We start from the raw sequence: 121,119 nt of genomic DNA, 5'->3' as shown, positions 1-121,119 counted from the left end.
TCCAGTTGCAAAGTCATGGCATCGATGTTCATTTGGAGATACTCCTGTATCATCCTCTGCAGCCGTTGACTATATGTCAGACTTCTTGTCTCTGGTGGCCTTGCAAAGGATGGTCTAAAAAAATTATGAAACGATTCAATAAAATTGCTGTTACCAGCACCAGATACGGTGCTGCTGGTACGGTTAGACTGTTGATAACGAGACCGTCCCATATTTGTCAAGTTACAACTGGGAGATTCACTCCATGCACCATGGTTGTTTGGTGGAAAAGCCAAGCTAAGATCGAGTAACAGCTTCTGCTGATACTCCTGCATACGTGCGTCCATTTCTATGGCTGGAATTATTTCACAAAATTTGGACTTGTACCGGGGATCTAATAGTGTGGCAACCCAGTAGTCATCATCACTTCTAATTTTGACAATCCGAGGGTCATGTTGGAGGTAGTGCAGCAAGAAGGCGCTCATGTGTCTTGCGCATCCATGCAGACCAAGTCCTTGCTGTGTTTGTGGCATAGAGGTGCTAACCGTTCTTTCTTCCTCTGACATATCCCCCCAACCTCTTTCAACTGAAATGTGACCAAGGTCTCCTTTATCTGCTGAGTCTTCCATGTCCATGGACAGTTTGTCCTCCATTTCTTCATGTTCTCCTGCACCTTCCTCAACATTTTGCCAGGTACCATGCGCCCTTGTTAATTCCTCTCCCCCACCGTCCCATGCCTGCCGCCTTGGTGATGATGAACATTTGTATCTTGGTGATTTTGTTATCCCTTGCGCATATGAATCCTCATGTACTTCCTCCCCTTCCTGTTGAACCACTCCTGACTCCGAATAGTGTTTAGCGTGTGCTGCAGCATGAAAATGACTGGAATTGTCATGCTGATAATGGCATTGTCAACGCTAAACATATTCGTCGACATGTCGAAACTGTGCAGAAGGGTGCATAGGTCCTTGATCTGAGACCACTCCATCAGGGTGATCTGCCCCACCTCTGCATCTCGTTTCCCCAGGCTATACGTCATGACGTATTGCACCAGTGCTCGGCAGTGCTGCCACAGTCGCTGTAACATGTGGCGAGTCGAATTCCAGAGTGTCAGCACATCGCATTTCAGGCGATGAACCGGCAGACCGAAAGACTTCTGGAGCGATGCAAGTCGCTCAGCTGCGGCGGTTGAACGGCAGAAGTGAGCAGACAGTTTTCGTGCCCTGTGCAGAAGGCCATCTAGGCCGGGATAGTGTGTTAAAAATTGCTGGAAAACAAGGTTTAACACGTGAGCCATACAAGGCATGTGTGTCACCTTGCCCAGGCAAAGGGTCGCACCCAGGTTTGCAGCATTGTCGCACACGGCCTTACCTGGCTGCAGGTTGAGTGGAGACAACCATTTATGAAACTCGGACAGCAGAGCTGACCACAGCTCAGCCGCTGTGTGACTCTTATTTCCAAGACATTTCAAGCTAAAGACCGCTTGATGCCATTGCACTCTGCTGCCAGTATAGTAATGAGGTGTGCGTGATTCCTTGTGCGCAGTTACAATGCTGGTGGCCTGACCAGGCAGGCTTGGGGCGGAGGTGGAGGACCCAGAGGAGGTTGAGGAGGCAGAAGCGTTGGAGGAACTTATATATACAGAGGATTGACACACAAGTTGTGGTGACGACAAGACTTGTTCCGCAGACCCTTCTCCATCTATCACCATAGTTACCCAGTGCCAGTCAGCAACATGTAATGCCCCTGTCCATGCTTACTGGTCCAAGTATCGGTGGGGAAATGCACCCGTTCCCACACAGAGTTTCTCAAGGAAGCGATGATGTTGTGTGCGACATGCTGGTGTAGTACAGGCACACCTTTCTTGGAGAAGTAGTGGTGACTGGGCATCTGGTACTGGGGCACAGCGACAGACATAAGGTCTCTAAAATCCTGTGTGTCCACCAGGCGGAAAATAACAGAGAAGAGTAGAAGGGGGTGATTCAATGCCACGCCTATGATCACTTGTTCAGATGTCAGATTAACGTATCTTTATTATTAGCATAGGTCTACGCATTTCAGGAGCTCAGCTCCCTTCCTCAGGACCGTCAAGCATAAAGAGAAACATCAAATCTCAGTGGCTGTTCAACATACCCAAAAATCAATATCAAAGAATTAGGAGAAATTGCACGTTGGATAAGGACTTTAGGGATCAAGCTTTGGTTCTAAAAGAAAGATTTCTTGATAAGAAATATCCCCTGGCTACTATAAAGAGAGCATATCAGGTTAACAGGGATCTTAAACAAATGGATCTCATTAAAAAAGTTGGAATCCTCCAAAAAGAAGTAAATCCAGGTAATAAATTTGCCTCTAATTTTCTCACTACTTTTAGCTGTGATGGGGATTTAATCAGAAATATTTTAAAAAAACATTGGTACATGCTTCATAATGATCCCTATCTTAAAAAAGTATTACCCATTCACCCAGGTATCACTTTCCGCAGAGCCTCTAACCTAAAAAATCAATTAGCCCCTAGTAGGCTTAGGAGTAATTTTAGTCCAGCCATTAACAATAAACCTATAGGGTCCTACAGATGTTACACCAAGAATTGCTTATGCTGTAAAAACATTCAACATAGAAGGGTCAATTTTGGTTTGACCCCGGGAGGTACAGATTTTATGATACAAGGACACCTCACCTGTCAATCCGATTTTCTAATTTATTTGATAGAATGTGATTGTGAAAAACGCTATATAGGGAGGACAACACAAGCATTACATAACCGAATCAACTCCCACACACATAACATTAAAGTAGGATTTATCCTTCATGGATTATCACGACACGCTACTTTAGTTCATGGAAAGAAGATTAAATTAAAAGTCACCCCTATCGAACAGATACCTCCACACATTCCTGACAGATTAGAGGTCCTAAATAAAAAAGAGACATTTTGGATATATAAACTGAATACCCTAAAACCCCGGGGCCTCAATGAAGTTACTGATTTACTTCATTGAGCATGATCTAGGATGGTCTGATATATATATATATTTTTTTTAACTTTTTATTGGGTATCATTCCTGGTTAATTTTAGTATCTATTTTTACATATATATTATATTCTTGGATCATTTTCGATTTTTACATATTTATGGTTTGATATAGGTTACATTCTTGTTTTATCATGGTTTAATTTGTTTTTAGTTAGACTTCTATTATTATGTTTTTATTACAATATATTTTTATAGTGATTATTACTAACACTCTTGGTGTCTCCCTTGGGAGAAATGCCTCTCCGTCAGCATTTTTAATAGTTCTTATACTTGGTTGTTTTATTTGCATATTAACCAAACATCGTGAACTATATTAATGATACACTAGGTGTATCAATAGATCCTCTTATATTTTACTTGCCGTTTCCATTACTATTATCATGTCTCACGATAGCGTCTTAAGGCTACTTTACATGCTGCGATATAGGTACTGATATCGCTAGCGTGGGTACCCGCCCCCATCTGTTGTGCGACACGGGCAAATCACTGCCCGTGCCGCACAACATCGCCCAGACATGTCACACATACTTACCTGCCCGGCGACGTCGCTGTGACTGGCGAACCGCCTCCTTTCTAAGGGGGCGGTTCGTTCAGCGTCCCAGCGATGTCACAGCTGCGTCACTGAACCGCCGCCCAATAGAAGCGGAGGGGCAGAGATGAGCGGGACGAACATCCCGCCCACCTCCTTCCTTCCGCATAGCGGCCGGGAGGCAGGTAAGGAGAGCTTCCTCGTTCCTGTGGTGTCACACGGAGTGATGTGTGCTGCCGCAGGAACAAGGAACAACTTCGTTACTGCTGCAGTAAAGATTTTTGAGAATGGACCCCCATGTCACCGATGAGCGATTTTGCACGTTTTTGCAACGATGCAAAATCGTTCATAGGTGTCACACGCAACTGCATCGCTAATGCGGCCGGATGTGCGTCACAAATTCCGTGACCCCAACGACTCCGCATTAGCGATGTCGTAGCGTGTAAAGCCCCCTTTACTCCATTATCAGCTTATTTAACCTGTATATCTTTCCTTTTAGATTAGCGGTATTATCCTCTGTAATTTCTGGCGGGTCCACTTCACATATACATTTGTGTTCCCGTCTCTCTTCCCCACCAACCTTTACGGGCACTTTTCACACTAATTCTTTTTCATGCACTATAGAAATGATTGTGTTAGGACCATGGGGGATTTTTTTTCACTCCGTTCTAGACCCTCAGCACATTTGAATTCACCATGGTGTATTAAATGTTAACACAGACACTCGCTCTATCTCCTTGGGTTAACACATGCGCTATGTCAATTTTCCCACGGTCCTGAACCCACATAACTTGCCTGCCTCTGATACATACCCTTGGCGCAGGCGCGGTTCATTTTTTTCCCATGCTTTTGAACTTCGGTGAACTGCTTTCAATACATGAGGATCTGTAGCGGTTTTATACTTTCTTCACCATTATAAATCCTTGCTCCAGCATATTCGGGAATGAGAAGAATACTTTGATTCACACTGCACATGTAGGGTTTTTCTCTCCTTCATTTTTGATTTCTGTCTTTTTTCTTTGGATGCTTTTTGCTTGTCTTTTTTCTCGTCCTAAAATATCACATGCTTTGGTGGTTGCAGTGGTTCCAGCTCCCACTTAGTAAATTCTGAAGTCCTATATTTTTTTTTTATCATAAAGGTTTTTATTGAGTTTTCAGAAAAATACAAACTTCTCATTCAACAACATCAAGAACAGGAGCATTGAGTAGCAAGAGGTGGAATAGCCTCGAGCCATTATCAGAATATCAATCTGGGACATTAAATACCCCTTACAACAACAACCTGAACATAGGAGCAGGGAGGGAGGGGGGAAAGAGAGGGGGTGGGGGAAGCAGCTCTACAAGACATTCTTAGGCATAATCAATTTATTTATGGTGTAGGTGTCGGTATCTGGGGGAGGGCCGTTGCATAAAGCGAAGTGGCCCACGGGTGCCATTGTTTAAGTCTCGCCGTTCTCTTCTCTAGGTTGGGGGCCAAGTTGGTTTCGTATAGCCAGTGTAGGTTGATCCTCTCAATTAGATCTCTTTTTGTAGGGGGGCTCACCGACCTCCACTTGTATGCCACACAGTACCTGCCAGCTATGAGAATGTGAGAAATGATGTTTTTTAAAAGATCCGGGATCCCATCTAAGCCAATGTGTAGCACCGCTAAGGTTGGGTTTGGAGAAAGGCGGAGACTAGTAACCTCATGGATTAGATTGAACACCTCCTGCCAGAAGTTAGATAACTTAGGGCAAAACCACCACATATGACATAAGGTGCCCCTGTGGTTGCAGCCCCTCCAGCACAGTGGTGACACATGTGGGGAAAAAGAAGCCAGTTTAGTAGGGGAGTTGTACCACCTCAGATGAACCTTTTTTAATTGCTCTATATGATTGAGACAAGAAGAGAACTTGTGGATCCATTTTGAGGCCGCGAACCATTCTTGCGGCGGAAGCGGAGAAGCTAGATCTTTTTCCCATTTGAGCATATACGGCAATTGTTTGTCCGGTTGTGGGGAGTTTAGCATATTATGGATATATGAAAGGCCTTTGATTTTGCTATTTTGAAAGAATTTTTTAATTGAGGCGTGGTCAGCTGTCGTGGGAGCCGGGAGATGAGGAGCGGACTGAAGAAAGTGACGTATTTGAAAAAACTGGAATAGACTGTGTCGGGGAAGGTTAAATTTATCACACATTTCTGAGTACGGGAGTAGGACGCCTTCTCTATAGAGATCTGCTAGGGTGATTGGACCTCCACGTGTCCAGGCGGCAAGATTCAAGTTCGGAATGAAGGCTTCTAGCGATCTAAGGGGAATGCTGGGACCTAAAGCATGTGACACTGGCTTGCTCCACAAGGACCAAGCTTTCTTTAGAGCTGCTGTGGTGGGTAGAAGATCGCCGGGGGGCGAAGGGGTTAGGAGCAGGGAGTCTATGAATTGTTTAGGGGAGTGGACCTGTGCCCAGGTGTACTCAATCTGTAACCATCTTAAGTCTGAATCATTCCTCCACCAATCTCGAGCCGGTTCCAGGATAGCGGCTCTGTGGTATGTTAGAATATTAGGAATACCCATTCCTCCACCACTTAACGGGGCATGCATGCATCTCAGGGCTATTCTAGGTTTTTTCCCAGCCCATATAAATTTACTCATTAGCGAATGAATTTTGGTGAGATACCGTTGCGGAATTGTTAGGGGCAGGCACCGAAGTAAGTAGATAATTTTTGGGAGGCAGATCATTTTAAAGGTCTGCATTCTCGCCACCCAAGAGAGCGGGAGAAGAGAAAGGCGAGTAAGTTCTCTATCCAGTGAGGTGTGCAGGGTCAGCAGATTTTTCCAGATCACGGAGTGTAGCGGGGCCAGTATAATACCCAGGTAGGGGATACCCTCGTCTTCCCATTTGAAAGGGTAAAGATGAGAAAGAGTGGCTCTAGTTGAGGCGGGCAGGAAGAGCGGAAAAATTAAGGACTTGGTAATATTAAGCTTGTAATACGAGACTTGAGCGAAGGAGGACAGGATCTCCATTACGTGTTTTAGGGACACCTCTACATTAGTGCAGGATAAAATCACATCATCCGCATATAGACTGATCACATGGTTTGTACTCCCCACTCGAATCCCCGAGATCTGAGGGCATTCACGGATAGTCTGCGCCAGAGGCTCTATAGCAAGGGCATAGATGATAGGGGAGAGCGGACACCCCTGGCGTGTCCCATTGGATAATTCAAAACTCCGAGATATAAATCCGGATGCCAGAACTTTGGCGTTAGGGTTAGAGTATAGTGCCATTATGGCGGTAAGTATGGGGCCTTCAAATCCAAACTTGGCCAGTACAGATTTCAGATATCCCCAGTGCACCCTGTCAAACGCCTTCTCTGCGTCCAAGGACAGGAATACACTGGGGATTTTCCTCCCCTCAGCCACCGCAATCAGGTCCAGCATACGTCTCGTCCCATCTTTCGCCTGCCTCCCCGCCACAAACCCCACTTGATCCGGGGAAATCAGTGATGGAAGGACTTTATGTATTCTAGCTGAGATTATTTTGGCGTATAATTTTAAGTCGCAGTTTAGGAGGGATATTGGCCTGAAGTTTCCTGGTGATGTAGGGGGTTTTCCTGGCTTTGGCAGGGTAGTTATAATGGCCTCTAGATTATTTGGTGAAATATCTGCTGTGGTTCGCCAAGAGGAGAAAAGTCTCAGGAGGAAAGGAGACAGGGTTTCAGTGAATTGCCTATAATAGGAGTTAGTGAGGCCGTCTGGGCCTGGAGCTGAATTTCTTTTGGCTGTGATCACCGCCTGGTGAACCTCTTCCAGGGAGAAAGGGGAATTTAGTTGCTCTAGATGTACTGTAGATAACCGAGGAAGATTAATATTGTTTAAGAAGGAATTAATTGCCGATTGGGTAGGCTTTGGGGCAGTGGGGTCATTTTTAAGGTTGTAGAGAGACTGATAAAAATCAGCGAATGCATTGGCTATTTCCGTTGGGTTGCGTATTGTGGCATTAGAACCCGTCACGAGGTATTCAATTTTGTTTTGCATTTCTCGTTTTTTAACCCTCCTGGCTAGTAAGGCACCCGCCCTGTCACCCATCATATAGTACCGCTGTTTGAGGGATCTTAAATTTTTCTCATAGTCTACCATCAGCAATTGGCGGAGCTGTGTTCTTAGTTTCCTGAGTTCGTCAGATGTTGACATGTTTGGGGCAGATTTATTGTGGGCTTCTAAAAGCGCTATGTGGGACAGTAGAGCTTTGGAAGTTGCCTGACGCCTCCTTTTCTCCCTAGTAGCAATTTTGATGAATGACCCCCTAATAAAGGCCTTGTGTGCAGACCATAGCGTTTCCTCTGTCACCTCCTTGTTGTCATTAAATTTAAAAAACTCTGCGAGGTCGGCCTGCAACTCCTTAGAGATTTGTCTACAGGCCAGGAGGGAGTCATTCATGCGCCACCGGGTAAAAACGGGCGTGCGGCTTTGCTCCTGGACTGTCAGGTATATGGGGGCATGGTCCGACCAAGCTATAAGTCCAATTTTTGAATCTGAGCAATCCAAAATAAGTGAGCTTTCAACCAGAAAGTAGTCCAATCTGCTGTATGAGGTGAACCGAGGTGAGAAGAATGTGTAGTCCCTCTCATTTGCATGTTGGTATCTCCATATATCATGGAGATGCCTTTCTGAAATTATTGTGCTCATTTCCTTCCTCTTTACAGCAGTATTGGAGCAATCCAGAGTGCTGGACATTAACATGTTAAAATCCCCGCAGATTATTTGCTTACCCTCTGTAACGGATGAAAGATTGGAAAGAAACCTCCGCAGAAAGCTGATCTGACCAGAGTTGGGGGCGTAAAGGGTTGCAATAGTATACTTAGAGCCATTTATGGAGCAATTAATAATGGCGTATCTACCTTCAGGGTCTAAATGTTGGGAATGTAGTGTGAACGCAACAGTATTTTTTACACAAATGAATACTCCAGCCTTTTTTTTTTCCCACAAGCCAGCAGTATGAAAGGAAATTTAACATTATTTAACCTGTGCGAGTCCCCTTGGAGGAGATGAGACTCTTGACCACAAATCACGTCACATTTGGATTTAACCACTTCCCGCCAAAACATGGATCTCTTGGCCGGCGAGTTCAGGCCCCTAACATTTATAGACATACAGTTCAATACCGTTGTACATGAAAAAAAGTCTCTTGCCTAGAGCTGCGGGGGGAGAAAGGAAGGTTAGGCAGGAAAGAGATAACACTGACAACATTAACATCACTAACATTACTGATGTAGGGAGCATCAGTCCACATAGAAAAAAGCCCAAAAAGGGGGCCTGCGGTATGGTGGAAATGTACCGCCATGGGGGCTCAGGGTCCTGGTTAAACAGAACCAGCGGACCTTAAAAGTAGCAACCAAGTCTCAGCCGCGACTCAGACATATCACATAACTCACGCGACGGACCAATCTTCATTCACTTTATCCCTTTGGGATGATCCTGTGGCTCTTGGAGATCTGGCCGGGAGATTTGCCATGTTCCATGAGGATAGGAGCTTTGCCAACTGTTGTGGGGAATGGCAGACGTGGGTGTTTCCTGCACGGAAAAGCAGGATCTTTACAGGGAAACCCCATCTATAGGATATAGCTTCATCCCTGAGAATTTTGGTATAAGGGGCAAATTCCCTCCTTTTTGCCAGGGTTCCTGCAGACAGATCCGGAAAAATGGACAGGTGCCGGAATTGCTCAGACAGAGGCGGCCTCCTTCTCAGGGCTCGCAGCAGGGCTTCTTTGGTCTTGTAAAAGTGCAGGCGAGCCAAAGAGTCCCGGGGGGCATCAGCACTGAGGGATTTAGGCTTAGGGACTCTGTGTATTCTGTCCACCAGGAAATCAGTTGCAGACAGGTCTGGGAGCAGCTCCTGCAGCAAGGAGCCTAGAAAGCTCTGCAGCCCCTTCTCTGGTATGGCCTCTGGAATTCCTCTGATTCTTATGTTGTTTCTGCGGGACCTGTCCTCTAAATCCAAGACCTTGGTATGGAGCTTTTGCACTTGTTCCTCCAGTGCTGCATTAGCATCAATGAGGCTATTGTGTGACTTTGTCAGCTCCTGCATTTTAGTTTCAATGTGTGCTGTGCGACTGCCTATGGCAGTGATATCTCCCCTCAGCTCAGCCACCATATCTTTCCAATCCTGCTGCAGTGATGAGCGGAGTGCACTGAGCAGTTTCTGCATGGTACCTTTGGTAAGCGGTATATCTGCAGCGTCTGTGTCCAAGTCTGGGCCTGCTGTGGATCCCCTCCTGGATGAGCGTGAGGAAGCTGTGGAGGAGGATGCTGCTGCCATTTTCCCTCGTCCCGTGCTGGAGAAGAAGTCTGTAACTTTCGCCGGGGACGGCTTCTTCTGGGACTTTCCCCTTGGCATGCCACGTTCCTGGGTACCTCCGCAGCACTTTCCCCCCGTGTGCAGAGAGATTGGTGCCACTGGTGAGCCGCAGTGAGCCGGTTAGGAGTCGAGGTGGCTGGAGCTCAGCAGCTAGGTGACCGGTGCCATTAGCAAGCAGGCCACGCCCCCCTGAAGTCCTATATTGACACAAAAAAGCGAGCTCTGGACTCTACACACTCCTGTTAATACATACATTGGCATTAAATGCATACGCCTGTGGATTGCATATGTATGTATATATATATTTTTTTTTTTTCACACACCACAGTGAATACACATGTTTTAGATAGATTTTAATATTTATTTTTCACACAATTTACTGTTTTTTTGATCTATCACTATGTAGATATATTTATTACGTCACATCTTTACTGCATTGCACCCTTTCCCGCCCGTTTTTTCTAAAAAGGGATGGTCTTGGTGACGTCATCTTGGCTATTTAATGTATGTCTGTTTCCACCTGTATAGATTTGATGTTTCTCTTTATGCTTGACGTTAATCTGACATCTGAACAAGTGATCATTGGCGCAGCATTGAATCACCCCCTTCTACTCTTCTCTGTTATCTGCCGTTTGGGTGGCTGCAGCCGTGATCAAATTGTATATGCGAGTAAAGTAGTTGTGACTTTTCACAACTACGTCTGGTGAGTAAGATTACTCCCCCCCCACCCTGTACATATTGGAGTAATACCCTATCTGCGCTTTTCTTTCCACAGTTTTTTTTCCTGTTCCACCAGGCGGAAAGGCAGCATTTCGGTAGCCAAGAGCTTACAGAGGGATAAAGTCAACCTCTTAGCTTTGTCATGGGTCGCAGGAAATGGCCTTTTATTTGTCCACATCTGAGGGACAGAGATCTGGCTGCTGTGTGTAGACGGTGTTGAGTAGGGTGTCCCTGGAAAAATGCAGGTTTGTGAGGAAAGTGCAGGCGTAGACATGATGTTGCCTTCATCCAACGTTGGTGCTATCGATGTCTGAGAGAGCTGTACACACGCACTTGTTTCCCCTTCCAAACCAACTGACGACCTAACAAGCAAACTGCCTGTTGCGGTTACAGTGGTGGAAGGTGTGTGTGGAAAACCAGGTGTGACAGCTGTCCCCACAGTAATAGAAGATGAAGAGCGCGCGGATGCACTGGAAGAGGCAGGCGGTGGTTGGCCCGCTACGCTAGGCCGCATTGCAGCACAGTGAGCTTCCCACTGGGAATTATGCTTGGTATTCATGTGACGATTCATGGAAGAAGTTGTCAAACTGGTGAGCTTTTTGCCTCTACTTATAGATTCACGACAAATTTTACAGATCACATGATTTGGGAAATCCTTTGCAAGGTCAAAAAAGGACCAGGCTACGCAAGGCTTAGAGGACATGCGACCTGCAGAGCCACCCCGACTTGTGCTCAGAGGCAGAGTTGTGGCTGAGGATGCAGTTGTAGACGTGCTACCATTACTCCGACTCTGTCCAGGAAGGCGCAAGGTAACTTCTTCATCAGTTGCATCCTCCTCCACCGCCTCTGTTGACCTCTTCAAGTGCCTGACTGTGGGTTGACAGTAAGTGGGATCTAGAACTTCATCATCAAGCATTGTGTTTGCACTTCCTTCGCCCTCAGACCTAGCCTCTTCCTGCCCTGACCGAATATTTAAGTTGTCATCCCAATCTGGTATCTGCGTCTCATCGTCATCAGTATGTTCCTCATTGTCTCCACCAACAGGTGTTACAGTTTGGGAATGGGGATCTACATTATGCTCAGAAACTTGGTCATCATCAGGGCCTGAATCTGAGTCACAAAGGTTCTGGGCATCACTGCAGACTATTTCCTGGTCTGTACTCACTGTAGCTTGGGAGCAGACCTCTGATTCACAGGCTATAGTGTGACTGAACAGCTCTGCAGACTCAGCCATCTCTGGTACATGATACTGTGCAGGGCGGGTGGAGACTTGATAGCTGGGAGAAAGCAAGTGTGATTGGGATAACAACTCAGAAGACTGTTTTTTTTATGTGGTAGTTGAGGTGGAGGAGAGGGCACTTGTTGGAGCACTTGAGATCCATTCAAGCATGTTCTTTTTTTGTGCATCCTCTACCTTTCTTACAGTTGTTCGGGTCCGTAAAAAAGGGAGCACATGGATTGTCCACGGTAAGTAGTAGACATCTTACTTTTGCTGGAAGATGGCTTAACTTCAGCAGATGTTAATGTAGTTTTGCCACCTTCCCCACGGACACAAACTTTTTTTCCTTTTCCAACACGCCTGTTCCCCTTTCCACCAGCATCTGTCCTTTTGCCATTCATTTTGTTAGCGACAAGATTAGTCACTTAAAATGTGGTAGCAAAAATTGAGAGGTGGTGTAGATTGCAGAGGTGGTCTAACTTTATTGACAGCTGAAGAACCAACACTGACTATCCCTGACAATGCAAATATGGCCCTAAAACTGGCAGCACTGTTTGCTATAAAAATAGCGTAGCAAAATGTGCAGGAGGGTAGAAAGCAGAGGTGGTGGGACTTGCTTGGCATAAGTGGGACACAAAATTAGTATAGCAGACACTTTTTGGATGCCACTTATGTTCAGCACTGTTTGCTATAAAAATAGCATAGCAAAATGTGCATCAGGGTTTAATGCAGAGGTGCTGGAAAATGCTTGGCACCAGTGGGACACAAAATTAGTATAGCAGCCACTTTTTAGATGCCACTTATGTTCAGCACTGTTTGCTATAAAAATAGCGTAGCAAAATGTGCATCAGGATTTAATGCAGAGGTGCTGGAAAATGCTTGACACCAGTGGGACACAAAATTAGTATAGCAGCCACTTTTTCGATGCCACTTATGTTCAGCACTGTTTGCTATAAAAATAGCAGCGCAAAATGTGCATCAGGGTTTAATGCAGAGGTGCTGGAAAATGCTTGGCACAAGTGGGACACAAAATTAGTATAGCAGCCACTTTTTGGATGCCACTTATGTTCAGCACTGTTTGCTATAAAAAATAGCATAGCAAAATGTGCATGAGGGTTTAATGCAGAGGTGCTGGAAATTGCTTGGCACCAGTGGGACACAAAATTAGTATAGCAGCCACTTTTTGCATGCCACTTATGCTCAGCACTGTTTGCTATAAAAATAGCGTAGCAAAATGTGCATCAGGGTTTAATGCAGAGGTGATGGAAAATGCTTGGCAACAGTGGGACACAAAATTAGTATAGCAGCCACTTTTTCGATGCCACTTATGTTCAGCACTGTTTGCTATAAAAATAGCGTAGCAAAATGTGCATCAGGGTTTAATGCAGAGGTGATGGAAAATGCTTGGCACCAGTGTGACACAAAATTAGAATAGCAGCCACTTTTTGGATGCCACTTATGTTCAGCACTGTTTGCTATCAAAATAGCGTAGCAAAATGTGCATGAGGGTTGAATGCAGAGGTGCTGGAAATTGCTTGGCACCAGTGGGACAACAATGGAGTATAGCAGCCACTTTTTGGATGCCACTAAGTTTCAGCACTGTTTGCTATAAAAATAGTGTGGCAAAAGTGGGCAGGTGGGTACAGTGGCCGGGTTCTCTGGGTCAGTGGACATGAAAGGAAGCCTCACTTTCTATCCCTCCTAATGGTGAAATGCAGCAAGGAATTTCTTGAGCTTAGGTACACAGACGCTGTTATCTGAAGCTGTATACACTGTTTCCACGGACCTGACTGTCACCTATGGCTCTGAGCCCGAGAAAATGAGCCCTGAAAAGGGCTGAAATAAACTTCTGTCCCTAATCTGTAGAGCGCTGTGTGTATAGCATACACAGCCGGAGCGGCGACAGGAGCTGCGTGAGCGGTGACTGTCACCTACACGCAGAAAGCAGATAATGGCGCTGTGAGGGAAAATGCCCGTATTTATAATGCAAGGACATGTGACATGGACAGCCTATGACACATGCCCTTGCTTGTCTGGCAAAAAAGACCACTTAGCTGTGTGTGTGTCTGGGATTGGATGACATGCTGGCCCGCCCCACTGCACGCGCGCTTAGGGAAAAAAAAAAAAAATGGCGATCGCCATTATCCCAGCAGCACTGATCTAAACGCGCCCCCCTGCACACTATACGCTGAAATTAGATAATAGTGTGAATCACAGAGTGACTCATACTATTACAGTGAAAAGCCAGCTAGTAACTAGCTAGGCTTTATGCTGATCGAACCGTTCTCGAACGTAATTCGAGCTATCGAGCTTTTAGCATAAAGCTCGCGTTCGCGTTCGATCTCAAGCCCCCCCAAAATCACTCGAACATGAAATTGCCGAACCTCGAACCTCGAACATCGCTCAACTCTACCTAATATACAGACTGCCCTAATACAGCCTCATGCATACTGCCCTAACAGCCAGGTGCAGACTGCCCTAAAACAGCCGGGTGTAGACTGCCCTAAAACTGCCGGGAGCACACTGCCTTAAGAGCCGGGTGCATACTGCCCTAACAGTCTGGTGCATGTGTAGCCCCCTGAGCCACTCAGGGCACTACAGGGAACTGCATCCTCACAGGGATTCAGGACCCTCCTCCTGGGACCTGAAATACCAGTGCCAGTAACACCCACACACACCAAAAATCCTAGTTCACCACTCCACACCAGGGCTAATGGGTTAGTTAGATAAGGGGATGGTCACCTAGAGGATGGAGCCAGTCCAGGAACTAGCCAGCTTGGTGGGAGGGGACTTCAGAAAGTCTGTAGAATGTAGTGAAGTGAGCAGATGTGCCTCGAGCTGGGTCTGTGCAAAGGTGACCCGGGGGGCACAGGAGTAGGTTGCCAGTTTGGGGCAAACGAGTACCTCTGGAACAGAGGTTGCCAGGGATGGTACAAGGGAGCACCTCTGGAACTAAAGCACGCACGGTGCACAGGGCCCTAGGTCAGGTGACAGTTTTACACGGCCTGCAGGAACTTCACTGATCTACAGATCTGGGGGCATCAGCAGTAAAGCAAGGATCAGGGTTCAGACACATACCTCCCCACAGGGTCCACACTGCCAGCCGTACGGACGAGGAGACCGTTACCTAACAGGGACAGTCGGGGCCCCCAAACCGCTTCAAGCTACAGGGACCCAAACTACACTGAGAGTGCTGGGGACAGAGCAACCGAGTCATTAAACTGGCACAGGAATACAGGGACCTGAACCAGCCATCCACAGGTTAAAGTGAGTAGAGACTGTTCATTACAACCCCAGTGTAGTCTCCTTCACTATAAAGTGTAAAAGCTCCCATCTTAGAACTCCCCTGGCTCAGCCCTGCCTACGGAGGGCCTACCATCACAGCTGCCACTACCACCAGCCCTGGGAGTACCCACATCAGCAGGCGGCGGTTCCACACTCATAACCGCAACCCGCAGGTGGCGTCACATGAACATTAACTCTTATCTCCCCTGTAAATACTACCTTTATAAAAAGCACCCAGGGCACAGGACCGGGCAACGGTCACCACAGTGACATTCCCAATTATATATACTGTATATATATATATATATATATATATATACTGCCCGGGACTGAGTACCACATTCCCTGGGCGACACACATGCAGCTTAATTCAGTATGGTGCAGACTGCCCTAATACAGCCTGGTGCATACTGCCCTAACAGCCTGATGCAGACTGCCCTAATACTGTCACGATGAACAGGAAAAACAGGGGACAAGGGCTCCTATATTGGCCCTCAAACTGGGGGACCCTAGCTATCCCTTAACTCAGAGTTACTTTTGAAGGTGGGGATGTCTGATCCGCCTTTCTGACTCTGCTTCTGATCTTATACACCCTTCCTCTCTACCCCAGAGAAGGGACATGACAGGAGTGTGATAACACCAATAGAGATAGACAAACAGGGGAAAGCAAAACTTTATCTCACAGCACACTCACACAAAGGTTTAAGACAATAAGAGTTAAGGAGGAAAATAAGACCAGGAAGAAAAAAACAAGGTGATGAGGGAATTCCACAACAATTCCAAGTACCACCCAATATAATCACCAAAAGGACTGGGACATAAGAGCATATAGACCAATACAGAAATAAACTGTAGTTGGCATGGGAAGACAGATTCCACCATCTTAAAAGGGCAAGGTGTAAATGTGATAGATTTACAACAATATGTAATCCCAGAGGTAACCAGCAAGCTAGCAGAGGATAACTCTTACTAGTCTGACCATTAATGAGCACACAGCTGGTCGACGCCAGAGCCTGCCTTTGTTACTCAGAAACACCAGAGAATCCATTGTGTGGAGTGTCAGAATCTGTAGTGTGAACAGTGTGTGATGCTGCCATGACACTAGGCAAGTTTTGAGCAAAACTCCGTGTGACAGTACTCCACCTTCTATGAGGGGCCTGTAATGGGATCAACAATTCAGACTGCATCATTAATGTAGAAATGGATTTGAATATTGCTTCAGCAATTGCCCACAAGGGGGCAGTGTCAGACTGTGCAATCACAAACACAGAGGTGGGAAATCCCCTACTGCAGCTTGTGTGTTTAAACCAGGAAGAAAAAGTGCGGGAAGGTGGTTCAGCTCCAGAACTCAGCCAGAGGAGAGCTGCGTGTGGTCTTCCTGAACAGAGGGCTCTTTTGCCACCGGAGTCTTGGAGGAATCACCCTGTGGAAGTGGTTTCTACCATTCCCGGTCTGCAGGACGTTGTTTTCACCAAGGATCTAACCGGACTGCAGAGCATCGCACCCTGAGTGCAAGTGCAGGGGGCTGTGACCTCCCTTCTTCTGCTCGGCGTGCCCTGGGACTAAAAGACTGACTAGAATCCGTTACCAGCGGGGGAAGATCAAAGGAAAAGACCGAGGAGCTGCATCCCTTCAGCGCTGCACGGGGACCCTTCATCGTGAGACTCCAGGCCTGCGACGTGGGAGCAGCATCTTCTTCCGGGATAGACTGGTACGTGATTGTAGGGAAAGTTAGGGAAAGTTGCCACCATTTCTTTGTTGCTTTTTTTCCTTTCTTCTTGCTGCGTACCCGGAAGGAGTGAAAATCCGGGGACTCCACTATACTCATGTGCGCAGATAGTTCGGTTGATTGTATTATAAATATGTTTCCTAGTAAAGAAATGTTACTACCGGTAAAATCTGAGTATGGGGATTTTGTTGGAATAGAGCATACACACACACCCGCGGCCCTACCACCGGTCGCTTCAGGCCTCTGGACCCGCAGGGCCAGGTCTCTCTGGATGACAACATGTGACTAATATAGCCTGGTGCATAATTCCCTAATACAACCTGTTGCAGACTAACCTAACAGTCTAGGGGCTGCAGCCTGTAGCCGTGGGTTTTATCTGTGCTGGTATAAAGAGATGAGGGGACCTTATACTAATTATTTTATTTGTTCATTTATTTTATACCATGATAGTGACCCGCAGACAGGGTCTGTGATTTCAACCAATCAACCTGTCTGGGGGCAGGGTCTGACTGCAGCCAATCAGAGGCGCCAGTGGCCGGAGAAAGCAGTGACTATGTATGAGTGATAATCAGCGGCCCTGGAAGTACAGCTGTGGGGAGACTAGGTAAGCATGTTGTGCTTTAACTCCTTTGCTTCCTTTTTTACAGTGATTTCCCTTGCCAATCACAGCCAAGCCAATACTTGACATGGCTGTGTTGGGGCTGTCGCGGGCGGAGGAGGGGACGCCGCGCCCTCCCTACCAATCGGGTCCGGCGCGGCTGCGACTGCTGCCGCTGCTCGGTGGCTCGAGCGATGGGCCGGATCCCGGGGACTCGAGCGGCGCTCCTCGCCCGTGAGTGAAAGGGGGTTTTTGGGTGTGGGGATTGTTTATTGTCCGTGACGCCACCCACGGTTGTGGTGATTAAGTGAACACCACCGCTGCTCTGTCTGGGGAGCCCGGGAGTGATGGTACGGAGCAGCCAGTTGTTGTGTTGCCCCTCCGTGGGTAGGGGTTGGTGATCCCGGGGCCCAGTGATGAAGTGGGAGATGCAGGGCTTGGTGGGCGCAGGGACGCGGGGGCAGCGCTGTGCCTTGCGGCACTGTGGTACTCACTCAGCCTGAGACGATGACACAGTTCTCGGTAAAACACACGGCTGGAAAGACGGTTCCCACGGACGGCTGCACTTGCTTTCCCCAGTAGGTGACGGTGACGGTCCCTCTGTCCTGCACCTATGATGATAATGGTTGCGATGGGTTCCCACCGGTAACCCGCTCCCCGGCTTGGATATGGGCCGGAGGAGCCCTGCTTTGCCCGCAGGCGCTGGCCCTGAGTACCTGGTGCCCTGGCGGTGGCGGTGTCTCTCCGTTGTGGTTGGACTGTTGCCTTCAATCGGGACTTGGTTGTTGGGAGACAGACATCCCCTTCACTGACGGATTTGGCAAATTATGGCGACTCCTAGCCTTGCCGGGATCCAAAAGGCCCCTGCCCTGGTGCTGACTGTTCTTCGTATACTGCTCCAGACCGCCGGGTCACCACCCATCCGCGGTCCTTCCAGCAACCTCCGAACAGTCCCCCTGCAGACTATCACCGCCGTCTGCTGACCTTGCTGTCACTGTCCGGGGCACACACCCGGACCAACTTCAGGCTTTACTACTCTCACTTTTTCTGTCACTTCCTTAACTGTTCTTTCCACTTCTCCCTCCAAACTCTAACTAGACTGCACTGCCTGGTTCTCCCACCTCCAGGGCTGTGCACTCCTCGGTGGGCGGAGCCAACAGCCTGGCCCACCCCCTGGTGTGAACATCAGCCCCTGGAGGAAGGCAACAAGGATTTTGGTAGCTTTGGTGTTCCTAACTGGGGTGTAGGGTGTGGTGGTGTGATGACCTGTGACCCCTGGCTTGCCCAGGGCGTCACATGGCCAGGAGTGGGTTTTCTGTAAATAGTTACCGAACATTGCCAACTTTTGAGCCAAGGCTTGTACCAAATCTGAAATTGTCAAATGCAAACCGAACAGATTCGCTCATCTCTACTCTTAGTAAAAGGAGCAGGAGGAACCGGAACCATTTACACCATTATCAGGCCTGCCATCCACACATGGCTTAGTGGGTGGGTCCATGTACCAACAGTGGCCAGATACACAACTGTCCAGCCAGGGAACAAATTGAGAGGATAATGATGAGGAGGAATTGTGTTCACAACAGTGTGGTGATTATTGGCTGGCTACTTTGCTGGATCTCTTCAACAAGGACAACGTACCATCCTTCCGTCACTGGTGCAGGATCGGAATATGCAGTAATACAAGTGCACGCTGGTAGTGGTACTTCTGACAGCGTTCCCACCTTTCAGTGGGGGCTCAAGGCAAGAACAAAGCAGAGGAGGAGAAATTGGCAACACAGGTGGGGAACTGGCACTACCTCGGAAGTGAGAGTTAGCCTGACTGAAATGTGAAAAACCTTCCTCGGCATGCCACCATCTGATACTGTCCGTATTAGCAGAAGGCAGCAGTTCAGCAATATGGTGGAAGAGTATGTGTTCACATGTCTTCACGTACCAAGTGATGGGTCTGCTCCATTTAACTTCTGTGTTTCCAGATTGGACAAATGGCCTGAGCTTACCTTTTATGCCTTGGAAGTGCTGGTTTGCCCTGTAGTGTACTTTCGGGATGTGGGTTTACCACCACAGCAGGGGGGAGTGATCACAGACAGGTACATCCGCCTATCCAGAGCCAATGTGGGCAAACTAACATTCATTAAAATGAACCAGGCGTGGCTCCCACAGGACTTGAAAGTACCTAAGGCTGACTGGAAAACTATACCAGCTGCACCCAGCCATTGTTATACTCTACAGTATTTGCCATTCTCCATGTTTTCTGGCCTCCCCAATTTAAAAAAAAAACAAAACAGTGATGTTTACCTCCTCCACCACTTAACCCTACACCTCCACATCCGTCTCCACCTCTTCCTCATTTGTACCTCCTCTTCCCAGTTCAAGATATTATTTTATTCTTTGTTATTTGAAAAGGGGTCTGTGTGCTCTGTGGGGGGAACTCTTCCCTTTTTGACTTTATGGGTGAAATTCGAAAACAGGCTCTGTAGGTGCCTTTTTAACAGTGTTGCTCTGTGGGGGAACTCTTCCAATTATGGCTGTGTGGGTGAACTCTGAAAACAGGCTCTGTAAGGGCACTCATAAAATTGTTGCTCTATGGGGGAACTCTTTGAAGCCTCATGGCAGACCACCAGCTTGATCCCAAATCCAACTACAAGCTTTATTAACTGCAGTAGCTGTAGTGTAATTAAATTTTGGCTCTGTGTGAAAACATGCTTTGCGGCAGCACTCTTAAAATGTTGTCTCTGTGGGTGAACTCTGAAAACCGTCTCTGTAGGGGCACTCTTAAAATTGTAGGGGCCTTTTTAACATTGTTGCTTTGCTGGAAACTCTTACAAGGCTTGCAGTAGACTGCTAGTGTGACGCCCTGGACTAGCCAGGTAGTCACAGGTAGTGCCCCGCATAACACCGGTCCCCTAAAAAGGAGTCATCAGCCAACCACAAAAACCCTAGTCACCTCCCTCAGTGCTTGATGGACACACCAGGGGGCGGAGCCAGGCAGTTGGCCACGCCCACCAAGGAGTTTTGAGGGCCTGAGGCAGGAAACGCAGTCAGTCAGTGAGTAGTGAGAGGAGTCTGACAGGTGCCGGGGTTGGAGCCCGGGCACCTTTGGCTAGGATGCAAACGGTGGCCTTAGCCTGCAGGAGTCGGGAAGACGGCTCGGTGGAACCGTGGTGGACCGGGACAGGGTAGTGGCCCGCCGGTACCGACCCGGGGAACCGACTCGGAAACCAGAGCACACAGGGGGGTACTCAGACCCTGAAACGAGGTCCAGAATCCACTGGACTGAGTTAATTAACTGATTGCGGTCTGGACTATAGGTCCTTTCCCACCCAAGTCCCGACTTAAGACAACAGCCCACCGAGGGGGATAGAAAGCCATCGCAGAGGCAGAGAGATCCCACGGGCCAGCGTCTGTGGGCAAACGGGCTCTCCCGACATACACAAAGCCGGGGAGTGGACTCCCGTCGCTGAAGGGCAGGCAGTCTACAGCTACACAACACGGTGCAGGAGAAAGGCAGAGACCACCATCTTGGTTTACCAGAGACTTGTGTGTGCCCTCCGGCTGGCTACGCGCATCGCCATGCACCATCCAGCTACCCCCCAACGGGCCCCGGGGCCACCATCCCTGCCCACGGAGGGGTAAACAACTTGCTGCATAACATCTTCCCCAGGTGCCCCGTAACTGCAGCGGTGGTGTCTATCTTCACCACATCCCGTGGGTGGCGTCACAAACTCAAGCGCGGCTCCGGCCGTGCACCTACCTAACCCCCACCAAAAGCGCCAGCATCCCTTTCAGAGCGAAGTGACCTCAGATCCGGAGGCGCTCGAGCCACCCACCAACGAGCTCAGATCCGAGCGGCTCGCCTGCGTTCGAGCGCGGGGCGGCACACTAGCTCTATCTCAAATCCAACTCAAGTTTTTTTAATTGCAGCAGCTGTAGTTTATGCTACTGGAGCTGAAATTTTGGCTCTGTGAGGAAACTGTGAAAACTAGCTCTATGGTGGCACTCTTACAATTTTGGTTCTATGGGGGAACTCTGAAATCAGTCTCTGTGGGAGAACTCTACCATATTTATTTTACTAATTTACTTCCTATTTAACCATTACTGTTATGGGGACAGAACCCCTTTAAGTAATTTCCCTATCCACATTTGTTAGCAGAGCAATTGCAATGCTCTTACTCCCATTTTACTTACTTTTGCTCCACATGGCGACATGTCTGCTTTCTGCCGGCAACACCGACTGTGGACCCAGAAGCATCAGTGGCACCGGAGACAGAAGCGCTGGAGGCAGGTAAGTATACAAGTTCATGCTGTCCATGTGCTATCCGGATGACACACAGATAGCATACGAACAGCACCAGGAACACACACATGGATACCTATACCACTGGCTGTGCAAAATGTTCATTTTTTGCACAGATGTGTGAAGGGGGCCTAAAGGAGATTGGCACTCATGTATGCACTTTACCTAAAGATGTAAATGGACCCATTGAAAGATTGAATCACACTGCTACAATTCATGAACCAAAAATTAATGCAGAAAAGAGGAGTTACAGCATCTGAGATTTAAAATATGCTTTGTTCATCATTGTGATGGGAAGATTTGGTAGACGACAGAGTGGATGCTGTATATCTGGTACAAAATGCATCGTGTAAATATAAAAATGCACATGTATTCTGGTGATTTTGCTGAAAACACAATATAAAATGTTTATTCTTTATTGCACTTTTAAATACAGAATTAAAAAAATATTGTAATGAAAATACAATGGGAAAGAAAGAAATAGAAAAGAGGAATCTGTCCAGAATAAAAGGAGAGAGGAATAAACACATCAAGATCATTACATAATGCATACAAATGTCAAATATGTACAGAAAAACAGAGGAACAAATGACAACAACATAAAATTAGCAAAAATAAAAACTAAAGATGAATGTAACAAGGAGTGTTCCAATATCTGAATGAACAACATATAGGTTTTTGGGTTGTATAAAATTGAGATTAAAACCTGTGATTCCAAGGTTACCCCTATATAAATCAGAAGACATCTTGAATACCAAATTCAGTTTTAGGTGATATATTGTATTGTATAATATTGTATTGAAATATAATAAATAACAATTTTGCCTAAACATTGGTGTATATATGTAGATAGATAGATAGATAGATAGATAGATAGAGAGATAGATAGATAGAGAGATAATAGATAGATAGATAGATAGAGGGATAGATAGATAGATAGATAGAGGGATAGATAGATAGATAGAGGGATAGATAGATAGAGAGATAATAGATGGACAGATGAAATGTTTATTGTGATATGCATAGTAACAGATGGCGTTTTGTTGACAGTCGGGAGAGTTAGAGTTAATGTTTGTGACTTGCCCAGAATGGGAGGGGCTAGTATGTGGGGATAGAGACAGTTTCTTTTTAGGAGATCAGAAAAGGTCCAGTGTGCAGTAGGGAGGGACTAAGGTCTGACTAGCGGGCAGAGCCACTTGACTTGGGTGTCTCTAACATGAGAAGAGACCAGGGAAGTGGATAGCATGATCCGGAGTAAAGAGGGAGAACTGACTGAAGGACAGAGTGATTGAATAGAGACGGGTCCTGAAAAAGGATGCCCAGCTGTATGGCCACTGTTTGTAAATCAGAGAGGTAATGGGCCCAGATGGAACAGAATGTGAGACAAATAAAGTGCCTCGGGTGGGAGTTTCCAAAACGCCAGAAGTAGAGAAGCTAAGTCTGGCCACATTGGCAAACTAACTCCTATAAAAAGGAAAAGATGTAAATTCAGGGGTTGAGAATAGGACTATCACTAACTGGACTGTAATACTGAGCTGGGTTGCAGTGATGTAACGGAGATTCATTGAGGTAGTGACCAGTAGACTTGAAGAAGTAAAGAGATTGCGTGTGAAGAAGCAAAGAAACTGTATGAAAATGATCCTTGTTGTAAATGAAACGTGTGTGAAGCTCTGCATCTACTGTACATAATCCCTACCAAGTTATCGTTCAGTAAAGAGTTTGTTTTTATGTGTTGGTCTTTCTCGTTGAACTGTCCAACATAAAGTCCTGGCGAGCTGAAGTCACTGCTTTCAAGCAGCCTGCAAGGGCATAGCACCCATATAGCTCAAGTACACACACCCAACCAGAACCCTGACCTTCATGTAACGTGCTGGGGTGTAAGAGGCAAGTACCTAGCCCACGGCCACCGACCTATGTCACGTTACATGATCACATAATCAAATTGTCTCTCCAGTAAAGGAGACAAACTCTAGCACAGCGCCACCTATTGGAAGTAGCGATCCTAAAAGTCACAAGTGGATTTTTAACAATCCTTTGCAATATGACTCAGGATATATAAGCCAGATCAGAATCCCAATTTGCAGACACGGTGTTTCGGGGTGCTTGCCCCTCGTCAGTGCAAAGTATGGGGGTGTCTGATCTGGCTCATGAGAAAGCTATGTGGGGACCACGGGGGAACACTATTCTCCTTAAGGAGACTTTGTAAGCCAGTCTGGCTGCCAAATAAGGGGACTTAGAGGGGCGTGGCAGCTATAAGTCCCCTTACTTGGCAGCCAGACTGGCTTGCAAAGTCTCCTTAAGGAGAATAGTGTTCCCCCATGCTCACATAATGTCACACGTGCCTTGGGAGATATCTCTGGAAAGGCTCTGGAGCTGAAAGTGAGTATCTGTATTAGGGGCTTGAAATATATACAGTATATATACAGTAGATTTTATATATATATATATATATATATATATATACAGTATATATACATACACACACGTATGTATATATATATATTAATATATATGTATACACACACACACACACAATACTGTATATCCGCACGCAAATATATTATGGACGATATGCTGAATAGCGTTAGGTGAAGTGGGATCAAACATGAGATTTATACACAGTAAATATTATATCATGATAGATGACATCATTTTCTTCTTTAAACAAATACTAACATTTATTATGTACAGCTACTAGGTCACATCTAACAGACAATATGTCTGGACAGACTTGGTGGCCTTTGTTAGACCTAGGATTTTCCAATAGAATTGATTGCGGTTTCCCAGAACTGATTATAGTCACTGGGAGCCCTAACATACCTTTTGGCAGAGCTCATCGGGAAGACAGCGTCAACATGACTATTGATGTTTTATTTTCTTGGGACCTCTCAATTATTGTGCCAAAGCGTAAATACAACAACAAATAAAATGAATATAGAGATAAGGTACAAAATTAAAAAGAGCCGATCGATCACCAGAGCCACAGTCTGCCAGTCTGATCTGTTATGATCTTTGTGTTCGGAGTGAATCAACTTCTGGTGAATAATCTCCACTTCTTTCAGTAACATCTTCAATAACTGGATCTCCAAGGTGTTGTCAACATCTTTGGTTAAATCAGTCCTTGTCGCATGCATATTCATGCTGATTTGTGCGGAGCCAAAATTATCTAAGACAAAAGCAAGAAAGTGCGTGAAATAAGATAAGGAAATGTAGGACATGGCTGGAATTTTGACTAATATGCAACTGTCGTAAGATTTTAGCCAGAAGTATCAATAAGATCGAGACACCTGTCAAGATTTAGACTGTCATGTAGCTTTGAGTCAGTTCTGAATATTTAGCTTTTAAAGGGAGACTGTAAACTGCAAAACCTGTATCAAAGTATGTACAGGTCCTTAAAAAGAAGCTTTCACCAGGTCATAAGTGTCCAGAATTTAATCTTAATATATTCTTACTGCTCCCCTGAGTGTTCAGACTTTTTCTTATTTTAAATCCTCTATGTGGTTCCAGAGATATGGAACTTTTGTTTTGTGCCATTTTTTATAGCACTCACAGGATCCTCTTAGGCGTGTCTCTAGGTTACCCTTTGAGTCACAACCCCTTGGTAAGGATTAGTGAGCGAAACGCGCGTTGGGGCACTGGGCAGTGTTGGTCTGGTGGTCAGCGCATGTCTAATGACATCTATGGGTCAGTATATTGGGTCTATGTAGCTGTGATAACCATGACAACCCTTTTGGTAACATTATAGAAAACTTTCTCTGATTTGCATGATTAAAAACCCTCTGATAACCCTTCCTGGCATGAATACATGGTACTTTATATAGCAATATTCTGAAAAAATATCTGTTTATAGCATTTTTTCAAAAAGGAGCACAGATGTCCCAAGTAATAAATAATCTTTATTAAATATATTAAAAACTCGACACACAATAAAAGAGATGTATACAGCAAAAACACACGATATAGCAGCAAACAATATATTGCACATAAATACCAAAATTGGTTTAAAGTGACAAGTACTGTGCAAAAATCCGCAACACTAACTCCTCTTTAATTAAATATAAATAGGGCTATTTATTCAATTTAATTATGATACACACAATAAATGACCTAATGCCCATTATAACACAAAGTAGCAAAAGAGGGGTTAGTTGATGCTAAATCAATTGCTGATTATTAACTATTCAGTCACTAATCCTCATTGTGCCTAATGTCCCAGTTGTGAGTGGGGGGTGGATCGGTAATAGGATTACGTCCTTTTAAGGGCGCTAAATCATACAGGACTATATGTCTAGTACAATTAGATGCAGATCCACCGGCCGCTGCTGACAGCTCCCACTGGTAGGAGACTAAATAATGCCAGCCAGGTGCCGAGTGGACTAATTGTCCCACCAATTCATCCAACCACTCACAGTATGTTACCTGGGTTATTCAAACAAAAATCATGCTGCTATCCGCTTACCCCGACGTACGTTTTGCCAGATCGCTTCAACGGGAGGTAATTATATATAAATATTACTTTTCTATATCAGTGATAAAGTTAAGATGTAGTGAGATGCCTCCCGTTGAAGCAATCTGGCGAAACGTACGTCGGGGTAAGCGGATAGCAGCATGATTTTTGTTTGAATAACCCAGGTAACATACTGTGAGTGGTTGGATGAATTGGTGGGACAATTGGTCCATTCGGCACCTGGCTGGCATTATTTAGTCTCCTACCGGTGGGAGCTGTCAGCAGCGGCTGGTGGATCTGCATCTAATTGTACTAGACATAAAGTCCTGTATGGCTTAGCACCCTTAAAAGGACGTAATCCTATTACTGATCCACCCCCCACTCACAACTGGGACATTAGGCACAATGAGGATTAGTGACTGAATAGTTAATTTATAATCAGCAATTGATTTAGCATCAACTAACCCCTCTTTTGCTACTTTGTGTTATAATGGGCATTAGGTCATTTATTGTGTGTATCATAATTAAATTGAATAAATAGCCCTATTTATATTTAATTAAAGAGGAGTTAGTGTTGCGGATTTTTGCACAGTACTTGTCACTTTAAACCAATTTTGGTATTTATGTGCAATGTATTGTTTGCTGCTATATCGTGTGTTTTTGCTGTATACATCCCTTTTATTGTGTGTCGAGTTTTTAATATATTTAATCAAGATTATTTATTACTTGGGACATCTGTGCTCCTTTTTGAAAAAATGCTATAAACAGATATATTTTCAGAATATTGCTATTATTATGAAATGGGAGTGTCCTCCTATAAAGAGACCGTTTTTGTGTTAATTCATGGTACTTTATATGTTTAACATCTCTATGAAAACTCTCCTTGGCTGCCTCCTGGTTGTATTATATGTCATCCAATTCTAATGAGTCATATGGTTTACTACATGCCTTTCAACCCCATGACAACACTTGCTGGTTTATTCTTATATACTTTGTACATGTTATCTAATTCTAATGATCATTATGTTCAACTAACATCATGTTTGACTAAATGTATTAATGTTTCATTAGAGTCATATGCTTTACCGCATGCCTTCTAACCCTATGGCAACTCTTGTGGTTTTTTGTTATATACTTTGTATTACACACTACTTTCTATGTAGCTTCTAAGCCAAACTGCCTACATTAATGATTTTGGGATATGCCTATATACAACCTAGCATGCTACCTCTGGAACTATATGACTGACGTACAGTGATGAGCAAAAGGGTAACAATGTTTTGAACTTTTGACTTCCAGTCTCCATATCTCACCATCTACTACAGCTTTGAGCGTGAAACAACCTTCATTTTATTGACAATCATCTTAGCTATCTCATACATAAGTTTGACTTGCAGCTATTTAGCATATGATTAGTTATACAGATTTTGTCATGTCACTGCATTGTTACTGTTTTGCTCTTGGTGTTTGAACATTTTTTTGACTGAACCACTTGCAGTGTTTGAACGGCTCACACTCGGCGGTAACAACAGCATGATCGAATGTAGTGTGTACAAAACAAAAATGGAAAACCTCACCCACCCGTCCCCAGAAGTTATCTGTTTATGGCTGACTGCATGTGGGTAGAGACCCAAATTGCCCAATTAGCACTTACCATTTTCTGTTACTGGATCAGTTAGTGAGTTACATTCAGAATGCTTTATTTTAAACAAGAGAACGCGTGCAAGACATTTTATAACCAAGAATTTTATCCATCGTGGAACTTCTGAGTCTGTTTCGGACAAATTCAACATGTAGGCAGTTGAGATGGAACCAATAATGCTAGCCACCATAATGGCCATACAGGAACAGCAAAATGAGCCTAAGAGATAAATATAAGAACAAAACAGGTAAGTATTACACATTACTCCGCCCTATAAACCAGGCTGTGTTCATAATCCTTATACCAGGAGTTCTAGCTGCCCAGACATGGAGGTTAGGCCAAATAGTGACATTTCAAGTTAGATTTTTTTAGTCTAGCTGCCCAGACACGGATGGTTTTAACCTAGATAGTGGCATTTTAGTTAGGTACCCGGATTATTGAGAGTTACCTTTCCGTTGGTTTCCGGACTTACATGCATTGGCCAATTCATAAACTAAAAATCTCATTTTTTCATATAGCAGTAATGCAGTTCCAGAGTTCCCATATACATTGTTGGCATTTAGTGTGCAGCTGTATGCATCTTGTATTTGCTATGTTTTTTTCAGCTGGCACCTATTCACACTTGTAGGATGTGCGGGTCAGTTTTTTTTGAAATATTAAACTAAAATCATCAGCCTCATATAGTCATGACCAAAAGTGTTGACACCCTTGAAATTGTTCCAGAAAGTGAAGTATTTCTCCCAGTAAATTATTGAAATTACACATGTGTATTGCCTTTATGTGTACCGGAACAGCACAAAAAAAAATTAAAAAAAAAGTAAATTGGACATAATTTCACAAAACAACAAAAAAAAAATTGGTGGGACATAATTATTGGCACCTTCAACTTAATATTTGGTTGCCCACCGTTTGGAATAAATACCTGCAATCAATCGCTTCTTAAAACCATCAACAAACGTCTTCCTCTTCTCAACTGGAATTTCAGACTCTTCTTTATAAACTGCACTGGGTCTCTGATATCTGAAGGCGTCTTCTCTTTTCTTCTCCCAGCAGCAATTTTCAGATCTCTCCACAGGTGTCAATGGGATTTAGATCTGGACTCATTGCTGCCACTTCAGAACTCTCCAGCGATTTGATTGCATCCATTTCTGGGGGCTTCTTCACGTATGTTTGGGGTCATTGGCCTGCTGAAAGACCCATGACTTAGGATGCAAACCCAGATTTCTGACACTGGGTGCTACACTGCCACCCAAAATTCTTTGGTAATCTACAGATTTCATGATGCCCTGCACATAGTCAAGGCTCCCAGTGCCAGAGGCGGAAAAACAAACCCCAAAACATCTTTGAACCTCCACCATATTTAACTGTAGGTGCTGTGTTCTTTTCTTTGTAGGCCTCATTCCATTTCCTGTGAACAGTAGATTGATGTGTTTTATCAGAAAGCTCTATCTTGGTTTTATCTATCCACAAGACACTTTCCCAGATGGATTTTGGTTACTCATGTACATTTTGTAAAACCGCAGTCTATCTTTTTTATGTCTCTTTGTCAGCAGTGGAGTCCTCCTGGGTCTCCTCCATAGCGTTTCATTTCATTCAAATGTCACTGGATATTTCACTTTGACACTGATGCACCCGGAGCCTGCAGAACAGCTTGAATTTTTTTGGGAACTTGATTGGTGCTGCTTATCCACCATCCAGACTATCCTGTGTTGCAACTTTTCATCAGTTGTTCTCTGCCATCAACATCCAGGGAGATTAGCTACAGTGCAATGGGTTTTAAACTTCTTGATTATGTTGTGCACCATGGACGAAGGAACATCAAGATCTCTGGAGATGTACTTGTAACCTTGAAATTGTTGATATTTTTTAACAATGTTGGTTCTCAAGTCCACAGACAGATCTCTTATTCTTTTTCTGCTCTCCATGCTTAGTGTGGCACACACAAACACACAATGCAAAGATTGAGTCAACTTCTCCCTTTTAATCTGGTTTTAAGTGTGATTTTCATATTGCCCACACCTGTTATTTGCCACAGGTGAGCTTGAATGAGTATCACATGTTGAAAAAAAACTATTTACCCAAAATTTTGGAAACGTCCCAACAATTTTGACAGGCCCATTTTGGGTGGATTGTGTCAAATTATGTCCAATTCTTGGCAGTACAAAAATACCTTGTCTAACGAGTGCACCAACTTACAAATTTTTCAAAATACGAGCCGTTGCTCTGTATCTTTTTTTTTCTTCAAGATACAAGAACAAATCTGAGTTACAAGCAGCTTCTGTGTAATCATGTATGCCCACTCATTAAGAAACTGAATATTCCCTGCTCCCCTGGCTATCATCCTGGGTGTGGAGAGCAGCGAGAACAGAACCCCGGCAGCTGAAGGCATGTGGGAGCTGTGTTCACAACCTGATCAGCTGTCTGCATCATGCTGCACACTTTAAAAAGACTTTCACTCACCCTCCCTTTGGTCCCCAGCAGTGCTGAGTCCTCGTCTCATGCAGGCAGCTGACGTTGACGACATGTGGGAATGTGTCAGCTGATCAGCATGTAGCGGTGTGCTCCCACACAACATCAGCTGCCTGCATGAGATGAGGATGTCACGCTGCGGGGGACCACAGGGAGGGTGAGTATAATAGTTTTTTTAAGGGTATGGCATTTGGTCAATGAACCAGGATGGGGGCTCATGTACCAGAAAGGGGAAAATATATACAATACCAGGATGAGGGCCATGTACCAGGTTGGGGGATCATATATACAGTACAAGGATGAGGACATGTACCAGGTTGGGGGATCATATATACAGCACCAGCATGAGGCCATGTACCAGGTTGGGGGATCATATATACAGTGCCAGGATGGGGGCCATATACCAGGATGAGGGTCCCATAAGTAGAGGTTGGAACAGATTATTAGCATTTCAATTAATTTTAATGGGAAAATGTATTTTGACATAAAAGAAAATTGAGTTAAGAGCTCGTTTATAGAACAAATTAAACTTGTTCGCCCACTAAAACTAAACTAAGATACTGTTGAGAATCCTATCCAGTAATTTTCTATTTTATCAATATCTATATAAGTTATTGCACAGTAAAAATGAATATAGGAGCAGGTAAATAACATACTCAACAATGGAGGGTTCTCAGATGTAGCGAGAATTTGGTTCAGAACCACAAGGAGCAAAGCAAAACCAAGTACAACTGTGATTTTGAACATAAGTCTATCCATCTCCTGCAAATGTATAAACATGCCAATTATATCCAGGAAAACCAGGAAGCAAATTGGGATGATAAAGGCAATGATTTGAAGTGAGGCATTCCTTGTAATAGTAATCTAGAAAATAACATAAAAAGGTATGAGTACATAGAAAATGTGTAAATATGTCATGGAAAATTTAATTATTCCAAATAACATTAAAGGTATCAGACGAGCTAAGATTCTGGTGTAAAAATCGTCAGTTTACCCTCACCAAATGTGCACACCCTAAAGGCGGCGTTACACGCTACGATATATCGGGCGATATGTCGTCGGGGTCACGGATTCCGTGACGCACATCCGGCATCGTTAGAGATATTGTAGCGTGTGCCAGCTACGAGCGACTGTTAACGAGCAAAAATACTCACCTTATCGTTGCTCGTTGACACGTCGCTCATTTTCATAATATCAGTCACATTCCTGGATGCAGATTTGTCGTAGTTCCTGAGGCAGCACACATCACTCTATGTGACACCCCGGGAACGACAAACACAGCTTACCTGCGTCCTGCCGGCAACGAGGAAGGAAGGAGGTGGGCGGGATGTTCCAGCCACTCATTTCCGCCCCTCCGCTTCTGTTGGGCGGCCGCTGTGTCACGTCGCTGTGACGCCGAACGTCCCTCCCCCTTCAGGAAGAGTATGTTCGCCGCCCACGGCGAGGTCGTTCGGGAGGTAAGTACGTGTGACGGGGGTTACCGCCTTTGAGCGACACTGGCAACGATTTGGACGTGACGCACAAACGACGGGGCGGGTGCGATCGCTCATGCGATCGCACGATATATTGTAGCGTGTAACGGGGCCTTTAGGCTATGTGCACGTTGAGTTTTTGGAGGCAATCAAAAATAAAACGTTTTTCAAGTGGCATCTGCTTTTTGCCAAGAGATTGAGATTTGGAGCTTAAATTTATACACCAAATTCTTGCATGAAATCTGCATCTCCTGGCAAGAGAAAAAAATAAAATCGCATCAATACCACATCACAACCGCATGACTTATTTTCACAAATTTGGTGCAGAAATTTGTTGCATAAATTTCAGCATCCAATCTGCATCTTTTGTCAAAACAACGCACGAAAACAGTTTTTGTCAAAATCGTTTTAACACAGTTTCTGTCAGGAAATGTAGATTTGGTGCAGGAATGTCTAGAACCAAATATTCAATGTGCCCAACTGCCTAATCTGGTAATCCGGCATTGAGTTCAATGACTTCACGTCAGGTGAGGTCACTGAGTTCAATGAGTTCACCAGAGGTCCGTTCCCCTGAGGTCACAGCTGGGGTACCGGGTACCGTGGGAACCTCCAGCTGTGACATCAGGTGAACTCAGTAATGTTACTGTCACAGCTGTGACACATTCTCCAACAGCCGCAGCGAGTGGTCACATTTTCTAATGTGACCACACACTGCAACCTCAGATGTAGCAGACCCGCGATCGTTGTGGGATCTTGTGTCTACCTGCAGGGGTGTTATGGAGGTTTATAAAGTGGTGAAAGAGGGTGTGTTTTTTTGTTTGTTTTTTAAATAAAGGATTTTTCTTTTTGTTTTGTGTTTATTTCTTTTGACTTACAGGATTAGTAATGGGGGTGTCTCATAGACCCCTCCCCATTACTAATTCAGGGCTTGATGACAGCTGAAAAATCACAGCTGTCGGTAAATCCTTGTTTACCATGACTGCCACCGCAGCAGGGCAATCGAGATGAGCCTGGTAAAGCGCGGGAATAGTCATATCTAATGGATGCAACAATTCTGGGTGGCTATGAGCTACAATTATTAGGCTGGGGGGGCAAATAACAATGGACCTCCGCCGCCTAACAATACCAGCCCCCAGCTGTTGGCTTTATCTTGGCCGAGTATCAAAATTGCGGGGGACATCACGCCGTTTTTTAAAATTATTAAATAATTTAAAAAAAGCTGAGTGAGGTGCCTCATATTTGGATACACAGCCAAGAAAACATGCACAGCTGGGGCTGCAGCCTGTAGCCGTCAGCTTTATCTGCAATGAGTTATCAATATGCCAGAGACCGTGCACCATTTTATTTATTTATTTTTACACTTCACTCAACCAATCAGAGATGCAGTCTCTCCGGAAGTCTAACTTCAGCCAATCACAGTCTGTCATAGATGGTGGGCGGGGGAAGCAGTGAATATGAATGAGGGATAATAAACGGACCTGAAACTAGTGTTACAGCTGTGCAGAGACTGGTAAAAATATCCTGCTTTAACCGTTTTGCTTCCTTTTATTTTACTGTGATTTCCCTGGCCAATCACAGCCATGACAATACTTGACATGGCTTTGATGGGGCCTGAAGTGGATAGATTCTGTAAAAGTCTAAACGCGAGAGCAGTTTATGAACAATGCTGAAATTTGACGATTTTTGAGAACACGAACTCGAATGGGCAAGGTTAGGGCCAAAGTTGAGATTGGCTTTTCTTTTCGAAAGTTCGCTCATCTCTAGTGTCGATCATTCCACTCGTACACAAAAAACTGACGTCTGCATGAGCCCTAAGGGGTACTTTGCACATTGCGACATCGCAAGCCGATGCTTGCGATGCCGGGCGCGATAGTCCCCTCCCCTGTCACAGCAGTGATATCTTGTGATTGCTGCCGTAGCGAACATTATCGCTATGGCCGCTTCACATGCACTTACCTGCCCTGCGACGTCGCTCTGGCCGGCAAACCGCCACCTTCCTAAGGGGGCGGGTTGTGTGGCGTCACAGCGACGTCACATGGCAGGTGGCCAATAGAAGCGGAGGGGCGGAGATGAGCGGGACGTAAACATCCCGCCCACCTCCTTCCTTCCACATAGCCGGCGTGAGCCGCGGTGACGCAGGTAGGAGATGTTCCTCGCTCCTGCAGCTTCACACACAGCGATGTGTGCTGCCGCAGGAACGAGGAACAACATCGTACCTGTCCCTGCAGCTACATTATAGAAATGTCGGACACTACACCGACGATACGATTACGACGCTTTTGCGCTCGTTAATCGTATCATAAAGGATTTACACACTACGATATCGACAGCGACGCCGGATGTGCGTCACTTTCGATTTGACCCCACAGACATCACACCTGCGATACCGTAGTGTGCAAAGTACCCCTAAAAGATGGTACTAACAACTAACAACAGTGCCAATTACAACGTCTTTTCCAGAATATTTCTTCTTTTGTTCTGACATTTTATTTCTGGAACCTATTGTAAATTCTCTGGGCTGAAGAGATATAGCATCATACATGTCCTGAGCTACATGGCAGATTAAATTCATAAACTGCTTATTGATCGCTCACCTGATAACGAACTCCATTTTGGATCTGTTCTACAGTCAAATTTGTAAGATTCCATTCTCCAATGTTGAAAAGAACACCCTTCGTTTGGTCATATAAATAAGAGGAATTATGTTTAGAGGTGAAGTCTATTCCTACAAAATAAAACAAGATGTTAGTGAGTGGGTAATTTATGAGGATGGTACCTTTTATTTTATAATGTTAAATATCTAAAGAGCATTGGTCGCCATTGTTTCATTTATGGTCAGTTATACCGTATTTTTAGGATTGTCAGCTGCACTTCTTTTCCCAAACAATTGGGGGGAAAAGGAGATCCGCCTTATAAGCCGGATGTAGCTTACCAGGGGGTGCAAGGGCAGTGGAGCTGGGTCACAAGAGGCCGGCAGTGGCACGAGAGGGGTGGGGCTGCAGGCCTGCGGCTGGGAGGAGAGGTGGTGAGAGGCAGGCGCTATTGATCTCGCGATGGACTTCAGGAAAATGGCGCCGGAGGTGGCACATTTGCAGACTGACATCTCAGCTCTCCGAGATCTCAATCTGTGCATTTGCCACCTCCAGCCCCATTATCCTAAAGTACCGGTACATTGCATCTGTCGCCGGGAGATCAGTGGTGTCAGCCTTGCGCCAACGCAATCTTGCTACCTCTCAGCATCAGTCTTATAGTCTGAAAAATTTGGTAAGTTTTCATGCACAGATCCAGGTAAAGGCACTATCCCATCTATAACATTCATCATCTATCCACAGGATTGATGAAAGATGAACTAAATGGAAAATCAGAGGTCTGAAAGATGATGACAAAAACTGGGGTCCTGTGCTTCCATGTGAGTGGAGCAGTAGTGTGCCTAGTAAGGGTCTATGAAAATGGTGGTCACATATGTATCTACACTGAAATAGTACAAATTAAAAGATAAGCTAATCTGGCAAATATGACCCTTCACACAGGCCTGTTAACAGAGAAATGTAAATCAAAAGGATGTTTAGTGAGCTCACCGATGTTCCTATGGATCCTCAGACCAGGAATTGTGTGGCTAGCATCCACCATGTGAGACAAAATTAGAAAGAAAAAATCCTGTGGTCATTCTTTCATAAAAATTTGTGTTTTTATTGGTTCATATTACAAAAAATGTATGTACATATTCCGGACAACTGTCCCGTCTGACGCGTTTTGGACCATGTCCTTTCTCATAGGCATAAAAAGCAGACTGACAAAATGTATCAATAAACATATCCGCCGGAAAATGTGCACAGAAACAATTAATCTGTCAAGCTGGTCAAGCTGCCACTAGGGGGAGCCGGAGCTCTGCAGCAGAAGACGCTACACAGAGCAACAAGAACTAGGAAGTAAATACACAGTGTGCTCGTACACTGCCTCACAGCACAGCTGGGGAGCAGAGCTGCGGGGCGTGCGAAGAATGGTCAGGCAGGCTGGGTCAAACACAGTACGGGCAGAAGGAGGACCGGAGGAAAGAGCAGAAGCGGAGTCGAGGTTGGGCCGAGGTCAGTATCAGAGGAAGCAACCGAGTGGGGAGGTAGGAGAGGGGACAGAGGAATGGGGAAACGACTGGAGGACGGAACACAGACAGGGCACGGGGGCACAGGAACAGACGGATCAGGATAACACTTACAGGACCAGCAATCACAGGCAAAGCAGCGCTAAGCTTATAGCCGGTGCTGGTTCACTGGAGATGTCAGTTTTTAATGCATCCAAGCTCCGGAAGTGAGGCTCGGGAGAAGGCTCCGCCCCCTATCCATGTGGACAGGGAGGCGGAACCATGACATAATCAAATGAATCCACGTGTTATACAACGTGACCTCTCACCAACTCGTCTCATTTTTAACCTCAGTCTCCAGCTAGAAATGTTTGCCTATATGTCCGCATTTAAATACGAGGGGATCTACACAGATATACAAATAAAGAGTGATAAAATTTTGCCAAAATATAAACATTTCCGGCGGATATGTTTATTTATACGTCTGCTAGTTTATGTTTTTTATGCCTTTAAGAAAGGACGTAGTCCGAAACGCGTCACGATTGTCCGGAATATGTACATTAAAATTTTTTAATATGAACCAATAAAGAGATTCATTTTTATGTGGACCACTGGATTTTTCTAAAAAAAAATTTTTAAAATGATGACTTAAAAAATGACAAAATAAAATATGACTCAAAGAAATGACTCAAAAAAATATGACTCAAAATAATATAACTCAAAAAAGACAAAAAATGTGACTCCAAAAAAATGACTAAAAAACAAATATGACTAAAAAAATAAGACTCGAAAAAATGACTTAAAAACACGACTAAAAAAAATTACAAGAAAATGACAAAAAAAATATGACTACAAAAAAAGCGACAAAAAATATGACGCAAAAAAGGAAACAAAAAAGTGTTTATGCGTTTTTTATTTTTTTATTTTTTTATAAATAATATTATAGTGCAAAAAAAAAAAAGTAAAATCAAAAAACTAAACTCTATAAATTTTGCATCATAATAATCATACCAACCAAATAAAAAATGTTAACATTTCTAGCACAAACTGTGCAAGGGAAGCTATAAAAAATACTGACATTTTGCAGGATGTACAGGGATAAAGGCCCTTACAGACTTTTTGGGACATCTAAGAATGATTTCTGTGGAAGAAAAAAATGGGAGCTACCAAGAGTCCTGTGTCTGCCAACAGTAAAGCATACGGAGACCATTCATGTGTGGTGGCAAATTCACAATTTTCACTACAAACAATGCCATGAACAAAGATTGGTATCTAATCATCCTCCAAGAGAAACGTCTCCCAATGGTACAAGAGTCATTTGGTGACGAACATTGCTTTTTCCAGCAAGATGGAGACCATGTCGGAAGGCAAAAAATTGACATTTTGGATTAATGACCAGGAAACTCTCCAGATCTCAGTTGTATTGAAAACCTCAAAAAGTGGTGAACAAACAAAACCCCAGAATTTGTGATAAGATCCAATGGGTCGTCAATGAGGATTTGGCTCAGTAGGTGATATCCAACTGCCAGGGAGAAGGGCAGAAGTCTTACAAATTAAGGGTCCTGTCTGTAAATATTGAGTCCCTACATAGACTTAAAGGGCACCTGTCACCAGTTTTGGGGCCTATAAGCTGCGGCCACCACCAGTGGGCTCTTATATACAGCATTCTAACATGCTGTATATAAGATCCCAGGCCGCTGTGTATAGCGTAAAAATGACTTTATAATACTCATTTAGAAGGTCACTCCGGTGTAGACTGGTCAAACGAGTGGCGCTGTTCTCCGGTACCGGAGCCGAGCCTCCTCTTTCGGCCATCTTTGTTGTCCTTCTTCTGAAACCTGTGTGCATGATGCGTCCTACGTCATACACACTCGCCGGCACTGAGGTTTTGCGCAGACGCACTTTGAGCTACCCTGCTCAGGGCAGATCAAAGTATTGTTGCCTGCGCAGGACCTCAATACCGGCTACTGTGCATGACATAGGATGCGTCATGCACACATGCTTCAGAAGGAGGACCAAGATAGCCGAAAGAGGAGGCGCCGGTCCAAGAGAACGGCGCCACCCATTTCACCAGTCTGCACCGGAGCGACCTTCTAGGTGAGTATTATAAAATCATATTTAACGCTCTACACAGCGGCCTGGGTTCTTATATACAGCATGTTACAATACTGTATATAAGAGCCCACTGGTGGTGGCCGCAGCTTATAGGCCCCAAAACTGGTGACAGGTACCCTTTAATGTATTTGTCAATAAAAGTATAAAAACTTAAACTGTATGGATACCAAAATTTGTGTCAGTCTCAGAATTTTGGTCGACAACCGTAGCTGTACTGACTTCATCTATTGTCATGGAGTCAATGTTTGTTCATTTGCTCACTCTGCAAAATAGGTTCAAGATTAAAGGTTCGGAAACCTACTTTCAGAAATATAAGGTCCGATGGTTATATTGCAAATCTGTGTGTCAAACGGATAATAGTAGATATTTAGGTTGCAACTACTAACTAGTCGAACAGGTTTTGAAACTTTGACGTGCCCAGTGTTGAAAATTTCGTAAAAAGGGACCACGGGGTTTTTATCATCTGCCTCAGTCCTGTATATATATAAAAAAAAAAATAATTAACACACAATACAGTTAATAATAACTAGCTATAATCTCTTTAGAGGTAAAGGGAAAATCCCATGTCCAAGATCCTATACTAATATGTAGTAGGTGTGATGATAATAATAATATTAGCAAATGCCTCCAATTAGAAATGTAGTATAGTTCTCCTGATTAGCCATGTCTCTTACCTCATGTGCCGGGCATTTCAGCTTAGGTATACATGGTTACAACCAATGATGGACAAACCCGAACTGTAAAGTTTGGGGTCCGTACTGGATACCTAATATCCGTGCACCGACCCTGAACACAGAGTTATCAGGGAATTCCGTGTAACTGTTCAGATTAAGCCTCCCGGATAATAAAAAAAAAAAATAATAAAGGAAAAAGAAAGAAAGTAGAGAATAAAGCAGGTGTGTTATGCTTACCGAATCTCCCACGTGGCGGTAACACTTCTTCTGGGGCCGCTCATTAAGCCTCATACATATTCCCTGCTTCCCCTCACACTATCAGTCTCAGCACCCACCAATCAGAGATGCTGGGACAGCCAGTGGGCGGGGGAAACAGTGAATATGCATGAGGATAATAAGCAGCCCCGGAAGTGGTGTTACAGTTGTGCGGGAGACTCGGTAAGTATAGTGCTCCTACTTTATTCCTGTTTTCATTCTTTTTTCATTATTTTTTTTTTACCCTGTCCGGTCCCAAACGATTTTTCTTTTTAAATCCAGTTAGACCCACTGAACCCAAATATATGCCTGTTTGCCCATCTCTAGTTACGACAACAAGCAGCAAACAGTCACTATATGAGTGGGCTGTCTCTTCAGGGAAGAAGTGGAAGACCTCTACTGCCACGTATTAGAAGTAGCAATCCTAAAAGTCAAAATTGACCCTTTAACGAGCCATGTCATTTGACTAAAGGGGGCTTTACACGCAACGATATCACTAACGAGATGTCGTTGGGGTCACGGAATTCGTGACGCACCTCCGGCCTCGTTAGCAATGTCGTTGCGTGTGACACGATCAACATGACTCACCTAATCGCTGATCGTTGACACGTCGTTCATTTCCTAAATGTCGTTGCTGGTTCAGGATGCAGGTTGTTGGTTGTTCTTGAGGCAGCACACATCGCTATGTGTGACACCCCAGGAACGACGAACAACACCGTACCTGCGTCCTCCGGCAATGAGGTGGGCGTGTTTTTCATGCGGCTGCTCTCCGCCCCTCCGCTTCTACTGGACGCCTGCCATGTGACGTCGCACGGACCGCCCCCTTAGAAAAGAGGCTGTTTGCCGGTCACAGCGACATTGCTAGGAAGGTAAGTATGTGTGACGGGGCCTAGCGATATTGTACGCTTTGCCCATGAGGCACAAATGACAGGGGCGGCTGCTAGCAATGTCGCTGCGTGTAAAGCCCCCTGTAGGATTTATGCCAGATTAGAACTTAAATTTATAGACAGTGTTTGTGATCCAACAGCCACGACTTTTATATTTTTCCATCCATATAACCGTATGAGGGCTTGTTTTTGCTGGACAAGTTGTACTTTTGAATAATTCTATTCATTTTATCATGTAATGCACTGATAAGCGAGAAAAAAATTCCAAGTTCATTGAAATTGAAAAAAAAGTGGAGTTTCACCATTTTTGGGGGTAGTGGTGGGTTATTTGCCATGTTCATTAGAAGGTAAAACTGACCTTGCACTGCAGTATGATTGACCAGGTCAGTACGAATGTACAGATACCAAACATGTATAGGTTTTTTATTTATTTAAGTGGTGAAAAAAATTAGGAAATTTGTAAAAAAAAAATGTTGTGTCGCCATTTTCCGAGACCTGTATCAATTTTAATTTTTTGGGATATAGGGCTATGTGAGGGATTATTTATTGCTCCATGAGCTGACGTTTTTACTGATACAAGCTACCTCAATACTTCACGGTGAATTGTTGTAAGCCCAGGTGCAATAGAAGACCGGCTCTTTGACGCAAAGGAAATAGGACAGCATAACGCAATACTAAATGGACTGCGTCGCCACTATGGGCGGTGCTGGGGATGAGGGAGCAGTCAGTGGCTCTGCTGGGCGCAGGCTCCGCTCATATAATAAGCTGGGTTTCACCAGGACCTGCAGTACCACTGGTTGACTGGGGTGGTATGTGCCTTCTGGCTAGAGTAACTGCCTTTCAGCTGGGGCCAATGGGAAGGCACCACACCCCTTTTATCCTTGCTGCCTTCTGCTGGCAGGTGCCAGATATACTGTAGTCCTGTAATTCCCTGCTAGTCTCTGGTTCCTTGTTGTTTGTTTGTATTCCCGTATATTGACCTTAGCTTGATTACCTGACCATTCTTCTCCCTGACGTTTATGTACTTCGCTGCTAGCTCCGGTTTTGACCCTTAGCTTGATATCTTACTACTCTCCCGTCTGACGATTTTTGTCCCTGTTCTAGCTTCTGGACCCTGCTTGGTTACTACTCTTCTCAGGACTGCAGTCTTTCACGGGCAGTGATCACCTGGGCCCTCTCCTAATTCCAAATCCCTGTATAGGGGTTAAAGGGTTGTGGGGTCCGGGTTCCTGCTTTGTAGGCGGTTGCCTCTATCCACCTGTTTCACTGATCCAGAGTCTGTGGCTCCAGGCAGGCGTCACAGATGTGTATTAATTTGCATTAGGGGTAATCTGCGGTCTAAATTCAGTTTTAGGGGTTCTGGTATGTGGTTTGAATAAAAAGACGCAGGAAGTATAGAGTCGTTGATTAAAGGAGTTTTCCATACTGAGTCTGTAGAAAACATCCCATTTTATAACATTCAAGATGACGGTAATAAAAACAAGACACCCCAAGGCTTGATGGGAAAAAAAGAATAAAAAACTTGGCTTCAAATGCATCATTTTTGAGGAAACAAGGTGGTCTAACCTGTTTTTAATGTTGAAATGCTGAAAGCTAATAGAGGTGAAATTTTCTAAAATCTCCAGACAGATGTGCTGGATTAATTCTATATGGTGTATTATTAACCAATATATATAGCTTTAGATATTGTACTACTTTGCACTCTTATTATAAATTCTAGAGTATTACAATTATTATACACCATTAAGAAAAGAACATTTGTTTTGTATCTGCCTTCTCTGGTTTTAACTCTGGTCGTCCACTCTACTCTACTACCCCACTCCACCGGCCAGCAGCTCCTCCATGAACCTTACCTTAGGGACCCTGTTGTAAGTCCAAATCCCTCTATAGGGTTTAAAGGGTGAAGGTCAGGGTTCCTCTGGGACCTGGTAGGCGGAGTAGCTTACGCAAAGTCTGTCTTTGGCGCCTTATGAATTGCTGCTAGGTTTTCACGAACAGCTAACCTTTACAGTTATCATGTTCTGAAAGCCAGAAGTTTTACAATTTTCATTGAATGGAGCTGTGTGAGTTACCTACAGACTTTCTCAGATTTACCATGGATTTCATCTATGCATCACCAAGGGTGATATCTGTGATGAAAGTCTGCAGTATAAATTGCAAAGTTTTGTAGATCTAAAGCACCACTCCAGCATTTGTTTTTTTTTCACCACCTGCCGCTGACCATGCAATCACCTTCTGGTGGCTTCACCTCTCCAATCACTTGGCGCCATCTTGTGCCCATAACGTTTGACTAGCCGTAAGTCAGAAGTGACATCACAAGTTCAATTCGTCTCTACGAGAGCCAGAACAAGGACAGAACGAGGCTCCCATAGAGATGTATTGAAAAGTGACCTCCATGCAACCCTGGAGCATGCTGGCAAGTCACTTTTCGCCAAAACTAAACAGAGCGACGTCGATAGTGGGCAAAACCGCCAGAACATGAGTATCAAAAATGGGTCAGAGTGCTTGCATTTAACGCACCAATCTAGGGGTGCTATAAAAAACCTCCGGAATGGTGCTCTAAAATCTGCACTGCAGGAACATTTTTAAAAAATCCAGAAGGAAAGTCTTCAGTGTGTCAGCCTCATGTGAACATACATTAAAGGGAACCGGTCACCAGATTTGGTGACTATAAGCTGCAGCCACCACCACTGGGCTCATATATTATATATATTATATATATATTATATTATATAATATATATAATATATATATATATATAATATATATAATATATATAATATATATATATATATATATATATATATATATACATATACATATACATACATATATACATATACAGCATTCTAACATACTGTATATAAGAGTCCACGCCGCTCTGTAGAACGTAAAAATGACTTTATAATACTTACCTAAATGGTTGGTATGGTGCAGACGGGTCAGATGGGTGGCGCAGTTCTCCGGGTGTGGCGCCTCCTCTTTTGCGTCCTACGTCATGCACACAGGCCAGTATTGAGGTCCTGCGCATGTGCACTTGGATCTGCCCTGAGCAGGACAGATCAAAGTATTGCAGTGCACCTGCGCAGGACCTCAAAGCTGGCTAGTGTGGATGACGTAGGACGCGTCATGCACCCAGGCTTCAGAAGGAGGACAAAGATGGCCGAAAGAGGAGGCGCCACACCCGGAGAACAGAGCCACCCATTTGACCAGTCTGCACTGCACCGCCCATTTAGGTAAGCACTATAAAGTCATTTTTACATTCTACACAGCGGCCTGGGCTCTTATACACAGCATGTTAGAATGCTTTATATAAGAGCCCACTGGTGGTGGCCGCAGCTTATAGGCCCCAAATTTGGTTACAGGTTCCCTTTAAAAGCTTACAAAAAAACTTGAAAAAATAAACCTTTAAATAAAATAAAACCATTCAATTTATTGATTAGAGTTTTCGAACATGAAAAAAACTAAGACCAACTACAGTGGCCGTTCCAGCAGGAGCAGGAAAGGATCAATTTTGTTGATCATACACACGATTGTATCTTCATCGCTTCATGTATATAAGGGTACTACACAGATTTAGATTACTTTTTCTAACTGTTAAGAGCCAAAGTTTTTAAAGAAACCACCATAATATCATTATCTTTAGTCATTCGTATGTAATAAACTTACATTTCGTAAATACAGCTGTCTGGCGTCCAAAGTGTGTCAGAGTTATAGTAAAAACTTTCAAGATTACAAGAGTCGTTTAGATTCCAACTTATGAATTCATTTTGCCATTCCTAAAGTGAGAAAGTAAAGATCAAAATGTTAAGGCAGAGGCAAAGCCATGGAGCACTGAGTTATATCCTAGCACTGCTGGTCTTGATTACATGCGCCTGGCTAGCTTTGACTATGGACCAAGTGTTGTGTTCACCTGGGTCTCTCACTCTGCTGGAGAGATTGAGCAGAGTGCAGTGAGTGGAAACTGATGAGTGGATAGGCTGTTTAGTGTGAGCTCTGAATTGAGTGGAATATATCTTTTTTGTGCTGGAAACAACAGGAGCTCAGGCTGAAGGGTACACCAAGTTTGTTGAATATCCTATTCCAAACTATGGGGGCTAATATATTGTTGGGTCCACAAGGTTTTATGTGTCTACAGAAATTTGTGTCCAATAGTATATGTGAGGTTGGGGGTTGATGTAAGATGCAAAGGTCTGGTTGTGAATTCAGGTCAAAAGGTGTTGGATGGGGTTGAGTTCGGGGCATTGAGCAGTGGTTCTAATTTCTTCACAGCAAACTTTTCCAACCATGACTTTACAGACCTCAGAAATGTAAAAAAGGCCCTTTTCAGTATTTGTTAAATATGAAAAATAGCCAAATGAAATGATCCCTTATTTTACAGTAGGCACTATGCATTGCCATAGGTAGTGTTGTATGGAAATTCACCTAACCCAGATATATCAGACCACCAGGCAGTGCAATATGATTTATTACTACAGAGAACAAATATTTATTCATTGTATCAAAGCTAGGTAGGAGTCGGTTAAATCCTAGCACTGCAGGTCTTGATTACATGCACCTAGCTAGCTTTTGACTAAGGGCTAGGTCATGTGTCCACATGGGTCTGTCACTCTGATAGGGAGATTGAGCAGATGACAGCGAGTGACCAGGATGTTTAGTATGAGCTGTCAACTGAAAGGAATACATCTGTTTGGTGCTGGAAACTACATTAGCTCAGGCTGAAGGGGACACCAAGACTGGTAGGACCATGCCCCTTGATTATAGAAAGTTTGCTCCCAGGAAATAGACTGTAAACTGTTTGAGTGAGTCCAAACTTTATACATTATGATACATAGGCTTATTGGAAAGATATAGTCTACAGTGGGTACAGAAAGTATTCAGACCCCTTTAAATTTTTCATTCTTTGTTTCATTGCAGCCATTTGGTAAATTCAAAAAAGTTATTTTTTTTTCTCATTAATGTAATTCTGAACCCCATCCCCCATCTTGACAGGAAAAAAAGAGAAATGTAGACATTTTTGTAAATTTATTAAATGAGAAAAACTGAAATATCACATGGTCATAAGTATTCAGACCCTTATTGAGCAGAAGCACCCTCCCTTTTGAGCTAGTACAGCCATGAGTCTTCTTGGGAATGATGCAACAAGTTTTTCACACCTGGATTTGGGGATCCTCTGCCATTCTTCCTTGCAGATCATCTTCAGTTCCGTCAGGTTGGATGGTGAACATTGGTGGACAGCCATTTTCAGGTCTCTCCAGAGATGCTCAATTGGGTTTAGGTCAGGGCTCTGGCTGGGCCAGTCAAGAATGGCCACAGAGTTGTTCTGAAGCCACTCCTTTGTTATTTTTAGCTGTGTGCTTAAGGACATTATCTTGTTGGAAGGTGAACCTTCGGCCAAGTCTGAGGTCCAGAGCACTCTGGAAGAGGTTTTCTTCTAGGATATCTCTGTACTTGGCCACATTCATCTTTCCTTCAATTGCAACCAGTCATCCTGTCCCTGCAGCTGAAAACACCCCCATAGCATGATGCTGCCACCACCATGTTTCACTGTATTATGCAGGTGATGAGCAGTGCCTGGTTTTCTCCACATATACCGCTTAGAATTATCACAAAAAAGTTCTGTCTTTGTCTCATCAGACCAGAGAATCATATTTCTCTTAGTCTGGGAGTCCTTCATGTGTTTTTTTGCAAACTCTACGCAGGCTTTCATATGTCTTGCACTGAGGAGAGGCTTCCGTCGGGCCACTCTGCCATACAGGCCCGACTGGTGGAGGGCTGCAGAGATAGTTGACTTTGTGGAACTTTCTCCCATCTCCCTACTGCATCTCTGGAGCTCAGCCACAGTGATCTTGGGGTTCTTCTTTATCTCTCTCACCAAGGCTCTTTTCGAACGATTGCTTAGTTTGGCTGGATAGCCAGGTGTAGGAAGAGTTCTGGTAGTCCCAAACTTCTTCCATTTAAGGATTATGGAGGCCATTGTGCTCTTAGGAACCTTGAGTAGTGCAGAAAGTCTTTTGTAACCTTGGCCAGATCTGTGCCTTGCCACAATTCTGTCTCTGAGCTCCTTGGGCAGTTCCTTTGACCTCATGATTCTGATTTGGTCTGCCATGCACTGTGAGCTGTGAGGTCTTATATAGACAGGTGTGCGCCTTTCCAAATCAAGTCCTATCAGTTTAATTAAACACAGCTGGACTCTAATGAAGGAATAGAACCATCTCAAGGAGGATTACAAGGAAATGGACAGCATGTGACTTACATATGTGTCTCTGAGCAAAGAGTCTGAATACTTATGACCATGTGATATTTCAATTCTTCTGGTTTCATAAATTTGCAAAAATTTCTACATTTCGTTTTTTTTCTGACAAGATGGGGTGCAGAGTGTCCCTCAATGAGAAAATAAATGAACTTTTTTGAATTTACCAAATGGTTGTAATGAAAGAAAGAGTGAAAAATTGAAAGGAGTCTGAATACTTTCCGTACCCACTGTAACTTTTTCCTTCTAGAAATTGACAACTATTTCAGCATACACTGTCATACAAGGAAAATTATCAGTCACTGATTAGGACCGCTTACTGGACTCATATGCATACAAACACCAGGGATACTAATGAATAAAAGATGTTTACGTTTTACTGAAACTTTTCCCACAAATATGTACCATATTTTTCAGATTATAAGACACACTTTACCTTCCAAAAATTTGGAAGGAAAATGAGGGGTGCGTCTTATTATCCGAATGTAGCTTACCGGGAGGAGGTGGAGAGGGGTCACAGGAGGCAAGACCAATTCTGCAGGTTATGGATGCTATGCTGCTGCTCACTGCAGGGGGAGAGGCAGGGCCATCTTGAAAATGTCGGCGGTGTGGGCTTCAAATAATGGCACCTGGAGTCGGTACGTGTGGAGATGGAGCTCTCAGCTCGAGATTTCACCTGCACACACGCCGCCTCTGGCCCATTGATGGCGCCCGGAGGTGGCATGTGCGCAGATGAGATCTCGGCTTGTCATTGAGCAGATAGCTCAATATGCACACGAGCTGACTCCGGGCGCCATTTCTTTGAAGCCCGCACCTACAATAGTTTCTGCATGTTTGTGCCTCCCAGCGCCCGCAACCAGCATCTGGGACACCTGCCGTACCACCTGCAGCATTGCCCTACTCCACCACCACCCCTACCTCCTGTGACCCCACCCCCCTCCCAGTAAGACATCACCAGATTATAAAACAGACCTCCTTTTTATACTTTTTTTTCTCTAAATTTGGGGGTGTCTCAAATCCAGTGTGTCTTCTAACACGAAAATTATGGTATATCAATCTTATCACCTATCACTATAACAACCTGCCTACAAAACAGAGACCATTATTACCATGACACGTTCCCTTTTACAGCTCAAACAGGGAAGTTTGTCAATCACTAGTAGGACCACCCAATGGACTCCTATGCATACAAAAATCAGGGATTTCAATGACTATAATACAAATTAAATTTAAAATTGAATCTTTTCCAAAATTCCTGTACATCAATCTACTAGCTTTTCTTAGGGGTACTTAACACGTTGCGACATCGCTACTGAAATATCGTCGGGGTCACGGTTGTTGTGACGCACATCCAGCGCCAGTAGCGACATCGCAATGTGTAAATCCTAGGAGCGACGATGAACGAGCGGGAAACAGTCAAATATCGTTGATCTATGTCACGTCGTTCATTTCCATAATGTCGCTCCTGTTGCTGATTCGATGTTGATTGTTGCTCCTGCGGCGTCACACATCGCTGTGTGTGAAACAGCAGGAGCGACAAACATCTCCTTACCTACGTCCCGCCGCCAATGTGGAAGGAAGGAGGTGGGCGGGATGTTACGTCCCGCTCATCTCCGCTCCTCCACTTCTATTGGCCAGCCGCTTAGTGACGTCGCAGTGACATCGCAGTGACGCCGAACGCACCTCCCCCTTGAAGGAGTAATTGTTTGGCAGTCACCGCGACGTTGCTGACCAGGTAAGTGCGTGTGAAGCTGCCGTAGCGATAATGTTCGCTACGGCAGCAAACACAAGAAATCGCATGTGCAACGTGAGCGGGTACTATCGCGCTGGACATCGCTAGCATCGGCTAGCGATGTTGCAGCGTGCAAAGTACCCCTTACTCTACAACATAATTGTCATGATACCTCCATGAGTGACAGTTTACTGCACTATGCAGTCAGTGCTGTGCTGAGCTGTCAGTTCGGTGAGTGACAATTTAGTGCTGGGGCGTGCTAAGCTGTTGGTGTGTTGATTGACCGTTCATACGTCCTATTTGAGACTGGGAGGTTCTGGACTTTTTCAGGTTTTTCCTGTTCTCTATGATCGCCCAGCTATACACATCCTGTACCGGCGAACTACAAGAACCATGAGGCCGGCGATGGAACAGAAGGTAAGGTGAGCATAATGTGTGTGTGTGTGTGTGCGTGCATGCTTGTGTGTGTTTGTGCGTGGAATGGCACAATAGGGGACCAGGATGGGACATTGAACAAGTTGTGGAACGAATTGTCTGAGCTTGTATTATTTCCTATGGGAAATTTTGCTTTGCTAGACGAGTAACTTGGTTTACAAGCACACTCCCAGAACGGATTGTTCTCGTAAACCAAGGTTCCACTGTATTTGCTTTTAACCCATTTTATAGAAAGTATAGAAGTTTGGTATCTTACCGTGGATAACCATACATATGAGGTAAGTATTTGCAAGGTGTTATCCTGAAAATAGAAAAATACAATAAGTAAGAAAATTCTACTTAAGTGTACAATAATGGTAACATTAAATACTTTATTACCGTATTTTCCTTACTTCTACCTGTAAGACCATACTGAAAGTGCCGCCTTGTCAGACTTATCCTTTCTGTCTAAAGGGTGCTTTACATGCTGCAACATCGCTAGCGATTGCTAGCGATTGCTAGCGATGTCATGCGTGATAGCAGCCGCCCACGTCGTTCGTGCGACATTTGGTGATCGCTGCCATAGCGTCACACACACATACCTTTTTAGCGACATCGCTATGACCGCCGAACAATCCCTCCTTCAAGGGGGGAGGTGCGTTCGGCATCATAGCGACGTTACTGCGGTGTCACTAAGTGGCCGCCCAATAGCAGAGGAGGGGCGGAGATGAGCGGCCGGAACATTCCGCCCACCTCCTTCCTTCCGCATTGCCGGTGGACGCAGGTAAGGAGATGTTCGTCGTTCCTGCGGCATCACACATAGCGATGTGTGACGCCGCAGGAACAACAAACAACCAGCGGCATGCACCACCAATTATATTATGAGAAGGAGCGACGTGTCAACGATCAACGATTTTTGACGTTTTTGCGATCGTTGATCGTCGCTCCTTGGTGTCACACGCTGTGATGTCACTAACAGCACCAGATGTGCGTCACTAACGACGTGACCCCGATGATATATCGTTAGCAAGGTCACAGCGTGTAAAGCACCCTTTAGTTGTTAATTTGAACTGCAGGTCTAGCTAATATACGCTCAGTGTAATTATATTTCCTTGTATTGTTCATGATTATCATACTTGTTTTTATTATGTATACCCCTTTTATAAATGTAAAGTGCCATAGAATAAATGGCACTATAATAATACTAGTGGAGCACGACTGGAGTCCAATGGCCAGAGCAGCACAAGCAGCGAACAGCAAGTGGTTGTGAAGTTCTGGGAAGTAGCAATTGTCGCAGGCGGAGGAGGGGACGCTGCGCTCTCCCACTGCTCGGGTCCGGCTGCTGCTGCTGCTGCTGCTCGGTGGTGGCTCGAGCGGTGGGCCGGATCCCGGGGACTCGAGCGGCGTTCCTCGCCCGTGAGTGAAAGGGGGAATGGTTTTGGGGATTGATTGTCCGTGACGCCACCCACGGTTGTGGTGAGGTTGGTGACACCACCGCTGCTCTGGACGGGGATCCCGGGAGCGATGACAGGGAGCAGCTTGGATGTTGGTTCTCCCCTCCGTGGGTAGGGGGGTTGGTTGTCTCGGGGCCCGGTGAGGGAGGTAGGGATGGATGGCAGGCGGGTTACGGGGCCTGGTGAGGTGCAGGGTCGTGGGGGCAGCGCTGTGGCGCACGGCACGGTGGTACTCACTCAGCCAATGACGAATGCAAAGTCTCCGGTAAAACAAACGGCTGGATGGACGGGTCCCACAGACGGCTGCGGTGTTTCTCCTCCCGGCAGGTTGATGGTGACTGCCTTTCTCTGCACCTGTGTTGTGTTATGGTTCCAATGGCTTCCCACCGGTAACCCGCTCCCCAGCTTGGATGGCTGCTGAAGGAGCCCCTTTTGCCCGCAGGCTCTGGCTCTGGGAACTGTAGCCTTGGCGGTGACTGTGTTTCCCTCTACGGTGTGAGCTGTTGCCTTCATTCGGGTCTTAACTGCTGGGAAACCCCGGGGGTTCCCTTCGCTAACGTATTTGACAAATTTAACGGCGACTCCTAGCCTTGTCAGGGTCCGTAAGCCCTGCCGGATGGTGCTGGCTTCTCTTTACTCGCCGATCCGGTACCGCCGGGCCACCGCCCGTCCACGGTCCATACAGTTTGCTCCAATCAGCCTCTCCTGCAGACGGTCACCACCGTCTGCCAACCTTGCTGTATCGTCCGGGCCACACACCCGGACCTCCTTCAGTCTGCTCCTCTACCACGTCACTCCTCACTTCAACTCCTCTCCAAACTAAACTGCACTCTTTTCCCGCCTTCAGGACTGTGAACTCCTCGGTGGGCGGGACCAACCGCCTGACCCACCCCCTGGTGTGGACATCAGCCCCTGGAGGAAGGCAAAAAGGATTTTGTGCTTGGCTTCGCTGTGCCTAACCGGGGTGTAGGGTGTGTTGGTGTAGTACCTGTGACAACCTGGCTTGTCCAGGGTGCCACATTCCCCCTTAGTAAAACGCAGACCGTTCGCGGGCTACCCGTCCATCACCGGTTTTATTTTAACTGTAAAAAGATAAAAAACGGTAAACATGTTAACAAGCATTTTTTCAATCTTCCCACATCGGGGGGCACATTTCTTAAACGTTACCAACATTTTTTAATAACGGTTACGGCTTCCGCTCTCTCCCACCCAAGCAACCTGGCCCTGATGCTGCCCCTAAGCAAATGGGCAGCACCCCTTGACCCCAGTCCAGCACCAAGTTGCCCGAGCGGGTTCTGTCTCTTTCAGGGGACCCACGTCCATGGGGGACCCCTGAACCCCCGGAGGATCGCCACCGGTTACGGTAGTGCGGGCCTGGGCCATCCCTTTCCTCCAGGCCCATCCTCCAAATCAGCGTCTCCGGAGGCGGTCACGGTATCAAGCCCAACATTTTTATTTACATTCGACAAGTTCGTGGTTGCCCTGCAAGTTCTCGGGCTTGTCCGTAAGCAGTTCCTTACGCAAGGATACAGACAGTCCCCACGGGGACAACAGTTGCCGGCAACGACCGTTCAATCACGGTTGTAAATCAGATGAACTTTCCTTCGGTTGATCATTTTCACTTATCATTCTCAAACTTCTAACGGTACTGGTGGTCCCAACGGGGACAACTTGCAGCGGAGCTCCGCTGACTTTCACTTTAGGTCCACGGTGGCGACCGGAGGAGGGGGCTGGGCTGGTACTCGGGCCTCTTGACTGCCCCTCAGCTTTGCATCCAGCGCAAACCAACCCCTCTCCCCGCAGTGCCTGGTGTACGGTACCAAGTCTCCCGGCATCAGGTTGCGGCCCGGGTGGTCCTCTGGTAGATGGGCGTTGACGTCCCGTCGGGCCACAAAGACTTCGGCCTCCAGGCCCGGCTCATATATAAAACCATAGCCCCGACGGACGTCGAACCTCCTCACTTGCCCTTCATAGAGCGGTCCTCGGACACGGAAGGTGGCTTGGCGGAGGCTTTCCTTCTCCCAGATCGTGCGGGCCACCAGCTCTGCCTTTCTTCTCTCCCTCTCGGCAATCTCCAGGCCCAGCGGTGTCGGTTCCCTGTCCCAATACGGGGCTGCTGCAAGCCCCTGCGCACGGGTCGGGCCCCGCGAGACCTCCTGGACACTGCCCACCACTGGCAATCTGGGTGGAAGGTCCCGCGGTGACTTGGCCTGGGGTGCTGCCTTGCAGCGGCGGCCCGGCGCAACCTCAGCCGAGGTGTGGGGAACGGGCACAGGGATCCTCTCCCGCCGAACCTCCGTCTCCTCCTGCACGAGACGGGCTGCCGGGGCCGGTACGGGGTCAGGCACAGTCAGCGGTGCCTCCGATACAACTTCACCAACGGGCTCGGCCTTCGGCGTCTTCCACGGGAGCGGTGCTGCACGGTCACAGGCCTCGGCTGCAGATCGGTCCGCTTGGGCGGACAGGCGGGGTACCGCTACCGGTTGGGCGGGTAGCGGGCCTAGTGGCGGGGCAGTAACGACTAACACGGATAGCGAGGGAGGTGGCAGGGGGAGCAGGTGCGGGCCGGGCCCCTCAGCCGCAATGGCCGATCCTTCCGGAATACAGGGACGTGGGTCTCTTACCCGCTCCTCCAAATCCTCCTCCTCGCGTCTCCTTATAGCCGCTACCACCTCCGCCATGTCGACCTCCCACTCCTCCAGGAGGAGCTGCATGCGGACCTGCAGTCTTTGTTGTAGCTGGGCGGTCCGGACCTCCACTCACACCGTGGTTCCAGGCGCGGGGGCTACGTTGCTGCGGGACGGCTGGTACATTTCTGTGGAGACCTCTTCCAGAAACCAACAAAAAGATGGCCGCAGGGTCCTGGCGTCCCTGCTTTTATAGCCGCGGGCTACATGCAGCCAGACGTCCCCCTTAGTCTTTTTCCGGCTCCTCCTCTACAGGGGCGGGGTTTCGGCTTTCGCGCCTCCACTGCTCGAGGAGACGCTCGAGCGGGGACTTTTCGCGCCCAAAATGGCGGCTTCTGAAAATTTTTGGCCGGACACCTCCGGCGGTCACAAGGCGCACCTCTACCAGACGGCAGAGCGGTAAGATCCTGTTCGTGACGCCAAGTTTTCGCGGGCGGAGGAGGGGACGCTGCGCTCTCCCACTGCTTGGGTCCGGCTGCTGCTGCTGCTGCTCGGTGGTTGCCCGAGCGGTGGGCCGGATCCCGGGGACTCGAGCAGCGTTCCTCGCCTGTGAGTGAAAGGGGGAATGGTTTTGGGGATTGATTGTCCATGACGCCACCCACAGTTGTGGTGAGGTTGGTGACACCACTGCTGCTCTGGATGGGGATCCCGGGAGCGATGACAGGGAGCAGCTTGGATGTTGGTTCTCCCCTCCGTGGGTAGGGGGGTTGGTTGTCCTGGGGCCCAGTGAGGGAGGTAGGGATGGATGGCAGGTGGGTTACGGGGCCTGGTGAGGTGCAGGGTCGCGGGGGCAGCGCTGTGGCGCATGGCACGGTGGTACTCACTCAGCCAATGACGAATGCAAAGTCTCCGGTAAAACAAATGGCTGGATGGATGGGTCCCACAGACGGCTGCGGTGTTTCTCCTCCCGGCAGGTTGATGGTGACTGCCTTTCCCTGCACCTGTGTTGTGTTACGGTTCCAATAGCTTCCCACGGGTAACCCGCTCCCCAGCTTGGATGGCTGCTGAAGGAGCCCCTTTTGCCCGCAGGCTCTGGCCCTGGGAACTGTAGCCTTGGCGGTGACTGTGTTTCCCTCTACGGTGTGAGCTGTTGCCTTCAATCGGGTCTTGACTGCTGGGAAACCCCGGAGGTTCCCTTCGCTAACGGATTTGACAAATTTAACGGCGACTCCTAGCCTTGTCGGTGTCCGTAAGCCCTGCCGGATGGTGCTGGCTTCTCTTTACTCGCCGATCCGGTACCGCCGGACCACCGCCCGTCCACGGTCCATACAGTTTGCTGCAATCAGCCTCTCCTGCAGACAGTCGCCACCGTCTGCCAACCTTGCTGTATCGTCCGGGCCACACACCCGGACCGCCTTCAGTCTGCTCCTCTACCACTTCACTCCTCACTTCAACTCCTCTCCAAACTAAACTGCACTCTTTTCCCACCTCCAGGACTATGAACTCCTCGGTGGGCGGGACCAACCGCCTGGCCCACCCCCTGGTGTGGACATCAGCTCCCGGAGGAAGGCAACAAGGATTTTGTGCTTGGCTTCGGTGTGCCTAACCGGGGTGTAGGGTGTGTTGGTGTAGTACCTGTTACGACCTGGCTTGTCCAGGGCGCCACACAATCATAGGGGAAAATTCAAAGAGAAGTGGGAATTGTCTGGGCAAAAAAGTTCTTAGAAGCTGCAGACTGGAACTAGACTGTGGGAAAGTGTCACTAGGCGTTTTGCACAAAACTAACCAATTGTTATGGCGGCATCAGACACTGTTCATATTACAGATCCTGACACTTCACCCTATGGGTTCTCTGGTGCTTCTAAGCTATGCAGGCAGGTTTGGCCATCAACCAGCTGAGGGTTCATTCATTATCAGGCTAGCAAAAGTAAACATCTACTAGCCTGCTTGTTACTTCCGGGTCACAGGTTATTGGAAGCCGATCACATTGGCTGCCTTTCTATTTAAGGCCTCTTTCACACGTACATGCCTCCGGTATGTGTTTGGCAGTTTTCTCACATACCGTAGACACGTACACACGTAGACCAATGGATTCCTATGGTTTTGGACATGTACCGCCCCACAAGCTCGGCTGCGACCGCCGGGCCGCTCGGATTCCTGCTCGTACGGTGGGTGGTGGCTCAAGCCTTTCCCGGACCCGGGGGTTACGTCGCTCTGCAAGGGGGTTGGCGCTACACGCAGGGACTTGACGGGGAGATCCACGGCCAGGGCCGCGGTGATTTGGTTTGGGATGTAAGTTCGTGATGCCACCCACGGGTTGTGGTGAATAGATGGACACCACCGCTGCCGTTAACTAGGCCTCCCGGGGACGGTGTTGCGCAGCTTGGTGTTGACCCCTCCGTGGGTAGGGGAATGATGGTCCTGGGGGCCCGGGGGAGGTGGTGAAGCGTGGGAGCGGTTCCGGGCGTACGCTGGTGCGGTGCAGCGCGGTGCACGGCCCGTAGGCACTGGTGTACTCACTATGACACAACACACTGGAGTCTGTGGTAAACCAAACGGGGTGATGAACGGGGTCCGCAGCCGGCTGCACCTTCTCCCAGAATAGGTTGGTGGTTTCCGCCTTTCTCCGGCCCCTTTTATATGAACGTTTGACTCCTATGCCTAAGCAACGGTAGTCCGCTCCCCGGCTTGCTGATTGTCGGAAGAGCTCTGTTTGCCTGCAGACGCTGGCCCTTTGGGTCTCTATGCTTTGGCGGTGGCTTTACCCTGTATGGTTGAGCTGTTGTCTTCTAGCGGGTCTTGTGTGGTATAGGTCCTAAAGTCCAGTCCTCAATCAGTGGATTTGACTCGGCGCTGTCAGTTCAGGGCTTTGTACTGGGTCTGAGTACCCCTCCTGGTGCTCCGGTTTCCAATCGGCTCCCCGGTTTGGTACCGGCGGGCCACTGGCCGACCCCGGTCATTACGGTTCCACCGGCTGTAATCCCAGCTACTGCAGGCGGCCACCACCGTCTGCCTCCTTGCTAAAGGCGACTGGGCTCCGACCCAGCCACCTGAGTAGACTCTTGGTAGGCCTGGTCACAGGTCTGCCCTTGAACTTGTCCTGTCTCCTTCCTTGTCAAGGCTACTCCTCACACTGCCATAGAACTTCCTGTCTGAACTTGTGTCTTTCTCGCCTCCAGGCCTGTGAACTCCTCGGTGGGCGGAGCCAACCGCCTGGCTCCGCCCCCTGGTGTGGACATCAAACCTGGAGGGTGGTGACAAGGGTTTCTTGGTTGGCTGCTGTCACCTACTTGGGGAGGGGGTGATGTGTGTGGTGTGTGACTACCTGGGACGACCTGACTAGTCCAGGGCGTCACAGACACACGTAAGTATTTTCACACGGAACGTGTGTCCGTGTGTTTCTCACGCCGACATATATTTAAGGAATTTAGAAATTTTTCATGTGGCTTTAAGTAGGCCCAAACAGGGAACAAGATGACTTCCACAGGTTCAAATAGCTATCATACTAAAGGCCAAGTACAGAAAAACAAGAAAAACCTCCAGTGGTGACGAGTGAGAATTAAACACAATTACCAAAGTGAGTAACATTTGCCACTAGAGGTCAATCCATAGAAGGACAACAAAATCATGACAGAGTGTTGTTTTCTGTTCCCCTACCCTCACAAAAGGGTATCTGAGTGTATCTCAGTGTATCTGAGCATGGGGGAGGAGAGCAGTGAACATCACTCCGTAAATATGAATATCTGCTAGACCGGCAGTTCAAATCCACTATGTAGGCCACATGTACACGTTGAGTATTTGGTGATATTTTTTTTTACCTCAATATATGTAAGCCAAAATCAGAAGTGGAACAATCAGAGGATAAGTATAATAGATACTGTACATTGGCACCACTTCTGCATTTTTTACCCTCTCCTGGTTTTGGCTTACAAATACTGAGGTAAAAAATTCACCAACATATGCACGTGGCCTTAATACTGAGATAAAAACTCACCAAATACTCAACGTGTGCATGTGGCCTTAAAACTGATGTAAAAAAACGCACCAATAATCAACGTGTGCTCGTGGCCTTAGTACTGAAGTGGGAAAACTCACCAAAAATTCAATGTGTGCACGAGGCCTTTGCACTGAGGTAAAAAAAACCCTCACCAAATACACATGTGCATGTGGCCTTAACCCCTTCACTCCAGGGCGATTTTACGATTTTCTTTTTTGCTCCCCTTCTTCCGAGATCCGTCACTTTTTTATTTTTCTGTCAATCTTGCCATATCAAGGCTTATTTTTTTCAGGGTGAGTTGTACTTTTAACTGAAACCATGAGTTTTACCATATAGTGTATTGGAAAACGTCAAATAAATTCCAAGTGCATAAAAATTGCAAAAAAAGCGCATTTTTGAAATATTTTATTCACCGTGTTCACTATATGGTAAAACGAATGTATCGGTATGATGCCTAAGGTTGGTACGAGTTCATAAACACCAAACATGTATAGCTTTACTTTTATCTAAGGGGTTAAAAAAATTCACAAGTTTGTCCAAAAAAAGTGTACTTTTAGTGCCATTTTCTGAAACCCATAGCGTTCTCATTTTTTGCGTTCTGGGGGCTCAGTGATGGCTTATTTTTTGTGTCTCAAGCTGATGTTTTTAATGATACAATTTTTGCGCAGATGCTACATTTTTATCGCCTGTTAATGCATTTTGCGCAAAATTTGTGAATAAAAAATGTAATTTTGGCGTTTGTTTTTTTGCCAGTACGCCATTTACCGATCAGGTTTATTGATTTTACATGTTGATAGATCGGGCGTTTCTGAACGCAGCAATACGAAATATGGGGTTTTTTTTGTTTTTTTTTAACCCTTGCTTTTTTAAAACTTTTTTTTTCTTTTCTTTTTTTTATTACTTTACTTTAAGGATCAGCAGTCTGATCGCTCATTCATTTCTGTAGATCATAGTTACACAGCTGAGGTCTGCAGAAATGCTGCTTTAATTTCACACACAGCGCTCTGCCGGCAGTGAGAGGAAGTGACTCATGATAGCTACAGGAGTCATCACATCGCATGACCCTGTGCTACCATGGCAACCATTGGCTCCACGTGATCATGTCAAATGACTTTTGATGGCGGCCGGTGAGTACAAGCTTACCGCGCTGAGCATATACATCGGGCTGTCTCAGTTTGACAGCTCATTGTATGGGGTTAACAGACATGGGTGAATAGCAGATATGAAAAATATGATATATTCTCCTATTTGGTCTTTATCCCTAAAACAATCAGTTACTTTTCTCCAATACATGTCATTATATGCGTTATTGATTGTGTAGCACACCCATCAACCTATTGGGACTTGAGGTCAGGAGCAAACAGGCTCCATTTTAGAAAAACTTCATGGAAGGCTGAAAATGTTGCTATCACAATTCAGATACACCACGGTTGCCTTACTCATCTTGACTACAAGTGCTGTTTATTTGTAACTATGGCAGAGTTTAAGATGTACATAACTACCCACCAGATGGACATGTATCAATGGCTTTAAGTGACCATCATTTGTTTTTTTCTCAAATCCTGCCTGAGATTCCTCCACGAATAGAGCAAAAATCACGCAAAGAAAAATGAGTGTACCATAGGTAGGCTAGTATTGGGGTCTCAGCATTGAGCTATAACGCCCATGGCCAGTGTAGGCCCGGGCTTATCCTTTAGTGGAAGGGGCTGGACTAAAGGGTGCTTTACACGCTGCGACAATCGCTAGCGATAGCTAGCGATGTCGTGCGCGATAGCACCCGCCCCCGTCGTCGTTGGTGCGACATTTGGTGATCGCTGCCGTAGCGAACATTATCGCTACGGCAGCGTCACAAGCACATACCTTTGCAACGACGTCGCTGTGACCGCCGAACAATCCCTCCTTCAAGAGGGAGGTGCGTACGGCGTCACAGCGACGTCACTGCAGCGTCACTAAGCGGCCGGCTAATAGAAGCGGAGGGTCGGAGATGAGCGGGACGTAACATCACGCCCACCTCCTTCCTTACGCATTGCCGGTGAACGCAGGTAAGGAGATGTTCGTCGTTCCTGCGGCGTCACACATAGTGATGTGAGATGCCGCAGGAACGATGAACAACATTGTACCTGTGGCAGCAGCGATATTAAGGAAAGGAGCGACGTTTCAACGATCACCGTTTTCGAACGATTTTGCGATTGTTGATCGTCGCTCCTTGGTGTCACAAGCTGCGATGTCGCTACCAGCGCCGGATGTGTGTCACTAACGATGTGACCCCGACAATATATCGGTAGCGATGTCGCAGCGTGTAAAGCACCCTTAAGTGCCTACTGCGAGGGGGATGCCAGGTACCACTCCCAGGGCAGTGACCAGGACTGTGGCAGCTGACTCCCTGGACAGGAGACGGACTCAGATAAGGACACAGGTGCAGGCTGGTACAAGTGGGATGGCTGAGTCAGACAGGCAGGTACGGACAGGTATGATGGGCACAGCAGGGACAGATAGGTATGGCAAGGCAGGAACAGGTGATAACAGGACAGGAGCTCGGGACCTGACAACTAGCAGACTAACTCAAGGTGTTGCACAGGCACCTCCCCTAATGTGAGGGTGTCTTGAATACATAATGCCTTTCAGCCATAGACTGAGAGGCATTTCCTGGAAATAGCGCACCAGTCCTTTAAGAGGAGGCCCTAAGCACACTCCCAGGAGACCTGGGCTGTGTGCACAGGCCCCAGGAGGGGATGGAGGCAGCAGCACACGTGGTCGTCCTGGGAGGTAGGAGGCAGAGGAGGACGTGAGTAAGTCGCCGTCCCTGCAGGGAGGCCAGCGCTACATGGGCACTCGTATTTGCAAGTTTAAAAAGAGATTTAGATTGGTCCATTGCCATTTTGACTACATTCATGTAATCCAGGGGTGGGCAATTAATTTTCCCATGGGGCCGCATGAGAAGTTGGGATGGTTTTAGAGGGCCGGACTAATATAATTAACTCGGTTCTACTATATATATATATATATACACACACACACGCATATATACTGTGTGTGTATCTAATATATATACACATACACACAATGTATACATACATACATACACACACAATCCCCATATACTACATCACTACACCCGCCACATACTGCACCTGTAATATACATCCCTATACACTACACCTGTAATACACTACACCGCTATATAGTATACCACTATATACTACATCACTACACCCCTATATACACCTGTATTATACTACACCACTATACCCCTTTATACACCTGTATTATACTACACCCCTACACCCCTATTTACACCTGTATTATACTACACCCCTATTTACACCTGTATTATACTACACCTCTACACCCCTATATACACCTGTATTATACTACACCCCTACACCACTATATACACCTGTATTATACTACACCCCTATTTACACCTGTATTATACTACACCCCTACACCACTATATACACCTGTATTATACTACACCACTACATACACCTGTATTATACTACACCACTACACCCCTATATACACCTGTATTATACTACACCACTACACCCCTATATACACCTGTATTATACTACACCACTACACCCCTATATACACCTGTATTATACTACACCCCTATACCCCTATATACACCTGTATTATACTACACCCCTATATACACCTGTATTATACTACACCACTATATCCCTTTATACACCTGTATTATACTACACCCCTACACCCCTATTTACACCTGTATTATACTACACCCCTATTTACACCTGTATTATACTACACCTCTACACCCCTATATACACCTGTATTATACTACACCCCTACACCACTATATACACCTGTATTATACTACACCCCTATTTACACCTGTATTATACTACACCCCTACACCACTATATACACCTGTATTATACTACACCACTACATACACCTGTATTATACTACACCACTACACCCCTATATACACCTGTATTATACTACAACACTACACCCCTATATACACCTGTATTATACTACACCCCTACACACACCTGTATTATGCTACACCACTACACCCCTATATACACCTGTATTATACTACACCACTACACCCCTATATACACCTGTATTATACTACACCACTACACCCCTATATACACCTGTATTATACACCACTACACCCCTATATACACCTGTATTATACTACACCACTATATACACCTGTATTATACTACAACACTATATACACCTGTATTATACTACACCACTACACCCCTATTTACACCTGTATTATACTACACCCCTACACCCCTATTTACACCTGTATTATACTACACCACTATATAGTACACCACTACACCCCCCCCCATATACCACACCTGTAAAACTACATTCCCATATACTGCACCCCTACACCCCAAATATTTGTCAACAGTTACCCCCCCCCATTGCCCCAGCAGGTTACTAGTAACCACTCACCTGTCTTCTTATTGTCCCCTCCTCAGGCTCCTCCGTACGTTTCCCCCGCTGAGCGGCTTCTCTTTCAGATGCCCAGGCTGCGCTGACGCTGTATTCCTAGGAGCCGCTGCTTCTCTCCGTGCGGCCCCGGCTGCTGCAGCGTCTTCTGCTGCCGGGCGGGAACTTTTCAAATGACACGCGCGCGCCGTACTGACGATATCAGGGCGCGCGTGTGTCACAGAGAAAAGCTGCCGCAGGGAACAGAGGAGAGATTCCTGCGTTCCGCTGCCTGCACTGACTGTGCGGAGCTGCAGGATCTGTCCTCTGTTTCCTACCCGGCACGCAGCGTGTGATGAGGGCAATCTGACCACAGGCCTCCCGGAGCCTGGAGTTCCGGACAACAGGTCAGATTGCCCTCATCAGTGACCGGCCAGCAAGGACGCCCTGAACCAGGCAGGCTGGTGACAGAGAGTAGGCGGGCCGGATTTGGCCCGCGGGCCGCCCCTTGCCCAGGTCTGATGTAATCGGTGTATGGACTTGTGGCGCCCCTGAGGCTTCCGTCGCCACAGAGACATTGCACCCCAGTCAGAGGTGTGATGTCCCATCCTGGGTAAGGAAAGGGGTACATGCCAGTTCACAGGTAAAACTGCACTACACCCATTGCTAGGCACACACTGGGACAAGGGATAGTGGCAGTAACCCTCCCATGCTGCATGCTGGGAGGGGTCGTAAGACCCATCCCTGCTCCCATAGGGTGGTAGCTTAGCAACCGGGGGGTGGGGAGAGCCAGCCGAGTGTAGAGCAGAGAGGAAGGTCAGAGTTTCAGTTTACCTCAGAGAGTGAGAGAGTGAGGAGCCAGCATGTAGCTGAGAAAGAGAAAGGAGCTCTGTGAGTTCAGAGTGTCCGCAACAGAGAAAGCAACAGAGAAGGAGAGAAACAGAGAGTAGAAGAAGAGCTATAGTCAGGCAGGAGCTAAAGAAAGAAGAAAGCGACGCTTCCTGGTGAAGACCCTGGGACTCGGAGGGTCCAGGTGACACCAAGCAGGGAACGAAGGGATTCCAGGGCCATAGATAGCTTCAGAGCTGGTGGCCAGTGAAGTCAGCTGAGAAAGGACACAATTAGAGGGGTGCACTGGCATCAACCCCCAGATCTACCCAGGATCGGCGGAGGTCCCTGACGGTGGTCACAGCAGTCCAAAGGCTCCTGCAGGCCTTGACAAGAACTGTGAGTAAAGACCTTGAAACTGCACCCCTGGTGTTGCCTCAGTTATTTCTCTGCATAGACACGAATAAGCACCAACAGTGTCCCCGGGGCACCGCTCCACCTGTGGGGAGCAGTACCACCATTGCTGCCATATCATCACCCCGGAGGCCTCACACAGCAGCGGCGGCTTAATAGCCGCATACCACAGGTGGCGTCACGAACACAAACCCCAAGTCATCAGCCATATTTAACTGACACCCACCAGGGCCACGGAGTCGGGCCCCGCCACCACTGATTACCCCCGGACTAGTCCGGCCCGGCACCGGGTGTTCCATAGCCCTGGGGTGGGCGAGTCAGACTATTAACTCATGTTGTATTAATGGTGATGTAAAAGCGATTAAAATAAATAAATTAAAAGCTTAAATACAGACCCATCCAAAAAGAACTCACCAGATTGACAATTGTGTATATGAACAATGACAAATTCACTATGGTTGCCGATTCCCAGTTCAATACTGGGCGCACATCTTTGATCTGCTCTTCAAGCTTTAAGAAATCGACCAAATCTGTATAGCTGCAATCTGTGCCGTAACATACACCTTATAAAAGAACAGGACAAATAATGATTATTTCCATATAATGTAAATGTAAAATCCAAAATTAAAATATATCTGTCATCAAATTATTATGCCCTAATTAAAGGGGTTGTCTAGATTTATAACGAAAGTCTGCAGTCACTCTATTGCACGCTGTTAGGATTCTCCAGTGATGGCGAAAAGACTGAGCAGATGTTTGACTGCAGATATGTGATATGCATATTTCCAGCCACAGTTCCACTAGACAAGTGAACGACTAGTCAGAATGTGGCCAGAAGTATGTACAGTGGGTGAAATAAGTATTGAACACGTCAACAATTTTCAAAAGGTGCTATTGACATAAAATTCTCACCAGATGTCTGTAACAACCCATCCAATCCACACAAGCAAATAATTCAAATTCTAGATATCCATAAATTGTTATGTGTAATTGTAGGAGGTGGCTGAGTCCTTGCAATGTAAAATGATGTCTATGCTTTATGTGCTATGTTTTATGATGCAGAGTAATATGAATCCATGTGTAAGCAAAGTGTAACAGTTAGGCCTAATGCAGGCGTCACACAGTACGATATATCGGGCAATATGTCATCGGGGTCACGTCGGTAGTGACGCACATCCGGCATCGTCTGATATATCGTAGCGTGTGACAGCTGTGAACGAGCAGAAATACTCACCTTCTCGTTCATCGTTGACACGTCGCTCACTTTAAAAAAATCGACCGTCAGGTTGTTCATCGTTCCCGTGGCAGCACACGTCGCTCCGTGTGACATCCCGGGAACGACGAACACAGCTTACCTGCGTCCCGCCGGCAATGCGGAAGGAAAGAGGTGGACGGGATGTTTACGTCCCGCTCATCTCCGCCCCTCCACTTCTATTGGCCGGCTGCCGTGTGACGTCGCTGTGACGCCGAACGTCCATCCCACTTCAGGAAGTGGACGTTTGCTGCCCACAGCGACGTCGCTAGGCAGGTAAGTACGTGTGATGGGGGTTTAACGACTTTGTGCGCCACGGGCAACTAATTGCCCGTGACGCACAAACGACGGGGGTGGGTACAATCACTCGTGCAATCGCACGATAGATCGTCCCATGTGACGCCCGCATAAGACACACGGCGAGAAAAATGTTGCGAGTGGAGTGCGATAAAACATTGCATTCCACTCGGACCAATTTTAACCTGTGTCAGCGCACATGAGCGATTATTTTTTCAGTCCTAATCGGACCGAGAAAACAATCGCAGCATGCTGCGACTTTAATCCGAGACTCTTTCTCTCGCACCCATTCAAGTCTATGGGGCGAGAGAAAAATCGCACTGCACTCGCATTACACCAGTGTACCGCACGTGCAGAGCGAGAATCGCAATAGCCGGCAATGGAGGAGAGAGGGAGATAAATCCCTCCCCTCCGCAGCACTGGCCCGCCTCTCCACAGCGCCAGCCCGCCCCCCGCAGCTGAGGTCCGCTCGCACAGTTGGACCTCAGTCACAGGGACACTAGCATGACACTTGGCTCTGCTATACTGCCAGTGTGAGCAGAGAGTCATGCGAGGATCGCACTAATGCCCCGTGTGGCCCCGGCCTTAGGTTAAGTGCGCACACTGAGTTTTTTTGTTGCAGAAATTATCTGCACCTTGTGTCAGAAAAACACATCAAAATGGAATGGTTTTTTGTGAGTTTTGGTGTGGTTTTGGTGTGTTTTTTTGTGCCTTTTTGTGTTATGTGTTTTTAAGTGAAATCATTGGCTGAAAAGGCTAAAAACCACAAGAAAAAAAACGCACCAATCATTGACATGCTGCTTCTTTTTTCTGCACCCAAAAACTGCAAGGAAACTAGAAGCCATGTGCGCACAGCACGTCAGAATTCTCATTGACTTTGCTGGCATAAGGATAGACATGCAGATTTGGACAACAAACCACCAAAAAACACATAAAAAAGCAGTGTGCGCACAAGGACTTTTTTTGCTGCATTTTTTGGTGCAGTTTGTGGCCCAAAACTGCATGTCTTTCCTTCCCCAGCAAACTCTATGAAAATTCAGAAAGGCTGTGCGCACATTGCATCTTTTTTCCTTGCAGTTTTGGGTGCAAAAAACAAGAAGCAGTATGTTAATTCTTTGTGTTTTTGACCTGCATTTTGCCATGGAATACACTAAAAAAACACATGGGCAAACACGCATCAAAAACACATGCAGTTTTTTTTATGCGTTTTTCCACCAGGAGTGCATTTTTCTGCCACAAGATGCCGTTTTTAGGTGCAGAAATTTTCACTGCATAGTGCAGTGTTATATTATAGTAATGCTGACATCTAGTGGCCAGTGTGTGTACTACGGAAGGATAGTTTAGACACGGAAGGGTTAAGAGTGAGTTTGAGGGAGGAGTAAAGGAATGAAGTGTGGTCATATAAAGAGAGAGGGTTTCTGACCAGGAAGAGAGGAGGAGGTTGGTCTTGGTCAGGGGTGGGGAACATCCGGCCCGCGGGCCGTATGCAGCCCGCGATGACCTTTTCTGTGGCCCCAGGGGCAAATTCCCGGTGGCTGCGGTGCTCGGGCAGCCGTTCATCTTGTGTATTGCCGGCCGGCAGACAGCACTGGGGGTGGGACTTTCTCCCTCCCTGAGATTGCAGCTAGAAGCAGTGTGATGGGGAGGGGCCTGCATGGCACTAAGAAGGCCGTATAGAACCATGCGTTCTGCCTCTCACCCTCCCGTTCTGTGCACTCTGCCTCTGTGCTCGACCGTTCAGGTCTAGCACCGCAGAGGAGAGAGAAGACGAAAATGAAGCCAGCCCTTGAGCTGAGCTGCTGCATGCATGTTGCGTCAGGCAGGAACTTGTGCTGCACCTGATCTTACAGGGCAACTAAGCAGCAGGTACTTATATGTGAGCTAAGTGTGTTTATATCTAATATATACCACCATATATCAAATGTATTTGTGACTTCAATGTCCAGTATATGTGTTGTGATATAATCACTGGTACTATGCTGAGAGGGTTAAGGTGTGTTACCTGGGCCGGCTCTGTTGTGGACAGCTAATGAGATAGGTGGGACGGCTGTTCACCATATCTCCACCTCGGGGTGTGGTCCCAGGAATGAAAGTCAGGCCTCTGGACACACTCCGGGCCCTGCACTGAAGTTCCTGTGCTGGAGGAAGTAGCTGGGTGTATTGATGGGTGGAGGTAAGGAAACAGCATCTGAGAAGGCTCTGCAGCGACTTGTGGACTGAACATAACCTGAAGGGCTGAGGTTTGGGAATGTACCTGTTTTCCTGCCTGTACATGCCATGTGATGTCCGTACCAGCGCGGTGCTTTATGAAGTGGAATAAAGCAGGCTGTGATCTTAAGAAACTGTGCCTCCTATGTCTACCTGAAGCCCTCATGCTGAGCGAGTAACCCCCTATGTTGCAAGGTGCAACGTCACATATGGTGTCTCGAATGCGGGCATGCGGTCTGGTTGCTAGGGGCAACGCAGCCTGGTTGCTAGGGGCAACGGCCTAGGACATATTTCTGTGGATACGGACTGCTTGCGGTGGATCGGCGGGTCCACGAAAATTTTTTGACGCGGTTTGCTGTGGATCGGCGGGTCCACGAACAGGGACAGCGCTCTCAAGCACCTGGTGGTGAATCAGCAGGTCGTTGGGGACCCGTGCTGCAGTGGCGAGAGTCCAGCGACTGGAGATTCCAGGCCAGCCGGAATTGCAAGGCCCTGCTTGGTGAGCAGTGATACACCACAGGCTGGAGATCCTGGTTGTACGGGCAGTACAACCCGGAAAGGTTAGTGGTTCTCTAACCCCCCCCCTGTCTTTGACCACCGGGTATTACCCATTGGAGCGCCCCTCCTGTTCCTCTTTTCGTTGCAGCATGGATGAGCTCCTGAACCAGCTGCTGCAGAGTCAGCAGCACCAACAGCATGTGCCTGGAGGTCCAGTGACAGCAGTGGGGGCTAAAAGCCAAAAAGAGGGAATGGTCCCTGCAGACGTTGTGGAGGAGCTGTACCAGTTCCTGGTGCAGGGACAGCAGGAGCTGTCAGTGTGCAGCGATGTGGCAGCCATGGACCAGTTTGAGCGTTCCCTTCGGGGGCCGGTATGGACACTGGGTGCCCAGGGAGATAAGGGCGAACGGTGTGAACTGGGGGCTAAGGACGTTGCATGGAAACCCCAAAAGGGGGCGGAGTCCCAAAAAGGGGTGGTTGCCCAAAAGGGGGCGAAGTCCCAAAAAGGGGTGGTTGCCCAAAAGGGGGCGGAGTCCCAAAAAGGGGTGGTTGCCCAAAAGGGGGTGGAGTCCCAGAACGAGGTGGTTGCCCAAAAGGGGGCGGAGTCCCAAAAAGGGGTGGTTGCCCAAAAGGGGGCGGAGTCCCAAAAAGGGGTGGTTTCCCAAAAGGGGGCGGAGTCCCGGAACGGGGTAGTTACCCAACAGGGGGCGGAGCCTCAGAAAGCGATGGTGACCCACAAGGGGGTGGAGCATTTACAAGCCAAACAGGTAGACTATAGCAAGGGGCAATGGGGTTCGCCTTACATATGTCCTACCTGCGGTATAGGCTATCCATCCAGTATGAGGCCACAGAAGTGCTCCGTGGACTTGAATGGGCTACGTGTGTCTGGTCTGTTAGACCCGGGGAGCCGGTTGACCTTAGTTAGACCCATGCCTGATCTCCATGTGATGGTGGGTAGGACGATAGAAGGAAGTTGTGTGCATGGGACCACTAAAGTATATCCTCTGGCCAGGGTGATGATTCAAACGGCCAAACGTTTGGGACGCCCTGATGTGGGTGTAGCGCCAGATCTGTTATATCCAGTTATCATAGGACGGGACTTTGAGCTCTTTCAGGATTTATGGAAGACAGAGGCCGGGACCGATTGCACAGGAATGAGTCGGCCCTCGCCTAAGAAAGCCTCTTTTCCGTATGAGGTTATACAGATTCCCTGTGGGATATTGGGGTGCAATGAGGAGATGGTACCTCCACATAAGGACTGTCAAGAGTTAGGGGTGACCATGACGTCTCCAAAAGGAAGTGACAGTGTGACCACTACAGTTATAGTAGCTCCAGAAAAGGGGGCCGACATCTGGTTAAGTGGGGACGTGTTAGTCCAGGACACCAGGGGGAGTGACGATGACTCCAGTAAAGACACTGACTCCAGAAAGGTGACAAGCAAGTACAGTAAGGTATAGAAGTGTGAGAAGGGCAAAACTTCCTCCCGACGCCGAAGACGTAATAAGCGCCGAGAGGTGGCACAGTGTATGTCGCCTGAGGGTGCAGAGAAAGTGAAATACCTGGGTAATGAAAACACGTTGCCAGTAGCAACTGCTACGGTAGAGTCTGACAGTGATATCCTACAAAAGAAAGAGGAATCAAAGACTGAACTGACACATTGTCACGACAAAAATCAGCAGGGTGAAATTGCAGGGAAGGAACCGACCAAAGAAGTAATGGCGGTGTCTCCTATAATTTCCATGCATGAAGCTGGAGGTCTGTTGGATGATAGCGCTGTACGAGATGACATCCTACAGAATAATATAGGAGAAGGAATCCAGGGCAGTGTTGGTGGAGTACAAATCCCCAAAGGTCATGGTGAGCAGACCGGTAAGCTACCCAGTGGTGAAGTGATGAATGTTGAAAATGGGGCCAAGGTTCTAAGAAGAACAGAGTGCCGTGCTGAAGGGCGTAACACCCTGGTAGAAGGCGATGCTGTAAACTCCCAAGAGAAGGCAGAGGGTGACACTGCAGAGACCCAAGTGGAAGTTGGAGGGAATGCAGTGAAGTCCCAAGACACAGCAGGTGCTGTAAAAGCGGAAAGAGCCTCTGAGGAAGAGGTGAAGTCTGGACGTGAGGTCTCATCAGAAGCTGAGAGCCTGACTGACTCAGTGGGTAAGACCAAGATCGCAGACAAGAAGATTGGCTCAGCTAAGAGCCTGAAACCCGAAGGCTCTGAGGCCGGGGCGGAACCTGAGGCGTGTGTAACTCAACAGGTGAAGCCTTTGGCGGAGAATATGGAGGAAGGCAAGAGACCTGAGAAACAGTCTAGTGTCCTTGACACTGAAGGAAGCAGACCAGTCTTCAAGTACCGGATAGACGTGCCGGAAGACTTAAGAGAAGCCTGTGCCAGTGAGAAGGTGCATGAGAGATTCCAGAAGGCAGTAGGGGCCTGTAAAGTGTACTTTGCCGCAGAGACTAATCAGTTGGTGGTGTGCTCTTTCAGTGATGCCACAAAGAAGCGAGTGGCAATCCTGAGTGACATGCACCTACGGTGTCTTCGTACGAAGTGGCTCATCACTGCAAAGAAGGATGAAGACACCAGACGCTTGGCGCAGCTGACCGCAGGCTTTCAAGAAGTGGTGGTTGTGAAGAAAGCATTAATTGGACTGGCATTGAGAGCACTAAGAAATAATATTAAGCAAGCCAGGAAGGTTCCAGGTGTCACAGCTGTGCATTTAGATAAAGACAGTGGAACATTTCGTATCTATGGGACAACTGCAGAAGCGGTGAAGACAGCTCGCCGGTTATTGGAGTTTGTGGAAGAGATCATTCAAGTGCCCAAAGAGATGGTTATGAGGCTTATTGGACGACATGGAAGAGCCATGCAGGAGATGGTTGATAAGACCGGTGTGACGACATTAAGAATTGATATTCATAACGAAGCCAGGAGGCCCTGTGAAGTTGGTATGGTTCCATGTACCATTGTGGGCACAACTGGATGTGTTGAAGATCTACGAGCCCTCCTAGAATACCGTTTGGGATACCTGGAAGAGTTAAAACAATTGAATCAAGAAAGACGGAAGATTGCAAACCAACTTCGCCAAGTTGGTGTAGTTTGGCGACCATATAGGGGCTATGGCCCCGAAGAGAAAGGTGGCCCGCTCGATGAACGTGTTGCTTCAGAGGGCAAAAGCAAGTCCAATGGTAAAAGGAGCCAGGGTCATAGAGGACCCAGGTATTCATCGGGCTATAGCACAGACTCTGAACGGTCTCAGTCCTGTGAGACACAATCCAAAGGACTGAATGAAAGTAGCGATGGGTCGTTAGCCAATGTCGTTGACAAGAGAGTGCACAATCCGAGAAACAGACGACGATGCCCGGGTAGAAGAGCCCACGATAGATTTATACACAGACCCTGCGGAGGGCCTGGATATGGCGCCTCTTCTGGCAGTTCACCGCTGAGGCCCCTCGATAGTGACCCCTCTAGTGGTCGGGATAGCTCAGGGTTAGACAGAACGGTAGTATCGACTGGGAGAGAGACTCTCTCCTACACTGACCGTGGGTGGCAGCCTTGGAGAGCTGGGACTGACCAGGGGGCGTATGAGAGAGTTCGCTGGGGAGGGTCCGGTGACTGTGACGGACGGTACGTCAATGGCTGTAGTCCGGGGCGGACGGAGCGGGTGCTCTTGTCCGCTATGTCAAGGTGCCAAAACCCTCCGGCTTTGGGCAGAGGGGGAGGATATGTGATATAATCACTGGTACTATGCTGAGAGGGTTAAGGTGTGTTACCTGGGCCGGCTCTGTTGTGGACAGCTAATGAGATAGGTGGGACGGCTGTTCACCATATCTCCACCTCGGGGTGTGGTCCCAGGAATGAAAGTCAGGCCTCTGGACACACTCCGGGCCCTGCACTGAAGTTCCTGTGCTGGAGGAAGTAGCTGGGTGTATTGATGGGTGGAGGTAAGGAAACAGCATCTGAGAAGGCTCTGCAGCGACTTGTGGACTGAACATAACCTGAAGGGCTGAGGTTTGGGAATGTACCTGTTTTCCTGCCTGTACATGCCATGTGATGTCCGTACCAGCGCGGTGCTTTATGAAGTGGAATAAAGCAGGCTGTGATCTTAAGAAACTGTGCCTCCTATGTCTACCTGAAGCCCTCATGCTGAGCGAGTAACCCCCTATGTTGCAAGGTGCAACGTCACAGTGTGCTGTGTATATGGCGTGTGCTGTGTATACGGCGTGTGTGCTGTTTATACGGCATGTGTGCTGTGTATACGACGTATGTGCTGTGTATACGGCGTGTGTGCTGTGTATACGGCGTGTGTGCTGTGTATACGGCGTGTGAGTGCTGTGTACAGTATACAGTATCTCCTGTGCATGTGTACTGTATATGGCCACTCTGTGTCATGGGCGGTGTACAATATGACCAGTGTGTCAAGGCTGTGTGCAGTATACGGCCAGTGTGTGATTACAATGTGTGGTTTACAGCCAGTGTGTCAAGTTTCTGTGCAGTATACAGCCAGTGTGTCGGGGCTGTGTGCAGTATACGGCCAGTGTGTCGGGGCTGTGTGCAGTATACGGCCAGTGTGTCGGGGCTGTGTGCAGTATACGGCCAGTGTGTCGGGGCTGTGTGCAGTATACGGCCAGTGTGTCGGGGCTGTGTGCAGTATACGGCCAGTGTGTCGGGGCTGTGTGCAGTATACGGCCAGTGTGTCGGGGCTGTGTGCAGTATACGGCCAGTGTGTCGGGGCTGTGTGCAGTATACGGCCAGTGTGTCGGGGCTGTGTGCAGTATACGGCCAGTGTGTCGGGGCTGTGTGCAGTATACGGCCAGTGTGTCGGGGCTGTGTGCAGTATACGGCCAGTGTGTCGGGGCTGTGTGCAGTATACGGCCAGTGTGTCGGGGCTGTGTGCAGTATACGGCCAGTGTGTCGGGGCTGTGTGCAGTATGCGACCATTGTGTCGGGGCTGTGTGCAGTATGCGGCCAGTGTGTTGGGGCTGTGTGCAGTATACGGCCAGTGTGTCAGAGCTGTGTGTGTATGTACAGTGTCTCCTGTGTGATATATATGATTTACCAATCTTATTATCATAAAGAGTTGCCTGCGCTCCAGACAAAGACAAACCTGTCAAAGCAGTTCTGAGAACCAAACATCACAGCCGAACCAAAGAGAATCAGCTCCGGCTGCCACAGTAGGGGTGTAGGGGTGAGTTAATTGTTTGACCAAATATAGCCGGGTCATTTTCAAATTGATAATTTTTTGTGACCCCTGAAGGTTGGTAGAATTTTCCAAATAGTAAAAAGGTTCCCCACCCCTGGTCTAGGTGCATGGACCATTCCTACACCCTAAACTGTCTCCTGCACGTCCGGAGGTCACGGCTCTTCTCTGCAGGTTTGTCAAAGCTTCAGGGGCAAAATGGACAAGAAGCCAGTTGAGTGAAGAGGGGACGATCCTGAAGGACCAAGGACTACGGTCAGAAGAGCTGGGTGTATGAACATAGAAAGTGAAGCTGCTGCAACACTCATTTGGGGAGCTTCTAGGAGAAAGTGAGGGTGCCACAGCACTCATTGTTAGTGGAAATAGGAGACTGTGGAGAAGGAGTGCAATAGGGTCTTATCTAGTATACCAGTAGATAATATAAGTGGATGCACTCACCTATAGGGCTTGTGAAAGTCACAACTCCTATAAAAACGTGGTAGTAGGGTGAATAGCTGCAGCCCCGCAAGATAGAAATCAAAGTAGATGTGGAAAGACGGGTCTCATGCCGTGCTTATCACCATTCAAGAAGCAGATCTTTTTATTCCATGTCCTTTATTCAAAAAGCATAATACAGGTCTATGCGTTTCAAGGGTCTCAGTCCCCTTCCTCAGGACAATTTCCTGTAATTTCAAAATTGTCCTGAGGAAGGGGGCTGAGACCCTTGAAACATGTAGACCTATATTATGCTTTTTGAATAAAGGACATGGATTAAAAACATCTGCTTCTTGAATGGTGGTATGCGCGGTATGAGACCCGTCTTTCCACATCAACTTTGACAGCATCCATTGTGGGAGCTTGAAGGAGAAAGTGAAGGTGCGGCAGCACCCATTGAGGGAGCTTGAAGGAGAAAGTGAAGGTGCTGCAGCACCTATTGGGGAGCTTCTAGGTGAAAGCAAATTTGCCGCAGCACACATAGAAAAGTATCCAAGTGAGAAAGGAGAGAATTACAGACACGCTGTTTGACACAACGAGAGGCATTACTAGTAGTGTTGAGCGAGTAGTTAACTATTCGTACTTGCTACGCTGTTAGCGAGTACTGTCCGCTATTCGCATATACAGTTAGGTCCAGAAATATTTGGACAGTGACACAAGTTTTGTTATTTTAGCTGTTTACAAAAACATGTTCAGAAATACAATTATATATATAATATGGGCTGAAAGTGCACACTCCCAGCTGCAATATGAGAGTTTTCACATCCAAATCGGAGAAAGGGTTTAGGAATCATAGCTCTGTAATGCACAGCCTCCTCTTTTTCAAGGGACCAAAAGTAATTGGACAAGGGACTCTAAGGGCTGCAATTAACTCTGAAGGCGTCTCCCTCGTTAACCTGTAATCAATGAAGTAGTTAAAAGGTCTGGGGTTGATTACAGGTGTGTGGTTTTGCATTTGGAAGCTGTTGCTGTGACCAGACAACATGCGGTCTAAGGAACTCTCAATTGAGGTGAAGCAGAACATCCTGAGGCTGAAAAAAAAAAAAATCCATCAGAGAGATAGCAGACATGCTTGGAGTAGCAAAATCAACAGTCGGGTACATTCTGAGAAAAAAAGGAATTGACTGGTGAGCTTGGGAACTCAAAAAGGCCTGGGCGTCCACGGATGACAACAGTGGTGGATGATCGCCGCATACTTTCTTTGGTGAAGAAGAACCCGTTCACAACATCAACTGAAGTCCAGAACACTCTCAGTGAAGTAGGTGTATCTGTCTCTAAGTCAACAGTAAAGAGAAGACTCCATGAAAGTAAATACAAAGGGTTCACATCTAGATGCAAACCATTCATCAATTCCAAAAATAGACAGGCCAGAGTTAAATTTGCTGAAAAACACCTCATGAAGCCAGCTCAGTTCTGGAAAAGTATTCTAGGGACAGATGAGACCAAGATCAACCTGTACCAGAATGATGGGAAGAAAAAAGTTTGGAGAAGAAAGGGAACGGCACATGATCCAAGGCACACCACATCCTCTGTAAAACATGGTGGAGGCAACGTGATGGCATGGGCATGCATGGCTTTCAATGGCACTGGGTCACTTGTGTTTATTGATGACATAACAGCAGACAAGAGTAGCCGGATGAATTCTGAAGTGTACCGGGATATAATTTCAGCTCAGATTCAGCCAAATGCCGCAAAGTTGATCGGACGGCGCTTCATAGTACAGATGGACAATGACCCCAAGCATACAGCCAAAGCTACCCAGGAGTTCATGAGTGCAAAAAAGTGGAACATTCTGCAATGGCCAAGTCAATCACCAGATCTTAACCCAATTGAGCATGCATTTCACTTGCTCAAATCCAGACTTAAGACGGAAAGACCCACAAACAAGCAAGACCTGAAGGCTGCGGCTGTAAAGGCCTGACAAAGCATTAAGAAGGAGGAAACCCAGCGCTTGTTGATGTCCATGGGTTCCAGACTTAAGGCAGTGATTGCCTCCAAAGGATTCGCATCAAAATATTGAAAATAAAAAAAATTTTTTTGGGTTTGGTTTATTTGTCCAATTACTTTTGATCTCCTAAAATGTGGAGTGTTTGTAAAGAAATGTGTACAATTCCTACAATTTCTATCAGATATTTTTGTTCAAACCTTCAAATTAAACGTTACAATCTGCACTTGAATTCTGTTGTAGAGGTTTCATTTCAAATCCAATGTGGTGGCATGCAGAGCCCAACTCGCGAAAATTGTGTCACTGTCCAAATATTTCTGGACCTAACTGTAAGTTACAATGTAAGTCAATGGGAAATACTGGCTAAGTAGCGAGTAACCCGAAAGACATACTATTCACTACTCACACGAAAAGTACAGCTGTCAGGTTACTCGCTACTTAACAAGTATTTCCTATTGACTTAAGCTGGGTTCACACTAAATGACAGCGACAACGACGTCGCTGTTACGTCACCATTTTCGGTGACGTAACAGCGACCTTGTAAGTCGCTGTTATGATCGCTGCTTAGCTGTCAAACAGCAGAAGCAGCGATCATAACGTCGCTGTGTTACATGTTCAGAGAGCAGGGAGCCGCGCTTAGCGCTGGCTCCTTGCTCTCCTAGGTACAGTACACATCGGGTTAATTAACCCGATGTGTGCTGCAGCTACATGTCACAGTGCAGAGAGCAGGGAGCCGCGCGCACTGCTTAGCGCTGGCTCCTTGCTCTCTTTGCTACATTATACATCGGGTTAATTACCCGATGCATACTGCAGCCACATGTCACAGTGCAGGAGCCGGCGCTGGCAGCAAGAGCGGAGGCTGGTAACCAGCGTAAACATCGGGTAACCAGGGAAAGGACTTCCCTTGGTTACCCGATGTTTACGCTGGTTACAGCTTACCGCAGCTGCCAGTGCCGGCTCCTGCTCGCTTCATTTCGTCGCTCTCTCGCTGTCACACACAGCGATGTGTGTGTCACAGCGGGAGAGTGACGACGAAAAAATGAAGCTGGACATTCAGCAACGACCGGCGACCTCACAGCAGGGGCCAGGTCGTTGCTGGATGTCACACACAGCGACAGCGACGGGACGTCGCTGCAACGTCACAGAAAATGGTGACGTAGCAGCGACGTCGTTGTCGTTGTCGCTGTGTGTGACACCAGCTTTACATTACGTCCACTACTTGTAATGAATATGCAAGTAGTGGACAGTACTCGCTAACAGTTAACTACTCACTAATTACTAGATTAGGACTTTTTTCCCTCTTGCTTAAGTGCAACTGTTATTGTGATAGTATATGTTATGTTCAATATGCACCAGTTCAGACCTTCAGGTTAGGAATAGAGTTGAGCGCGGTTCGAGGTTCTCCAGTTCGCGGCTCGAGTGATTTTGGGGGCTGTTCTAGATAGAACTAGAACTCGAGCTGTACTTTTTGCTAAAGCTCGATAGTTCTAGATACGTTCGAGAACGGTTCTAGCAGCAAAAAGCAGGGCTTTTTACAGCTACAGTGTCCAGGAGCCATCGCTGGCAGCCTGCCAGAAGCTGGTAACCAAGATAAACATCGGGTATCCAACCAAAGCGCTTTGGTTAGTAACCCGATGTTTATCCTAGTTACGTGCAGGAAGCCCACACTTCCCCGCTCAGCTCGCTCCGCCCCCTCCTGCACGCGGCATGTACACATACATACACACACACACACACACACACACACACACACACACACACACACACACGTCCCCAGCCATGCAGTCCACGACACTGACGTCCTCCTGGCACTCTGCACACATGGTCCCGCTCGGCTTACCTGCGGTGATGAAGTCCCGACCTCAGCGCTGTCACTGTCCTCCATGGCCGCCGCTTGTCACATCACCTTCTCTCGCTTCCGACCCGAGACTGACTAGCGGTGACGTCACGGGCCTCTCGCGATACTTGGATGTGAAGGCGGCGGTCATTGAACTCAGTGACAGGTGCTGTCGGCAGTGCAGGAGATCAGCGCAGGTAATGTACCTCGCTGACAGCAGCACTTGTCATGCCCTGCAGTGACCTGGGCTGACCCATTGATGTTAGCTCGGGTCACTGCACTGCTCTCCCAGCCAATGAGGAACATCCTGCTCTTCATTGACTGGGACAGTGTGGATCGTCATGGCAACCCCTTGGATTACACCAGACCTGGATTTGTTTTTCTTTCTAATAAATTGGTTAAAGAGGGAATGTATTGGGGAGTATTTTTTCAAATAAAAATGTGTTTGTCGTCTATTTTTTTTTATTACTGACTGGGTTGGTGATGTCGGGTATCTGATAGACGCCTGACCTCACCAACCCCAGGGCTTGATGCCAGGTGACATTACATATCTGGTATTAACCCCATATATTACCCCGTTTGCCACCACACCAGGGCGTGGGATGAGCTGTGGCGAAGCACCAGGATTGGCACATCTAATGGATGCGCCACTTCTGGGGCGGCTGCGGCCTGCTATTTTTAGGCTGGGGAGAGTCCAATAACCATGGACCTCCCTAGTCTGAGAATATCAGACCCCAGCTGTCTGCTTTACCTTGGCTGGTGATCCAATTTTGGGGGGACCCCTACGCGTTTTTTTTTTTAATTATTTATTTAATTTAAAATAACAGCGTGGGGTGCCCTCAGTTTTGGATTACCAGCCAAGGTGAGGTTGCCAGCTGTGGTCTGCAGGCTGCAGCTGTCTGCTTTACCCTAGCTGGCTACAAAAATAGGGGGAACCCTACGTCATTTTTTTTTTCATTTTTTTGGCTAAATACAAAGCTAAGCACCCCTTAGTGCCACATGAAAGGCACCAAAGGGTGCAAAATTACAAAATGCAGGAGAGTGGGACATTATGTGTCTTTCTGCCATTATAATGACAGAAAAGACTGATATGAAGTGCACAAGCACAAGAAAATCACCAGCGCGCTCTACGCTGTGAAAAGCAGTAGAAAATGGCACTGGAGTGAACATGTGACCGCCTCATGTAGGATGAAGCTATGGATCCAGGGTAAATTTATGCATTTACCCTCCTTCAGTTTTTTTGCAGTACACAAAAAAAACGGAAGGCACACGGATGACAAACAGATGACATACGGACCGTCTACGGAACGGAAACGGATGCCACACGGATGCACCCGTGAAAAAAAACCGACTGTTTTTTGCAGACCGCAAAAATGGATCGGTCGTGTGAATGTAGCCTTATTCTGATCTGCCGTTTATAAACAGCAGGCAGAAATAAGTGAATAACGCCCCCCAGCGTCAGAAAATCTCCGGGGATTCAGGGCTAGCTGAGACCCTGGAGATCATGATTCAGGACGGTTTTTCCGGTCCCCGCTCACGTGATCACAGGTATACACCGTACACCGATGATTACGTTACAGTAAATGACAGCGCCGGTAAAAAATTATTTATCTCCCATCTGGTATGAACAAACATGATAAATCTCTTCCCCGGTCCCCCGGTGTCACCAAAGTGCCCCCCCTGATGCCCTCCCAGAAATCCAAGATGGCCGCGCGCACAGCAGCGTGCCGGCCGCATTCACCCTACTCCTCTGATTTCTGTCACATGTGCCATGACACATGCGACAGAAAACTCCTCCCCAGGCCCTGCCAGGTCACCCCCTATAAACCCACCGGTGTTCCCCGGTGTCCCACGGTACCTGTGCAGCGTTGATCCCCCCACGGCCCTCTCCTTCACAATAGACGCTGCCGCATGCACAGAGCGGCTGTCAGCTCAGCTTCCTGTGTTCAGACACAGTGAGTGGTGGTTATGCATCTGTAAGCTAAATGGGCGGCACGGTGGCTCAGTGGTTAGCACTGCAGTCTTGCAGCGCTGAGGTCCTGGGTTCAATTCTCACCAAGGACACCATCTGCAAGGAGTTTGTATGTTCTCCCCGTGTTTGCGTGGGTTTCCTCCGGGTACTCCGGTTTCCTCCCACACTCCAAACACATACAGCGCTATGGAATTAATAACGCTATATAAATGAATAAATTATTATTATTACTGCAATGCCCTGCTCATGAGGTAAAGAACATAATTGATCAGGAGAGCTATATACTACATTTCCAAATGGAGGGATTTGCTTTTATAGTTTCCCTGCTGAACGACTACCAAACATGAGAGTCCGTTATACGCCACAAGAAAACACATCTAAATAGCGAGCTCTGTTGTTAAGTATTCATTCAGCTGGATAACTGGACTTAAAGGGGTATTCCATCTCCAAGATCCTATCTCCAATATATAGTAGGTGGAATAGCAATAATATCAGCAAATACCAATATTTGGAAATGTAGAATAGTTCTCCTGATTAGGCATGCCCTTACCTCATGAGCAGGGCATTGCAGCTTTGGTAGCAACCATTACGACATGGACTCTGCTGCTGTGGACCCGGGGAGAGTGAGTGCAGATTCATTGCACCCACACGCCTCACATGAAGGGTCCGCACTCCTAGAAAATGGGGGATACGTTCCCTGAGTGTCTCGCCCCCATATTGTAGACGGTCCAGAGTCGTCGTGGGACCCCTTTATTTTTTTTCTTACAATAAATTGGTGAAAGAGGAAATGTTTTGGGGACTGTTTTTTTCAAATAAATTTCTTTTGTCGCTTTTTTTTTGTTAGTACTGACAGTTTATGATGTTGGGTATCTAATAGACGCCATAACATCACAAACTGCTGGGCTTGATCTCAGGTGACTTTACAACTAGTATCAACCCGATTTATTACCCCGTTTGCCACTGCACCAGGGCACGGGATGAGCTGGGGTGAAGCGCCAGGATTGGCGCATCTAGTGGATGCGCCACGTCTGGGGTGCCTGCGGCCTGCTATTTTTAGGCTGTGAAGGCCCAATAACTATGGACCTTCCCACCCTGAGAATACCAGACCACAGCTGTCCGCTTTACCTTGGCTGGTGATCCAATTTGGGGGGGACCCTACTTTTATTGTGTAATTATTAATATTTATAAAATAATTATAAAAAAAGAGCCTGGGGGGATCTCCACATTGGATCCCCAACCACGGTAAAGCTGCCAGCTGTGGTTTTCAGGCTACAGCCATCTGCTTTACCCTAGCTGGCTATCAAAAATGGGGGGACCCAATGTCATTTTTTTTAACTATTTTTTAAATAGAAAAAATTAATGGGCTTCCCTGTATTTTGATTGCCAACCAAGGTAACGACAGGCAGATGGGGGTGGCAACCCATAGCTGTCTGCTTTATCTGCGCTGAGAATCAAAAATACCGCGGAGCGCTACGTCATTTTTTTTTAAAGATTTATTTTTACAGCACTGTGATGTCCAGCAATCAAAATACAGGGAAGCCCATTTTGTTTTTAGTTATTTAAATAAATAATTAAAAAAAATATATATGGGCTCCCGCTGCATTTTTTGTATTGCTAGCTAAGGGTAATCCAAGCAGCTACTGGCTGCTAACACCCACTGCTTGGTGTTACCTTCACTGGCAATGGAAAATCCAGGGAAGCATTTTTTATTTTTTTTGCCAAAAAACTACAAAAAAAGGACGTGAGCTTCGCCATATTTTTGTATGCTAGCCAGGTATAGCAGGCAGGTGCTGGAAGAGTTGGATACAGCGCCAGAAGATGGCGCTTCTATGAAAGTGCCATTTTCTGAGGCGGCTGCAGACTGCAATTCGCAGCAGTGGGGCCCAGAAAGCTCAGGCCAACCTGTGCTGCGGATTCCAATCCCCAGCTGCCTAGTTGTACCTGGCTGGACACAAAAATGGGGCGAAGCCTACGTCATTTGTTTTCTAATTATTTCATGAAATTCATGAAATAATAAAAAAAGGGCTTCCCTTTATTTTTGGTTCCCAGCCGGGTACAAATAGGCAACTGGGGGTTGGGGGCAGCCGTACCTGCCTGCTGTACCTGGCTAGCATACAAAAATATGGCAAAGCCCACATAATTTTTTCAGGGGGCAAAAAACTTCTTCATACAGTCCTGGATGGAGTATGCTGAGCCTGAGCCTTGTAGTTCTGCAGCTGCTGTCTGTATGGAGAAGAGCAGACAGCAGCTGCAGAACTACAAGGCTCAGCATACTCCATCCAGGACTGTATGCAGAAGTTTTTTGCCCACCAAAAAAATGACGTGGGCTTCGCCATATTTTTGTATGCTAGCCAGGTACAGCAGGCAGCCACGGGCTGCCTCCAACCCCCAGTTGCCTATTTGTACCCGGCTGGGAACCAAAAATATAGGGAAGCCCATTTTTTTTAATTATTTCACTTATTTCATGAAATAATTAAAAAACAAATGACGTGGGCTTCGCCCCATTTTTGTGTCCAGCCGGGTACAACTAGGCAGCTGGGGATTGGAATCCGCAGCACAGGTTAGCCCGAGGTTTCTGGGCGCCTCTGCTGCGAATTGCAGTCTGCAGCCGCCCAGAAAATGGCGCTTTCATAGAAGCGCCATCATCTGGCGCTGTATCCAACTCTTCCAACAGCCCTGAAGCCGGGTGGCTTGTTGGGTAATAATGAGTTAATACTAGCTTTGTTTTACTAGCTAGTATTAAGCCAGAGATTCTTAATGTCAAGCACGTTTGACCCGGCCATTAAGAATCTCCAATAAAGGGTTAAAAAAAAAGACACCACCCAGAGAAAAAATACTTTAATAGAAATAAATACACAGACACATTAGAGACTCCATCTTTATTACCCCCTGTCAGCCCTCCACAATCCATGGTCTTCTGTCTTTCTCGTTCAACAAATGCAGCTCTGCTCCATCACTGCTGCATGGGGGAAGACGCTGCTGCTCCCCGTGCAGCTTTCACTCCGTGAAGGCTGCACGGGAAGCAGCGTGCAGCCTTCACTCCGTGAGTGATCAGTGCTGCTGGCTGTCAGCGGTAACGCTCACAGACGCGTTACCATAGCAACGGTGCTCCCGAAGCCGCGGTTAGCGGTGACGTCACCGCTAACTGCGTTGCTATGGCAACGGTGATCTCCGTTAATCACCGGCTGTGTCAGCCGGTCCCTAACGGAACGGGGAGTCGACCGTGTGCTAAAGCATGTCGCCGGTACACGGCGATACACAAATGTGCACCGTGTACCGGAGAGATGCACTCGCAGGTCCTACATGACGCGTCATAGTCATGTGACCAGTCTGTAGCCAATGAGATAATAGCCACGTGACTGGTCACATGGCTATTTTGACGTCACGATAGGTCCTGCATCACTGCTGGCAGCGCTGGTCACCGGGAGGATTCAGCGATCATTGGATGGAATAGCGGCAGGAGACAGAGTGCAGGAGGGATCGTGGGGACCGGTAAGTGTTATGGCAATGTTTATTAACTGTTTGTGTACATTTATCATGCATTTTTATGTGTTTGTGATTGCCTCCCATTATATCCTATAGGTTTGAGTTTGGTTCGTCGAACGTTCGACCACGGCCAGTTCGCTCATCTCTAGTTAGGAAGTACAGGCAGTTTATCTATTTTTGCATTATGAGTCATGCCCTCAGTCTGTGCACTCCTCCCAGTAACTTAAAGTGTTTTTAATTATCTGTTAGCAGGTCCTTTTCCACCCTATATGTAAGAGGTCAGGTTTGACACAAAGAGGCATTCACTAAATTAGGACTTCTTTTCTTTCTTGCTTGAGTATAACTGTTATTGTGATAGTATATGTTATATTCAGTATGCACCAGTTCCGACCATCACGTAAGGGAGTGCCAGCAGTTTATCTATTTTTGTATCATAGAGTCATGGCCTCAGTCTGTGCACTTCTCTCTGTTACTTTAGGTGTTTTTAATAAACTGATGAGTGTGGACGCTGTTGCATGTAAAAAGTTTTATTGAAAAATCTCTGGTATTGCATGATTCCTGTGTGACAGTTCCTGGGGTTGAGGATGGAAAGATGGATGGCGACTCAGGAGAACAAGTGAGTGCTATGTACCCTACACAGACGTACACACACCTAGGGTCCTGTTTTCAAAGTGGGGCGCCCGAGCAGAAAAAACACAAGGAAAAAAGTATTAAATTTATGAAGGAAGAGGTGCAAAAATCCATGTAAAGTCATGAGACCAGCTGAAATCTGTCAGTAATTAGAAAGCAGTCGTGCCACTTGTTGATAAATAATAGCTGGTTCAATTGTTGGCCTATAAAAAGGTTTTCTCATTAGCAATGTGTCACACAAGAAACATCTCATGATATGTAAAACTAGTGAGCTGTCTCAAGACCTTGCAAACCTTATTGTTGCAAAACATACTGATGGCACTGGTTACAGAAGATTTTCTAATCTATTGAAGACTCCAATGTGCACTGTTGGGGCCATAATCCAGAAGTGGAAAAAACATAATTTCACCATAAACTATCAACGATCAGGTGCTCCCCGCAGGAATTCAGATAGAGGACTGAAAATAATTTTCAGAAGCATTGTTCAAGAGCCAAGGACCACTTGGGGAGAGCTACAAAAACACTTGAGATCAGCAGGTGCAATTGCTTCAAAGAAAACAATAAGTAATACACTCACCCTCCATGGCCTGTACGCACGTTCACCACGCAAGACTCCTTTGTTGAACAAAAAGCATGTTCAAGCTCTTTTAAAGTTTATTCAACAACATTTAGATAATCCTGGGAAATACTGAGAGACCAAAATTGAACTCTTTGGATGCCATATTTGGAGGCCAAAAGGCACTGCAGATCACCCCAAAAGCACCATACCAACAGTTTGTACTTGGAAACAACATGGTGTGGGGCAATTATTCAACATGGCACTGCCAAACTTCATATAATTGAAGGAAGGATGAATGGACAAATGTACTGAGACATTCTTGATAAATATCTGCTTCCATCTACCAGGATGATGAAGATAAAATGAGGGTGGACATTTCAGCAAGACAATGATCTCAAACATACAGCCAAGGAAACTCAATTGGTTTCAGAAAAAGAAAACACAGCTGCTAAAATAGCCAAGTGTTATGGTTGTGTAGCAACTCACACGGGAAATAGGCAACACATTAAAAACTGCAGCTGACCCTGACAACTGTCTGAATGATGGCAGCTTGAACCTATTCTGCCTGTTCAGCCATCGAGTGCTTCATCTTCCTCCTAAAGAACCGGATGACAGAACAGAGTGCAATTAACATACAGAAGGAAAGATGTGCTGAGATAGAAAGTGATACTGAGCTGAGATAGAAGAAAAGACGTATCCTGCTCTGGCTTGGCAGACAGAGAAGCCGGCCACCGATGAAAGCCTCAAGAGTTTGAATCCAGTCGCATGGCAGTACCTTCCCTTCTTCGAGGGACCACTGGACCTGCAGAGATCAACAACCACTGATGCCACTGACAGAATTCTTTCAGTAAGTGATCCACATGCAAATCTTTTGCATTACCCAAGAATTATTCTTCGGACTGAAACCCTTCCATTTAATGACATACTGCAGTCGATGTCTGACATGTCTGGAACCCAAAATTTGTTCAACCTCTTACTCCTCGTCTTCCTATAAGTCAACCTCAATGAAGTTCTAAGGACACTGCGTACCCTCAAGCTTTTTAAAAAGAGAGGAATGGAAGGCATTATTAATCCTCCACGCAACCAAGAGTTGCAGCTTGACCGTCACAGTATTAATGATTTAAATTACCTTATATGGACCAACCAATTTAGGAGCAAACGTCCTTGATATTACTTTTAGATAAAGATTTTTTGAGGCTAGCCACACAAAATCTCCTACCGTAAAGCAGAGGCGTATCTAGTGAGGGGCTAGTGGAGACTGTGCCTCGGGCGCAACTGTCAGAGGGCGTCATCGGGCCGCCTGATGCGGTGCTCCCAGGCGGCTGCATTTTGCCACCCCTCGTAATGGGAGCCAGCCATTCTCTGAGCCGGCTGTCAAGCTGAGAGCTGGACACAGAGAAAGTGTGGTGCGCGGGTCACACTGATCAGTTGTCCTTGCATCTTTCAGACACAAGGACAATTGAAGTGGTGACCCCCGGCCCTGACATCCGGGCCAGAGCGATGTATTGTATGTAGTGTGATGAGGTCAGCTGATCAAATTGCTGATGTCACTCTTCAACGCCAAATAGCTGGCATACAATGCTTGTGATAAGTGCTCCAGTGGAGATGAAGATACTGAGGAGAAATAGTATTGGGTGAGGGAGGAAGTATCTGTGGAAACAGTATGTGGGGAGGGGGAAGTATCTATTGACACAGTATAGGTGGAGACAGGGTGGGGAGGAGGATGTATCTATTGACACTGTATGAAGGAGAGAGGATGGGGAGGGGGAAGTATTTATGGACACAGTATGGTGGGCGAGAGGGTGGAGGGGGGGAGTAACTATTGACACAGTATAGATGACGAGAGGGTGGGATGGAGGAAGTATCTATGGACACAGTATGTGAGGTGAGAGGATGGGGAGGAAGTATCTGTGGACATTTTATGGGGGAGAGAGGATGGGGAAGTATCTATGGACACAGTATGGGGGGAGAGAAGAGGATGGGGAGGGGAAAGTATCTATAGACACAGTGTGGGGAGAGAGGATGGTTGGGGTGGGAAGTATTTATGGACACAGTATGGGGCTAGAGAATTGGGAGGGGTAAGTATCTATGGGCACAGTATGGGGAGAGAGGGTGGGGAAAGGGAAGTATCTATTGACACCGTATGGGTGAAGAGAGGGAGGGGAGGAGGAAGTAACTATGGACACAGCATGGGGATAGGGAATGGGGAGGAGGAAGTATCTATGGACACATTATGTGGGGTGAGAGGATGGGGTAGGGGAAGTATTTATGGACAAGGTATGGTGGAGAGAGGATGGGGAGGGGGAAGTATGTTATGGACACAGCATGGGGGGAGAGAGGATAGGGAGGGGAAAGTATATATGGACACAGTGAGGGGAGAGAGGATGGTTGGGATGGGAAGTATCTATGGACACAGTATGGAATGAAAGCATGGAGAGAGAAAAGTATCTATGAACACAGTATGGGGAGAGGATGGGAAAGAGGAAGTATCTATCGACATGGTAAGGGGGAGAGAAGATGGGGAAGTATCTATGGACACAGTATGGGAAGAGAGAATAGAGAGGGGGAAGTATCTATGGCCACAGTGTTGGGAGAGAGGATAGGGAGGGGGAAGTATCTAGGGACACAGTATGGGGAGAGAGGGTGAGGGGTGATGTAGGGGAGAGAGGGTGAGGGGTGCTGTATATTGACATAGTATGGGGAGCGAGGATTAGGGCGGCGTCACACGCTACGATATGTCGGGCGATGTGTCGTCGGGGGTCACGGATTCCATGACGCACATCCGGCATCGTTAAGAGATATCGTAGCGTGTGACAGCTACGAACGACTGTGAACGAGTAAAAATACTCACCTTATCATTGCTCGTTGACATGTCGTTCATTTTCATAAAGTCGTTCCTCCTTCTGCGCGCCGATTGTTCGTCGTTCCCGAGCAGCACACATCGCTCCGTGTGACACCCCGGGAACGACGAACACAGCTTACCTGCGTCCCGCTGGCAATGCGGAAGGAAGGAGGTGGGCGGGATGTTACGTCCCGCTCATCTCCGCCCCTCCGCTTCTATTGGGCGGCTGCTTAGTGACGTCGCTGTGACGCCGAACGTCCCTCCCCCTTCAGGAAGAGGATGTTCACCGCCCACAGCGAGGTCGTTTGGGAGGTAAGTACGTGTGACAGGGGTAAACGACTTTGTGCACCACGGACAACAAATTGCCCGTGACGCCCAAACGACGGGGGCGGGTGCGACCTTGGGTCCGTGTACCCAAACATGCCTTCGGTCCAGGACTGGTGATAGGACCAGGCTGCTGACCGTCCTCCTCGAAGGGCTCCAGGCACCTAGCCTAAATCCCCTGCGACTCCGAGGGTCCCCTACGAGGGGGTCCGACTCCTCTAGGTCCAGATCACCATCTGCGACCTAGTTTACTTCTCCCCTGGGAGCTCAAACTCCCAGCCTCCTCACAGCTTGAGGGCTACCACACGACTCACTTGACACCTCCCACCTCCCTGCCTGACCCCTAGGTGGGTGGCCTTATTCCTGCTTAAGCAGCACACTGGTGTGCCTGACAGGTGTGGTGCAAGATGTATCTAGGATTTGTGAGACCCGCAACACACATCCGTGTAATTTGTACGTGTGCGGTACGTATTTGCACGTACCGGAGACACGTAGACACGGAGACCCATGTTAATCAATGGTAGATGGCACACACACGTAAAATCACACGGAACGTGTGTCCATGAGATAAGTACGTGTGTGCGCTTTTCTACACAGACGACATGTCCGTTTTTGGCCGGCAGCACGCAGGTACGGACCCGCTTTAGTCTATGGGTCCGTGCCTGCACGTACCGCACACGGAGTATGTCCGTGTTCAGCACGTTTCGTGCGTGTGCGTTTTTATACTAGCGATCTTATTTTTATTTTTTTTTAAATTAAATTCAGTATACTTACCTTTTTTCTGCTGTTCTCAGTCATACTTACATTGGCGCTCGTTTTTTTTCTTCCCCCGGCTCATACCGCTCCCCGATCACCAGCGCGGCGAGGAACAGGTGTGCAGAGAATACGTGGCAACAATTACTTTGAATATGCTGGCCGCTCATTAATCAATCTCGTATTCCCTGCTTTCCCCACCCACAGACGCCTGTGATTGGTTGCAGTCAGACACGCCCCCCACGCTGAGTGACAGCTGTCTCACTGCACCCAATCACAGCAGCCGGTGGGCGTGTCTATACTGTGCAGTAAAATAAATAAATAAATAATTTAAAAAAAACGGCATGCGGTCCCCCCCATTTTAATACCAGCCAGATAAAGCTATACGGCTGAAGGCTGCTATTCTCAGGATGGGGAGCCCCACGTTATGGGGAGCCCCCCAGCCTAACAATATCAGTCAGCAGCCGCCCAGAATTGCCGCATACATTATATGCGACAGTTCTGGGACTGTACCCGGCTCTTCCCGATTTTCCCTGGTGCGTTGGCAAATCGGGGTAATAAGGAGTAATTGGCAGCCCATAGCTGCCACTAAATCCTAGATTTAGAATGGGGGGGGACCGCACGCCGTTTTTTTAAATTATTTATTTATTTATCTTACTGCACAGTATAGACACGCCCACCGGCTGCTGTGATTGGGTGCAGTGAGACAGCTGTCACTCAGCGTGGGGGGCGTGTCTGACTGCAACCAATCACAGGCATCTGTGGGTGGGGAAAGCAGGGAATACGAGATTGATTAATGAGCGGCCGGCATATTCAAAGTAATTATTTCCGCGTATTCTCTGCACAGCTGTTCCTCGCCGCGCTGGTGATCGGGGAGCGGTAAGTATGAGAGAGGGCTGCTCACTTCAGTCACTCGGGGGATTAGCGGTCACTGGTGAATCCTTCACAGGTGACCGCTAATCAGTACGCGGCACACAGACAGAGCCGCGGCATGACAATGAAGTCGGGTGAAGTTCACCCGAGTTCATTCTCATCGCGCAACTCTGTCTGCTGTCAGCCGACATGTATCAATGACATTGTGCAACACACAAACTGACATTCCACACGGACATTCCACGTACACATACACGGGCATTTTACACACAAACACGGACATTTTACACGTACACACGGCTTGCATACGCCATCACACGGATGCCATACGTACCGGAGAAACGCCCCTAAAAAACGGAACACGGACCCGAAAAACGGACCGTAAGACACGTACGTTTTTTTTGCGGAAGTGTGTTTTAGGCCTGAATGCTGGTGGAGGCAGTACCGCAGGTTAGGTTCCCAGAATCATGGGGGTTTGCGTTCTGCATGGGAAGGGGAGATTGTGCAGAACCCTGTGATGACCTGAATAGTCCAGGGCGTCACACAAACTCTGCCCTTACGGACATTATCATTAACATTCTTTTGAGCACTCTGCCACCAAAAGGACGCGCAAACAGCTCTCCAAGTGGCAGAGTAACCAGGATGCCCGGACAGAGAAGAGTCATGTACTTCACTAAAAAGGTCAGTTTAAAGCAAAGATGGCTCAAACAGCTTGCCAGTTGGCAAGCACACCGGTGCTCCAACCTGAGCCTCCACAATGCGCTGCCTGAGATCAATCCCCAGAGCACCCACCACCACTCCTTCACTAAGAATTTTGACTGGATTTTTGACCTTCAACTCTGGAACAAAACTATGTGATAAAGCATCAGCCTTAAAGCGTAAATGTAATTTCTTTGTTAGTGATGGGTCACATGGCAACTAAGGCGGGCTTTGCACGCTGCGACATCGGTAACAATGTGTTACCGATGCTGCAGCGATAGTCCCGCCCCCGTCGCACGTGCAATATCTAGTGAAAGCTGCCGTAGCGATTATTATCGCTACGGCAGTTTCACACGCACATACCTGCCGTGCGACGTCCCTCTGGCCGGCGACCCGCCTCCTTCCTAAGGGGGCGGGTCGTGCGGCGTCACAGCGACGTAACACGGCAGGCAAATTGAAGTGGAGGGGCGGAGATGAGCAGGATGTAAACATCCCGCCCACCTCCGTCCTCATTGCAGCCGGCGGCAGGTAAGGAGATGTTCCTCGCTCCTGCGGCTTCACACACAGCGATGTGTGCTGCCGCAGGAGTGAGGAACAACATCGCACCTGTCGCTGCACCGGCATTATGGAAATGTCGGAGGCTGCAGCGATGATACGATAATGACGCTTTTGCGCTCGTTCATCGTATCAAAAAGGATTTGCACGTTGCGATATCGACTGCGACGCCGGATGTGCGTCACTTTCGATTTGACCCCATCGACATCGCACGTGCAATGTCGCAACGTGCAAAGCCGCCCTAAGGCCGGCGTTACATGCAACGATTTATCGTGCGATCGCACCCCCCCCGTCGTTTGTGCGTCATGGGCAATTTGTTGTCCGTGGCGCACCAAAGTCGTTTACCCCTGTCACACATACTTACCTCCCGAACGACTGTGGGCGGTGAACATCCTCTTCCTGAAGGGGGAGGGACATTCGGCGTCACAGCGACGTCACACAGCGGCCGCCCAATAGAAGCGGAGGGGCGGAGATGAGCAGGACGTAACATCCCGCCCACCTCCTTCCTTCCGCATTGCCGGCGGGACGCTGGTAAGTTGTGTTCGCCGTTCCCAGGGTGTCACTCCGAGCGATGTCTGCTGCCATGGGAACGACGAACAATCAGCGCGCTGAAGGAGGAACGACTTTCTGAAAATGAACGACGTGTCAATGAGCAACGATAAGGTGAGCATTTTTGCTCGTTCACAGTCGTTCGTAGCTGTCACACGCTACGATATCTCTAACGATGCCGGATGTGCGTCACGGAATCCATGACCCCGACGACATATCGCCCGATATATCATAGCGTGTGACGCCGCCCTTAGGGGTACTTTGCACACTACGACATCGCAAGCCGATGCTTGCGATGCCGAGCGCGATAGTCCCCGCCCCCGTCGCAGCAGCGATATCTTGTGATTGCTGGCGTAGCGAACATTATCGCTACGCCAGCTTCACATGCAATCACCTGCCCTGCGACGTCGCTGTGGCCGGCGACCCGCCTCCTTCCTAAGGGGGCGGGTCGTGCCGAGTCATAGCGACGTCACACGGCAGGCAGCCAATAGAAGCAGGGGGGCGGAGATGAGCGGGACGTAAACATCCCGCCCACCTCCTTTCTTCCGCATAGCCAGCTGGGACGCAGGTAGGAGATGTTCCTCGCTCCAGCGGCTTCACACACAGCGATGTGTGCTGCCTGCTGGAACGAGGAACAACATCGTACCGTCGCAGCAGAGGCATTATGGAAATGTCGGAGGATACACCGATCATACGATAACGACACTTTTGCGCTCGTTAATCATATCAAAAAGGCTTTACACACTACGATATCGACAGTGACGCCGGATGTGCGTCATTTTCGATTTGACCCCACCGACATCGCACCTGCGATGTCGTAGTGTGTAAAGTACCCCTTAGATTATGCTTTTTTTGTGCCATATTACATATTTTCTATATTTTTGTGCTATTTTAAAAACTGCTTTTGAGGGCTGATAGGGCATGGCATTCCTTAGTTATGCAGCTACCTCATCTCCCATAATGCATTGCCCTCTTTCGTTCTCTTGCGCTATATATTATTCTATCAATATGTATCTCTTACTTATATCTATATTTTATCTACCTCTCTATATTTATTTATTTCTCTTGCTCTATATATCATACTTATATCTATGTATCTATCTATCTCTCTATATATATTGTGACAAGCTTGGTGTTATAGTGTGGTATGGCAGTGACAGACCCCAAATAGTCCATATATAGGGAGCATAAGGCGTTTATTACCAGCATCCCGGTTTCCACACAACACATCATATGGCAAACATATTACATCATATGACATAACAATAAAGACTAGCCTGGCTAGGCACTAACTAATACAACATACCGTATTTTTCGCTTTATAAGATGCCCTGGATTATAAGACGCACCCCAAATTTAGAGATAAAAAAGATAAAAATAAATAAAAATGGGGTCTGTCTTAAGCTGGTGTCACACATAACGACAACGACGTCGCTGCTACGTCACCATTTTCTGTGACGTTGCAGCGACGTCCCGTCACTGTCGCTGTGTGTGACATCCAGCAACGACCTGGCCCCTGCTGTGAGGTCGCCGGTCGTTGCTGAATGTCCAGCTTCATTTTTTGGTCGTCACTCTCCCGCTGTGACACACACATCGCTGTGTGTGACAGCGAGAGAGCGACGAAATGAAGCGATCAGGAGCCGGCACTGGCAGCTGCGGTAAGCTGTAACCAGCGTAAACATCGGGTAACCAAGGGAAGACCTTTCCCTAGTTACCCGATGTTTACGCTGGTTACCAGCCTCCGCTCTTGCTGCCAGTGCCGGCTCCTGCACTGTGACATGTGGCTGCAGTACGCATCGGGTAATTAACCCGATGTATACTGTAGCAAGGAGAGCAAGGAGCCAGCGCTAAGCAGTGCGCGCGGCTCCCTGCTCTCTGCACTGTGACATGTAGCTGCAGCACACATCGGGTTAATTAACCCGATGTGTGCTGCAGGAGAGCAAGGAGCCAGCGCTAAGCGCGGCTCCCTGCTCTCTGCACTGTGACATGTAGCTGCAGCACACATCGGGTTAATTAACCCGATGTGTGCTGCAGGAGAGCAAGGAGCCAGCGCTAAGCGCAGCTCCCTGCTCTCTGAACTGTGACATGTAGCTGCAGCACACATCGGGTTAATTAACCCGATTTGTGCTGCAGGAGAGCAAGGAGCCAGCGCTAAGCGCGGCTCCCTGCTCTCTGAACTGTGACATGTAGCTGCAGCACACATCGGGTTAATTAACCCGATGTGTGCTGCAGGAGAGCAAGGAGCCAGCGCTAAGCGCGGCTCCCTGCTCTCTGAACTGTGACATGTAGCTGCAGCACACATCGGGTTAATTAACCCGATGTGTGCTGCAGGAGAGCAAGGAGCCAGCGCTAAGCGCGGCTCCCTGCTCTCTGAACATGTAGCACAGCGACCTTATGATCGCTGCTTCTGCTGTGTTTGACAGCTAAGCAGCGATCATAACAGCGACTTACAAGGTCGCTGTTACGTCACCGAAAATGGTGACGTAACAGCGACGTCGTTGTCGCTGTCGTTTAGTGTGACACCAGCTTTATACTCCGGTGTTGTCTTAGTGTTGTCTTACCGGAGGGGGGCAGCAGTGATGGTGAAGCGGGTCAGAGGAGGCAGAGGTTCTGCTTGCACACGCGGCGGGTTAGTGGCTGCTGGTGTGGCGGGTCAGTGGCGGCAGGCGCGGTGGGTCAGTGGCGGCAGGCGCGGTGGGTCAGTAGTGGCAGCGGCAGGCGTGGCGGGTCAATAGTAGCGGCGGCGGGTGAGTGGTGCAGCAGATCGGTGCGGTGAGTGTCCCAGTGTGTCCGCGGTCCCGGATCAAATGATGGCGCCCTGAGCGGCGCATGCGCAGATGGAGCTCTCATCAAAGAGCTCCATCTGTGCACGTGCTGTCTCCCAGCGCCATCATTTGAAACTGGACCGCGGATGTATTGGGAAACCTGCCGCCCACCCACACAGGCAGGCGGCACCGACAGGGACCCAGCTGCCGCCCGCACGCAGGTACAAGCACTCGGCTGCCGCTCGCACGTAGGTACAAGCACTCGGCTGCCGCCCGCACGCAGGTACAGGTATCCGGCTGCCGCCCGCACACAGTTACCTGGTTGCCGCCTGCACACAGGCACCTGGCTGACACTTGCACGCAGCCACAGGCACTCGGCCACCCGAACGCACCAGATCGCCGCACAGACAGGCCTCCCAGGTAAAGCTATATTCGGATTTTAAGACGCACCCCTCATTTTCCTCCCAAATTTTTGGGAGGAAAAGTGCGTCTTATAATCCGAAAAATACGGTACCTCTGTCTGACACTACTAGAGGTGTGTATGGGCCTGAGTCTCTGATCACAGGCCTCCAGCTTGCACCACTGTGTGCACCTACCTTGAGGCACACCATTGCCCCAAGGCAGTCTTCCTCCTTCCTCAGGAGATATTTGTACCTCCACGCACTGACTCCAGTCAGTGCACACACAGCTGTCACCCCCTCCAAGGGCCATCTCCCCCTGAGAATGTCTCACTCTCTCTGTCAGACCATGTGCCGAAACAAACACTCACATTATATGCTATGAGCCCAACCCACAGTTGGAGGTATGTGGACTCTCCCATCTCAAGGAAAAATTCAAACCTGCTCTTGCCTTTAATCAATCTTGTGGCACTACAACTATCAGAGTAGCCGATCACTACCCTACAATATCTATCTATTGCTCTCTATATTTACTGTACATATCTCATATTTCTATCGCTATTTCTCTCTATATCTATATTTTACCTATGTCTCAGATAAGATTGATAGATAGATTAAATATATAATAGATATAATAGACCTACAGATTGATCTACTGTATATCTTTTTTTATCGGTCCATAGATAGATAATAGATAGATATCTATAGATAGATATGTAAAGAGATATCTATGTAAATTATCTGTCTCTAATGTTAGCAGAGTGTGGACTGCTGGACAGCGTTGTAGTGTGTAGTGCATACTACATTTGAGTGTGCTGAGTCATTGGCTGAAATTGTATCACAGTCACATTCAGACAACACAAGAGACAGCAGCTGAAAAGTTAAGCTGGGTTCACACTAAACGACAGCGACAACGACGTCGCTGTTACGTCACCATTTTCGGTGACGTAACAGCGACCTTGTTAGTCGCTGTTATGATCGCTGCTTAGCTGTCAAACACAGCAGAAGCAGCGATCATAACGTCGCTGTGCTACATGTGCAGAGAGCAGGGAGCCGCGCTTAGCGCTGGCTCCTTGCTCTCCTACAGTACACATCGGGTTAATTAACCCGATGTGTGCTGCAGCTACATGTCACAGTTCAGAGAGCAGGGAGCCGCGCGCACTGCTTAGCGCTGGCTCCTTGCTCTCCTTGCTACAGTATACATCGGGTTAATTACCCGATGCATACTGCAGCCACATGTCACAGTGCAGGAGCCGGCACTGGCAGCAAGAGCGGCGGAGGCTGGTAACCAGCGTAAACATCGGGTAACCAGGGAAAGGTCTTCCCTTGGTTACCCGATGTTTACGCTGGTTACAGCTTACCGCAGCTGCCAGTGCCGGCTCCTGCTCGCTTCATTTCGTCGCTCTCTCGCTGTCACACACAGCGATGTGTGTGTCACAGCGGGAGAGTGACGACCAAAAAATGAAGCTGGACATTCAGCAACGACCGGCGACCTCACAGCAGGGGCCAGGTCGTTGCTGGATGTCACACACAGCGACAGCGACGGGACGTCGCTGCAACGTCACAGAAAATGGTGACGTAGCAGCGACGTCGTTGTCGCTGTGTGTGACACCAGCTTTACACATTACTGAACAGAGCAGGAGCTAGATGACATGAGATAAGCTTGTGCACAGGGCAGGGGAGAGGGGACTATGTGCACAGTGCAGGGGGGCTGTTTGCCAAGCCAGTAGCTGACCAAGCACTGAGAAGTCACTGCCAAGCTGAGAAGGAAGTCAGATCAGATAAGCTTGTGTGACAAAGGGCAGAGGAGCTTGTGCTGACACCATAACAAAGCTCAGCACTGTCCCATAGCCTGAGGTAAACTGACCCTGCATCAGCTGCTGCTGGGAGCTTGCCCACTATGTATGCTCCACCCCTGAATACGGATTCTCCCTGACAACAAGCTTATATTTGCTTCAGAAACAGCCTAGGGGGACATCTTCCAGAAAGTTTTTGAAAGGTTTACTTCCTTATTTTATTTATAAATTACATTTGAAAGTTTCTTAAAATCGCTTGCTCTACATTATTGTTAGATAAAAATTAAAACGACAGTTACACTTTAACATTCTTAGTATTAGCGAGATATGTCACAGAGAAATCAAATTGAGCAAGGAAAAAAGGGCCCACCGGCTGGGTCTAGTATTTATGCATTTAGCCTAATTGAAATACAGTACATTTTTGTGATCAATAAAAACCGCTACTCTATGCCTAGCCAACTCCAACCGATGCCTCCATTCCTCAAAAGGTCTCCTAACAGCCAAGAGTTCCCGATTGCCAATATCATAGTTGGAGCCTGCTTATGAGAATTTCCAAGAGAAAAAGCACATGAAAGTAACCATCCTTCTTTTGTGAAAGAATGGCACCCATCACCATACAAGTGACATCTACCTCCACGACAAAAGTCAAATCAACATCGGGATAATTAAGGACTTCAGCTTTAAAAAAGTTGTCTTGAGAGACACTAAGGCATCAACAGCCGCAGTAGACCAAGAGGAAAAGTCAGTACCATTCTTGGTCAAATGAGTAAGAGATTTGATTATCACAGAGAAATTCTTAATGAACTTACGAGAATAACTAGCAAAACCTAAGAACCTTTGTAAAGCTTTAAGATTAGTAGGTTGTACCCAATCAAGGACGGCCTCTATCTTAACAGGGTACATCTGAAAACCTTTAGCAGAAACCAAATGACCCAAAAACTGAATCTGCTGCACCTCAAACTTGACATTTCTCTAGCTTGGCAAATGAATGGTTGTCATGAAGAACTTGAAGTACCTGTCGAACATGCTTCTGATGCTCCTCATGAGAATCTAAGTAAATCAAGATATCATCCAAGTAGATAACTACAAATATACCCACTGTCGAAGAAAACATAATTTTGAAGTTTTCAAACACCAGCAAAGTTACTCTCTGGTGTATTGAAGGCAAACTTCCACTTATCCCCTTGGTGAACATGTATGAGGTTCAATGCTCCTCTCAGATCTAGTTTGAAAACTACTTGGCTCCCGCTAGTTGATTAATCAGATCAGGAAAAAGAAGTAGTGGGTATGGATTACCGTATTTTTCGGACTATAAGACGCACCGGACCATAAGACGCACCCTGGTTTTAGAGAAGGAAAATAGGAAAATAAAATTTTAAGCAAAAAATGTGGTCATGACACGTTGTTATGGGTCAAGTATCTGCTGCTGACACTATTATGGGGGTAATGTCCCCAAATTCTCTACTAAGGTACCCCATCCTGGTAATGATCCTCCTGCCTTGTGTATATATATGTCCCTCATGCTAGTATAGCCCCATCTTGCTATATACTGCCATCCTGGTATGTGCTCCCATCCTGCTATATACGCCGTCATCCTGCTATATACGCCATCACCCTGCTCATATACGCCATCATCCTGCTCATTTACCCCATTATCCTGCTCATATACCCTCATCATCCTGCTCATATACCCCATTATCTTGCTCATATACCCCCATCATCCTGCTATATACCCCCATCATCCTGCTCATATACCCCCATCATCCTGCTCATATACCCCCATCATCCTGCTCATATACCCCCATCATCCTGCTATATACCCCATTATCCTGCTCATATACCCCCATCATCCTGCTCATATACCCTCATCATCCTGCTCATATACCCCCATCATCCTGCTCATATACCCCCATCATCCTGCTATATACCCCATTATCCTGCTCATATACCCCCATCATCCTGCTCATATACCCCCATCATCATGCTCATATACCCCATCTTCCTCCTCATATACCCCCATCATCCTGCTCGTATACCCCATTATCCTGCTCATATACCCCCATCATCCTGCTCATATACCCCCATCATCCTGGTCATATTCCCCCATCTCCCTGCTCATATACCCCCATCATCATGCTCATATACCCCATCTTCCTCCTCATATACCCCCATCATCCTGCTCATATACCCCATTATCCTGCTCATATACCCCCATCATCCTGCTCATATACCCCCATCATCCTGCTCATATTCCCCCATCTCCCTGCTCATATACCCCCATCCTGCGGTTTAGAAAAAAAAAAACGTTTACACTCACCTTTCCTCGTTCCACGCAGCGTCGCTCCTCCTCCTGTCTGTGCCGGAAGAGCTGTGTTGAGCCGGCCACGATCCCTGCAGCATCGCAATGTCTTCCTGTCTGCTGGCGCGGCTGTGTGGACACACATGCGCACAGCGAGGACGTCATCGCTGTGAGCACCGCTAGTCTCCACACAGCGCGGCCGGCAGACAGGAGGACATCGCGATGCTGCAGGGAACGGTGAGTACATTGATTCACTGCACCCCGCGCTGATGATGATGCGCGGGGAGCAGTAAATACAGCCGCACATGATCACTCCAGGCTGTAGTTGCCAGGGGTAATCACGCGAGCTGGCTGTTTACTATGCGCGCGTCCCCGCCCATCACCCTGCCCACCTGTCAGCGCCGGCTTCAGCACTGAGAGATGGGCGGGAGGATGGGCGTGCATATGAAATGAGCGGGCCCACGTGGTCACGGCAGGCGCTGCTACAGACTGCTCATGCCCCCGATAACCCGCTCCACCACAGCACCCTCATTCCCCGCAGCCCTATATTCAGACTATAAGACACACCCCCACTTTCCCCCAACATTTGGGGGGAAAAAAGTGTGTCTTATAGTCCGAAAAATACGGTACATTCAGTGATCTCATTAAGCTCTCCAAAATGCAAACGAGGATGCAACCCTACATCTTTTTTCTTAAATTAAAATGCCACAGTGACTGGTGAAGTGGAAGGCCTTATTTAACCCTAAAGGCCGCTTTACACACTGCAATATCGGTACCGATATCGCCATCGTTCGCACCCGCCCCCATCGGTTGTGCGACACGGGCAAATCTCTGCCCGTGTTGCACAACATCGCCCGGACCCGTCACACTACTTACCTTCCCTGCAATGTCGCTGTGACCGACGAACTGCCTCCTTTCTAAGGGGGCAGTTTGTTCAGCATCACAACAACGTCACTGCAGCGTCACTGAACCGCCGCCCAATAGAAGCGGAGGGGCGGAGATGAGCGGGAGGAACATCCCGCCCACCTTCTTACTTCCGCATTGTGGCCGGGAGGCAGGTAAGAAGAGGTTCCTCATTCCTGCGGTGTCACACGGAGCGATGTGTGCTGCCGCAGGAACGAGGAACAACTTCGTTACTGCTGCAGTAACGATATTTGAGAATGGACCCCCATGTCACCGATGAGCAATTTTGCATGTTTTTGCGACGATGCAAAATCGCTCATAGGTGTCACACGCAACGGCATCACTACAGCGGCCGGATGTGCATCACAAAGTCCGTGACCCCAACGAGATCGCTGTAGCAATCTCGTAGCATGTATGGCCCGCTTTAGGCCCTGTGCGCACACTGCGTTTTTACCCGCGGTTTTTTGCATTTTTGCTGCAGAAATTTCTTGAGAAAATGGTTGCAACCTTTCTGCAGACATTCCCCAGCAAAACCGATGAAAAAAAAATTAGCTGTGCGCACACTGCGGTTTTTTCTCAAGAAAATTCTTTCAGTAGATTTTCTTGAGAAAAAGAATGAGCATTTCACTTCTTTTCCGCGGGTAGCTGCGTTATTTCACTCCATTGACTGTAATGTAATCATGAAATAGCACAGGGAATAACGCAGGTAGCAAATTATGTGCGGTTCATTGCGTTTACCTGCGTTATTCCCGCGTTATTTCCCATTTTTCGGGACATAATGTTCATCACTGCCTGCATTTTGCAGCGAAGTGATGTCATTATGACAGCAAGAGGAAGCGGAGCAGAGAGTAAACACACACAGATCACACATCACACTCACACACAAACACAGACATATAGAATTCACACACATATCACACACAGACACAGACATATACAGTTAGGTCCAGAAATATTTGGACAGTGACACAAGTTTTGTTATATTAGCTGTTTACAAAAACATGTTCAGAAATACAATTATATATATATATATAATATGGGCTGAAAGTGCACACTCCCAGCTGCAATATGAGAGTTTTCACATCCAAATCGGAGAAAGGGTTTAGGAATCATAGCTCTGTAATGCATAGCCTCCTCTTTTTCAAGGGACCAAAAGTAATTGGACAAGGGACTCTAAGGGCTGCAATTAACTCTGAAGGCGTCTCCCTCATTAACCTGTAATCAATGAAGTAGTTAAAAGGTCTGGGGTTGATTACAGGTGTGTGGTTTTGCATTTGGAAGCTGTTGCTGTGACCAGACAACATGCGGTCTAAGGAACTCTCAATTGAGGTGAAGCAGAACATCCTGAGGCTGAAAAAAAAGAAAAAATCCATCAGAGAGATAGCAGACATGCTTGGAGTAGCAAAATCAACAGTCGGGTACATTCTGAGAAAAAAGGAATTGACTGGTGAGCTTGGGAACTCAAAAAGGCCTGGGCGTCCATGGATGACAACAGTGGTGGATGATCGCCGCATACTTTCTTTGGTGAAGAAGAACCCGTTCACAACATCAACTGAAGTCCAGAACACTCTCAGTGAAGTAGGTGTATCTGTCTCTAAGTCAACAGTAAAGAGAAGACTCCATGAAAGTAAATACAAAGGGTTCACATCTAGATGCAAACCATTCATCAATTCCAAAAATAGACAGGCCAGAGTTAAATTTGCTGTAAAACACCTCATGAAGCCATCTCAGTTCTGGAAAAGTATTCTATGGACAGATGAGACAAAGATCAACCTGTACCAGAATGATGGGAAGAAAAAAGTTTGGAGAAGAAAGGGAACGGCACATGATCCAAGGCACACCACATCCTCTGTAAAACATGGTGGAGGCAACGTGATGGCATGGGCATGCATGGCTTTCAATGGCACTGGGTCACTTGTGTTTATTGATGACATAACAGCAGACAAGAGTAGCCAGATGAATTCTGAAGTGTACCGGGATATACTTTCAGCCCAGATTCAGCCAAATGCCGCAAAGTTGATCGGACGGCGCTTCATAGTACAGATGGACAATGACCCCAAGCATACAGCCAAAGCTACCCAGGAGTTCATGAGTGCAAATAAAGTGGAACATTCTGCAATGGCCAAGTCAATCACCAGATCTTAACCCAATTGAGCATGCATTTCACTTGCTCAAATCCAGACTTAAGACGGAAAGACCCACAAACAAGCAAGACCTGAAGGCTGCGGCTGTAAAGGCCTGGCAAAGCATTAAGAAGGAGGAAACCCAGCATTTGGTGATGTCCATGGGTTCCAGACTTAAGGCAGTGATTGCCTCCAAAGGATTCGCAACAAAATATTGAAAATAAAAATATTTTGTTTGGGTTTGGTTTATTTGTCCAATTACTTTTGACCTCCTAAAATGTGGAGTGTTTGTAAAGAAATGTGTACAATTCCTACAATTTCTATCAGATATTTTTGTTCAAACCTTCAAATTAAACGTTACAATCTGCACTTGAATTCTGTTGTAGAGATTTCATTTCAAATCCAATGTGGTGGCATGCAGAGCCCAACTCGCGAAAATTGTGTCACTGTCCAAATATTTCTGGACCTAACTGTATAATACACATAGAAATCAAATCATCGCACACACAGGCACTACCGCCCCATCATCACCGCACACACCCCAGCACTACTGCCCCATCATCACCGCACACACCCCGGCACTACCGCCCCCATCATCACCGCACACACCTCGGCACTACCGCACCGATCATCACCACACAGACCTCGGCACTACCGCACCCATCATCACCGCACACACCTCGGCACTACCGCACCCATCATCACCGCACACACCCCAGCACTATCGCACCCATCATCACTGCACACACCTCGGCACTACCACACCCATCATCACCGCACACATCCCGGCACTATCGCACCCATCATCACCGCACACACCTCGGCACTATCGCACCCATCATCACCGTACACACCGGCACTACCTCAGTGACATCCCCGCTCACAGCGCGATTCAGTTCAGTTGCTGCGTGGAGCTGACAGAGAGCGGTCATGGTCTGTGGCAGCTCCTGTTAGCTTCATGTAGCAGAGCTGGATGCGTCATCATGTGGATTACATCGGACCTGGAGGGGTATTTGGGGTTTTTCAATAAAGTGGTGACAGAGGTCAACCAGAGACACAATGTGCATAAAGTGTTAGATACACCGGATGGAAAGTGTAAGGGTAATTGTATCTAGGGGCTGTGCAGATCAATGGTAAATAAACCTAATAGATTCAGTTGCTGGACCCTAGGGGATATGACTCACCCTTAATTGGTCCCTGTCTAGCAATAGGGCTTTAAGCACTCTAACTTTCTTGGTGCCCCCATTCCACGGCGGCTACTCCTATTGTGTCCCTTACTAACTGGCGCTAAGTGCAAAACCACATATACACAATACATACAACAGACACAAATTAGTAGAGCGGTTGCCTCCCAAAGAGTCAACTGCAATAAATATTTACACTAGGTGACACCTAAAGCTGGGTTCACACATAGCGACAGCGACAATGACGTCGCTGTTACGTCACCATTTTCTGTAACGCAACAGCAACCTAGTAAGTCGCTGTTATGATCGCTGCTTAGCTGTCAAACACAGCGACGCAGCAGCGATCATAACGACACGCGTCGCTGTGGAAGCCATGCTTCACTTGGTAACTAAGGTAAATATCGGGTAACCATTACCCGATATTTACCTTGGTTACCAGCGCACACGCTTAGCACTGGCTCCCTGCTCTCCTAGCCAGGGTACACATCAGGTTAATTACCCAATGTGTACTCCAGCTATGTGAGCAGGGAGCCATCACTGGCAGCGTGAGAGCACACCGCTTAGCGCTGGCTCCCTGCACACATAGCCGGAGTACACATCGGGTAATTAACCCGATGTGTACCCTGGCTAGGAGAGCAGGGAGCCAGCGCTAAGCGGTGTGCTTTCACGCTGCCAGTGCTGGCTACCTGCTCACGTAGCTGGAGTACACATCGGGTAATTAACCCGATGTGTACTCTGGCTAGGAGTGCATGGAGCAGGGAGCCGGCACTGGCAGCGTGAGAGCGGTGGTGCTAGTAACTAATGTAAATATCGGGTAACCAAGGAATGGCTTCTTGGTTACCCGATGTTTACCCTGGTTACAGCTTACCGCAGGCTGCCAGACGCCGGCTCCTGCTCCCTGCTCGCTTCAGTTCGTCGCTCTCTCGCTGTCACACACAGCAATTTGTGCTTCACAGCGGGAGAGCGACGTGCAAAAAATGAAGCAGGACATTCAGCAACGAGCGGCGACCTCACAGCAGGAGCCAGCTCGTTGCTGGATGTCACACACGGCGACAGCGACGGGACGTCGCTGCCACGTCACAGAAAATGGTCGCTGTGTGTGACACCACCTTTAGAGTTACCCAGGACTGGTATCATCAGTAATTCACTGGATCTATTGAAATTGAACAATATGAGAACAAGGCACTCTAGATTGTCACTCATTAAATTCACTAGCAAAGAAAGAGATGCAAAATAACATACAGCTCACTGGTTGAATGTCTACAATCCAGGGATTACAGTTCACATACAAAGGATAAAGCACCATACTCCATTATTCCAAGGATAACATGTCCCCAGAAACATCCCTAGAAAGAGACATGAATCATATCAGATGACTATAGATAGGTGGGTGAGAAAAAGGAATACACCCATTGAGTACTTTACGATTTGTTGGTAGCGCCTCCATGCCTTCTGTCGAGCCATGCATGTCACCAAAGAATGACAATTCATATGTCAGCAATGCTCAGTTGTGTCTTTGACCTCGCCCTTCTCCCAACGCGTTTCCCTCCATTTGTGCCTGGGGTTCATCAGGGGATCAAAGCTGACAACAGGGGAGAAAGTCACATCCCCGTCTTCCTTTCCAAACAGTTCAAGAAATATATACCCGGTATCAATACACCGTGGGGTATAGCATGTAGACTGCCATTAACTCCTTATTACCCCGATTGCCACCGCACCAGAGCAATTCGGGATGAGCCAGGTAGGAAGATCCAGTGAGAAGGAAAAACAAGTGATCCAGCTCAACTGGGGCAAAGTCCGGCATGCAGGGATAACACTCTGGCAGTGCAAGGGTCCAGTAGAAGAAAGAAAAATCCAGCTTCCGGCGTAGTAGTAAAACTGATGCAATTTTATTAGAGGATGTAAAAATTAATGCGATGACAAAAATAGGGAGCCCATATGCGGCGTAAGGCTACGCGTTTCGAACGCTGCCTGCGTTCTTTGTCAAGCCTGATGATCCAGTACCTTGTAATATTTAACGGTTTGCCGGCTTCTTGAATCTGAAGACCTTGTGCACAGGAGCCCAGCACTAAACCCACCCTCTCCAGATAGGAGAAATAAAACTGCACCACGCAAGGACCACACTCCACGGAATCCCTCTGCCTAGTATCGGTGTCCGGTAACCTACACTGGGGACCTGTAACGGGTCCCCGGTGCACTGATTTAATTACCGCTAGACTCCCTGCCAGGAGCGCGGTATACCTAGTAACAACCAGGGATCGTGAATCAAGTGCAGCATGGTTGTCAGTAAGATTTTAATAAGCGGTAAAGACTTAACCTTTGTGCTGGTACCTTTAAGCAAGAATGTCGTTTTGATACACGGGCTGGCACTGCCATAGTGCTTCCTTGCTAAAGCCATTTTACAGCTACTGAACTAAAATTTCTCGAGAGAATTATCCTTTTAATAATTGGATTAAATCCTTTTACTAGATCGTGGTTGCCACCGGCCGGGGCCCCATGACCTTTTTAGGTGTTATTGAACCTACAAGCTATATGTGGTTTGCCTTCTGTATACTTTCTTGTAGGTTTAATTCATGTGAATTTTGTTAAGTGCTCAGAATAAGGATAGTAATAAAATAAATAACTTTCATCATTTTTCAGCGCTGGTTTCTGAGATTTTATAAAAAAGAAAAAATTTCTAACTCATATCAGTTCCTTGTTTAGGCAATTTTTTGGGGAGGTTTTTGCCTTAAAACCAGCTGCAGAATTATAAGAAAGTAATTTGGGTCGAGCGCATACCATTGTGTTAGGACAATTGTTTTAACTCATTTATCTATCCGTCTATCTATCCATTATCTATTTATCTATCTATCCCTCTATCTCTCTATCTATTATCTATCCATTATCTATCTATCCCTCTATCTATCTATTTATCCATTATCTATCTATTTATCCATTATCTATCTATCTCATTATCTATCATCTTTTTATTTATCTATTTATCTATCATTATCTATTTATCTATCTATCCATTATCTATCTATTTATGTATTTCTCAATCCATCTATCTATTTATCTATCTATCTATCTATCTATCTATATATCTATCTATTATCTATGTATCTATCAATCTAACTATTCATCTATTTATCCATTATCTATTTATTTATCTATCTATCTCTCTATTCATTATCTATCTATCTATCCCTCTATCCATTATCTATCCCTCTATCCATTATCTATTTATCTATCTATCTATCTATCTATTATCTATCTGTCCATTATCTATCTATCTATCTATCCCTCTATCCATTATCTATCGAATTATTATGTATATTATTTATTGCTGTTTTAAAGCATTAAAAAATGCAGGGTCTAACCTGCAAAAAACGCACCAAAAATGCATAAAAAACGCGGAAAAAACGCATGCGTTTTTGGCATATTATTGGTGCGTTTATTTAACGCAGGTGCGCTAATCCTTCTCTCTCAAGAAATTTCTTAAGAAATTTCTAGAGAAAAATCCTTTTTCTAGTGCACACAGGGCCAAGACTCTTTTCAATGTACTCTTTCAAGGCATCTCTTTCAGAAAGTCAGAAAGAGAAGTTAAACAGATGAGATGAGTTTCACCCCTGGTATAAATTTGATAGCACAATCATATGACCTTTGCACAGGAAGAATTTCACATTCAGTCTCAGAAAAACATCCTTAAAATGCTGAATGAAATCTGGAAGAAGAGATCTCATAGATGCCCAGGATTTAGATAAACATTTGGAAAAACAGAAATTCCTCCAAGCTTTAATCTCGCTAGTCTCCAAATTGATGCTGGGATTGTGTTTCACCAACCAGGGCATACCCAGCAAAACTATCTGGTAAGGAAGGAAACACCATAAGTCAAATAGATTCTTTGTGTAACTTACCGGGTGGGAGGGAGAGGGGAGGCAGTGGTGGTGCAGCAAGGTTACAAGAGGCAGGGGTAGTTCTGGAGTAGGGCAATGCTGCAGGGGATGCAGCTGGTGTCCCAGATGCTTGCTGTGGGCACTGTGAGGGAGGAGCATCCAGAAACTAAAGGGTGCTTTACACGCTGCGACATCGCTACCGATATATCGTCGGGGTCACGTTGTTAGTGATACACATCCGGCGCCGGTAGCGACATCGCAGTGTGTAAACCCTAGGAGCGATGATCAACGATCGCAAAATCGTCCAAAAACGGTGATCGTTGACACGTCGCTCCTTTCCTTAATATCGTTGCTGCTGCAGGTACGATGTTGTTTGTCGTTCCTGCGGCAGCACACATCGCTATGTGTGACACCCCAGGAATGACGAACATCTCCTTACCTGCGTCCATTGGCAATGCAGAAGGAAGGAGGTGGGCGGGATGTTACGCCCCGCTCATCTCCGCCCCTCCGCTTCTATTGGACGGCTGCTTAGTGACGTCGCGGTGATGTGCGTGTGACGCTGCCGTAGCGATAATTTTCGCTATGGCAGCGATCACCACATGTCGCACGTACGACGGGGGCGGGTGCTATCGCGCACGACATCGCTAGCTATCCCTAGCGCTGTCGCAGCATGTAAAGTACCCTTAACTGTCGGCAGTGTGGGCTTCATGGAAATGGCTCCCACAGTGAGAAGATTGAGCAATTGGCTCAATAACGAGCCGAGATCTCATCAACTTCTGGATGAAATTTTTCTTAAGTCCGCTGCTGGGAGATCAATGCACCAGAGACGGCACATGTGCAAATGAGATCTTGAGCTGAGAGCTAAATCTGCACACGCACTGAATCCGGGCACCATTATTTGAAGCCCACACCACCAACATTTTCAGGATGGCCCCTGCCTCACCCCCAGCAGTGAGCACAGCCCAACATCGGCATCAGCACTACCTGCAGCATCAGCACCACCACAGAACAGCACACAGCCCACAGCATCGCTCCTACCTCCTATAACCCCTCTCTATCATCCTAGGATAAGCTACATTCAGCTTATAAGACACCCCCCCCATTTTCTTCCCAAATTTTTGGGAGGAAAAGTGCATCTTATAATTCGAAATATACGGTATATAAATATGGTATTGCTGTATTTGCACCAACCTGAAGAATATAGCCATCTTATCTGTATCCTCACCCATCCCTTGTAGACTGTGAGCCCTCGCGGGCAGGGACCTCTCTCCTCCTGTACCTGTCTGTGCCTTGTAGTGTTTATGATTATTGTACTTGTCCCTATTATGTACACCCCTTTCACATGTAAAGCGCCATGGAATAAATGGCGCTATAATAATAAAATAATAATAATAGTAATAATAATCTTATCACTAATATTGTACAGTGAACTGGGCAAAAATAAAAATAAGAACTATTCTTGTACTGCTGTCTATTTATTCATTTTACCTCTCAATAATTGTAATAAGCCTTGATTTATATTTATTGTGTGTGTTCGTTGAGTGCTTACGTTGGAGTTTCCATGTAAACAACATAAACCGTGATTCAGACAAAACCACCGATGGAACCACTGATTATGAGGCAGATGCAGTCACTTTGGGCTCCATTTGGACTTTGTTTCGGTGGTGTCCCATCATTTTAGGCGTCTTTTTAGCGCACAAGTGTGGAAGACCACAATTCTGTGCATACCTAAAAAAGATGGCTACCACAGTAAAGACACCAAAATGTCTCCATCTGCCTCATTATAGTGAGTGGTTCCAAATTACATTTTTGTGGGATTTACACGGAAACCCCGTCCGTGCTCAGCCTAGAACACAAGCATATGATCCCAGTTTTCTACTGAAAGCGATCAATCTTTTTTCTAAATACCAAGTAGCACTCCTTACCAACTAATCCCCGCCGTGTGCACAAACAGTAGTGTACAACCACTTATGGGGTACTGCTACGATAGGTAAAACTTGCTTAAGACATTGTACTGTCTATTTTCACCTATTACCTCTTGTGTGAATTAAAAAATGTTGAGGCTAAAGTAAAATATACAGTGGAAACCTTCAAAAGGAACCTGAAGACCCACCTCTTCAGACAAGCCTACAACCTGTAGTAACCCTCAGTCCACTATACTGCACGACCATCTCTACCCTCACCTACTGTATCCTCACCTGTCCCTTGTAGACCGTGAGCCCTTGCGGGCAGGGTCCTCTCTCCTCCTGTACCCATCTGTGCCTTGTATTGTTCATAATTTTATACTTGTCTATGTATGCCCTCCCTTTTCACATGTAAAGCGCCTTGGAATAAATGGTGCTATAATAATAATAATAATAATAATAAAAAAAAAATACTAGCAGAAAAAAACATGTTTTTTGTTTTTATTATTCAATCTTATAAAATTCTGTGTTGTATTTTGTGGGTTAAGAATGCTCACCACACCGATAGATGAATTCATTGTGGGGTTTAGTTTGTCAAATTGGGTCACTGTTGAGTGTTTCTGCTTTTGGCACCTCAGGGGTTCTGCAAATGCAACACAGTATCTAAATGTCCATTGCAAAAATTAAAAAGAGTTTTGCCACGTGACCAAACATTACATTTTGGCCACATATGGGGTATCACTGTGTTCTGGAGAAAATGCATAACAAATCATGGGGTCCATTCTCTCCTATTACCCCTCGTGTAAATTATATTTTATGCTAAAACAGTATTTTAGTGGAAAAAAATATTTTTTTTGTTTTGGGATTTAATTGTTGCACAATTGTGTGAATCACCTGTAGAGTAAAAATGCTCAGTACACCACTAGATGAATTTCTTGAGGGGTCAAGTTTCCAAAATGGGGTTACTTGTAGGAGATTTCTTCTGTTTTGGGATGTCAGAGGGTCTGCAAATGCAACATGGCGTCTGCAATTTATTCAAGACAAATTTACGCTCCAAAAACAAAATGGTGCTCTTTCCTTTCCGAGCCCTGCCGTGTGCCCAAACAGCAGTTTTCAACCACAAATGATGTATCATCGTGTCTGGGAGAAATTGAGTAACAAATTATCTAGTAAATTTTTTTCTATTATCCATTGTGAAAATTACCAATTTGTGGCTAAAACAACAAGTTAACTGAAAAAAAACAATTTTCTTTTTCAAATCCACATTTTAAAAAGTTCTGTGAAGCACTTATGGAGTTCAAAGTGCTCAATGCACCCTTACATGAATTTCTTGATGAGTCAGGTTTCCAAAATAGGGTCACTTGTGAGGGTTTATGCCGATTTGGTACCTCGGGAGGTGTGCAAATGAGACATGGCATCTGCTATCTATTCCCGCCAACTTTACACACGAAATACTAAATGTTGCTTCTTCCTCTTCGAGCCTTGCTATTACTCGAAACATAAATGTTTGACTATATGTGGATATTTCTATGCTCAGAAGAAAATGGGCAACAAACCTTGAGGTCCCCTTTTTTGTGTTAACTCTTGCAAAAGTGAAAAATTTTGGGCTAAAGCAACATTTTTGTGAAAACATTATGTGATGACCTAATGTTTTCTGTGTAGTACTTGTGAATTATACCCCTGGATAAGATCCTTGAGGGGTGTAGCTTCCAAAATGGGGTCAGTTGTGGAGGATTTTTGCTGTTTAGGCAACTTAGGAGCCCTGCAAATGTGAATTGGAATCTATTTCAGCCAAATTTGTGTTCCAAAATTCAAATGGTGCTCCTTCCCTTCCAAGCTTGGCCATTTGCCCAAAAAGAGGTTTCTGACCACATGTTGGATATCAACGCACTCAGAATTAACTGGGTAACCACTTAAGGGGTCCATTTTTTGTGCTATCCCTTGTAAAAGCGGAAAAACTCAGGGCTAAATCAACATTTTAGAAGCAAAATATTTTTTTTTTATCATAGCACTGTGTATTAATTCCTGTATAGCACCTGAAGGGTTAACAAATTTTGTAAAAGTGGTTTTGAAGTATTTGAGAAGGCCGGTTGTTAAAGTGGTATCACTTTTTGGAAGTTTCCAATAAAGGTCCATCAAAGTCCATTTAAATCTGAATACGTCACTAAAGAAACTGGTTTTGTAAATTTCTTGAAAAAATAGAAAACTGCGGTTAAAATTTAACCCTTCTAACATTGTAACAAAATAAAATAACATTTGAAAAATGAAGTAGACATATGAGAAATGTTATTTATTAATTATTTTGATTTTGTACAGCATGACTAAATAGTTTAAGAATATAAAACTTGAAAATTGCAACTTTTTCCAAATTGAAACCAAAATTTGGATATTTTCACAAATAAATGAAAAATATATTGGTCTAAATTTACCACTAAGAAAAAGTAAAATGTGTCATTAAAAAACAGTTTGAGAATCACTGAGATTAGATAGCAGCTTCCACAGAAACTGCACAGTGCACTAAAGGCTGCTTTACACCTATCAATTTATCGTGCGATCGCACTCGCCCCCATCGTTTGTGCGGCTGTAAAGCCTGCCTGGATCAACAGACTCAGGTGGGACGTAATGGACAGACTAGAGGGAAGCCACTCACCAAGCAGGACCCCCAGAACCCTGAAACCCTTTAACCCCTATACAGGGATTTGGAATTACACTGGGCCCTGGAGATCACTACCTGTGGAAGGCTGCAGTCCGATGAGAGTAGTCGTCAGGCAGGGTCAAACCAGGAATAGCAGAACAGGGACACAATCGGCAGGCAAGGACGTAATCAGAAAATGTAGCAGAGGTCAAATCCGGATCAGGCAGCGAGGTACAAAAACAGCAGGCAGAAGGGTAGTCAGAAAACACGCAGAAGTCAGCACACAGGAATCACAAAACAGAATAGGGCGGACCAGGAGCCAGGAAATCAGAACTATCTCTGGCAGAGGTCAGCAGACAGGAGGGGAACTAAGAAGGGTGTGGTGTCTTCCCATTGGCTGTAGCTGAACGCTGGGAACTTCAGCTGGAAGACACACGCCACCCACAGTCAGCCAGTGGTACTGCAGATCCCAAGATAACCCAGCCCAGTGGATGATCGGAGCCTGCGCCCACCAGTGCCGCTGGCATCGACTCCACTCCCATCACCAGCACCATCCACGGCAGGAACACGGCGTCACCTGGTGATCGGAGCAAAAGTCGCTGGAGCGGACTCTGGTGGTGACATAACAGTGGCACGGGTAATTTGTTGCCCGTGACGCACAATGCTGTAACCCCCCGTCACACATACTTACCTTCCAAATGACTCGCTGTGAGCGGCGAACATCCACTTCCTGAAGGGAGAGGGACGTTCGGCATCACAGCGACGTCACACAGCGGCCGACCAATAGAAGCGGAAGGGCGGAGATGAGCGGGACGTAAACATCCCGCCCACCTCCTTCCTTCCGCATTGCCGGCGGGACACAGGTAAGCTGTGTTCATCATTCCCGGGGTGTCACACGGAGCGATGTGTGCTGCCTCGGGAACAATGAACAACCGGACGTTCGATTTTTAGAAAATGAGCGACGTGTCAACGATGAACGAAAAGGTAGGTATTTCTGCTCGTTCACCGTCGCACGTAGCTGTCACACTCTATGATATATCAAACGATGCCGGATGTGCGTCACTTATGACGTGACTCTGACAACAGATCGTAAGATATATCGTAGCGTGTAAAGCCCGCTTTAGGTTTTAAGGTTAAATATCTGAATTCTTGTGATGAAATCACTTTCCAAGAAATGCGTCTTCTGTTTGGCAGTCCCTTCTAAGCAACAATTGAAACCAGACGTTTATATAAACTATCTAAAAAAGCACATATGCATGTTTTTCCCAGAATGATAGAAAATGTTTTAAGGCATTTTTATTATTTTGTGCAAACTCAAAAGTTTACATACACTAAAGGGTGCTTTACACGCTGCGACATCGCTAATGATATATCGTCGGGGTCACGGTGTTTGTGACGCACATCCGGCGTCGTTAGCGACATCGCAGCGTGTGACACCTATGAGCGACTTTAAACAATCGCAAAAGAGGCAAAAATCGTTGGCCTGTGATGTCGTTCACTTACCAAAAATCATTGCCTGGTCAGTGTCGATGTTGTTTATCGTTCCTGCGGCAGCACACATCGCTATGTGTTACACCGCAGGAAGGAGGAACAACCTCGTACCTGCGTCCACCGGCAATGAGGAAGGAAGGAGGTGGGCGGCATGTTCTGGCCGCTCATCTCCGCCCCTCCTCTGCTATTGGGCGGCCGCTTAGTGACCCCGCAGTGACATCGCTATGACGCCGAACGCACCTCCCCATTGAAGGAGGGATTGTTCGGCGATCACAGAGACGTCGCTGAAAAGGTATATGCGTGTGATGCTGCCGTAGCAATAATATTCACTACGGCAGCGATCACCAAATGTCGCACGGTCGACGGGAGCGGGTGCTATTGCGCATGACATCGCTAGCGATGTTGCAACGTGTAAAGCACCCGTACTATGCCTTTAAACAATATAGGACAGCCCATATGATGATGTCATGTCTTTAGAAGCTTCTGATAGGTTTATTGGCAACATCTGAGCTAATTAGAAACACACCTGTGGATGTATTTTAATGCACACCTGAAACACACTGTTTCTTTGTGTAGCATCATGGGAAAGTCAAAAGAAATCAACCAAGATCTCAGAAAGAGAATTAGGAACTTACACAAGTCTGGTTCATCCTTGGGTGCAATTTCCAGATACCGGAAGGTGCCTGGTTCATCTGTACAAACAATTATACATATAATAAGTACAATCAAGATGGGAATGTCTAGCCATCATACCGTAGTCATCATACTTTTTTTTGTTTTACATTTTTTATTTATTTTACTAGTGCCCCTAGGGGACCTTATGGATCAGCAGTCTGTTCATTTCTGCATTTCTGCTGATCAGAGCTGCACAGTTCTGATCAGCAGAAATGAAGCATTCCTGTTAGAGCCGGCACTCTGTTGTACTTACAGGAAGTGCGTCATGGCAGTGTCAGTGATCATCACATAATCCAGAGCTACCATGGCAACTATCGTCTCCACATGATCACATCATGGGGCTGCCGATGGTGGCAAGTAATGATGCGATCCCCACAACGGCCATTTAAATTGCACTGTCAAATTCTAACAGCGCAATTTAAGTGGCAAGCATGCAAGGGTGGATCGCGGATGCACCTGCGCCTGTTAGCATCACATGTCTGCTGTACAAATCAGCAGACAGGTGTGGAGATCACCGGCGGCTAACCACAGCAGCCGGCGGTGATTACCGCTACATGACCAATCATGTACCAGTATGTCACTGGTTGTGAAGGGGCTAAGTCACCTAGGTTAAAATTTTTAAAAAGAAAATAAATAAAAACATTCACATTTTAATCACCTCCCTTTTACCATACTGAAAAAAACAAACAGAAAAATAAAAACGTCAACATATTTGTTGTTGCCACATGCATGAAAAGCCCAAAATGTAAAATATAAAATACATTTATCCTCCAAAGTAAATAATGTAAAATAAAATAATGAATTAATAAATATGGCAAAACTATTAGATTATCTTATGAAAAAACTGAATAAAAAGTCCCAAAACAGTGCTAACAAAACCTATGTGACCAAAGAATTCTGTTCCAAAGTCAATGAGGGAGTATTCAATATTTTCAAACAAAGTGCCCTAAGTCCTCCTTCAGACATCTGTGCAAAACACAAACGTTTTGCACGGTCCAAAGTGAGGATGCGTATGTGTGTGCGTGTGTCTATGTTCCATGTGCTGTCACTGTGTTGTCTGTGTGACATGCAGATAGCACACAGACAGCATGATCTGCTATACTTACCTGTCTCCGGCGCTGCTGTTACTCCCGGGTCCGTGGTCAGTGCAGTGAATATTCATGAGCTTAATGAGCAGGACCGAGAACCAACAGCAGAGTGTTACGTCACAGCCAGAGTCTGCTCCAGCGACTTCTGCTCCGACCAAAAGTTTGGACATACCTTGTCATTCAAAGAGTTTTCTTTATTTTCACGACTCTAAAAATTGTAAATTCACATTGAAGACATCCAAACTATGAATTAACACATGTGGAATGAAATACTTAAAAAAGTGTGAAACAACTGAAAATATGTCTTATATTCTAGGTTCTTCAAAATAGCCACCTTTTGCTTTGATTACTTCTTTGCACACTCTTGGCATTCTCTTGATGAGCTTCAAGAGGTAGACACTGGAAATGGTTTTCCAACAGTCTTGAAGGAGTTCCCAGAGATGCCTAGCACTTCTTTGCCATTTTGCCTTCACTCTGCAGTCCAGCTCACCCCCAAACCATCTCGATTGGGTTCAGATCTGGTGACTGTGGAGGCCAGGTCATCTGGCGTAGCACCCCATCACTTAGTCAAATAGACCTTACACAGCCTGGAGGTGTGTTTGGGGTCATTGTCCTGTTGAAAAATAAATGATGGTCCAACTAAACGCAAACCAGATAGAATAGCATGCCGCTGCAAGATGCTGTGGTAGCCATGCTGGTTCAGTATGCCTTCAATTTTGAATAAATCCTCAACAGTGTCACCAGCAAAGCACCCCCACACCGTCACACCTCCTCCTCCATGCTTCACAGTGGGAACCAGGCATGTAGAGTCCATCCGTTCACCTTTTCTACAAAGACACGGTGGTTGGATCCAAAGATCTCAAATTTGGACTCATCAGACCAAAGCACAGATTTCCACTGGTCTAATGTCCAATCCTCGTGTTCTTCAGCCCAAACAAGTCTCTTCTGCTTGTTGCCTGTTGTGAGACTCATGTGGGATTAGTGGATGAGGGCAGGTATATCTCACCCCGGTATCGGTCCTATGTGACTTAGCCTGGTCAGGATCACCTGGCTACTAATGGATTAATGGGAGGTGAAGGACGGAGGTAAAAGGAATCTGGGAAGTTGGGGGAGGTTCTCCATCTGGGAACACAGTAAGCCTGTCTGTGTAGGAGACACTTGTGAGGAGCAGTGCCTGATGTTTGTATGGTGTAGCTGGAAGGGAGAAGCCCTCCAGTTTGTAGTTAGGATATCATCCTGTATAGTTAGCGCCGGACAGGCAAGGATTTATTTTGTTGGTGTTTTTTTTCTTTTTGTTTATGCTTCACTGCAATAAACCTGACCAAGCGTCAGTTACACCTTGAATTCGGCTGTCTGCCTGAGGTGAATACGTGCCCTTTGAACCCAGCAAAGGCGATCCCGGAGCGTGTTATCACATTGTGGTGGAGAACGCGGGCAGCACGTTACAGCGCATCATAATGGATGACGTGGTGAAAGCGCTGGTACAATCCGCAGCTGTGCAGCAGGAGGCTAATCGCTTGATGTCGGCACAGTTGAAGGAACTGGTGGAATCGACGGTTAAAGACCGCCAACTTTTGCAGCAGGTGGCGCAGCGTCTGGCGACTGTACCGGAGAGTAATGCGGAGGCTGACCAGAGGGTGATTCATGTGAGTCGGTGCTAGCAGAAATTAACCACAGAGGACGATGTGGAAGCTTACCTGACCACGTTTGAACGGACGGCGGAGCGGGAAAAGTGGCCAAAGGAGCGATGGGCCGACTTGCTTGCACCGTTTCTGGCAGGTGAGGCCCAAAAAGCCTACTTTGATCTTGAGCCTGAAGCAGCGCATTACTTTGATAAACTAAAAGCCGAGATCCTTGCCCGGCTGGGAGTGACGACGGCCGTGCGAGCACAGAGAGTTCATCAATGGACTTATCAGCCCGATAAACCACCGCGGTCACAGATGTTTGACCTCATTCACTTGACCAAGAAATGGCTACAGCCCGAGGTTTTGACGGCGCCAGAGATGGTACAAAGAATCGTTCTTGATAAATACCTAAGAGCTCTACCGCCATCTCTGAAGAGGTGGGTAAGCCATGGAAACCCCACGACAGCGGAACAGCTAGTGGATCTAGTGGAGCGTTATTCCTTGGCAGAAGGACTTATGGACGATGCTACACATCCTCGCTCTTCCCCTTCTCGACGAGGATCTGGTAAGACTGTTCCAGGGTCATGGGGAGGAGGAAAATATCCTAAGGCAGTGGAGGAGGAAAACAGGACTGCTGGCCCTGTGAGGGCTAAGGTGCCAAACTATGGTCTTAGCAAGGGGCCCGTGAGGTGTTTCCGCTGCCAGGAGGTGGGCCACATTGCTGCAAACTGTCCAGTAACTGCAGAACCGATGCAGTGTGATGTCACGGACTTTGAAAAACGCAGGGCTATGGTTGCACGGGTAGTGTGTGTTGCTGCATGTCAAGGCGATATGAAAAAACACCTCTGTGAAGTGTCCATTGATGGCAATACTGTTGTTGCACTATTAGACTCGGGAAGTGTGGTGACTCTGGTAAAGGCCAGTCTGGTAGCAGTCCCGATGGGACCGTCAGATAAATTTTCTGTGACATGTGTTCATGGAGACACCTGCTCGTACCTCACAACGGTCTCCTGCATTACTACGCCCTATGGGTCTGTGCATCATAAGGTGGGACTAGTACCAGCATTATTGCATGATATCATTTTGGGCAGGGATTTTCCCCACTTCTGGCAGTTGTGGGAGAACCAATTAGTACCCCAGGGTAGCCGCACGGATGATCCTTCTCCCACACCTTGTGTGGGCCCGGAGCCACTAGAGGATGCCCCACAAGAGGGTTCAGAGGAGGAATCCGCTGAAAACAACCCCCAGTTCCCCCTTTCAGTTCTGGCGGGTGATTCCGATGAACCCGGGGCAGAGGCGGACACGGGTGGCTGTCCCCCTTCCTCTTGGCTGAATTTGGAAGTCCAGAAAGATGACTTCCAAAGTGAGCAAATGAGAGATCCTACCCTTTCTCAGGCTATTAAAAATGTTAAAATGATAAACGGGGTGCAGGTGGATGCAGGTACTATGCTGTCTTACCCCTACATGGCACTGGAGAATGACTTTCTCTATCAGATAGAGAAGAAGGGGGATGACACAGTGCAACGATTGGTTGTGCCGAAACCCTACAGGCGGAGAGTGCTGGACCTGGCACACGGACACATGATGGGGGGACACCTGGGGGTCCAGAAAACTACCGAAAGGATATTACAGTTTTGTTTGGCCCGGCATGCATCACGATATTCGCACCTATTGCGAGTCTTGTCCCGACTGCCAAATCTCTGCGCCTAGGCCCCGTTTCTGTAGCCCCTTAGTACCTCTGCCTATCATCGAGATCCCATTTGAGAGAATTGGGATGGATTTAGTTGGACCCCTCCCCAAGTCTGCACGAGGACACCAGCACATCCTTGTCATCTTGGATTATGCCACTCGTTACCCCGAGGCCATCCCTTTGCGTAACACGGCCACCAAGACCATTGCCAAGGAGCTGGTCCATGTGTTTAGTCGGGTTGGTGTCCCAAAACAAATACTCACAGACCAAGGAACCCCCTTTATGTCTAAAGTAATGAAAGAACTCTGCAGGCTGTTACAAATAGCACAGTTACGCACCTCCGTGTATCACCCTCAAACGGACGGACTGGTCGAACGGTTTAACAAAACTTTGAAACAGATGCTCCGTAAGGCGATAGACAAGGACGGGAAGAACTGGGACTACTTACTCCCGTATTTGCTTTTTGCCATCCGGGAGGTGCCCCAGTCTTCCACCGGGTTCTCTCCTTTCGAGCTTCTGTACGCCCGACGTCCCCGTGGACTGTTAGATGTCGCTAAAGAAACCTGGGAGGGACAGGTCACCCCGTTCAAAAGCGTAATAGACCATGTAACCCAAATGCAGGACTGTATTGCGGCGGTGATGCCCATCGTTAAAGAGCATATGATACAGGCTCAAGGAGCACAGAAAAGGATTTATGATAGGGGGGCCAAGATCCGTACTTTTGCACCCGGAGATAGGGTGTTGATCCTGGTCCCCACGGCAGAAAGCAAATTTCTGGCCAAGTGGCAAGGCCCCTTTGAAATTAAGGAACGGGTGGGTGAGGTAAACTACAAAGTGTACCAGGCTGGTAAAAGGAAGCCTGAACAGATTTATCACGTGAATCTGATAAAACCCTGGAAGGACCGTCCAGCTCTGTCAGCAGGTCTGGCCCTTCCGGTCTGCAAGCAGACCATACCGGATGTCGGGACGGCGGAGACTCTGTCGGAGCGGCAAAAGACCGACGTCAAGCAGTTTGTAATCAACAATCACGAGTTTTTCTCGGAAAAGCCCGGGCAGACCACTCTCATTAAACATGACATCATAACAGAGCCTGGGGTAACAGTTCAGGTAAAGCCCTAGCGAATACCGGAGGCTCGGCGGGAAGCTGTCTCCCGAGAAGTGAAGACCATGTTAGAGTTAGGTGTAATCGAGGAATCGCATAGCGCCTGGTCGAGTCCGATTGTGTTAATACCGAAACCAGACGGCTCCATTAGATTCTGCAATGACTTCAGGAGATTAAATGCGGTCTCCAAATTTGATGCATACCCTATGCCACGGGTCGATGAATTAATAGATCGGCTTGGAAAAGCCCGGTATATCACGACCCTAGACTTAACGAAGGGCTATTGGCAGATCCCGCTAACAGAGGCCGCTAAAGAGAAAACCGCGTTTTCTACACCGGAAGGTTTATACCAGTATGTGTATATGCCGTTTGGACTACACGGGGCACCGGCAACCTTTCAAAGGTTGATGGACCGAGTCCTGAGGCCCCATAGGCAGTATGCTTCTGCGTATTTGGATGACATAGTCATTTACAGCCTGGACTGGGAGACGCACCTCCAGAAACTAGAGGCTGTGATTGAGGACCTGCGGGAGGCGGGTCTAACAGCAAACCCCAAGAAATGTCATATCGGGCTGGAAGAAGCCCGGTATTTGGGATACGTAATTGGGAGGGGAATTGTTAAACCCCAGATTGACAAGATACAAGCCATTCAGAGCTGGCCACAACCAGTCAACAAGAAGCAGGTGAGAGCTTTTTTGGAGATAGCCGGCTACTACCGACGGTTCATTCCCAATTTTGCGGCTACCGCTGTTCCCCTGACGGACCTTACCAAAGGGAAAGACTCTGTCATGATCAAATGGACCACGGCAGCCGAAGAAGCCTTCCATAACTTAAAACTAGCTCTTTGCTCTCAACCTGTGCTAATGACTCCTGACTTCCGCAGCGAGTTCGTGGTCCAAACGGACGCTTCTGATGCCGGTATAGGGGCTGTATTGTCACAACTGAAGGACGGAGAGGAACATCCGGTCCTTTATCTTAGTCGGAAACTTAATAAGCATGAACGCAACTATGCCATTGTGGAAAAAGAATGCTTAGCCATTAAGTGGGCTCTAGAGTCCCTTAAATATTACTTGATTGGAAGGAAGTTCCGGCTGATCACTGACCATGCCCCTCTCAAGTGGATGCACTTGAATAGGGAACGGAATGGCCGAGTGACCCGGTGGTTCCTTGCACTTCAGGCCTACCGTTTTACAGTGGAGCACCGCCCGGGGGTGCGGATGGGGAATGCTGATGCCCTGTCTCGTGTGCACTGTTTTGTGGGTGCTGTTGCTCAGCTGCAGTGGTCTGAGCAGAGGGGGGGGATATGTGAGACTCATGTGGGATTAGTGGATGAGGGCAGGTATATCTCACCCCGGTATCGGTCCTATGTGACTTAGCCTGGTCAGGATCACCTGGCTACTAATGGATTAATGGGAGGTGAAGGACGGAGGTAAAAGGAATCTGGGAAGTTGGGGGAGGTTCTCCATCTGGGAACACAGTAAGCCTGTCTGTGTAGGAGACACGTGTGAGGAGCAGTGCCTGATGTTTGTATGGTGTAGCTGGAAGGGAGAAGCCCTCCAGTTTGTAGTTAGGATATCATCCTGTATAGTTTTGCGCCGGACAGGCAAGGATTTATTTTGTTGGTGTTTTTTTTCTTTTTGTTTATGCTTCACTGCAATAAACCTGACCAAGCGTCAGTTACACCTTGAATTCGGCTGTCTGCCTGAGGTGAATACGTGCCCTTTGAACCCAGCAAAGGCGATCCCGGAGCGTGTTATCACACTGTCCTTAGCAGTGGTTTCCTAGCAGCTGTTTTACCATGAAGGCCTGCTGCACAGTCTCCTCTTAATAGTTGTTCTAGAGATGAGAAAGTGTGTCCGACCTTTTGGTCTGTACTATATATATATATGCCTTTTAATAATTACATTTCTATCTATTTGTCTTGTGGTTTTTGTGTGCAGAATACATTTTTTTTTAATACATTCTATTTTAACAGCAGTTATTAACCTGGGCGAAGCCGGGTAGTACAGCTAGTGTATGTATATATATATATATATATATATATATATATATATATATATATATATATATATATACTGTATATACAGTCATATGAAAAAGTTTGGGCACCCCTATTAATGTTAAACTTTTTTTCTTTATAACAATTTGGGTTTTTGCAACAGCTATTTCAGTTTCATATATCTAATAACTGATGGACTGAGTAATATTTCTGGATTGAAATGAGGTTTCTTGTACTAACAGAAAATGTGCAATACGCGTTTAAACAAAATTTGACCGGTGCAAAAGTATGGGCACCCTTATCAATTTCTTGATTTGAACACTCCTAACTACTTTTTACTGACTTACTAAAGCACTAAATTGGTTTTGTAACCTCATTGAGCTTTGAACTTCATAGGCAGGTGTATCCAATCATGAGAGAAGGTATTTAAGGTGGCCACTTGCAAGTTGTTCTCCTATTTGAATCTCCTATGAAGAGTGGCATCATGGGCTCCTCAAAACAACTCTCAAATGATCTGAAAACAAAGATTATCCAACATAGTTGTTCGGGGGAAGGATACAAAAAGTTGTCTCTGAAATTTAAACTGTCAGTTTCCACTGTGAGTAACATAGTAAGGAAATGGAAGAACACAGGTACAGTTCGTGTTAAGCCCAGAAGTAGCAGGCCAAGAAAAATATCAGAATGGCAGAGAAGAATGGTGAGAACAGTCAAGGACAATCCACAGACCACCTCCAAAGACCTGCAGCATCATCTTGCTGCAGATGGTGTCAATGTGCATCAGTCAACAATACAGCGCTCTTTGCACAAGGAGAAGCTGTATGGGAGAGTGATGCGAAAGAAGCCGTTTCTGCAAGCACGCCACAAACAGAGTCGCCTGAGGTATGCCAAAGCACATTTGGAGAAGCCAGTTACATTTTGGAAGAAGGTCCTGTGGACTGATGAAATAAAGATTGAGTTGTTTGGTCATAGAAAAAGGCATTATGCATGGAGGCAAAAAAACACGACATTCCAAGAAAAGCACTTGCTACCCACAGTAAAATTTGGTGGAGGTTCCATCATGCTTTGGGGCTGTGTGGCCAATGCCGGCACCAGGAATCTTGTTAAAGTTGAGGGTCGCATGAATTCAACTCAGTATCAGCAGATTCTTGACAATAATGTGCAAGAATCAGTGACAAAGTTGAAGTTACGCAGGGGATGGATATTTCAGCAAGACAATGATCCAAAACACTGCTCCAAATCTACTCAGGCATTCATGAAGAGGAACAATTACAATGTTCTGGAATGGCCATCCCAGTCCCCAGACCTGAATATCATTGAACATCTGTGGGATGATTTGAAGCATGCTGTCCATGCTCGGCGACCATCAAACTTAACTGAACTGGAATTGTTTTGTAAACAGGAATGGTCAAATATACCTTCATCCAGGATCCAGGAACTCATTAAAAGCTACAGGAAGCGACTAGAGGCTGTGATTTTTGCAAAAGGAGGATCTACAAAATATTAATGTCCCTTTTATGTTGAGGTGCCCATACTTTTGCACCTTTCAAATTATGTTTAAATGCGGATTGCACATTTTCTGTTAGTACAATAAACCTCATTTCAATCCAGAAATGTTACTGAGTCCATCAGTTATTAGATATATGAAACTGACATAGCTGTTGCAAAAACCCAAATTGTTATAAAGAAAAAAGGTTAACATTAATTGGGGTGCCCAAACTTTTTCATATGACTGTATATTTTATATATATATATATATATATATATATATATATATATATATATATATGTATATATATATACACCAGTGTAAGCAATAATATATCTTAAGCCTAAACTCAGAACGTTCATAATCATAAACTATAATCAGAATTACTCACCCAAGAAGGAAGCAAGGAGTAAAAGTCTGCCGATAGACATGGTGAGAAGAGAGAAGAAACTGTGACTATCTGCATCCGGAACTAATCATTTTGCTTCTAGGAGGAATATATTCTACTGTATATTTTCTGATTAAAGTGGATAAACTCGTTTCAGAATTGTTTGTAACCCGACAGTCAAGTCTTCTGCTGACCATCGGTAAGATGTAATCTCTTTGGGGCAAGTTAGTCCATGCTTTGAAGGACTCTATTTCTTCTGCAATTACTAGGTAAGGTGACTCACGCTGACGAAGGCACGTCAAGATGTGATTGATACTTTACCGTGAAGGTCCTCCCTTCTCATTTTTAGAACGCTCCCCTTTGGCATACCTTACTCGTAAATCAAAGAGTTAATGGAAAAAAAAAGGTTGAACACCTTATATAACAATGTATGCAGAAGAAAGTATGATAACACTTGGTGGAATCTCACTCTTCTATATAATTTGTGTAGACACAACAACCAGTCGTTGGCAAAAGTGTTGAACTGGTTTTACCCCTTCTCTTATAACTCGGAGATAGTAATTAATATCAAATTAATATCAATTGGTTTTAAATGACAACACGTTTCAAAGCTTAAAGACCCTTCGTCAGGCTCAATGAGACAACAATTATCGGGCAAAAAGGCAGCGTACACAATAAAAGCTTTTTGGGTTTACTTTGGGTATTGTTGAATTAACAAAATAGGTCACAGATTCTACATAGATAATAAAAAGTATTTTTATTACTTTGTGCAGCAACTGGATGCCCTGGAGAGCTTATAAATCAAGGTGTATGAGTCTCGAAAGCAGGGAGTAT

General features: G+C 46.7%; 1 protein-coding gene across 1 annotated transcript; it reads right to left on the bottom strand.

Annotated features, from left to right (window-relative positions):
* Positions 1-24,066: 24,066 nt before the first annotated feature.
* LOC142255296 (5-hydroxytryptamine receptor 3A-like) lies at positions 24,067-120,511 on the bottom strand. Its single transcript, XM_075326832.1, has 9 exons — positions 120,289-120,511; positions 62,323-62,471; positions 48,438-48,482; positions 43,431-43,540; positions 38,247-38,419; positions 34,347-34,477; positions 30,937-31,144; positions 27,824-28,030; positions 24,067-24,888 (listed from the first exon to the last, which is right to left on the bottom strand). The coding sequence occupies exons 1-9, from the start codon at positions 120,326-120,328 to the stop codon at positions 24,611-24,613; spliced, it is 1,341 nt and encodes a 446-aa protein (XP_075182947.1). The 5' UTR covers positions 120,329-120,511; the 3' UTR covers positions 24,067-24,610.
* Positions 120,512-121,119: the final 608 nt, after the last annotated feature.

Source organism: Anomaloglossus baeobatrachus, chromosome 10 (genome assembly GCF_048569485.1).
Source record: "Anomaloglossus baeobatrachus isolate aAnoBae1 chromosome 10, aAnoBae1.hap1, whole genome shotgun sequence".
NCBI classification, from domain to species: Eukaryota; Metazoa; Chordata; class Amphibia; order Anura; family Aromobatidae; genus Anomaloglossus; species Anomaloglossus baeobatrachus.
The sequence above is the reverse complement of the archived record's forward strand: the minus strand, read 5'-3'. Positions and strand labels throughout refer to the sequence as shown.

Coding starts and splice junctions, on each gene's coding strand:
- LOC142255296 (XM_075326832.1), bottom strand. CDS start 120,328: ATGTCTATCGGCAGACTTTTACTCCTTGCTTCCTTCTTGG. Junction 43,541..48,437: donor CATATGTATGGTTATCCACG/GTAAGATACCAA, acceptor TTCTCACTTTAG/GAATGGCAAAATGAATTCAT. Junction 38,420..43,430: donor GACAGCTGTATTTACGAAAT/GTAAGTTTATTA, acceptor ATATATATACAG/GACTGAGGCAGATGATAAAA.